The 144,179-nt window shown below is 42.8% G+C and overlaps 2 protein-coding genes and 1 non-coding gene across 4 annotated transcripts; all 3 read right to left on the reverse strand.

Moving 5' to 3' along the window:
• Positions 1-12,274: 12,274 nt before the first annotated feature.
• LOC126416517 (uncharacterized) lies at positions 12,275-81,481 on the reverse strand. Of its 2 annotated transcripts, none has more exons than XM_050084263.1 (2): positions 81,337-81,481; positions 12,275-14,674 (listed from the first exon to the last, which is right to left on the reverse strand). In XM_050084263.1, the coding sequence occupies exons 1-2, from the start codon at positions 81,401-81,403 to the stop codon at positions 14,037-14,039; spliced, it is 705 nt and encodes a 234-aa protein (XP_049940220.1). In that variant the 5' UTR covers positions 81,404-81,481; the 3' UTR covers positions 12,275-14,036. The 2 variants fall into 2 exon arrangements, with proteins under 2 accessions (XP_049940220.1, XP_049940228.1); XM_050084271.1 differs by lacking the exon at positions 81,337-81,481 and adding an exon at positions 16,289-16,438.
• On the reverse strand, positions 49,832-49,906 carry Trnat-ugu (transfer RNA threonine (anticodon UGU)). The gene has a single exon. It is a non-coding gene; the product is annotated as a tRNA-Thr (tRNA).
• A 35,194-nt stretch (positions 81,482-116,675) lies between the features above and the next one.
• LOC126455716 (fibroin heavy chain-like) lies at positions 116,676-125,892 on the reverse strand. Its single transcript, XM_050091488.1, has 2 exons — positions 125,847-125,892; positions 116,676-118,678 (listed from the first exon to the last, which is right to left on the reverse strand). The coding sequence occupies exons 1-2, from the start codon at positions 125,890-125,892 to the stop codon at positions 116,676-116,678; spliced, it is 2,049 nt and encodes a 682-aa protein (XP_049947445.1).
• Positions 125,893-144,179: the final 18,287 nt, after the last annotated feature.

Here is a 144,179-nt window from a genome sequence, read left to right on the forward strand (position 1 = left end):
ATTTGGTAAACCAGTTGATTCAGCTTATCCATGACTCCTTACAGTGGCTCTAGCACTGTGGAAAGGAGCTGGTCTTTTGTTAGGTGCCTGGACACATTGAGATACAGAGAAATGACAAAGCAGCCAAAGAAGCAAATCGGGATGGTGTTTTACTTTGATATGCCATTGTTTGTTTCTCTGACAGACGAATCATCCATCAGTGAGAAACTGAATGGTTGAACGTGGCAATAGACAACATATCGACAACACAGGCATGGCAGACCTCATACGAATCTCACCAGTAGAAGGAAGGGCTGCTCACCGCACTGTGCATAGAACACAACCATTTAACACACGAATTTGTCCTCCGGCAGGAGGATCCTCCTTTCTCTGAAGTTGTGATATCCCAATTTCAGTTCAGCATATTTTTGCTTCATGTTTCGTATACATTAACATCAGGGAAGCCCTCAGTTTGGCTAGAGATCTACCCACCATCCTCGCTGAGACTGACACCAGTGTTGTGAAATTTTGTGAACTGTTGGGCTTCATTTTTAAAATGCTGGACAGGAGAGGCAGACTTTAATGCATTGTAAACTACTTTACCAGTGGGACTGCCTTTGTCATCCTCTCCTTGTGAGAATGGCATGCTTTAATAATAATAATAATAATAATAATAATAACGAAAATGGATACAATATTACTGGAACATACCAACACAAAATCACGTATTTGCTATACATGGATGATCTAAAACTACTGGCAGCAACAAATCAACAACTCAACCAATTAATAAAGATAACAGAACTATTCAGCAATGATATAAATATGGCTTTTGGAACAGACAAATGTAAGAAAAATAGCATAGTCAAGGGAAAACACACTAAACAGGAAGATTACATATGGATAACCACATCGACTGCATAGAAGCAATGGAAAAAACAGATGCCTATAAATATCTATGATACAGACAAAAAATAGGAATAGATAATACAAATATTAAAGAAGAACTAAAAGAAAAATACAGACAAAGACTAACAAAAATACTGAAAACAGAATTGACACCAAGAAACAAGACAAAAGCTATAAATAGCTATGCCATACCAATATTGACCTACCCATTTGGGGTAGTGAAATGGAGTAACACAGACCTAGAAGCACTCAATACACTTACACGATCACAATGCCACAAATATAGAATATATCACATACATTCAGCAACAGGAAGATTCACATTAAGCAGAAAGGAAGGAGGAAGGGGATTTATCGACATAAAAAACCTACATTATGGATATATCTAAAAACAAAGATGATGTGACTTACCAAACAAAAGCGCTGGCACGTCGATAGACACACAAACAAACACAAATATACACACAAAATTCTAGCTTTCGCAACCAACGGTTGCTTCGTCAGGAAAGAGGGAAGGAGAGGGAAAGACGAAAGGAGGTAGATAATTTAAGAAAATTCTTTCTAGAATAAGCAGAAACTAGCAAAATAAACAAAGCAATCACTCATATAAATACATTGGCTACACAACTGCAATTTCATAACCACTTCTACAACCCTTTAGATCACATAACATCAACAGATGCGAAGAAAGTAAATTGGAAAAAGAAAACACTACTCACCAATAAAAAGAAGAAATTAACACAACTAATCGAAATATCCATACCCAATACAACAAATATACAAAAGAAAACAGGAGAAAAAATTGAAAAATACATCCATCTGGTTGAGGAAGTCAAGGGCATGTGGCATCAGGATTAAGTTGACATTATACCAATTATACTATCAACTACAGGAGTCATACCACACAGTATCCACCAGTACATCAATGCATTACAGCTACATCCAAACTTATATATACAACTACAGAAATCTGTAATTATTGATATATGTTCAATTACCCGAAAGTTCCTAAATGCAATGTAACATATACCGTAAGTTAAAAGGAAGTCACGCTTGATCAAGGATTGTAGCACTTAGGCCACAATTTATGGAGAAGTGATGAATTTGGACCATATGATAATACTGTGGCAAAAGTGCAACCTTTATAGGCTGCTACTTATGCCGGAAGCAGGTGATAGTGTTCTAGTTCCATATCTATATGGAGGGGTGACCTGTAAGTAATTTACCCTTTGACCTCCTACATGTCATCAGAATGCAAGTTTTGGAGGATGAAGGTCTAATGTTTTCACATATTAACTGTTGATCACAATATCAATTATTAGAAACTTTGGTGATGTGAGTGTTTCCTTGAAAGTTTGTTGTGTGAATGAAACAACTTCAGATAATTTAGCTAAGTGGAGCAGTACGCTGAGGGAAGGATCGGATCGACTAAGTGCTTTTGAATGCACCATGTTAGGAGCTTGAGTAATAGTTGCATCTGAAATGAGTGATTCAGCTTAGCATTTGTTGGGCATTTCAATCCAGAATTGAATTTTTGTGATAGATCTTCCTGCAGACAACTGTCCATATTACTTACTATAGTGATTGAATTTCAGCATTACAGCTACTGACTGAGTTTACTGTCTCCAGCATTTAGCCGCAAATCACAGATTACTGAAAGCTACTAGGATCTACAAGTATGTGTAATTTTTGAACTAATTTATATAGTCTATTACTGTAGGGAAGGATAAGAACACAGACAGGTGCTTAAAAAAAGGGGCACATGTTGGAAACTGCTTTAAAAATTAATCACCATTAAACTGCCGTAAACTGGTTTGAATATTTGAAGAATGTCATGATTTACCAACAACAGCTGCTGATAAAATTTCTTTATTAAACAACCAGTTTTGGTCCATGACCATCATCGGATTCATAAAAGATTTACATCATACGATTTAATATAAACCAAAGGCATCAAAAAATAAAACCTATGAATCTGTCACTGTTGTCAAATAAATTGGGACTAGTGTAGCAGGGGATACAACCCGTCGGCTTTGGACAATGACGTCACAAGTCGCCAAACGAGAAGCGATTCTTCTTAGTGTTGTAGCTCCCTTCAGTAGCTGATAAGTGTTTTTTGGCTTAAAAAAAAAATCTCACGAGATAGAATAAACAGATCCACTTTATTAAGCAATCAGTAAAAAAACGAAACTGAAACATAACAGCAAAAGCGAAAATGGTAAACTGCTCTCTGGCGACTTGTGACGTCATTGTCCAAAGCCAACGGGTTGTATCCCCTGCTACACTAGACCCAATAAATTATATGATCAATCAGAAAAATTTCTTAGGCATTGCACTTATTTGTGTTATAGTAGCAGTCAACATTAATATTATGAATGAATGCATTCTACTTATTGACAAGTGGGGAGGAGAGGGGGAGAGAGAGGGAGAGGGAGAGGTCATCAGCTGTACACTTGGCAGTATGTATGAGAATGGCTTTGGTCATAATGTTAATGCTGACTGCTAGTATAACATCAATACGTCCACTCTTTGGCACATTTTCCTGATAGGCAATGTAATTTATACTATAGTTTGACAATAGTGATGAATTCATGGGTTTTCTTATTTCACACCATTTATTTATATTGCCTAGTATGACACAAATATTTTATGAGCCTGATGGCCTGCAGACCAAAACTAGTTGTTTATTACAGAAATTTTGTCACCAGCTCTTGGAAGTAAAATATGATATTCTCCAAATATTTACAGACTGTGGGGCACAACCTTTTTAAAATATACTGATTCTGCTTACCCAAACTGCTAAAATTAAGAATGCTGCTACAGTGGGGAAAAAAAACTGCCACTTACTCAGTTAAATAACTGCTGTGTATCTCCAATTGCTAGATCAATAGCTATCTGATCACACTGTCATTTATCAAAGAACAGTTGTAAGAATAGAGGCTTTCTTACACTGAACATTTGTAGTTGTCATGCAGATAACAGGAAATCTTCAGTCCATAATCATACAATTTGTAGAGGTGATAATACGGTGATAAGTTTCTTATTTTCTTTTAAATATGTAAGAGATTTCAAATTTCTTGCTTTAAGCTAAACAAAATTTATTTGGGTATTATTTTCCTTTCTTTTACTGTGATGACAAAAATTAAGTTTCAACCTAAACTGATTTTTTATTGATAGCAAAAACTACCATTAAAAGATAAATGTACCAGGAACTGAGTCTAAAAATTCCTAATTTACTGAACATCCCTCTGTGAGATTATTCTTACTAGTCACTTTTGCTGAGTAACAGCTTCATTTATTTTAACTGCAATACCCCAATAAATAATTCCATGACACAACAGGATTAGAAATTAAGTTAGCACCCAGTTCTTCAAGTTAGCACAATAACTGATACTTCTAATCACAAAGCATGCTGAACTGTGCGTGTGAACTGGTTTGTCTGTGTGTTCGATCCATTTTAGTTTATCTGCTAGCTTTACACACATTGTTTCATTTACTGCATGATCCTTGTTTCTTTATGATTCATTTATTTTTGTTCATTCATTCGTCATGTTCCATAGATCCCATCAAGGAGGAGAACTTCAGGGATGAAGAACTAGCCAAAGTATATGTAGGAAAAGAAAAGCAACTATTACTAAGATCGACAATGAAGTATGACTGTACAGAGTAAGGCTACTTGTTCGTACTCCAGATAGAAGTAAATTAGCAGGAAAGCTGCTACTTTGAAATAAATTGCTGTCTCCTCAGTTATATTAAAGTGCTGCTGTTTAGCTCATATTGGAAACTTAATTTTTACAAAAGTACATTGCTGTTTTCCAGATAAGACAGTCTGATGAAAGAGGCTGAAAGATAGTAAGGCCAAATAGCTCCATTTGTTATGCCATTCCTAAAATGAGTAGAACTTTTTCTTTCCCACTCTCAATTTCATATGAAATAATATAGAATGCAACTGTGAAATCTACAAATTATTATTCAAACCACATTTTCCAAAACTTTATTACTCAGTCTATAGTTTATAGTCTGCTGATAACAACAGTGTAAATAGTTCTTGCAGAAACATTTTACTTAAAGTAATATTCAAAGTTTGCATCTCATGAAAACCAGGTGCAATTCCAAAATTCAACTCTATTAATAATTTTTGTTTTAGGATTGGCATTTCCCAGTTGTTAGCCTTCATAAAGGTCTTCCTAAATAACTTCTTTTTTTTCTGAAAACTGTATGTCTGAAAAGTTACCCCAATCAAAACTGTTGTCGTCAAAAGTACCCCAGAATTCCTACAGATCATTTTCAAGCGCATATAATAGCGTTGTATATTAACATTCTGTGATAACAGTCCTAGGCGCATCTTTAAATAAGTTTTATGCACACAGCAGCAATCATTCTGTGGTGAGCTGTTGTAGTGTGTACTCATCATGTTAAGTTCTGTGCCAGCCAACATTATCTCAAGTGAGCTCACGCCAAGTAACCATCGCGTAATGTTGAGGCACTTAGTGTGTTTTTAGCACTGAGTCTTAAAAAGTTCCATACCAACAGACATGGACAAAGCGAGGTGGCAAAATGGTTAGCACAATGGACTTGCATTCAGAAGGACGACAGTTCAAACTCTCATCCAGCCATCCTGATTTAGGTTTTCTGTGAATTCCCTAAGTCACTTCAGGCAAATGCTGGGATAGTTCCTTTGAAAGGACATGGCCAACTTCTTTCCCCTCCACCAAATCCGCCACCACCAATAGACATGCTGAGATAAGTATGTAAATACAGTCACTTGTAGACAAAGTGTTGTTATTATTTGTATGTGATTTTACTCATCTGTTGTGTGGAACTGAATAACATTAATATATAGCTGACTATAATCATGATACAAAATGATACAATTAAAAATCTAGCACAACAAGCTAGTGTACGTCAAGACCTTTGTAAGCTACAAATGAACTTTGGTATGAAGGAAGCTACCAAAAATGATTCACTGGTCAGTAAACGTCAAGGCCTTTTTACAGTACCATACTGCTTGCCTTGCAGCCTCACAATTAACACTGAAACTTGCTATTGTACATCAATGAATGCTCTTGCTGAAGGAAAACTACTTTCAGGACTAGTTTCAATTGCCTACCATTCATGCTGGTCATTGAGCTAACTTTGATGAATACTTCTCTGTGCAGATACTCTGGAATTGTCAACTGGAAATTTGATGAGTGTTATCTACTACTGACGAAAGTCAAACGTGAGGAAAGATATGCTCTGGCATCCCAAATGCACACCTAGACAACAAGCACTGTGTAATTAAATATTAAGTGTTTATTCCTTTTAGTTAAATGTTCTTCACTGCAGCTGCTCTCGGAACCAATCCACCATAAATTTATGTTTACTTGCACAGAAAATAAAGGTTTAAGTTTAATCACATTCCTTGCTTACATTAAATGTGAAAAATTTGATGATAAATTATTCATCACACAATGTCTGCTACACTACATAAATAATTAATGGAAAATCTCATATAAAGATGTGAAACAAATACTAACAAAGAGATAGAGGGGCTGGCCAGTACTTACCTCAGCTCAATACAGCCGATAGATACACAAAGCAGAACACCTCCCTGTATACCTTTCCCCTATTGCTTCATAACCTGGGTTGTGAGTAACTGAATCCACTTTCCCCTCTTCCCCCCCCCCCCCCCCCCCCCCGCCTCTCTCCACCCTGACAAAGGAACAAAGTTCCGAAAGCTAGGATCAAAATTTTCTGTTCTGTTTTATGTATCTATCGGCTGTACTGAGCTGAGGTAAGTACTGGCCAGCCCCTCTATCTCTTTGTTAGTATTTATTATACTACATAAATACACTGAGCAACTAAAATATTATGATCACATGCTCAATGTGTGTTGGTCCACCTTTCAAATGCAATACAACAGTGATTCTGCATGGCGTGGATTCGACAAGTCCTTGGTAGGTTTCCAGAGGTATGTGGCAACAGATACTTCTGGACAGGTCATGCAATTCCCGTAAATTACGGGCTGCTGGTTTGTGTGCACGGATTTGGCCCTCAGTATAGTGTCCCAGATACACTACACCATTTCCAGTTCAGGCAAATTTGTTGGCCAAGACAGCAGTGTCAGTTTACTATTATTCTCCTCCAAACAGTGTCACACAATTCAGGCTTTGTGGCATGGACTTGCTGCAAGATACCATTTTTGTTGGGGAAGACATCATGCATGAAGCGATGCAAGTAATGTACAACAGTTTTCATGTAATCTGTACCCATCGTGGTGTCTTTTATTACTACCAAAGGTCCTCTGGAAGCCTAAGTGAATGTTCCTCATAGCATAACACTGGTTGCATTGGTCAGTGTCCATGCATAGTGCACTTTGAAGCAGCTGGTCGCTTGGATCACAGCATATCCAGACATGACCACTGATCTGGTGTATCAAGAAATGTAATTCATCAGACCACACAACACATTTCCACAGATCCATTGTCCAACCTCTGTGATCTGGTTCCCACTGCAAATGTAATTGATGATGTTGTCGGGTCAGTTTAGGAACACATGGGGTCACATGCTGCAGAGCCCCGTGTTCAACCATGTGCGCTGAATGAGGTGCTACCACAAATCACCACCTATTTTGCTTTACAGTGTGTCAGTCCTCAGACTTACCTGTCTTGTAATGAGATGTGAATGTTCAACACCTTGTCATCAACTCATGGTTTCACTGTTCTTCAACAACTTTATGGAGGTGCTCACAGCAGGAAAATTTGAACAGGCAATTTGCTTCACTGTTACCAAAATGCTCATTTGCAGGTGCTAGGCCATTACGTTCTGCTCTTTGTCAAAGTCACTTACATCAGTTGATTTATCAATTTGCCACCCTTATTGTTGATACAGTAATTCCCCATTCACCTCTGCTTGTCTTGTATACTTTCTTTATTGCATCACTGCCCCCAGTGCCATCAGGTGTCATTCAATATGGTAATGGACAATGGTCATAATGCTTTAGCTAATCATTGTATGTTAAAGAGATGACAGATTATGATTATAATTGCACACTCTGTATTCTGGTGACTACGGAAAATGTGTCAAATGCCTTAAAAATTTCTGTGGACATTCTTGCTTACTCCCAAATTTTTAGGTATAAATGTGTAGCATTTGTAACCTGCTGGATCATCAAGAACCTTAAAGTGCCTTCTTCCGGGTCTCAAACAGGCACACTGGCTCCATATCGAAACCGCCATGTGGATTAATGATGGAGGCCCATGTGCCAAATGGCCTGTGGTCTTTAGGCAGTTTTCACGTTCCTCTAGGTAAACACATTTCTCCAGTTAAATACCATCCTGGACCCCCATGTTCCACCTCTGTTGCACAACAAACTCTTTAAAATATTTTGTCATGTTTAGCAGTACAATAGACATGGACAGAGAGAAGGGGTACATTTATTCATCTCCAGCGGCAGACAGCAACAGCTGCAAAATGCTTTTGGTAGTGGCAATCCCCATAATAGTAACAGTCTACATACAGGCGTGGCTGTTTCTCCGTGAAAATTGGAGAGGTCTTATACTAGTCCCAACCCAGTGTTGGCTGGATAAACAACACCAGGGAGGAAAGAGGTGTAACATGTGTTACTTTATTGTTCTATTGAGTTGAATATGCAATATATTCCTTTTTGGACATCTTGATTTCTTATAATTATTTAGTGTACTTTTTACTTTCAGAACATCATCTCCTTTCTTGGTGTTATTCTGCTGCTTTTAGATCTATAATTTCTGTTTGATTTTGTGTAAGTTGTATCTTACCTGCACATGTAATAACATAGTCATTCAACACCATACCCAACAGCAACACAACACAAAGTAGTCAGGAAGTGCACCACTGCCCTTCTTGCTTAGACTACACAATAAGAAAAACAATAGCACTTTCTGAAAGTAACAACTTTTGTGCCAACTGGAGAAGTATTCATTTACGGTAGTTTTGATATAGGGGAAGACAGGGCAAGATGGGGAAGCTAACTTTAAACCCTTACAAAAGTGACAAAAATAAACAAATTCAAGTAGGTTTGATTATCATTTGTTTACTTAACCATTGAATTACAATAGCTTGCAAAGAAACCTGCAAACTTGTTACATTTAGTTAGAAATATCTCGATTTGAAACATAAACTACCAATTCCCCGTCTTGCCCCATATGTGGGGTAAGATGGGGAACTAGCATGAATTAATCTCTAAAGCTTAAATAAGGACTGGAATAATGAAATCATGTGACGATAAGGTTTCGAAACATGGTTCTGCGAATTGTAGAATCAGGTATTACGTTTTATTTAGGCCTCTCACTTTCACATAGTACACAAGTGTGGGCAGCCTCGTCATCATCACTTTCTATCCCTGCACAAGTGTCATGGGCCCAGCGTCCGCAGCTAATACCCTTCAGAGAAGTCATAGCAGTATAAACACTCTTCACTCTCTTCCTCATTGTCGTTTGACCTCAGTTTATTATCCCTTGAGCATGAAGGGGTGGTTAAGACGTCAGTAATGTTTGTCACTTTTTCGTTGTCATTATGTCCTTTTGGTGGTATCCCAGGTTTATTAAACGTCTTTGAGAAGAGTTTTCGTTTACATGCAGCACGTTTGGGGACTCCTTTTCGTTTAGTTTCTTCAGGTAGTTCACTCCTATAAGGAGATTAGGTTAATACAACGGGTTTTCCCACATGCTGTTAGGTGGTTTCCTTTTGGTTTTTTTATCCACCTTTGGAATAGCTAACACCATTTCAGGGCTGGTAACCTGAAAGTTAGACGAAACAGAGGCTTGAAACTTCCTGGCAGATTAAAACTGTGTGCCCGACCGAGACTCGAACTCGGGACCTTTGCCTCTGTCGTAGTTCGACTCCAAGCTAAATAAAGGCTTATCACTGCCTCTTACAATGGCAGAAGTAAAGCTGTGAGTACCGGGCGTGAGTCGTGCTTCGGTAGCTCAGTTGGTAGAGCACTTGCCCGCGAAAGGCAAAGGTCCCGAGTTCGAGTCTCAGTCGGGCACACAGTTTTAATCTGCCAGGAAGTTTCATATCAGCGCACACTCCGCTGCAGAGTGAAAATCTCATTCTGGAAACAGAGGCTTGATCGTCAGTTGTTAATTGTTCAGGTGTTTTATGTCTTGACAACATCTCTGGTATTTGGTGTTCCGTTTCTGTAAGTTCAGATGTGTGAGCTTGATGAATGTCTGTAGTTGAACAGGGAAGGTAATCACTTTCCTGAAACACATTTCTGTTTACAGGCCAAATGCCTGTTTTCCGAGACCTGTTCACTGCTGTGGACATTGTAGCTGAATGAATGAAGGCTTTGCCGAATAAACTTGCAATCTGATGCAGTGTAACAACTTTTACTGGATGGGTTCGAAGCCACGATCTTACTTCATCTTCATAAAATTTACTGAGAGGTTTCATAAATGCCACGTCCAACGGTTGAAGACGGTGTGAGCAGTGTGGTGGCAAACATAGCAAGACAGCCCCATTTTTGCGGCCACATCTATCAGTTCTAAATTCTTGGTGTGCGTATTGTGGCAGTCCAGTATGAGAAGTATTGGTCTTTCCTTTGACGCTCCAGTAAATGCAATAAACTTCTTAAACCAAGTCAAAAATAGTTCTTTCATCATCCAACCAGTTTCTTGGACTTCTGCCCAGGCGGCAGGCCTGTCTCAAATGCTTGTTGCATTCGTTTTCAAGGATAAATTAACACAGGTGGTACGTAGCACCCCGACGCTGAAACACAGATTTCTGCAGTCAGTCTGGCCTCTTTCCGCTGAAGTAACTGCTCCCACCTGTCTGCGCCCTTTCAAAGCAACCACCTTTATGTGACCTTTTGGAATGACTGTTAAACCAGTCTCATCGCAATTGAAAATTCTGTCTCCCGTAAACTTGAATGTGTCTAATTGACTTTCTAACAGATCGAAAAATGGATCTACAGCAACTCAATTAAACCCCATTGCTCGTGCAATTGATGTGGCCTCTGGTTTTCGTATTGTTAAGGTAGGATTTCGTGCAAGAAACCCATTTAACCAATCTCTACCAGCAGATTTGGCTGCAGTATTAAATGGATGTTTGATGTTGTTTCATTCAGCTAGCTGAAAAGTAAGTTCGCAAATTTCTTTAAGTGTTAGGCCAAAATACTGTCCTTCCATCTGTGTTAAGTAGTCTTTAAGTTCTGCCTCTTGTTCTGGGGTAAACACACTAGTGATTGTTCCTAACCTTTTCACAACTGTATAGCCAGGATTAGAACGTTTCTTAGCCACATGTCGTTCAATCATTGTCTGTGGCACATTGAACTGTCGAGCAGCCCTGAAAGAACATATATGACCTTCTATAACAGCATTTACAGCGCCTTCCATTGACTCCAATGACCAATCTTGCCTAGATGTTTGTCGCCGATATTTGCGAACCATCTGAAATAAAACACGTGGAACGTACTATTGAGTCAGATCATTCCTGGTAATCTATATTATATAGTAAAAACCATATTTCCAATAGTCAGTTGCTAAAGCATAGCAAGAATACTGACTTTGCACGTTTTGTGCATTTTTATTCACCATACAGCCTAAGGCATACTTCGTAATTAATTATGAAATGTTGGAATAACAAATACCATTCTATTTACAATTGTATTCAACATATAATGTACGTGTTGAAAACCCGCAGTGAGGTAAACACATGAGACGATAAGAATGTAATGGTTGGACAAACAGTAGGGGCAAGACGGGGAAGCTCCCCATCTTGCCCCACCCCGTCTTGCCCCCTACCATGCTGTCAGGTTATGTTAAGCCTACATGAACACTATTTAGTGAACATTGACTACTGACACAGCAGTTTACTGTTAATAAGACATACTATTCTGTGCTATATATACAGTCTGGACAAATGTTCATGAAACGCGTTTTAGGATCTCGAAAGGTGTAAAACATTGCAAATCAGTATAACAATTGTACGTTCCTTGCAAAGCTAACAGTTACCACCGCGAAACTAAGGTTCAGCAATGTCAACACACTGGGACCTGTGTTTTGATGATGTTGATGTAGCTATCCACAGATGGCAGCACTCTGTAGCTTATAGCCCTTCCCCGTCTTACCCCACCTCCCCGTCTTGCCCCGCCTTCCTCTAAATAGACTGATACACTATAAGTCAATTACTATAAATCGTGTTGTTTACAAAGCTGCTGGTAACAGCTGCTACACTGTACTCACGTATTTTTCTGATTCACTACACCTTCTTGCACATTTTACTCAAACTTTTCTAGTTTCATGGGATTAATTTGCAAAACTACAATGGTTGTTATAATAAAAAAAGAATTGTACTCTTCCATTTAGCAAAAGCCATTGGCTGGTTATGGACTATGATAAGGACAGGAGTATAAAATCATGACACAGATAAATTACCTTTTATTAATCATAAATAAATAAATAAATATACATCAACCTACTACTTGCAATGAATTTGGCTTGGATTATTATGTAAAAAAGCAACATAAATGGCAAGGATTAGGCACATAATTTGTCATATCTTCATAGCTTACAGTACATGCCTACATTCATTGAATGAAAGGAGGAAGACTGCTCAGAAAGAATTAGTGTTTTATTCTTTTTAAAATAAATTTATAATGGATTTGAGCACATTACATTAAACAAATTCACATCCATTGAACTAGGCAACACCGTGTGAGCAAGAAGTGCTGTAACATTTTGTCAATGGATCAGAATATTGTATTCCTCAGTATCAAAGGAGGAAACCAATTTAATTTGGAATCCACATTCTTAAAATCAACGTTCTTTTTTCTATTTCAGACTCTTGCAGAATGGATTCATTCAGCTCAGTTATTAACTGCAGATTTTTATAAGAAACATTTTTCCTTGATACACTAAATTTTGCCTGCATTGAGCTTATTACAGATTTTCGTCTGAATTTAAACATACATCAGTTTACTTATGTTGTCTTAGATATAATGTTTTGAAGGTACAAATGTGTTGTTTGTGATGTCTGAAGAGTAAATAATGAAGAAATTGTCAACAATGCCGTCATGGGCTAAATGCAGTCATCTAAAATATTCATATGAATGAATAAAGCACTATATTGTTTATTGGGGTCTGACAGACACAATACTAAAGGATCCACAGTTCATCTCGCTGATCTCAGCAGATTACATTCCTATATAATCTGCAAAACTACTCAAATGTCTCCAAAAATAAGAAATAATAAATTCACTAAGAAACTTACTGCTTAATCAGTAAGAATTAAATTCATCATTGGGTGGTGCTCTTCTTTAGCATTTAAATGTTAAAATCAAATAAATACATGATGTGCTTGACAAGGAATCTATTTACATAGTCATCACTTCCTTTTTAAGTGTAGTCAATGGAGTTGGCACAAAGGCACTTTGATTGGCAATATTACAATTCTGACAGGGTCTCTTAATGTCACATCCTGTCCAGGCACATAAGGCTTAAAACATATTGTTGCTCTTCTCATTGTAAAAGAAAGCAGCCATAAACCACTTCAATTAATAATATGGTTATGTATATTGGGACTGATTTCCTCAGATGTTAAGTCCCTTAGTGCTTAGAGCCATTTTTGTTATGTATATTTCTCTGGAATTATGCATTTACCAAATAAATTGGTATGGTGATTAAGAAGTGGATTTCTATAGTATCGATGTTGGGTTGAAAGTCTGTTCTCTAGTTGTTCAGACACAATTTTCCCTTCATACTCTGGCTAATGTTAGCAAAAAAAAAACCTTTGACAAAGTATGTTTGACTCACTCCATCATTTACAACTGGTCTCTCACAGCAGTGAATTCTCAGTCAAAAGACAATTAAATGAGGAAAATCAGAGCCAAAGAAGGTTTTGAGACATTGTGTAGCAAAAATATATCAAAAGATTCAGACCAGTTATGAATTTCAATCACAGTGCCTACATCTGATAGGTATCTTCTTGCATATTATAGAGACATAGAAAATATGTTGGATATATCTGTTACTTGTGTGGGACCTCAACCAATTGTTTGGTTTGTGACTTTGTGAAAGTTCCAGCTCTTGTGAGTCCTAGTCGAGATGCAGTAATATTGAAACCATGGTTTCAGTGTTAAAGCCTTCAATTATGACATTGCACCCATGAAAAATGAAAGGAATAATTCATTTGGCAGACATTGTCGCTTCAGTAGTGGGCATTTCAGCATCTGCTGATCCCTCAAATGCAGGCGAGGTCTGCTCTGCATTATTGCTCTGGCTCTCCTCAGCATCCATCTTGGAAGCATCAAGCATCTCTATTAGTTTATCTGCTCCTATCTCAACCTTGTCAGGGAATGGTTCGAGATTAATGATCTCATGCACTTCTGAATTATCTTCCCCTGCAGGATCACCGACTGCATTATCTGCTTCACTCTGGGCCGATCCATTTATTGATGCAATGGGTGTCCCATGTTCACTGTTTGCTGGTTCTTGTTTACTTGGTTTGTCCTCAGAAGATGGCTGTTTGGCATCTTGTACAGCAGCTGGTATTGTACTTGCTGACTGGCTACTCGTGTTTTCACTTGCAGAGGTGGATCCTGCTTCTGTGCTGCCATTGCTGGTGTTAGGCGATAGAACAGTGGGAGCACCAAATAGTGCATCAGACACTACATCAGCAGGTGGCAAGTTGTCACCAGCAACACGGAAGAGGTCAGCCAGCTCAACTGTGTCCTCTGGAGCAACATCACCATGCTGGATGTACACCGGGATGTACCCAGGAACTGGTGGCAATACCTGGCGTCGAACTGGTGTTGGCGGCAGCCCTGCAACAGTTAAGACATAGCTCAGTATAATGGGTGTGTGACTGCTGCAGGAAAGATGCAAAGACATAGTTCATTTAATATCTGTCAGTCATGTTGAATGTCGTGAAATTACATGTCAAATGTCGTGAATGCCTCCTTTATTTATAGTAGATGCTGCATATGTTATCTTTTACGTCTCCTTAACGAAATTAGATCACAAAGTCACGCGCAATAAATTAATTTCATAATTTAACAAAAAGTCACAAAGACAAATCATTTGAAAATTGAGTATGTAGTTAGCATAGCAGTGCTGAACAAAACCTACCACATGCAAATCGGAGACACGGCATTATCTGCACGTAGCAAAATGCTTTTATGTTTGAAACTGGGATGTGAGTTGCTCATACAAGAAAGAGACCACATAGTTAGTTTGTCAATTAACCTCGAGGCATTATATAGCGGACAAAATGTGATAAGGGGTGACTGACAGAATGGAGGCAGGTCAAATAGGACAGAAAGTGGCAGGTGATTAAATGTTCATTCTGCTATTGTTCGTAGTTCATGCTAAAATTTTGTAACCAGATTCCACATTGATTTGGCCATTGATGGGAAGGACTTATTATACAGCAACGACCATATTGCCCTAAGGAACTTGACGCAGTCTGACTGCAGGCCTATTCCATTTACCGTATGTACATTTCCTACTCTGCTTTGAAAAGTGTTCTACATTCATACCCTGAAAAACACTGTGAAGTGAACGGCAGACAGTACTTCCCACAGTACCAGTCATGAGGGCTGCTTTCCACTCCATTCACGTATGGAGCATAGGAAGAATGACTGTTAAATGCTTTTGTGTGGGATGTAATTAATCTAATCTTGTCCTCACGATCCCATGGGAGAGAGCCAGTGTTGTAGTATAGTCTTAGAACAAAAGTTGCCACTCACCTTATAGCAGAGATGTTGAGTCCCGATAGGCACAACAAAAATATTCACACAATTGTAGCTTTCGGCGATAAATGCCTTTGTCAGCAGTAGACACACACACACACACACACACACACACACACACACACACAAGGCTGGTTGTTGAAACTTTGTAAGTAGGCTTTCTCGGGATAATTTGCGTCTGCCTTAAAATGTCAGCCAGTTCAGTTTCTTCAGCGTCTCTGTGACTTTCTCCCATGGGTCGAACAAACCTGTGACAACTCGGGGAGACCTTCTCTGCATACGTTCAATATCCCATCTTATTCTAATCTGGCACGGGATCAACAAACTTAAGCAGTAACCTAGGGTGAATCGCACGAATGATTTGCAAGCACTCTCCTTTGTAGACTAATTGAATTTCCCTAGTATTTTATCCTTACCACGTTTTTGTGTTCTTTAGATGGCAAATTTTGTAAAAAATGCAAGCAGTTGAAGCATCCCGCTGCAAATTTGACATGAACGAAATAAACTGCTAGCTCGGTAGCATGCATTATCACTACTGGCTAATCTGTGTGTTAAAAATAATTAACCTAATTCATAGAGACGATACGATACTCTCCAATGAAATAAAGGACGGAAAAAGATGACAGTTTAAATGAAGCATGAAAACTGTTTCACAAATTCTTTCAAATTTTATTAAAAATACTGTACCGTATGTGCAGAGTATGCTCTGGAATAGCAACATCCGATAAAATTGAAAGGACGATGATCACATGGTACTGAGAACTACAAGCCCACAAGTATTCAATACAAAAATAAGACCCAGTATCAAATTCACATTTTCTGGGGTATTGACGGTTGACCTCTCTCGATTCAGTCACGTTAAATTTCTAATTTGGGTTTATGTAAAGCAGTTCAATGGCAACACACCGGCAGACAAAAAAACACACATTTAAAAAAACCTCTGGTCGCAGTGATATGACCTGTGCAGTATTCAAACGTTTTCGTGTAACGATTAACAACGTCCTTCGGATCGCAAAAAAAAACCATACCAAATAATCGGTAAGTTAAATTTAATATTATTGTTTGGTATCAGCACCAGAAAAAAATATTCCTTGAAAACTACGTTTTTTGGCCGCACAAAGAGAACGTTAGCATTCGTTGATGTGGAATTGCTTAATTAGCGGCTCCCAGAAAAATTATACGCTTGCGCGACACTTAGTCTGCCGTAACTTTTATGTTTAGTGAAGTTTTTATTGCTTCAAATAGCTGATGTAAGACTGAAATTCCTACAAACTTCCAAGTTTTGCACACACACACACACACACACACACACACACACACACAGAGAGAGAGAGAGAGAGAGAGAGAGAGAGGGGGGGGGGGCAATTATCTTTTATTTGTTCCGCCATTTAAAATGTCAGACCGTGTTGGAGCCGTTGCCAGTATTACACTAAAGTACTATACAAATCCAATATAAGACATGTGAAGTGTTACCTTGTAGGCCTAACACATTCCCTTCCTACGAAACTTTTGAGTGCCATGTATATGCACAAGTATGAATGACAGTATCTGACTAATACTTTCTGCATACTGTAGCCGTTCGGAAGAACCCATATCTGCGTCAAGTACTTCCAACACTTGCTGTCAAACAGGGCTTTAAAGCAATAGCAGCCATAGTTGTGGCAACAGTTATAATTTACTTTTGTGTAAACTGATATTTATGTTGTAGCAATGTTAACAAATATGGGCATCTGTTATTGTAAAAGGCTATTTCCGATACTATAACAACTTCTGTATTAAGCAAAATATGTACAGTGCGTCAACTAACGACTATCAGCTTCGGCTGCAGTCACAGTGACACTGTCAATAGTAGAGGAAGTGGTGGTAATATGGCCCCTACAACAAATATGGCCCCCCTTATTAAACATTTAACTGAATTCTAGTGGTGATAGCTGGAACTAGTCTACTAGTATCCTCACTGGCCTATAGGAGCGTTGGGGTCAGGTCAGGACAGTGGTTGAGTGACAGTGAGGTTATATTTTTCAAGCTCCTGTTCAAAACTTTGAGAGATATGTGAATTTCACTTTATTAACCTACAATTATTGGTTAATACTTAGATATAAGCATCATGCATACAACCTAGAAAGTATTGGCAACAGTTTCAAATAGATTAAAAGGTGTGGTATTATTTCGTTTTTAAGTTGTTTACACGAGTTTACAAAGTGTAGGTGATTGTAATATGGCCCCCATTGGTGCTTGTAATGAGGACCAGAGGGTCCATATTATAAGCAGCCCGTAAAATGTTTTTATTTTTGTTTTCAGATGCCTAAGACTAATCTGGCACCTAAACCAACCCCTAAAAGGCAGGTGTGGGATAAAAACAAAATGCGAGAGGCAGTGTCTACTGTTGTAGGAAATATGGTAGGAGTTAAAAAAGCAGTGAAACAGTTTGCTGTCCCAAAAACAACTCTGCGCTGGTATATGTTGTCGTTGTTGTTGTTGTGGTCTTCAGTCCTGAGACTGGTTTGATGCAGCTCTCCATGCTACTCTATCCTGTGCAAGCTGCTTCATCTAGTATGTACTGCAGCCTACATCCTTCTGAATCATCTCTAGGTCTCCCTCTACGCTTTTTACCCTCCACACTGCCCTCCAATACTAAATTGGTGATTACTTGATGCCTCAGAACATATCCTATCAACCCATCCCTTCTTCTAGTCAAGTTGTGCCACAAACTCCTTTTCTCCCTTATTCTATTCAATACATCCTCATTAGTTACGTGATCTACCCATCTAATCTTCTTCTGTAGCACCACATTTCGATAGCTTCTATTCTCTTCTTGTCAAACTATTTATCGTCCATGTTTTACTTCCATACATGGCTACACTCCATACAAATACTTTCAGAAACGACTTCCTGACACTTAAATCTATACTCGATGTTAACAAATTTCTCTTCTTCAGAAACACTTTCCTTGCCATTACAAGTCTATATTTTATATCCTCTCTACTTCGACAATCATCAGTTATTTTGCTCCCCAAAAAGCAAAACTTCTTTACTACTTTAAGTGTCTCATTTCCTAATCTAATTCCCTCTGCATCACCCGATTTAATTCGACTACATTCCATTATCCTCGTTTTGATTTTGTTGAGGTTCATCTTATACCCTCCTTTCAAGACACTGTCCATTCCGTTTAACTGCTCTTCCAAGTCCTTTGCTGTCTCTGACAGAATTACAATGTCATCGGCGAACCTCAAAGTTTTTATTTCTTCTCCATGGATTTTAATACCTACTACAAATTTTTCCTTTTGTTTCCTTTACTGCTTGCTCAATATACAGACTGAATAACATTGGGGAGAGGCTACAACCCTGTCTCGCTCCCTTCCCAACCACTGCTTCCCTTTCATGCCCCTCGACTCTTGTAACTGCCATCTGGTTTCTGCACAAATTGTAAATAGCCTTTCGCTACCTGTATTTTACCCCTGCCACCTTCAGAATTTGAAAGAGAGTATTCCAGTCAACATTGTCAAAAGCTTTCTCCAAGTCTACAAATGCTATAAACGCAGGTTTGCCTTTTATTAATCTAGCTTCTTAGATAAGTCGTAAGGTCAGTATTGCCTCACGTGCTCCAATATTTCTACGGAATCCAAACTGATTTTCCCCGAGGTCGGCTTCTACCAGTTTTTCCATTCGTCTTTCCATTCGTCTGTAAAGAATTCGCGTTAGTATTTTGCAGCCTTGACTTATTAAAGTGATAGTTCAGTAATTTTCACATCTGTGAACACCTGCTTTCTTTGGGATTGGAATTATTATATTCTTCTTGAAGTCTGAGGGTATTTCGCCTGTCCCATACATTTTGCTCACCAGATGGTAGAGTTTTGTCAGGACAGGCTCTCCCAAGGCTGTCAGTAGTTCTAATGGGACCTTGGTATATGTATGAGGCTAATACCTCACAGATGGCAAACGTTGAAACTAAAAAGCTTGGAAGAAAACCAGCTCTGCTAGTGGCCCTAGAAAGTGAACTAGTGTATTACTTACAGTAAATGGAGGCCAAATTCTATGGTTTTACTCCTACGGATGTTCGGAAAATGGCCTACCAACTTGCAGTTAGGAATGGAATTGCAACAAACTTCAGAAATGAAATTGCTGGAAGGGCTTGGCTTGACCATTTTCTTCGACGTCATCAGGATAAGTTTTCAATTAGAAAGCTAACCGGAATGTCGTATGCTCGAGCAAAAGGCTTTACCGTGAGAGAGTTAACTCATTCTACGACCTGCTGCGAGTTGCATACCAGAAACATAAATATCCAGAAGATCGTGTATAGAACGTCGATGAAACAGACCTTGGTGTAGTTCAGACTAAGATACAGCAAGTAATTGCAAGCAGAGGAAAACCCCAAATTTGTTCTCTGACAGCTGCAGAGCTTGGGTGTCTAGTAACGGTCATCTGTTCGATGAGTGCGGGAGATTGTTATGTTCCCTCGATGTTCATATTCCCGAGAACGAATATGGCAGACGTTCTTATGAAAGGTGCTCCTTCAGGGTCAATTGGGAGAGCCCACCCATCTGGTTGGGTTCAAGCAAACCTATTCACAGCCTGTCTGAAACATTTTATTGAAAAAACAAATCCAACAGAGACTTTGCTATTCTACTCGTCCTTGATGGTCACTTCTCCCATCTAAGGAATACTGATGTGATTGATGTGGTAAGAAAAAACTTCACCATTCTGTCACTGCCTTCACACACAACACGCGAACTGCAACCCCCGGATCTTACTTTTATGTGTGCACTTAACTCACTACAGTGAGAATATTCGTCAGCAGATGCTCCATGAAAGCAAACCTGTTGGACCCTATGATATAGGTCTCTCTTTGGCAAGGCCTACCTCCGGTGTACAACCGGCATTAATGCAGTAAATGGGTTTAGGGTAACAGGAATTTATCCCTTAGAAAGAAATATATTTCAAGATGATGAATTCATCGCTGGGGATGAAGCCCCAATTCCAGCGCCTGCAGATCAACTAAAACAACAGGAACCCGAAAAGAAGTTCAGACTGAAGACGACCTTGATGCTATTGAAATTTATGTCCATGAGCCTTTTAAAATTGCGTTTGGTGTGTCTCCAAGGTATATCCATCCCATACTTGAGAAGATGAAAACATCGTCTCGGGGACGAAAACCATGTGTTGCTAGTCTTGTGACAGGATCTCCATATAAAAACGAATTAGAAACTTACATGGAAGAGAAAAAAGCTGCAGCTAATCTTCGTGGCTGTGGACGCGGACGAGGGAAATTAACAGCTATCAAAAGGAACTTGACTTATGATATATCACAGCCATCTTGTTCTGGAACCCAAACCCAAACTCGTAGAGGGCGTGGTGCATATAGTCGTGGAAGAGGCGTTAGTAAGAATAGTCAACAGTTAAAGAAAATATTGATTAAGCAAGAAGAAATGGACAGTGATGACTCAGATTGCTTTGATGATGACGTCATGGGCCTCTCAACTGGTTCTGGTGATTCTCCATGTGACCTTTCGGTTGGTGGATTCCAGCCAGATAAAGACGATGCCCTGTGCATATTCTGTGATGGGAAGTTTTCAGACGATGTTCGTGGCAAATTATGGGTGCAATGCCTAATGTGCTCTTTATGGGCTCACAACGAATGTGCGGGGGCTGAGAAAGAGGACTATTTTTGTGACTTCTGTCGCTAGTTCAGTGCTACTTTGTACTTTTATGGTTTTATATTTCAAAATAAATACGTATTTTAATTAAAAAGCAATTCTTCGTTTTTCTTGCAGCAAAAAATCCTAAAAATATACTGGGGGTCCATATTACAAACACCACGAGGGCCATATTGCCTGCACAACTTGTTCGCAGTCAAATTTATCATCTTTGGGAAACATAATAATAATAAATATATTCTGACATTTTAAGAAATTTAATCAATACAATGTCTTAGTTAACTGTCAGTATAGTATAACTATATCAATTAAGATACTATTATTCTATTAATGTACAATATTTTATTGAAAAACAAACTGGGGTCCATATTACCACCACATTCTCTACTGAATCGGCAGAAGTCAGAGACTTAAACCAGAAATATTTTGTATTTTGTTGCAGCCAAGCTCCCAAGTATGAGCTATCTGTCGCATGGACATGCGACAGCTTCGCACACCGCACGTCTGTGGGCAAATCGCAGCAATCAGTCGCTGATCGCATAGAAACCTCAGGAAATCGGATGAACCGCATGCGATGCTTGGCACAGTGGCCACTTGGTAGCGACTTGTTTGTTTAGTTATTAATCACGGTTTTTCAGTTTTGTTTCGTTTCACTTTGCCTATGTTGAGTAAGAGCTTTACGTTAGAATTTATAATTGTTGAGGGACCACGAACCACTCGGAAAACGGAAGTTGAGGAGGAGGAGATTAGTGTTTAACGTCCCGTCGACAACGAGGTCATTAGAGACGGAGCGCAAGCTCGGGTGATGGAAGGATGGGGAAGGAAATCGGCCGTGCCCTTTCAAAGGAACCATCCCGGCATTTGCCTGAAGCGATTTAGGGAAATCACGGAAAACCTAAATCAGGATGGCCGGAGACGGGATTGAACCGTCGTCCTCCCGAATGCGAGTCCAGTGTGCTAACCACTGCGCCACCTCGCTCGGTCGGAAGTTGAAACCGGAGTTGTCGTTTTTATTAAGAAGCAATTCGAAGTACCCTCTCCAATTTTGCAGTGATTGGCATTTTGAAGCCTGTGCTGTAGAATTAGAATTGAATAGCAATAGTCACGATACAATGGACTCCGTCTGATGATTTTGAGTTATTTTTGAAACAACGACACACATGATTAAAGTTTTTAACTTATAAACTGAATGACGTACCGTACCGTAATATTACGGTGACATTTTAATTCAAATGTTTAGGGCAGATCTGTTACATTGCTTTACTCAAAAAGTCCCTTGCCGTTTCACATAATCTAAATCTCCCACAAACGTGACAAAAGTTATGGTAATGAGCAGTGTTGCTTTCGATGTTTCTATAGCCACATCGAGATTTTTTTTAATGAAGTGCAAATGTTGCAGTTAAACTATAAGGCTAATAAGTGCAAAAGGAATTGAGCACTAATAGATAAAAAACAGATTGTGTTAGCACATTAGAAAGATGTACACAATCCACTTGGCGTCAGTGAAAAATGCAATATATTCTGTGACGTATCCCACAGTTCCTAAGAAATGCATTTCAAAACAAGTTTAATAAATTACAATCCCTCTTGTTTTAATTTATTTTTTGCAAGCATTCTTGTGTGTACGGGGATCAGTTACCGCTCTTACTAAATATTGCATTTCATTTTCAATAGGAGAACTTATCGACAGAGTGACGCTCGTAATACTGGTTGAAACTGCGAGCATATCGCTCGTGTCGAAGCGAGCGATCGATCGATCCGTCTCTCGCGTGGGGGGTTCATTCAGGAGTAACAGCTGACATCTGACGGTAATGTGTTAGGTTGCCATTGTTGTCTGCTGTCGTTTTGTTGTATTTCACACTATTTCGTACTGTTTCCTTGCCTTGTGATACGTATACGTAATTGTTACTGTTCAGACCTTTATTAAATATGGTAATACACACCGTCTCCGTCTGCCCTTCCTCGACGTCCGTTATGTGATGGGTGTGCTGCCTCCGCTAACTCCCCCCGCCCCCCCCCTCCCCCTTAAAATAATCCAGTTCGTTAACTATATGTATCCCTTTTGTTTTGTCTTTTAAATCTCTTCCTTACGTCGCATTTATTATCATTATAGGGGCTTACAATGTTAACTTCGATGATATGCCGGAAATTTTTAGTCGATTGAGGAGACTATGAAGGCGTCTTCAGTTTGTATTGTTTTGTATTTTTGTTGGTTCTTTGGAATTTAAGTTCTATATTGTATAACAGATAGTACAGGATGATACTGGACAAGTCAGTGTAGATGATTTATGGTACTGTAGATTATGGGGAGTGCTATGATGGTTACCTTTAAGAAGTTCGGCACGTTCCTTCACATAATGGGGAATTGGGTATTAAACTAAGAAAAATCCATACTACATAATTCGGAGAATACATAACTAACAGATATTTAAAACAGAAAAATAGTTTAAAGGTACGTTGCTTCTGACAGGAAAAGCATATTGAAGAGTTCAGAAAATAAACAACTAATTGATATTTTAAAAAAAAGAAACACATAGCAGTAACTCGCTAAAGAATATTTGAACTCTGCAGACAGTACCATTATCACATTATTCAGGTAGGTTAAAGGCGCTATGATTTCCAACCATAAAATATATACTTATTTACCCATTTACAGACATTCACATAGGTAACAGATCAGGAATTTTCCGGTATGCTGTAAAAGCAGCCCTTTATTAGGTGGGGCTCTTAGATTTATTTTAAAATCTCTTAGTTTTAACCGTATGGTCTAGGGCGTCTTGCCACGGTTCGTGCGGCTGTCCCCGTCGGAGGTTCGAATCCTCCCTCGGGCATGGGTGTGCGTGTGTTGCCCTTAGCGTAAGTTAGTTTAAGTTAGATTAAGAAGTGTGTAACCCTAGGGACCGATGACCTCAGCAGTTTGGTCCCATAGTAACTTACCACAAATTTCCAAAATTTCTTAGTTTTATTCTCATATATTTAATATCTTTGCGTACAGGTTTTTGAGTGGAGAACAAACCGTATTGAGTTTTGATCTTGCGTCATGGTAGTGCGAATCTGACTTCCTGTCCTGTTTAATGAAGTTTACCTTTGTACAGTTTGGTAGGTTTACATAGTATGTATTGGTAGGGAAAGGGCAATACACTGTTTCTTAAACAATTCTTTACGCGTTTGTATTTCCTGTTTGGACAGTATTGTTCGACTGCTTTCTCTTGAAGTTTCAACTTCACTGACTGCACTTTGGTCCCAAAAAATAATTCCCTAGCCAAGTATTGAATGGTAGAGAGTATAGGTCATCGATGTCAGGCTAGCGATGTTTTCTACACTTCTTATTGATCTGACCATAAAACATACATTACTGTTTTGCATTGGTTATGTCAATGTAGCATTTCCATGTGAGTGTATTAGTGATGGAACCTCTGAGGAATTCGTTTTCATTAACAAAGTCAACATGGCTATCATTCATTCAGTCATACGACAATGGAGTTCTGTTTTAACAGTATGAAAAGCAAGTCCAACTGTTTTTATTTGCATTAAGGAGTAATCCATTTGATTTAAGTCGTCTTGAAACATTGTGTACGAATCACAATTTAGCATTCCCAGTAGTACGCTCAGGATCGCTGTAGTGCTGTAGAATCTTTTTGTAATGTACAGGTGCTGACAGATTGAGTACGGGAGTCCTTTATTTTCAATAAAAGAAAAGGGAATCTTTTTCCTAAATGCGTGAGCTATGGATGGCAATGGATCTTCACAAAGCCGTGTACGGGCCCTGGGTTGGCGACACATTAGATTTTTCCAGTATGTGCCGCTATCCCACGGCTTGTTCACGTGCTCGATGAACAAACAACCTTTCTGCAGACGGGGTGACGCTTAGGGAAGCGTCGCTTGCCTAGGCAGAGCTCCTACAGCAGCCAATCAGAAAGGTCCAGGAGATCACGTGTGAGCGTCCACCGCGCCGAGCTGCGCGGACGAGGCGTGTGGATCGCCCTCTTTTACTGACAGGCCCCCGACGAGATCAGACGCATTGGCCGGTTGCCGCCGTACACTTTTCGAGCCCCGGCTCAATCTGTTTGCGCCTTAGGGCCGCTAAACTCACATTAATGTACCCCGGCAAGGTCATCAGTAAATGTTTTTTTTTCAATAAACGGGAGGCAGTTTGCCGACCGGAGTTGAAAAATTAACTTGTCCTTTTTTAGACCCCACTTACACCTCAGCCACATCCTGACATGTACACTGTATATGGTGCTACAACATGCAATGTGTGGTTTTCATGAGCAATAAAAAAGGTGGAAATGATGTTTATGTTGATTCTATTCCAATTTTCTGTACGTTTTCCGGAACTCTCGGAAGCGAGGTGATGCAAAACTTTTTTTTGATTTGTGAATTAATATTGTCTGCAAGGTCATTAATGTATAACATGAATGAGAAGGGTTCCAACACACCTCCTCAGGGCACACCGGAAGTTACTTCTACATCTGTCTATATGACTTACATCCAGAATAACCTGATGCATCCTCCTACCAAGAAATCGTTGGTCCACTCACAGATTTCGCTGGATACTCTATACGATCGTATGGAGTGAAATGCTTTTCGGAAATGTAACAATACTGTACAGTCCTCGTTCTTGCATGTGCGAAATGGTCCATTCCTTCTGAACAATCAAATTTTGGTGCTCTTTTAGTTTGTTGTAGGTTTATACGTCTTCGCCTATACTCTGCAAAACACTGTAAATACTGTGGAAGAAGACACTTCTTATCAAACCATACTTTAAACTCTGTTCCCTTTCCATTCGCTGATGGAACGTGTGGAGAATGAGTGCTTCTATGCCTCTGTGCGAGCTTTAAATTCCATACTTTTGTCTGCACGATCTCTGCGAGGGAGGTACGTTGGGGGCTGAAGAAGATTCGTGGTCTCTATACTGAAATATGGGTCTTGGAGTTTTCCAAGAATCTTCTTGAAAGCTGTGTGGCGTAAAGCTTCGATCTGTGCCAGTTAAGGATTTTCAACTTTTCCGTTACACTCTCTCGCCGATCAAACAGATCTGTGACCATTCACGTCACCTATCTCCTATTGATAGTATTGCGAAAACGAACAACCATTTGTTGACACATTGTAGCAGTTAAGTATTTTTTAAATACTTTTAAATCATCGTCTTTCTCAACAGTGGTAAGTTCTGTTAGATATATCAGGATGACTATCAGTATAGTTCGTAGTACCTTTAGCTGTGATGGGAACAGAAATGTCACTGAAAAACTTAAGTGCTTCATGTTTAAGCTCCTCGCTACAGGCGGTTGATATGAAAAAAGTGATATGGCCTAATTTTATCGTGCGATGTCGTTCTGTCGGAGTGATTACCAAAACTATCATTGTTTATTTTAACATACTGGAAGACTTCACGTGACTGGTTTTACTGATTTGTTTCCACTTTTTTCCCATTTTAATTAGTCTTTATTTTTTTCTCTTCCGGGGACACCTTATCCTCAGGTACTTTGCCACGGTCGTCCTAGCCTAGTAACACTCCTGCTATTATTGCTGGATAGTTTTCGCAAGTGCGTTCTGATTATTTTCTTCATGTCCTCTTAGAGTAAACAAGACATCGCGGCGTGACGCAGTTCTCATCAACACAGGGGTCTCTGCAGATGCCCACCACATTGGTTACCATCAGTCTGAGACGAAGCAGCTGGCGAGGAACAGGAATGTATCCGTCTGCTGCCAGCAAATTATTAGGTATACTGAGAAATACATACAGTAAGAGTACGGAGCAGTGAGAGCAATCGGAAGGTAAGCTGTCAACGAATATCTAATTTCCGCCATTGAGTCGCACCCAAAACATATGCATAAAATGTGTTACATCTTTCTGCAGATCTATAACAAATTCTCACAGGCATCTGCAGTTCATGAATAAGGAACTCTTCGACAATGCAGTTATATTCATTGTAATTTGATTTTGTAATTCAGACTGTTTATCAATGTTTGTCTGAAGGTGTTTGTGTAGGAGAAGCATTAATTTTATAAATTTTGTAATTACAGGAAAATAGGAGCACTGCAAATTATACATTATCGTACAAAATTTCCGTTCCAAGTGATTTGTGTATCCGTTCGTATAGACGTTGTTAGACAAATCGACCATGTCACCATTGTGAAAAGAATTAGTAATGACCTGTCACGTCAAGGGAGTGTCAAGCAACTCCTATCGGAAAAGTGCATGTCAAAACATATACTAGTCATTTTTCTCGTACAAATAAAATATTTTTATTAGAATGTCTAAAGATTAAGACAAATTTCATAGATTAAGCTGTATTTCATATCAGAAAACTTGTTCTACGCTACTGGCGATTTAACCAACAGGAAGAAGATGCTGTGATATGCAAATGATTAGCTTTTCAGAGCATTCACACAAGGTTGGCGCCGGTGGCGACACCTACAACGTGCTGACATGAGGAAAGTTTCCAACCCATTTCTCATACACAAACAGCACTTGACCAGCGTTGCCTGGTGAAACGTTGTTGTGACGCCTCCTGCAAGGAGGAGAAATGCGTACCATCACGTTTCCGACTTTGATAAAGGTCGGATTGTAGCCTATCGCGTTTGCGGGTTATCGTATCGCGACACCCTGCTCGCATTGGTCGAGATCCAATGACTGTTAGCAGAATATGGAATCTGTGGGTTTAGGACGGTAATACGGAACGCCGTGCTGGATCCCAACAACCTCGTATCACTAGCAGTCGAGATGACAGGGATCTTATCCGCATGGCTGTAACGGATCGTGCAGCCACGTCTCGATCCCTGATGGGTACGTTTGCAAGACAACAACCATCTGCATGAACAGTTCGACGAAGTCTGCAGCGGCATGGACTATCAGCTCGGAGACCATGTTGCGGTTACCCTTGACCGTGCATCACAGTCAGGAGCGCCTGCGATGGTGTACTCAACGACGAACTTGGGTGTACGAATGGCAAAACGTCATTTTTTCATATGAATCCAGGTTCTGTTTACAGCATCATGATGGTGCATCCGTGTTTGGGGACATCGCGGTGAACACACATTGGAAGCGTGTATTCGTCATCGCCATACTGGCTTATCACCCGGCGTGATGGTATGGGGTGCCATTGGATACACGTCTCGTTCACCTCTTGTTCGCATTGACGGCACTTTGAACAGTGGACGCTACATTTCAGATGTGTTACGCCCCGTGGCTCTACCCTTCATTCGATCCCTGCGAAACCCTACATTTCAGCAGGATGATGCACGACCGCATGTTGCAGGTCCTGTTCGGGCCTTTCTGCATACAGAAAATGTTCGACTGCTGCCATGGCCAGCGCATTCTCCAGGTCTCTCACCAACTGAAAACGTCTGGTCAATGGTGACCGAGCAACAGGCTCGTCACAATACGCCAGTCACTATTCTTGATGAACTGTGGTATCGTGTTGAAGCTGCATGGGCAGCTGTACCTGTACACATCATCCAAGCTCTCTTTGACTCAATGCCCAGGCGTATCAAGGCCGTTATTACGGCCAGAGGTGGTTGTTCTGGGTACTGATTTCTCAGGATCTATGCACCCAAATTGCGTGAAAATGTAATCACATGTCAGTTCTAGTATAATATATTTGTCCAATGAATACCCGTTTATCATATGCATTTCTTCTTGGTGTAGCAATTTCAATGGCCAGTAGTGAAATTCGCCTTATAAACGGAATGAAATGCGATTTGAAATTGTTATTTCTGCATATGCATAATACGCAAGAAGGTCGAACCTTCATCATTGTGTCATTGGAGTTCGCATCCTCAGTCTCAGTACAGTGCGCCCAACTTTTCTTGGTTTCTCGTCTCTCTAGTACTGAACTGGTAGAGATCGCTGGAATTCGAGCTGCTGATAATATGCTGGTTCATCTCGCTGCCAACTCTAGCGGTCAAAAGACACTATGCGCAGTAGGCCTGAGACTGTAATCATCATTATTTAACGCTGTGTAACAGTAATATGAGTACATTGTATGTTACGCCATTGTCTACACAAAAAGTGTTAATCGTTCACTCTACGGAGACTCTTTAAGCAGAGGCCGATGGGAGTAGCTGTTTCGACAGAAGTCTAAAGACTGTATATGACTTAGTACTGTGTATCGACTTGTCTCCAGTCCCCACTACTCTTAACTGTCAATATGTTTGCAAAGAGTATTATCACTGAACGTAATACTAAATTTAAACCACTTCAAACTTAAGTCAATACAGCGTTTCTGTGACCTGTAACTCTGCATTGTATGTCTGTTTTCCATTACGAGTTCATTGACGCGCTGAACATAGCGTCTTGCTCTAACTAAAGTCGACTAAATGACACGCGTTTCCTTTCGTCAGAATGTCGAAAAAGAGATTTGATTATTTTAATATAGGATGAGGTTTCACTCCACTGATCGACTTTACTAAGTTTTCCATTTTTATTTTTCCTTCTTTTTCGGGTGCAAGGGCCCCTCCACCTCGGGGGCACCGGGTCAATGGCCCTGTTACCCCAGCCCGGTAACGCCCTCTCGTGAAACAGCTTCTACCTTTGAACAAACATCAGACGCAGGTTTATGAACAAGATGTGTCAAGTGAACTGAGACACCATCGTACATTCACAGCTTGCTTGAAGTACAAGCCATCTGCGATGTGTTAGTGAAGTTTCTTGCCGCCACCTCGTAGACTGGTCGATTTTACCCACATTATACGACGAGCGTTTGAAAAGTCAGTGCAAAGGCTGGGAGAGAACACCACCGGCGCGTATCGAGGTCATGTTTAGTTAGTAGCATCTTTGGAAAGAATGTACACCAAGTTTCAGCCATATTCGTCTATTTCTTTGTGATTGGCATTCGTGTAAATCAAGGAAGTCGAGTGATTGTCAAAAAATGGATGAAGAAGAATTCGTGTGGTGATTAAACATTACTTTATGAAAGGCAATACGCCTCAGGATACTGAAGAGAAGCATGATAAATATTACGGTGACTGTGCACCTTCGATTAGAACAGTTTATAGGTGGTTTCAAAATTTTCGGAATGGCCATATGGGCACAAGTGATGCTGAACGTTCGGGACGCCCTGTGGAAGTTACGACTCCAGAAATCATTGATAAAATTCATGATATGGTGATGGAACTACTGACGGCCTTGGGAGAGCCAGTCCTGACAAAACTCTACCATCTGGTGAGCAAGATGTATGAAACAGGTGAAATACCCTCAGACTTGAAGAAAAATATAATAATTCCAATCCCAAAGAAAGCAGGTGTTGACAGATGTGAAAATTACCGAACTATCAGTTTAATAAGTCACAGCTGCAGAATACTAACACGAATTCTTTACAGACGAATGGAAAAACTAGTAGAAGCCAACCTCGGGGAAGATCAGTTTGGATTCCGTAGAAACACTGGAACACGTGAGGCAATACTGACCTTACGACTTATCTTAGAAGAAAGATTAAGGAAAGGCAAACCTACGTTTTTAGCATTTGTAGACTTAGAGAAAGCTTTTGATAATGTTGACTGGAATACTCTCTTTCAAATTCTAAAGGTGGCAGGGGTAAAATAAAGGGAGCGAAAGGCTGTTTACAATTTGTACAGAAACCAGATGGCAGTTACAAGAGTCGAGGGACATGAAAGGGAAGCAGTGGATGGGAAGGGAGTAAGACAAGGTTGTAGCCTCTCCCCGATGTTGTTCAATCTGTATATTGAGCAAGCAGTAAAGGAAACAAAATAAAAATTCGGAGTAGGTATTAAAATCCATGGAGAAGAAATAAAAACTTTGAGGTTCGCCGATGACATTGTAATTCTCTCAGAGACAGCAAAGGACTTGGAAGAGCAGTTGAATGGAGTGGACAGTGTCTTGAAAGGAGGATATAAGATGAACATCAACAAAAGCAAAACGAGGATAATGGAATGTAGTCGAACTACGTCGGGTGATGCTGAGGGAATTAGATTAGGAAATGAGACACTTAAAGTAATAAAGGAGTTTTGCTATTTGGGGAGCAAAATAACTGATGATGGTCGAAGTAGGGAGGCTATAAAATGTAGACTGGCAATGGCAAGGAAAGCGTTTCTGAAGAAGAGAAATTTGTTAACATCGAGTATAGATTTAAGCGTCAGGAAGTCATTTCTGAAAGTATTTGTATGGAGTGTAGCCATGTATGGAAGTGAAACATGGACGATAAATAGTTTGGACAAGAAGAGAATAGAAGCTTTCGAAATGTGGTGCTACAGAAGAATGCTGAAGATTAGATAGGTAGATCACATAACTAATGAGGAAGTATTGAATAGGACTGGGGAGAAGAGAAGTTTGTGGCACAACTTGACCAGAAGAAGGGATCGGTTGGTAGGACATGTTCTGAGGCATCAAGGGATCACCAATTTAGTATTGGAGGGCAGCGTGGAGGGTAAAAATCGTAGAGGGAGACCAAGAGATGAATACACTAAGCAGATTCAGAAGGATGTAGGTTGCAGTAGGTACTGGGAGATGAAGAAGCTTGCACAGGATAGAGTAGCATGGAGAGCTGCATCAATCCAGTCTCAGGACTGAAGACCACAACAACAACACCATGGTGATGGATGACAGAAGAGTTAATGTGCATAAGATTTCTAGTGCTGTGGGCATCTCGGATGAACGGTTACATAATATTTTGCATAAACATTTGGAAAAATGGTTCAAATGGCTCTGAGCACTATGGGACTCAACTGCTGTGGTCATCAGTCCCCTAGAACTTAGAACTATTTAAACCTAACTAACCTAAGGACATCACACACACCCATGCCCGAGGCAGGATTCGAACCTGCGACCGTAGCAGCAGCGCGGCTCCGGACTGGAGCGCCTAGAACCGCACGGCCACTGCGTCCGGCAAACATTTGGACATGAGAAAGCTATCCGCAAGATGGGTTCCGCGATTGCTCACGCTTGACCAAAACCGGAATCGTGTGAAGTGTTGCAAGGATGGTTTGCAGCTATTCAGGAAGAATCCGCAGGACTTTAAGCGTCGTTTCGTCACTGTGAATGAAACATAGATACATCACTATATTCCTGAGATCAAAGAACAATCTAAACAATGGGTTACCAAATGAGAATGTGCACCAAAAAAGGCGAAGACCAGTCCTTCGGCCGGAAAGGTTATGGCGACTGGCTTTGGAATTCGCAAGAGATAATCTCCATCGACTGTTTGGAAAAGGGTAAAACTATTACAGGTACATATTATTCATCATTATTGGTCCGTTTGAAAACCGAGCTGGAAGAAAAACGCCGGCAATTGGACCACAAAAAAGTCCTTTTCCATCACGACAATGCACCAGCACACATCTCAGCAATTGTGGTCACAAAATTAATGGAAATAGGATTACAACTCCTTTCACATCCCCCCCCCCCCCCGCCCCTGTTCTCCAGACTTGGCTCCCTCGAACTGCTATTTGTTCCCCAATTTGAAGAAATGGCTGGCGGGACAACAAAAGAGGTGATTGCAGCAACTAATAGCTATTTTGCAGACTTGGACAATTCCTGTTATTCGGAAGAGATCAACAAATTAGAACAGCGTTGGACGAAGTGAGTCTAAAAGGAAACTATGTCGAAAATTAAAAAAGGTTTATCGCAAACACGTAAGTAATTTTAATTTTTGCACGGACTTTTCTAAACGCCTCTCGTAATGTTAGCAACTTAGAACATAATATATCATTTGATTATAGCGTACAAGCAAGATTAATAGCGAAACTTCTGCCGGCTCGGGACCCGAAACCAGGAGCTTTGCCTTTTGCGGCAAGTGCTCCATCAACAGAGCTATCCAAGCACGACTCACGACCTGTCCTCACAGATTTATTTCCGCTTGTACGTCATCTTCAACATTCCAAACTTTACGGAAGGTTTGCGAAACTTGCGGGATCAGCACTCTCGGAAGACTGGACGTTGCGAAGACACGGTTTAGCCACAGCCTGGAGGTTTTTTTCAGAATGAATTTTTCACTCTGCAATGGAGCGTGCGCTGATACGAAACTTCCTGACAGATTAAAACTGTGTGCTGGACTGAGACTGGAACCTGGTACCTTTGTCTTCCGTGGGCAAGTGTTGTGCCAGTTGAGCTGCCCAAGCAGTGAGGTACCTGCGAAAATAAAGCTGTGAGGGCTGGTCGTGAGTCGTGCTTGGGTAGCTCAGTAGGTAGAGCATTTGTCCGCGAAAGGCAAAGATACCGGGTTAGAGTCCTGCTCCAGCACGAAATTTTAATATGCCAGCAAGTTTCATATCAGCGTACACTCCGCTGTAGAGTGAACAACTCACTCTGGGAGATTTATAGTTTCGTAGTATCCAGTAACAAAATTATTCCACGACAAATTTGGGTGCGCGCGTAACTTTCGGCACAGTCGTTTCTGGATCAGGGTTCCTTATCTCAAACGGAGGTTAGTGGCGCAATGCCAAGACACTAGTGGGAGGCAGTTCGGATCCTCGTTCGACCATCAAGCTTTAAGGTTTCTGTGATTTCTCTTAATCGCTTAGGTCGAATAGAGGGGTAGCTCTTTTGAATGGACACGGGCGATTTCCTTGCTTACCTTTCCCCAATTCTTGCTTGTGCTCCGTCTCTAATGACCTCTTTGTCGACGGGACGTGAAACTCTTAATCTTGTTCCTTTTCGTATCTGATACTGCTGTTCCCTATGATCGCTGAAATTTTGTGTCATCAGTACCATGGAAACATCCTGTATAGAACAATACGGCACGAGAATACCGCAGTACTTTCATGATGCATGGTCCTTCTAGGCTCCCACTAAATTTCGTAGTTGACTCTGATACAACCTACTGTGCACGTTATGTTTGCAACAGAGATATGTAAATATCTTGTACGAATACAAAATGAGAAGCATCGGGCATAGTTGCACCTAATAATTTAATTATATGTTTGGCTGGATCCCAAATATGTTATTAATTGTGGTTCTTGAAGTTTTCCCGGCACAATGAATATTCTATGAGGTTTCAGGATTGCTTTCCACAATATTTCGACTGGCAACCGTTTAGCCATCTTCAGGTGAGTGTTCGCCACTGGAGACTTCTAGTTCATGGTGTCGGCTTTATAGCAAAAACAGGCGCGGAGACGCATGCTCATTGGAGGGCGTCACAGGAACGTCCTCACGCTTTCCGGCCAATGGACATTTTCAGAAAGACGTGAAAGAGATTGGCACAAAGTACCTCGTCACTGTTATTGGTACAGATTATAAGCGCAAACTGATCAGTGTATGTTTTGAGAAGCACTTGTCGTATAAGAGTTACCTGACACGTTCTTGGTTCTTGCCATGTTAATATCTATTGTTGATCTGGTAGGTAATTACTAATAATTTTCACTGTTTGCCCCTCATCTAGCGAAAAGACTATACAGGGTGGTCCAGTGATCGTGACCGGGCCAAATATCTCACGAAATAAGTGTCAAATGAAAAAAACTACAAAGAACGAAACTTGTCTAGCCTGAAGGGAGAAACCAGATGGCGCTATGGTTGGCCCGTTAGATGGCGCTGCCATAGATCAAACGGACATCAACTGTGTTTTTTAGAAAATGAACCCCCATTTTTCATTTCATATTGGTGTAGTACGTAAAGAAATTTGAATGTTTTATTTGGACCACTTTTTTCTGTTTGTGATAGATGGCGCTGTAATAGTCACAAACACATGGCTCACAATTTTAGACGAACAGTTGGTAACATGTAGGTATTTTAAATGAAAATACAGAACGTAGGTACGTTTGATCATTTTATTTCGGTTGTTCCAATGTGATACATGTACCTTTGTGAACTTATCATTTCTGAGAACGCATGCTGTTACTGCGTGATTACCTGTAAATACCACATTAATGCAATAAATGTTCAAAATGATGTCCGTCAACATGAATGCATTTAGCAATACGTGTAACGACATTCCTCTCAACAGCGAGTAGTTCGCCTTCCGTAATGTTCGCACATGCATTGATAATGGGCTGACGCATGTTTTCAGGCGTTGCCGGTGGATCACGATAGCAAATATCCTTCAGCTTTCCCCACAGAAAGAAATCCGGGGACATTAGATCCGGTGATGCCTGTTGGGCATTTTGACCACAATAGCCATACATCAACACGATATCGACCTTTTCCGCAATTGGTAAACGGTCCATTTTAACACGGGTAATGTATCACGAAACAAATACCGTCCTCACTGGCGGAATGTTACATGATACCACGTACTTATACGTTTGTGACTATTACAGCGCCATCTATAACAAAGCGAAAAGAGTGGTCCAAGTAAAACATTCATATTTCTTTACGTACTACACGAATATGTAATAAAAATGAGGGTTCCCGTTTAAAAAAAAACGCAGTTTATATCCGTTTGACCTATGGCAGCGCCATATAGCGGGCCAATCATAGTGCCATCTGGTTTCCCCCTTCAAGCTAGACGAGTTTCGTTCTTTGTAGTTTTGTCGTTTGTTTCGTGAGATATTTGGCCCGGTCACTGTCAGTGGACCACTCTATATAAACATTATTTAGGGCTTTGCCAGTTTTTCCTAGCATCGTGATTGACCAATACGATGACTGTATTAAAATGTAAGAATCGGGTAGACCCATTAACATTTTTTTCCCTTGAAGGATCAGGAAAAAAAACCAAACTGAAATAAATTTGATTACTTTTCTTTAGGATGGAACTTACCTGGCTATTATTGGAGTGAATCATAAATGTCTGATCGTATCAGATGAACTATACCCGTCGAAAAGGACGCCTTATAATTTTTTTCTCTGTGTAAGCCAAGAATGTGTGCATCAGGGATCTTACGGTCCAGCGAGCTCAGCAGAAAGCGAAAAAGTGGAGTGGATGAGGAACACAGTGGCGAGGCAGCCCTGCTTTCGGTACGCGGCAGTGTTTTTCTAAGCACGACGGGGGCGCCGACCTCGATTGAGCTCGAAGCCTCGACCTTGGGCGGGACAGACTGGCGCATTGAACCGTCGCGACAGTCGTATCGGACAGCGGCTGGGCACTCAATGCGGTTTACGTTATTCCGTCGCTCAAGTTTCGTAACGCCACGTCCGTCTTGAGCTGTGTAACGTCTATCTGAGTAGATTTTCTCAGTCTTGTGTGTCCAGTACCGTCGATGGAGAACGATTATTGGTAGTTCATCTACATATACAGGGTGTTACAAAAAGGTACGGCCAAACTTTCAGGAAACATTTCTCACACACAAAGAAAGAAAATACGTTATGTGGACATGTGTCCGGAAACGCTTACTTTCCATGTTAGAGCTCATTTTATTACTTCTCTTCAAATCACATTAATCATGGAATGGAAACACACAGCAACAGAACGTACCAGCGTGACGTCAAACACTTTGTTACAGGAAATGTTCAAAATGTCCTCCGTTAGCGAGGATACATGCATCCACCCTCCGTCGCATGGAATCCCTGATGCGCTGATGCAGCCCTGGAGAATGGCGTATTGTATCACAGCCGTCCACAATACGAGCACGAAGAGTCTCTACATTTGGTACCGGGGCTACGTAGACAAGAGCTTTCAAATGTCCCCATAAATGAAAGTCAAGAGGGTTGAGTTCAGGAGATCGTGGAGGCCATGGAATTGGTCCGCCTCTACCAATCCATCGGTCACCGAATCTGTTGTTGAGAAGCGTACGAACACTTCGACTGAAATGTGCAGGAGCTCCATCGTGCATGAACCACATGTTGTGTCGTACTTGTAAAGGCCCATGTTCTAGCAGCACAGGTAGAGTATCCCGTATGAAATCATGGCGGTGAATCGAGGAAGTACAGTACATACTGACGAAACTAAAATGAGCTCTAACATGGAAAGTAAGAGTTTCCGGACACATGTCCACATAACATCTTTTCTTTATTTGTGTGCGAGGAATGTTTCCTGAAAGTTTGGCCGTACCTTTTTGTAACGCCTTGTATAGGGTGTATCATAACTAACAGAAATACTGAACGGGTCAAAATATGCGCTAATAGAACCAAAAACGCAAAAACATTCGAGCAAGCATGGGTCCGCGAACGAACAGTTTTTCAGGTAACTGACTTCTCTATGAGATGTTATCCTAGTTAATACGAATGTACACTACTGCCCATTGAAATTTCTACACCACGAAGATGACGTGCTACAGACGCATAATTTAACCGACCAGGAAGAGGATGCTGTGATATGCAAATGATTAGCTTTTCAGAGCATTCACACAAGGTTGGCGCCGGTGGCGACACCTACAATGTGCTGACATGAGGAAAGCTTCCAACCCATTTCTCATATACAAACAGCAGTTGACCGGCGTTGAATGGTGAAACGGTGTTGTGATGTCCCGTGTAAGGAGGAGAAATGCGTATCATAACGTTTCCGTCTTTGATAAAGGTCGGATTGTAGCCTATTGCGTTTGCGGTTTATCGTATCGCGACATTGCTGCTCGCGTTGGTCGAGATCGAATGACTGTTAGCAGAATACGGAATCGGTGGGTTCAGGAGGGTAATACGGAACGCCGTGCTGCATCCCAACAGTCTTGTTTCACTAGTAGTCGAGATGACAGGCATTTTATCCGCATGGATGTAACGGATCGTGCAGCCACGTCTCAATCCCTGAGTCAACAGATGGAGACGTTTGCAAGACAACAACCATCTGCACGAACAGTTCGACGAAGTCTGTAGCGGCATGGACTATCAGCTCGGAGACCATGGCTGTGGTTATCCTTGACGCTGCATCACAGTCAGGAGCGCCTGCGATGGTGTACTCAACGACGAACCTGGGTGCACGAATGGCAAAACGTCATTTTTTCGGATGAATCCAGGTTCTGTTTACAGCATCATGATGGTCGCATCCGTGTTTGGCCACATCGCGGTGAACACACATTGGAAGCGTGTATTCGTCATCGCCATACTGGCGTATCACCCGGCGTGATGGTATGGGGTGCCATTGGTTACAGGTCTCGCCCACCTCTTGTTCGCATTGACGGCACTTTGAATAGTGGACGTTACATTAAATATGTGTTACGACCGTGGCTCTACCCTTCATTCGATCCCTGCGAAACCCTACATTTCAGCAGGATAATGCACGACCGCATGTTGCAGGTCCTGTACGGGCCTTTCTGGATACAGAAAATGTTCGACCGCTGTCCTGTCCAGCACATTCTCCAGATCTCTCACCAATTGAAAACGTCTGGTCAATGGTGGCCGAGCAACTGGCTCGTCACAATACGCCAGGCACTACTCTTGATGAACTGTGGTATCGTGTTGAAACTGCATTGGCGGCTATACCTGTACACGCCATCCAAGTTCTGTTTGACTCAGTGCCCAGGCGTATCAAGGCCGTTATTAGGGGCAGAGGTGGCTGTTCTGGGTATTGATTTTTCAGGATCTATGCACCCGAATTGCGTGAAAATGTAATCGCATGTCAGTTCTAGTATAATATATTTGTCCAATGAATACCCGTTTATCATCTGCATTTCTTCTTGGTGTAGCAGTTTTAATGGCCAGTAGTGTATTTGAAATGCAAACTTTCCGATTGAGACCTCATCCGAAAGGACTTGAATTTCACCCATGGAACACGGTTGAGGAATGTGGTATACGGGTGGTGGGGCACGAGCACTTTTTGCTGCTGTGTACAACATCTAAGACGCTAATACGATCCAGTAGGCATAAGTCGTGCCTCTAAGGTCGTCCAACATCAGTCCTCTGGTCTTTTCAGACCTGGGGTCATATTAAATGTGAAGTGCGGAGCATTCCCTTTGATACGGTGGAAGAAACTAAACAGCGAGTTGTACTGTCTTGTCAAGCTTCATGGGTTGATCCAGAGGTGTCTGAAAGATTCGTAATTCACTGCAGAGGCGGAGTGTTGTATTGCATGACACGTGGAACATATTTAACAGGTGCCATTGTGTAGTAAATTTTAAAATGTGACGTACTGAAATAATATTGTATCTCTTGTTACACTAGGCCATAGATGAAATGTCAACCCAGTTAGACGGCGACTTTATCTAAAATTTTACATTTCAGATACATTTGTACTGAATTCATACGGAAGTCACTGACGGCTCTTAACCATACCTTGTAGTAACCTCACAAACGGCTCGTCTGCGGACTCACGTTTACTGGAGCGTTTTTGTTATCGTGCACTCATATCAGGTTTTTTATTTATTACCAGCTAATTCCCTGCATGGGTTGCAAAGCCTCTTTCAACTGTTTTGTAATTTATTGCAAGTAGATAACATAAGCGAAGCAGAACCTTGCATACCATGTGTATTCAGATACAGAGATACGTAAACAGGCAGAATACGGCGCTGCGGTCGGCAACGACTGTATAAGATAACAAGTGTCTAGCGCAGTTGTTAAGATTGGTTACTACTGCTACAATGGCAGGTTATCGAGATTTAAGTGAGTTTGAACGTGGTGTTAAAGTCGGCGCACGAGCGTTAGGGCACATCACCGAGGTAGCGATGAAGTGGCGATTTTCCCGTACGACCATTTCACTAATCATCATCGGTATGAGCTTTCGGAGCTGAAGGCCCACTCCTATACCTTCGATGACTGCACGACACAAAGCTTTACGCGTCGCCTGGGCCCGTCAGCACCGGCACTGGACTGTTGATGACTGGAAACATGTTGCCTTGTCGGACGGGTCTCGTTGCAAATTTTACCGAGCGGATGGACGTGTATGGGTATGGAGACAACGTCATGAATCCATGGACCCTGCATGTCAGCAGCGGACTGTTAAAGCTGGTGGAGGCTCTGTAATGGTGTGGGGCGTGTGCATATGGAGTGATATGGGACCCCTGATACGTCTAGATACGAGTCTGAGAGGTGACACGTACGTAAGCATTCTGTCTGATCACATGCATCCATTCATGTCCATTGTGAATTCCGACGGACTTGGGCAATTACAGCAGGGCAGTGCGACACCTCACACGTCCAGAATTGCTACAGGTTGGCTCCAGGAACACTCTTCTGAGTTTAAACATTTCCGCTGGCTCCAAACTCCCCAGACATGAACATTATTGAGCATATCTGGGGTGCCTTGCAACGTGCTGTTCAGAAGAAATCTCCACCCCCTCGTACTCTTATGGCTTTATAGACAGCCCTGCAGGATTCATGGTGTCAGTTCCCTCCAGAACTACTTCAGACATCAGTCGAGACCACACCACATCATGTAGTGGCACTTCTGTGTGCTCGCGGGGGCCCTATACGATATTAGGCAGGTGTACCAGTTTCTTTGGCTCTTCAGTGTATGTGAATAAGTTTATTAAAGTGCTTAGAAATGTACAGTATTTTTCGTCTTTCTGTCTTGGCATACCATCTCCCAAAAGTCCAACCCCTCGTCCAAGTCGTGGGAGATGGGCAACGGCACAAAGTAGGGGACTGCCTATAGGGGCGATGTACAGCGGGGACTTCGTGTGCCCCAGGACCGCTACGGTAGCTGAGAAGGCCCTATGGGAACCCTGAAACGTGATGGCTAACGGGGCTCTGGTGAAGCTGCGATAGGCCTAGCAAGCCAGTAGTGGATAAATCAACTGCTTTTAAAAAGGGAACATGCCTCGGATCACGGAACGGATTTAAAGGAAACCGACCAAGCAATGGAAAAGGATTACGAGATGGTTTACGACTGGGCACCTTAAACGTAAGGACTCTAACTGGGAAGTTAGAAGAAATTGTAGAAATGATGGAAAGGAGGAAATTGGACATCTTGGGACTTGCTGAGACTAGGTGGAGAGGAGTTGGTGAAAAACCGCTAAGTAAAGGATGTAAACTGTACTGGATAGGGAATGAGAGGGGAAGAAATGGAGTGGCAATAGTGGTCAGAGAGGGTCTGCAGGAGGAGGTGGAAGGTATCAATGATCGAATGATAAAAGCCAGAGTACGAGTGAAAGGAAAAAGCATTGAAATCATCCAAGCATATGCCCCGCAGGTGGGGTGTACAAAAAAGGAGAAGGAGGAATTTGAAGATGACATGCAAAAGCAGCTAAATGGAGGAAATCAGATTATAATAGGGGACCTCAATGCACATGTTGGCACAGACAGGAAAGGATTCGAGGAGATAATGGGACCAGAGGGCTGGGGGAACCGAAATAGAGAAGGAAAATTGTTGCTGGAATTCTGCAAGAGGAATGGGCTGGCGATCACAAATTCCTGGTACAAGAAGAGAAGTAGTCACAAAATAACTTGGTACAGTGGGGACTGGTCCCAAACTTCAGTAATAGACTATGTACTAGTGGATAGGCAGATGATGAGCAGCCTCACAGATGTTAAGGTCATTCCATCTGAGGCCTTAGACAGTGACCATCGGCTGTTGGTAGCCACCCTGAGAGAGAAAAGAGATAGGGGGGCAACAGATATACAGGAGAAAAGATTGAAGACATGGATGCTGAAAGAGGATGAACGGAGGACCCAGTACCAGACACTGATCAGGAAGAAGCTGCCAAAGGAAGATCAGAGAACCGTGGAAGAAGAATGGGGAGATTTCAAGAGGGCTCTAGTTGAGGCAGCTGAGACTGTGTGCGGAAGAACTAGCACAAAGAGGAGAAGTAGGGAAACCCCATGGTGGAACAACATATGTAAAGAGGCAGTAATTCGAAAGAACAAAGCGTTCAGAGAATGGTTCCAGACCCGAACAGAGGAAGCTAGGGTAAAATATAAGGAAAGCAAGAAAGCGGCACAGACCATAGTAAGGGCGGAGAAGAAGAAGTGGATGGAAAAATGGGCAAGAATGTTAGAAGAGGACAGTGAAGGGAACAAAAAAGTACTTTACACCATGGTAAGAAATAAGAGGAATGACAGAAGCGAGTGCCTGAGGATCATGGATAATAATGGAAGAGTTGTGGAGGAAATGCATGAGCTCAAAAAGATTTGGAAGGAGTACTTTGAAGATCTATTGAATGCCGCCAAGCGGGTAACTAACAGCGATGGAGAGCCTAAGGCAGCAGACGATTATAATAGTGGGGAAATTGATGATCTAACTTGGAATGAAGTGGAAGAAGCCATAAAGAGGATGAAAGGGGGCAAGGCACCAGGTTGGGACGAAGTAACAGTGGATATGATACGAGCAGCAGGAGAAGTAGGAACCCAGTGGCTATACAGAGTGCTGAGGGTGGTGTGGAAGGAGAACAGAATTCCTGAGGATTGGAAGAAAGGAATTATAGTCCCGATCTTCAAGAAAGGGGATAAAAGGAGATGTGAGAACTACAGAGGAATCACCCTGCTATGCCACTGTGGAAAAATCTATGAAAAGATCCTGGAGAAGAGAATAAGAAGCAGTATTGAAAGTAGACTGCAAGAGGAGCAGTACGGTGTCAGACCGGGAAAATCAACAACGGACCTCATATTTGCGGTAAGGCAACTGCAGGAAAGGCACTATGAGTACGGGAAGGACTTAATCATGGCCTTTTTGGATATTGAGAAGGCGTATGACAGTATCTGTAGGGACAAGATCTGGGATGTGCTGAACGCAAAAGGGATAGATGAAGAGATAACACGAAAAGTCAGAAAAATGTATGAGGGAAGTGAGAGTTGTGTGAAAGTGGGGAGGGAACGTACTGCATGGTTCAAGCTGGAAAATGGGCTGCGACAGGGAAGTGCACTTTCGCCTTTATTGTTTATTATTGTTATGGATGAAATCCTACAGCAAGTATCAGATGCAATTGGAGATCATAAAATGAAAGCAGTGCTTTTTGCCGATGACCTGATGTTATGGGGAAATTGCGAGAAGGAGGTGCAAGAGCAGTTAGATGCATGGGAGGCAATGGCAGCACAATATGGAATGCATTTCTCTGCAAAGAAAAGTGAAATAATCGTCACAACAAGGAAGAAGAATAGGCCAAATGTGGATATAACTTGTGGAGGGGAAAAACTACAAGTGGTAGAGAACTTCAAGTACCTGGGAAGCGTGATTGAAAGTAAGGGGGGAAACGCAATGGAAATAAATGAAAGGTGCAGAAAAGCAGGGCAGTTCTACAAATGCATTAGGGGGCTTATTTGGAACAAGGAGGTGCCACAGAAATCCAAGGGAATTATATACCGAACCTACTTTGTCCCCATATTGGCATACGGAAGTGAGACGTGGGTAATGCACAAAAGTGACAAAAGTAGAATACAGGCTAGTGAAATGAAGTTCCAGAGGAGCAGGTTGGGTGTAACAAGACGAGACAGATTGCGAAATGTGTATGTGAGGGAAAGACTAAAGGAGGAACCAGTACAGGACAGGATAGAAAAATCAAGACTGCAGTGGTATGGACACATGAAGAGAATGGATGAGGGAAGAATTCAAAAGAGGATGTTTGATCTGCAACTGGAGGGGAAGAGGCCCAGAGGAAGACCAAGAGATAGATGGGTGAAGGGAGTGAAGGAATGTGTGATGAGAAGAGGAGAGAACTTGACGAAGGTGGAAGAGGGGGAATGGTGGAAAGACAGAACACGATGGAGAGGCTTGTGTTCCCGACAGACCCAGCCAGTGGCTGGAAACTGTCCAAGATGATGATGATGATGATGATGATGATGATGATATCTTGGCATACCATTGTGCAATATTATACGGTTCCATTTCCGTGTCAAGAGACACACACATGTGTTAACTTATTACAGCACAACTCGCGACGGAGCAGTTGCATTGATGTGCCGCTTGGACTAGAAGCAGCTTATTGACCAAGGTCAAAGATATTGTGCTTACGCAAGCCTGCATGGTTGCCACATCTTGCCAAGGCAATCAGTCTCATTACTTTACTGTCACACCTCGTATGTTTGAATGCGGTGTACTCGCCAGTCAACGTTATAGTGACACTGCATTCCTGCTCCATGTGCAACTTTTCAGGGGTGCATTCGACTCTGACTTCATTTTTATGGATGACAGTGCACGATCGCATCCAACACCGCAGGGGAAGAGCTCTTGGAACCAGAGGATATTCGGCGAATGGACTATTCTATCCGCATCCCGACTTAATTGCCATCCAACACGTGTGGGATGCGTTGGAGGGACGTGTTGCAGTACGTCCACATGCACCAAGGATCATCCAGCAACTGCCAACAGTGCTGGTGGAGGAATGGAACGCCTACAACAAGAAGTCCTTACAGAACTGACAACCAGCTTGCGAACACATTGCAGGGCATGCATTGCCATCCACGGTGCTCGCACACTCTTTTAAGAACTATATCCCGATGTGTAATGTCCAGAGGACCATTATTAGTCTCGGTGACTTCAGTGCAATTCTTGCCATTTTCGTTCGTCTCATTGAGTATCTCTTTCAGTTACCTTTGTTAGTGTACTGTAGCAGTTCTTTCTATGTATGGTCCAAGTTTCATCGAACTGTTACCTGGAAGTGATACATCATGCGAAAGTTACTTTCCTCCTTAAGTTTTGCACACCACAGTATATTCTACATAAAGACGTACAGTATATACGTCCATTCTAAAGGGGAAAAAAATGTAAAGTTCGCTATGACGCAAGACACCAATGATTTGGAAGTGGACATAGAGATAGGTTATAATATCACAAGTAGTTCATTATAGTAGAATGCCTGAGTGGTAGTTGTTGATGGAAAACTTGCAGTTCATTCTGCTTATTCCATATGACTCCTTGCGGTATGTGGCGGAGGGTGTTTCACTCTTCTCCCTTCCCTAACCTCCTTCCCTCAACCATCTTTCTTCCCAGTTTCATTCGCAAATGGTGCAATGGAAGAACGATTATATCGATAAGCCGCCCTCTGACATAAAATTTCTCCGATTTCACTGACACGTTAATTAAAAAAAAAAATGGCTTTGAGCACTATGGGACTTAACATCTGAGGTCATCGCTCCTCTAAAACTTAGAACTACTTAAACCTAACTAACGTAAGGACAACACACACATCCATGCCCGAGGCAGGGTTCGAACCTGCGACCATAGGGGTCGCGCGGTTCCAGACTGAAGCGGCTAGAACCGCTCGGACACCACGGCCGGCGACACGGTAATTTCTCGGGTATTACATTACAATGTACATTCTCGGAACTTTGACTATAAACTTCACCATGTTTCTCAACGCATCTCTTATAACGTCGGCCACTGGATTTTGACGAGAATGTTCTGACGCTCTTGCGCTTACTAAACGAATCCTCGATGAAACAAGGCGTCCTTTTTTGGACTTTCTCTATTTCCACTATTAATTCTACATGGTAAGACTCACAGTCTGAGGACTGGTACTCAGTATCAAGATGCTAGGGATACACACGGACGAAAGGTGAAGGATTTTTGTGAGAATGACGAAGGAGGACTACTCACTTATCAGCAAGGGTCTTCAACTAGAAATATCCGTAAGGTAAAGTAGAAGGGTCCTTGTCCCTCTGAAGACCTATTCTAAGTTCGTTTCCGTGAGCTAACTGGATATCGCTCTTTTTTACAATCCAGATTTGCGGCCTATCTGTTACGCCCACTATTTAAACAAGCATGTACTGCATTCTCTTTCCTTGTATAGGCTCATTGTCCTTTAACAGTACAACATGGTGCGGATTCTGTGACGCTGAGCAATCTTACAGTGCCCATTCTACGACCATTTAATTAATCTCTTTCGTTGAAAAATTACAAACTTTTTATTGAACAAAAGACTTCACTTATCTTAACAGAACCCACGTAATTATTCTAATCCATAGTTTCAGGTTGACTAACAACAATTATCACCCGCTGACTGTGTGGTCGTCAGTTACTACATTATCGTGGTACATACTGTGCATAACTTTTTATCTCTCTAGATTTAGAACCATTTGGAAATCTATTCACTAGGCCGAAATCATACGATATCTTTGGATTAAGTGAAAATATTTTTTCTCAGATGTAAGCACGGTATTTGCGAAATGTTAAATGTTTGAGGCTACAGCTTGTACTAGCTACCAAATCGGAAAGAAGTGCTATCAAAAAGTTAGACGTTTTCGAGAAATCTCCAAAATTTAAATTTTGCGCACTGATGCGTTTGACAGCACTGGTTAGACGCCCTATAAACCGTTCATCAATAATAATATTGTAGTAACGTTTCCAGTCAGCCCGCCCGGTTAGCCGTGCGGTCTAACGCACTGCTTTCTTGGCGGGAAGGCGTGCCGGTCCCCGGCACGAATCCGCTCGGCGGATTAGTGTCGAGGTCCGGTGTGCCGGCCAGTCTGTGGATGGTTTTTAAGGCGGTTTTCCATCTGCTTCGGCGAATGCGGTCTCGTTCCCGTTATTCCGCCTCAGTTACACTGTGTCGGCGATTGCTGCGCAAACACTTTCTCCACTTACGCGCACACCATCATTACTCTAAAACGCAAACATTGGGGTTACACTCGTCTGGTGTGAGACGTTCCCGGGGGATCCACTGGGGACCGAACCGCACAATAAGGGTTCGGTGTGGGGCGGCGGTGGGGTTAGTGGAGTACTGTAGCCTGTTGTGGAGTTGTGAACCACTGAGGGCTACGGCAGGGACGATGTTTCTCCGTCGTTCCTAGGTCCCCCGTTCCATACAATACAATAGAATACAAGGTTACCCGTTCAAAAATGGTTGAAATGCCTCTGAGCACTATGGGACTTAACTGCTGAGGTCATCAGTCCCCTAGAACTTAGAACTACTTAAACCTAACTAACCTAAGGACGTCACACACATCCATGCCCAAGGAAGAATTCGAACCTGCGACCGTAGCGGTCGCGTGGTTCCAGACTGTAGCGTCTAGAACCGATCGGCCACTGCGGCCGGCTAAGCTCACCCGTCTGAGTCGGTGGACATATATTTGAAGAACATGTTACTGCTGTCATGTTTCGGCTACTATACGGCTGGTTGGCTGTTGGGCTATTAAGAACAGTGGACCAGTATAAAATTTTGTTTTAAAATTCAGAAACTCAAGATATATTAAGACAATTGTCTGCTTAAAGCGTTGCAGGTCAGGCATAAACTTATTCTGGTACAAGCCAGGTATTCACAAAATGGCAGAAACTCTGGAAGACGTGTCTGCACTCCCAAGTGTACAATTTTGAAATGGAAATTTGTGGTAAGTTCCTATGGGACCAAACTGCTAAGGTCATCTGTCCCTAGGCTTACACAGTACTTAATCTGACTTAAACTAACTTACGCTAAGGACAACACACACACCCAATCCCGAGGGAGGACTCGAAACTCCGACGGGAAAGCCGCGCGAAACTTGGCAAGGCGCCTGAGACCACGCGGCTGCCCCGCGCGGCGCACAATTTTGAAGACGGAACGATGTATACAGATACGGCTTAGCGGTTGATGTTAATACATTTCGGTAACTGGATGTCAGCTTGAGAGTAAAATGAACAATAATGACTTATAACTTTTTTTAGGTGTAGCAATGCAAACATCAGACGAAAGGGATGGAATGTTGTCGTTGTTGTCGTCGTTTTCATGGCCTTCAGTGCAACGACTGGTTTGATGTGGCTTTTCAGGCTAATGTATTCTGTGCAAGACTTTCAAACCCGCAGAATTACCACAATCTACATCAATTTGAACCTCGTTACTGTGATCGAGCGTTGGTCTCTATATGTAACTTGCATCCTTCACACCTCTTTCCATTGCCAAATTGCTGATCTCTTTTTTTGTGCCATAAATTTCGTTCCTCCCCATTTCGATTCGTGGCTCGTAATTAGGTAGCAGGCATAAAATACAGAAAGGGAAAGGTTATTTACAACTTGTACGAAAATCAGACTGCAGTTATAACAGTCGAAGAACATGGAAGGGAAGAAGTGGTTGAGAAGAAAGTGAGACAGGGATGTAGCCTATACCCTATGTTATTGAATCTTAGCATTGACCAAGCAGTAAGGGAAACCAAGGAGAAATATGAAGAGAGCCTTAAAGCTCAAAGATGGAAATAAAAATTTTGAGTTTTGTCGGAAAGGACTTGGAAGGCATTTACACGAAATGGATAGTGTCTCGGAAAGACGTTATAAAATGAACACCCACTGAAGTAAAATGAAGACAGTCGAATTTAGTCGAATTAAGGGAATTAGCTTATAAAATGAGAAACTCAAAGTGATAGATGAGTTTGGTATTTGGGCAACAAAATAACTGACAACGGCCGAAGCAGAGCGGATATAAAATACAAACTGGCTGTAACGGTAAAGGAATTTATGAAAAATACGAGATTCTTAACATCTACTACAAATTTAAGACTTAGGAATTTTTTTCTGGAGGTGTTTGTCTGCAATATAGCCTAGTACGGAAGTGAAATATGGAAGATAAGCAGCTGCAACAAGAAGAGAATAGAAGCTTTTGAAATGTGGAGTCACAGAGAAATGTTGATAGGACACATCCTGAGACAAGAAGGAACCTCTAATTTGCAAACAGAGGAAAGTATGAGGGGTAAAAACTATAGAAGGAGACCAACAGATGAATACAGTAAGCAGAATCAGATAGATGCAGGCTGCAGTAGTTATGCTGAAATGGAGGTGCTTAAACAGGGCAGAGGAGAGTGGAGGGCTGAGTCAGACCAGTCTTCAGGCTGAAAACCACAACAAAAATCTCTTGAGCAGTTATCCTATTTATCCATCTAACACTTCAGCATTTTGCTATAGCACCACATTTAAAAAGCTTCTATTATCTTCTTGCCTGAACTGTTTAACGTCCACACATACCGTCAAAAAATAAATTTGTATTAGGTGTTAACAAATTTCTCTGTTTCAGAAAAGTTTTCCTCACAGTTGCCAGCCTGGTTTGTATTCCTCTTTACTTCACCCACTGTCAGTTACGTGGTTTGGTCAAAAATATGGCGACACCACGAGAGATGGATGCGTGAAGATAAATGTACATTCTAGCCGAGGCTGCAGGCTGTGCTGTTGTATTTGACGAGTAACGGATCTGTGTAATGTTCTCAAATGGGCTCTGAGCACTATGGGACTTAACTTCTGAGGTCATCAGTCCCATAGAACTTAGAACTACTTAAACCTAACTAACCTAAGGACATCACACACATCCATGATCGAGGCAGTATTCGAATCTGCGACCGTAGCGGTCGCGCGGTTCCAGACTGTAGCGCCTAGAACCGCTCGTCCACCAGGGCCGGCTAATGTTATCAATACATTGCAAGTGTCAGCCGTGCTCATAACAGTGTTTTGTGTAGGTGTGAGTGCATTACGTCGCAGCTGAGTGACTTCGGACGTGGGTAAATTGTTGGTGTTCTTATTGTGGGCGCTTCCGTAAGCAAGGTAGCCAAAAGTCTGGTGTTTCAAGAGGCATCAAATCGAAGATTTAGACCGCATACAGGCTGAAAAGCATGCGTTAGTTCACAAAGTGGACTATAGTATGTGGTGAGTATCGTTACAAACGGTCATAAATAAGGATTGTGACGTAAAATAAAGAGGACAACAGCTACAAAAATTACAGCAGAACTGAACGTCACATTTCCGAACCCTCTCAGCACCAAAATAAAATGTTCAAATTTTGTGAATTCCTAAGGGACCAAACTGCTTAGGTCATAGGTCCCTAGACTTACACACTACGTAAACTAACTTAAACTATATGAAGATAGTATCTGTTCCCGAAAGAACAGATACCATTGATGGCCGTGCAGCTTCTACAGAATGAAATGATAATTAAATCGAAACCCTTAGCTGCCGACAGGTGTTGATATACATCAAAGGGGACAATTGAAAATGTGTGCCCCGACCGGGACTCGAACCCGGGATCTCCTGCTTACATGGCAGACACTCTATCCATCTGAGCCACCGAGGGCACAGAGGATAGTGCGATGTGTATCAACACTTGTCGGCAGCTAAGGGTTTCGATTTAACTATCATTTCATTCTAGAGAAGCAGCACGGTCATCTATGGTATCCGCTCTTTCGGGAACAGATACTATCTTCATATAGTTAAAGGCTACCTGGCCATTGACCTTCTTCTGTGCGAATGCACACGCTTTGCCCGAACTCTTACGGGATTCGGCAGCTTAGTCTGCCGCGAATAATGAGTGAATGGACAAATATCTATAAGGAGCATTACCACTGTAGGTTGTGGATAGTTGGGAATGTGAGTCTCTCGGGAAGCGAGCAAGGGATAAGTCCCTGCAGTCGCACTATCCTCTGTGCCCTCGGTGGCTCAGATGGATAGAGTGTGTGCTATGTAAGCAGGAGATCCCGGGTTCGAGTACCGGTCGGGGCACACATTTTCAACTGTCCCCATTCATGTATATCAACACCTGCCGGCAGCTAAGGTTTCGATTTAATTATCATTGGGCCGGCCGGGGTGGCCGAGCGGTTCTAGGCGCTACAATCTGGAACCGCGCGACCGCTACGGTCGCAGGTTCGAATCCTGCCTCGGGCATGGATGTGTGTGATGTCCTTAGGTTAGTTAGTTTTAGTAGTTCTAAGTTCTAGGGGGACTGATGACCTCGGAAGTTAAGTGCCATAGTGCTCTGAGCCATTTGAACCACTTGAATAATTATCATTTAACTTAAACTAACTTATGCTAAGAACAATACACACACCCATGCCTGAAGGGGCCTCTAACCTCCGGCGGGACGGGCCGCGCAGTCCGTGACATGACGCCTCACACCGCACGGCCACTTCGCGCGGCACCAAAATAACACGAAGGGAGCTCTATGAACGCGTTATTGCAGGACCAGCTGGAATTCCAACGCCAATCATCAGAGATACGTAACAGAGAAACGTGAAATCGAACCCATAAAACCTGGATCCTGTGGCAATGGGAGAATGTCATTTGGTGGGGTGGGTCTTGTTGCACGTTCTGCACGTTATCTCCAACTTCTGGCCGAGTTCACGTCGCAAAAGTGAAACATGGTGGCTTTTCGGCGATACTTCGGGCGGCCGTATAATGGTCTTCCATGGGATCCAAGGTTACTCTGCAGAGTGCATTACTGCCAAGGATTACGTGACCATTTTGGCCCATCAGGTCCATCCCATGGTACACTGTTTGTTTTCCAGTGGTGATGCTATGTTCCAAGACCAGAGGACCCGTGTTCACACCGCTCGGATCGTCCAGTACTAATTTTGTTAGCACGAGGATGAACTGTTGCATCTCTGCAAGCTATCATAGTCACCAGATCTTAATATTATTGAGCTCTTTGTAGTCTACTTTGAAGAGAAGGGTGCGTAATCGCTGTCAACCTCCATCATCATTAGCTGAACTTCCCGCTATTGTTCAGGGAGGGTGGTATATGATTCCCTTGAAAACTCTACAGGACCTTTATTTACCCATTCCGAGAAGGCTGGAAGCTTTTTGGGATGCCAATGGTTTCCCTATACCGTATTAGGAATGGTAATTTTTGGTATTCCCATATTTTTGTTCACCCGTTGTACACTGACGGAAAAAAATCTCAACATCAAGAAGTAATTCTGTGACATAAAAGAAAGTTGGTAGGTGTGTTTCTACATCTGAAAAATGATGTCTATTCCAATTTCGCGCCAATCGCGTAAGGGCGGCGCTAGTAGCACTACTACCAAGGATGCGAATCAGGTTTGCTTTAAAAACAGGCTGTGACGTTCGTGAGCGTCAATTACCTTTGGGACTGGACTTAGTGGGATGATGATGGTCAAGAATACCTTTGACGTGGCAAAGGCGCTATTATTAACACCTCACTGAGTTTAAACGAGGAAATGTAACAGGACTACGGGAAACTGGAAGTTCCTTCTGCGATATTGCCGAAAGGTTTTAGAGGAATATAGCCACTGTACGAAAACGTACGATCACAAGAAGACTGAGCTCCGGACAGCAACGTGGCACTACCAAGAGGAAAGAACATCGTGTTCGGAGTACGGCTCTGACGCATCGTACTGCATCTGCAGCAGCAATTTGAGTAGCAGTTGGCATCACACTGACGTAACGAACTGTTACTAATCGGATACTTCAAGGACAGTTCCACTGATCCCAAACCAGTAGTGTCAAGCGAAGCCGGCCACTGTGACCGAGCGGTTCTAGGCGCTTCAGTCCGGAACCGCGCTGCTGCTACGGTCACATGATCGAATCCTGCCTCAGGCATGGACGTGTGTGATGTCATTAGGTTAGTTAGGTTTAAGTGATTCTAAGTCTAGGGGACTGATGACCTCAGATGTTAAGTCCCTTAGTGCTTAGAGCCATTTGAACAAATTGGGGTCAAGCGAGAACTCATTGCAGGGCAGGATGGAGGTCTGTTGTGTTTTCTGATGAAAGCAGTTTCTGCCTTGGTGCAATTGATGGCCATGTGTTGGTTAGAATGAGAACAGTTGAGGGTCCGCAACCAATCTGTCTGCGTGCTAGGCACACTGAACCTACACCTGGAGTTATGATCTGAGGTGCAATTTCGTACGAAGGCAATCAATTTATTCGACCTGCTGTGCTGTCATTCATGAACAGGATTCCAGGGGATGTTTTCCAGCAGAATAGCGCTCGCCCATATACCGCTGTTGTAGCCCAACATGCTCTACAGAGTGTCGTCATTTTGCCTTGACCTGCTCGATCCCCATATCTTTCTCCAATCGAGCACATATGGAACGTCATCGGACGACAACTACAGCGTTATTCACAAACAGCATTAACCGCCCCTCTGTTGACCGACCAAGTGCAATAGGCATAGACCTATATCCCACAAACTGACATCCGGCACCTTAACAACACAATGCATGCATGTTTGCTTGCTTACAACATTCTGGCTGTTACATGGGTTGTTAATCCAGCATTTCACAATAGCGATGACTTATCTCGCTCTTACATTAACCTGTCAGCTTTCAATGTTAGCCGGCCGGGGTGGCCGAGCGGTTCTTGGCGCTACAGTCTGGAACCGCGTGACCGCTACGGTCGCAGGTCCGAATCCTGCCTCGGGCATGTATCTGTTCGATGTCCTTAGTTTAGTTTGGTTTAAGTAGTTCTAAGTTCTAGGGGACTGATGACCTCAGAAGCTAAGTCCCATAGTGCTCAGAGCCATTTGAACCATTTTTCAATGTTAATCACTTAAATACACTACAGGTCATTAAAATTGCTAAACCAGGAAGAAATGCAGATGATAAACGGGTATTCATTGGACAAATATATTGTACTAGAACTGACATGTGATTACATTTTCACGCAATTTGGGTGCATAGATCCTGAAAAATCAATACCCAGAACAGCCACCTCTGCCCCTAATAACGGCCTTGATACGCCTGGGCATTGAGTCACACAGAGCTTGGATGGCGTGTACAGGTACAGCTGCCCATGCAGCTTCAACACGATACCACAGTTCATCAAGAATAGTGACTGGCGTATTGTGACGAGCCAGTTGCTCGGCCACCATTGAACAGACGTTTTCAGTTGGTGAGAGACCTGGATAATGTGCTGTATGCAGAAAGGCCCGAACAGGACCTGCAACATGCGGTCGTGCATCATCCTGCTGAAATGTAGGGTTTCGCAGGGATCGAATGAAGGGTAGAGCCACGGGTCGTAACACATATTTAATGTAACGTCCACTGTTCAAAGTGCCGTCAATGCGAACAAGAGATGAACGAGACGTGTAACCAATGGCACCCCATACCATCACGCCGGGTGATACGCCAGTATGGCGATGACGAATACACGCTTCCAATGTGTGTTCACCGCGATGTCGCCAAACACGGATGCACCATCATGATGCTGTAAACAGAACCTGGATTCATATGAAAAAATGACGTTTTGCCATTCGTACACCCAGGTTCGTCGTTGAGTACACCATCGCAGGCGCTCCTGTCTGTGATGCACGGTCAAGGGTAACCGCAACCATGGTCTCCGAGCTGATAGTCCATGCCGCTGCAGACTTCGTCGAACTGTTCATGCAGATGGTTGTTGTCTTGCAAACGTTCCCATCAGGGATCGAGACGTGGCTGCACGATCCGTTACAGCCATGCGGATAAGATCCCTGTCATCTCAACTGCTAGTGATACGAGGTTGTTGGGATCCAGCACGGCGTTCCGTATTACCGTCCTAAAACCATCGATTCCATATTCTGCTAACAGTCATTGGATCCCGACCAATGCGAGCAGGGTGTCGCGATACGATAAACCGCAAACGCGATAGGCTACAATCCGACTTTTATCAAAGTCGGAAACGTGATGGTACGCATTTCTCCTCCTTGCAGAAGGCATCACAACAACGTTTCACCAGGCAACGCTGGTTAAGTGCTGTTTGGGTATGAGAAATGGGTTGGAAACTTTCCTCATGTCAGCACGTTGTAGGTGTCGCCACCGGCGCCAGCGTTGTGTGAATGGTCTGAAAAGCTAATCATTTGCATATCACAGTATCTTCTTCCTGTCGGTTAAATTTCGTGTCTGTAGCACTTCATCTTCGTGGTGTATGTACTTAGACGATTGTCTTCCCGAAATTTCAGTACTCTACATTAATTATTTTTTGGTGTTGCAACTTTTTTTCGTCAGTGTATTTTGCCTCTCAAATAGCGAAAGTCATTTACTACTTTTAGTATCCAATTTCCTCATCTGATTCCCTCCACATCGCCTGTTTTAATTCTACTACATAAGATTGTTCATATTTTACTATTGTCAGCCGATCTTCCAAGTCGCGACAGCCTCGCAGTGCGGTGGATGGAGTAGAGACTTGTTAATACTCTGCAGCAGTCACAGGTTACTGGGCGAAGTGCAGGTTCGGGGAGCGGAACGTCGGAGTGCGTGGGCGTCGTTGCTGGCAGGTCGTGCGGCTGCTGGCTGGTCTAACGGGCGGGGCCGGCCGGAGACGACGAGCCGGCGCCAGTAACGGGCCACGGCTCCGCGAAACGGGAAACGGGAAGCGGCCGCGCCGGCCTCAGCTATGTGGTGGCCCCAACGAGACGGCTGGCACGAGCGATGTCATGGATGAGACGAGGCTTGGTGGTACATCTCGATTCATAGTTCCCTTTTTCCTCTTCCCGAGCGATGTGGCGGAATGGGCAGGACTCAAGACTCTTTAGATCTATATCTGTAACATCCTAGCGCTGCAGAATTGTGTAACATTTTTTGTGCTCACACATTATGGTTAGTTTTGAGAGCGAAAATCAACAGGCAGTCCGCAGACCCAAGGCGCCGTGGGCAGCGACGCCCACGTTGACGTCGTGATCCCTGATCTGAAGTTCGATATTGTTACTTATTGACCAAAATACGGGCTTGCATAGTGTCTGACCAGTACTTACTGGCAGCTAGAAGTCAACAAGCCGGTCCAAGATCGACAAATGTAATTTCAGAGGAACTACAAAGGACTGTTACACTGAAGTGACAAAAGTCATGGGATACCTTCTTATTCGTGTCGGACCTCCTTTTGTCCGGCGTGGTACAATCACAGTCTAACGTAACAGTCGCGACACTCACTGCTATAAAAGTTGTTACCGTGTGACAGATGGAGCGACACTAGCGCTCCAAGCGGCGAATAAGGTGAACATCAGACGCGTCGTAAGCATAATGTTTGTTTTCCATCCATTTCCTAAATACGAAATATTTGAGTTATTTTCTTGCCTCCAAGGGTTTGTGTAGTATCAGAAGGCAAATATGTTTCTAAAATGATTCTAAAATAAGTGCAAGTATGGACAAAAACCAAGAATTGAGTGGCAAGCTACAACACATTCATGAAGAAGCACTTGTGACGTTGGATAGAATTGCAGCGTACCTCGTTGATATCAAAAAAATATAAACACGCAGATTCACACATAAAAAGCACAGACATATACCTCTACATGCAAAAGCGATCGACAGCTCATTTATCGTTCGGTAGGCCTACTGTATTTGCCATTGTCTCCTGTTGCCACAGGTACAACCTTCATCTTTATATTATTCTACGTGGTACAAGCAACTGCGAAATAGTGGGTGAAATACGTTGAAAACAGTATAATGAGCTGATTACATTACATTTCACGCAAAACCAAGTATTTGAATCATTTTCAAACAAACTATCAGCGAACAAGGTGATAACAAAATAATGTCATCACACGAAGGAAGAAAAGAAAATTAAGTGACTAATAACAGAAGAGAATGAAATACATACCAAACATTATGCTTTTGTAAGACACAAATAACTGCACTTAATCTAACCACTTCATCGTCAAAGCAGGTCTGTGTTGACGATTCGCACGAATCTGGCACTGATACATGGAGAGTTGAACTGGCTGCTTCTGTGTCATAGGACTGTTTTACAGCTTTAGATGGATTGCCGAATCTTTGTGGCAGTTTCCTCTTCATCGTCAGTTAAGGTGGCTTATTTGGGATGTCAAACAGTGTGGGTACTGCATTCCACACGAGTTTATTATTGTCTGCGTTCATGAACTAGTTTTGTTCGAAATGTAGCGAACAAAACCTAACATTATTATACAGGTAAACTGGGTCCTTTTTCATAAGGTCTTCTCGTCTGCTATTAACTAGCCATTTTCTGCTCCTAAAACGAAACAGTAATCATTAATACACTTGTAGTTTGCAAGTGAATCCTGACGACACAGTTTAGTAACATCATGGTATATACCTCTCAGGATCCTTAGGAAACCTAAAAAAAAAAGGACAGCTGTTCTGTCTTCTTCTTGTTATTGCTGCACTTTATTGTACTAAATACGCTCCCGCTTGTAAAAACCATTGTAGAAATCAAAATAAACAACCACTATTCGTGTTCACAATCGTGCCGAACTCCAGCTTGGGGCGCTGCTGGCGCGGTAGGCAGAAAAATCGAGGCGAAGTGTCGCGACTGGTATGTTAGACCAAGGGTTCCCAACAAAATTTTCTCGAGGACCCCCTCATCGAGCATGATTGGTACCTTGTCATATCACAGTATCAAGTACCTAAAAAAGCCAAATTAACAGTCTTTTTATACGTTTTCTATTTTTGGTTTCTCTGTAGGAAGACGCTAGACGCAGAAGTTAGCGTTCAGTAAAGCTCTCCTCTTGCAGGAAGCGTCCAAAACAAAAAATCTGTTACCGTACGAAATATATTTAATACATTTTTTATTCTAATAGCATCTTGCGGACCAGGGGTCCGCGGACCACCTGTTGGGAACCACTGTGTTAGACTGTGGTACAATACCTCGGCGTGCCATGGGCTCCGCAAGTCGTTGCAGGTCCCCTTCAGAAATATTTATCCATGCTGCTTCTGTAGCCATCCATAACTGCGGAAGTGTTGCCGGTGAAGGATTTTGTGCACGAACTAACCTCTCGATTATGTCCCATAAACGTTCAAAATGGTTCAAATGGCTCTAAGCAGTATGGGACTTAATATATGAGGTCATCAATCCCCTAGAACTTAGAACTACTTAAACCTAACTAACCTAAGGACATCACACACATCCATACCCGAGTCAGGATTCAAACCTGCGACCGTAGCAGCAGCGCGGTTCCGGACTGAAGCGCATAGAACCGCTCGGCCACAGCAGCCGGCCCATAAACGTTCGATGGGATTCATGTCGGGTCACCTGGATGGCCAAGTAATTTCCTCGAATCGTCCAGAATGTTCTTCAAACCATTCGCAAACAATTGTGGCCCAATGAGAGGGCGCCTTGTCATCCATGAAAATTCCATCGTTGTTTGCGATGGCTGCAGATGGTCTGCCAGTAGCCAAACACGACCATTTCCAGTCAGTTATCGATTCAGTTGGACCAGAGGACCGAGTACATTCTATGTAAACATAGCCCACACTATACAGAGCCACCATCAGCTTGCATAGTTGACAAGTTGGGTCCATGGCTTCGTGGGGTCTGCGCCCTACCATCTGCTCTTACCAACTGAATCGGGACTCATTTGACAAGGCCACTGTTTTTCAGTCGTCTTGGGTCCAACCAGTATGGTCACGAGCCCAGGGCCGGCCACTGTGGTCCAGTGGTTCTAGGCGCTTCAGTCCGGAACCACGCGGCTACTATGGTCGCAAGGTGGAATCCTGCCTCGGGCATGGATGTGTGTGCTGTCCTTAGGTTAGCTAGCTTTAAGTAGTTCTAAGCCTAGGGGGCTGATGACCTTAGGTGTTAAGTCCCATAGTGCTTAGAGCCATTTGAACCATTTTTGAACGAGCCCACGAAAGAAGCAGCAGGCGACGTCGGGCTTTACCCTGGGTACTCGCGTCGATCTTCTGCTACCATAGCCCATTAACACCAAATTTCGCCGCCCTTTCGTAACGGATACGTTTGTCTTACGTCCCACATTGATTCTGCAGTTATTTCACGCACTGTTGCTTGTCTGTTAGCACTGACAACTCTACGCAAAGGCCGTTGCCCTCAGTTGTTAAGTGAAGGCCTTCGCCCACAGCTTTGACCGTGGAAAGAGGTAATGCCTCACATTTGGTATTCTCGGCACAATCTCGACGCTGTGGATCTCGGAATACTGAATTCCCTAACGATTTCCAAAATGGAGTGTCCCATGCGTGTAGTTCCAACTACTATTCCGCATTGAAAGTCCCTGAATTCCCGTCGTGCGGCCCTAATCACGTCGGACACCTTTTCACATGAATCACCTGAGTATAAATGGCAGTTTCGCCAATGCACTGCCATTTTATACCTTGTGTACGCGACACTGCCGCTATCTGTATATGTGCATATCGCTACCGCAATACTTTTTTCACCTCAGTCACATAGCGCCGTGACTGGTTACGGTATTCATAAATCAGTGGCTCTGTGGGCATGTGCCAAACTATAAAGTTGTGGGGTTCGATTCCTGGTCAGTCCTATTGTTTTTATCAGTCATTTATCACTTTTTTCAGCTCTGGGACTGTGTATTAATGTGAAAATTGCTGAATTGCATCGTGGTTTGGAGTCCACGTTACACTGTAAGTTTCCCTACAAATTTACTTATGATTTGACGATCAGCAGCTGTATTAAATATTATTCTAAATCGTTTGCAGAATGTGAATTTCATGACATCAGCTTCAATGCGTAAAGATAGTGACATATGTACCAATAGTGACATATGAAAAATTCTGCCGGACAGTGTCTCTGTCCTGCTTATCGGTAGTCGTGGTCTTAACCATTTCGTTTATCCGTGCACACTTTCCGGCACGATCCAAACATCGATATTTCACTGTCCACTTCCTTATATCGTAGTCTTACGTGTGTCTCCATTTAAGCTGGCAACATTACTTGATTCCCAGACAGGAAGAACGGCACTACCACAAGGAATCTCTGTTACGGCGGTAATGGTTACCTGGTAACACTAGGTCTGCCCCCTTATCATGGAAGTTAGCCTGTCTGTCACAGTCACTCATCTTACTTTCTGAATGTCAGGCAGCACGGTTGAGTGATACCCAACTCCTTCAATATTAATCTAAAGTCAATCAATGATTTTGGGCCTACATCTCTCCTGGGCTCGTGACCATATCGGTTGGCCCCTAGACGACTGGAAAACCGTGACCTGGTGAGATGAGTCCCAATTTCGGTTAGTTAGAGCTGATGATAGGAATAAAATGTGGCGCAGACCCCACGAAGCCATGGACCCAAGTTGTTAACAAGGCACTGTGCAAGCTGATGGGGGCTCCATAATGGCGTGGGCTGTGTTCACATGGTATGCACTGGGTCCTACGGTCCAACTGAAATAATCATTGACTGGCAATGGTTATGTTCAGCAACTTGGAGAACACCTGTAACCATTCATGGACTTCATGTTCCCAAACAACGATGTCATCCTCGCAGTTGTTCGCGACTGGTTTGAAGCACGTTCTGGACAAGTCAATCGAATGATTGAGCCACCCAGATCGCCTGGCTTGAATCCCATCAAACGTTTATGGGATATAATCGAGAGGTCAGTTCGTGCACAACATCCTGCACCGGCAACAATTTCGCATTTATGGACGGCTATAGAGGCAGCATGGCTCAATATTTCTGCAGGGGATTTGCAACGACTTGTTGGGTCCACAGCATGTGAAACTGTTGCACTACGCCAGGAAAAAGGAAGTCCAACACTATATCAGGAGGTATCCCATAACATTTGTCACCTCAGTGTAAGTGGTCCCATAATGCCAAGTTCTTTGTATTTTTGATTCGATTTTGTAATCACTGAAATAAAAACACATACCATCTCAACCTTTGAAGTTCCGTTCTGTTTGTTCCTCCACATCTAGTTGCTTCACCTTTTTTTTTTTTTTTTTTTTTTTTTTTTTTTTTTTTTTTTTTTTTTTGCCAAGGACTGTAGCATAGAAAGTGATGGTCGTCCCACGATCGCACAAATAATAATCCTTCGGCGTTGTATCTAGCGATCGAGCTGGTCACACTACAAAACAATCATTTCCCAAACTGTTTATCAAGTAGTCCCTGACATAGCGTGTGAAACGTCGTTTGGAAACCACGCATATGTACGAATTAACAGGAAGCACGGGATGGCATTGAAGTAACGATATATTTATATAGGAAACATTTCCTTTCAAGATCTGAGCGTTTGTCAGGCCAGTTCATGTCCATCAAGTAGGTATCGTAAACGACACTTGTGAATACAAGTGAGTCATATACTGTATAGCCTTTCAATGTAGACCACAACGTTATCAGACATAGGAATTCAACGAGTAAACTACTTGAGAAGCACGGAAGGAAGGTTGGAGTTTATCGTCCGCTCTGTATCGGAGCATAAGCTTTGATTACACGGGAACGTGTCAGGAAACGGGCCATAAACTTTGTAAGTAGGCTGTTTAGGTTTTTTTATTGGTAACGCCACCTCTGTATGAAAATCACTGGCTGTGCTGTGTGCAGTCTGTGGCTGCTTTGCATTGTTGTAATACTCGCCATTGTAGTGTTAGGCAGCTGGCTGTGAACAGCGCGTAGCGTTGCGCAGTTGGAGGTGAGCCGCCAGCAGTGGTGGATGTGGGGAGAGAGATGGCGGAGTTTTGTAATTTGTGATGAACTGCTATATATATTATGACTTTTGATGATATTAAGGTAAATACATTGTTTGTTCTCTATTAATATCTTTCATTTGCTAACTATCCCTATCAGTAGTTAGTGCCTTCAGTAGTTTGAATCTTTTATTTAGCTGGCAGTAGTGGCGCTCGCTGTATTGCAGTAGCTTGAGTAGCGAAGATTTTTGTGAGGTAAGTGATTTGTGAAAGGTATAGTTTAATGTTACTCAGGGCCATTCTTTTGCAGGGATTTTTGAAAGTCAGATTGCGTTGCGCTAAAAATATTGTATGTCAGTTTAAGGACAGTCATTTGTAATTGTTCAAAAGGGGACGTTTCATATGGCGACCCTGCAGTGGGTCTGCACCTCTGGTGGCCCACCAATACCATACTCTCTACCAGGACTACAGTGGGTCTGCTCTGTGATGACCTACCTACCAATCTTCTTCAAACTGTCGAATGACTCTTCTGTGGGTTTGCTCTGTTGTGGCCCATTACCTGTATGCATGTCAAGACTCAGCACTGTCTTTCCGTTGGAAGGACAACACTACTTCTTCAAGACTGCATGGAAATCCACTACTTCCGTGTGCATTTTCTTCTACTGCTCAGACTTTGAGAAAAACACTACTATTTTACCGTAATGAACGATCAGGACTGTCTTTATGGACTGTGAGAAAATTTGACCTTTTGACCAACATTGTATCAATAAGTGTGTGCATTTGATTTCTTTGTTATTGTAATTATGAAAAATTTTTCAAATCTGTATTGGCCACTGCCCAAATCAATTTGTAAAATTTTTTGTGGGGAGCATGGGGGCTATGTAAGTAGGCTGTTTAGGTTTTTTTATTGGTAACGCCACCTCTGTATGAAAATCACTGGCTGTGCTGTGTGCAGTCTGTGGCTGCTTTGCATTGTTGTAATACTCGCCATTGTAATGTTAGGCAGCTGGCTGTGAACAGCGCGTAGCGTTGCGCAGTTGGAGGTGAGCCGCCAGCAGTGGTGGATGTGGGGAGAGAGATGGCGGAGTTTTGTAATTTGTGATGAACTGCTATATATATTATGACTTTTGATGATATTAAGGTAAATACATTGTTTGTTCTCTATTAATGTCTTTCATTTGCTAACTATCCCTATCAGTAGTTAGTGCCTTCAGTAGTTTGAATCTTTTATTTAGCTGGCAGTAGTGGCGCTCGCTGTATTGCAGTAGCTTGAGTAGCGAAGATTTTTGTGAGGTAAGTGATTTGTGAAAGGTATAGTTTAATGTTACTCAGGGCCATTCTTTTGCAGGGATTTTTGAAAGTCAGATTGCGTTGCGCTAAAAATATTGTATGTCAGTTTAAGGACAGTCATTTGTAATTGTTCAAAAGGGGACGTTTCAACTTGTTCAAGGAAAGCTACCGAGATCCGTCCGAAGTGGGTACAGGGAACCTAAATAGGGATAACCCCTCTTAAAAATGTGAATTCTTTGTTTTAATCTCCCTCAATACTTAACTGTTAGATTACATTTTAAGCATTGCACCCACCTGCTTCTGTGGGCATATCACACTTGGACAACTACAATAATATCCTAAATAATTCCTCTAACAGTTCTTTTATTGTAACTGATCGATTTTGAGTCGTCAAGGAGGTCATCAGAACAGGAACTGTAACTCGTTTGGAAACGAAAGGGTTCAAGTAAAGTGATGTATGGAAATTAAAAATAGAAAGTCCAGATGGAATTTATTCTTGAATCATGCGAAATGAGAGTTGAAGAGTCTTAACCGCCTAACTTTTCCGCGTTCCCTAAGAAAAGTTCATATGGAAGAATGTCTCTAATTAAATTGTCGGTGGCTATAGCGAAGATAACTGACAAGAAACCAAAGCGCGAGTCCGAACTCCATCCGTGAGAATATCATTTTCTTTCTGCGACTGTGGAGAGCATGTAGCCTTACGATTTTTGTTGAACTTGCCGCATTGCAAGTTTTTAAATGGTTAGTGACGCTGAACGATGCAGAGAAATTGGGTAACAGCCACCTGCTGGCACACTTCGGAGAACGCAAGCCTTTCACTCAGGTCCACCTGTTGTGGCACGGTGAACCGCTGGCGCCGTCGAAATCGCCGTGCAGCCCCCACTCCCCCCACCCCGCCCCCACCCCCCACACGCACAGATAAATATTTTACGTGACAATTATTAACGCTGATGCACTTTAGCTCGGTCACTTTTTTTCCATTGTTTTCTTATAGTCCGTATGTGACGTCTGCTGCCACATAGTATATTCTCTATGTTTATTTATATTTATATTTCTTGCTTTCGGTAATGTAGCAGGTTTCATTAATTTGTGATAGTACTGCGCGCAAGAATTTTTGTTCTATCTTTTCCCATGCCCTGTAGCCCACACCCAGTGTTGCAGTGGGCACTTGACACGATTGCTTTAGTAGCGCAGTACTTACTGAATAAAACCAGTTTTTCACACTTTTTAAAATTTTGCTAACCTTCAAAATAAAAAAGATGTAACATCAAAGTACCAGGATTCTCAAAGTGTTCCGTCAGAGGAAAAGTAATGTGCAAAAGGTGATGGGTAGGAATTACTAACTCATGTCTGTATATCTCTTTCCTTTTTGTAGTAAAATGTACAAAATTAATTTGCGATGTGAATGTAAAATGTAAAATGACTCGTTTCACATCGTTACGATCTAGTGTGGAACCATCGAACATGTAACTAACTAACCTTGCACTGTACGTAGTAAAAAAGTAATTTTTTAACATACGTATAAATGCAATTCCATTTATTTGAAACGACAATAATTTGAAATATTATTTTCATTAGCTGTTCCAAAAACACTTCACTTCATTACCAAGTACTATATTTTGAATCCATGTGCACATACGTTGAAGAGACGTCACAATATAGAATATTATGAAGCGGTGAAATATCGCTCAACGTCCTCTTTGTTAAGTCTCATAAATAATTTATTTTTGAACAGGAAGTTAGGGTGTAAAATTTGAAATTTTCCCGGCGAATCGACTGTTCAAAAAGATTTCGGGCTTGCAGCCGGTCTTCGTAAACTTCATTGCACTATATTTCGGCTGGACAACTGCCAGCCATCTGCAGTTGACCCGAACGAGGACTGACGAAGACTTTTTTTTTTTCTTTATTGATTTTCAAGTCCCCCCTCGAAGGGGGCGCGGCAGCAGCTTACTACGCTGCTCTACAGCCTACAGACTTTTTTTTAAATAAAGGAAGAAGAAAGAAACAAGGAAAAACAGGCGATAAAATGGCGATTTAAAGTGTAAAATGGCGTAAAATTGCGGAAAGTTAAAACAGAAAGCAAAAGGGGTTGGCAATGTAGATAAAAGACACAGGAATCAGACAAGTAACAGAGTAGACACACAATTAAAAAAAAAACATGGCGACAGTCTGGTTTCTGTTCGCAAGTGATAAAAAGCACACCCAGCGACAGTATGATGGCTGTTCGCTACACTTCCCAAAAGACACAACACGGAGCACGCACTGGAAAAACACACTGTAAAACACTGCACGAAAAAGGCGGCACAAAGATGGCACTCCCGATCCAAGGCAGATGGTGGGGGGGACCTGGAGTAGGGGGAAAACAGGGAGGGAGGAGAGGAAAAAACGAAAAGGGGGGGAACCAAGGAGGGAGAGGACTAATAAAGGGGGAGAAGGGCAGATGCGAGAGGGAATAAGAGGAGGCAGAGGAGGGAAATGGAAAAGGACGCGGGGGAGAGAAGGAGGCAAAGAGAGGGGAGGTGGGGAAGAAAGAGGATGGAAGGGGGGGGAGAGGGAGCCCGGGAAAAGGACAGAGGAAAGGTGGGGGAGTGAGGATCAGAGTTGATAGGAGGGATAAATGGAGGGGGAGAGGGCATCATTCGGGAGGGGGAGTTGATGGAAGCCACCTTGGGAAAGGAGATGTAGGGTGTAGAGATGGAGGGTAGGGGGGACACAACGGTGAAGACGGGGCAGGGGGCGGGGATCGGAGAGGAGAGGAGCAATCAGGGGGTGAGGGGGTTCAAGACGGTGGGAGGTGTAGAGGATGCGGATATGTTCGAGGAATAGGAGCAGATGGGTGAAAGGAATGAGATCGTAGAGGATCCGCGTGGGGGATGGGAGGACGAAGACGTTCTCCGCTCCAGCTTATATAGTGCGCTGATAGTACTGCCGCGCATGCGTTGCAATTGCGGAGACAGAAGGGCCACACCGCCCAGCGGCAGAGCCCTCGCTGGTGGAACTGCAGTACTCAGCTGCCGTCGGTATTGTCGCTGGCCGCAGCTTTCGAAGTCTTCTGGCGTCTTCGTCTCGAGCAAATTTCGGAGATGACGGGATTCCATGCGTTATTCAGTTGGTAACCACTGTCACGGTTCATTAGATTTCCAGCAATGCGTATTTCAACTGATTCTTTCATAATGGAGTCCCAAAAAGTTTTTGCAGTGGCCAAAATCGAAGTTTTGTCGTACTCCATTGAATGTCCATTAGAAATACGATGTTCCGCAACTGCAGACTTACTGGGTTGCAGCAGGCGAGTGCAACGTTGATGTTATGTACAACGCTCTTCCACTGTACGCGTTGGCTGTCCTATATAGGCCATACCACATTGACACGGTATTTTGCAGATTCCCGCCTTCCGCAGTAACAAATCATCCTCCACCGATCCCAGCAAATCCGAAATCTTAGAAGGCGGACGAAAAACCACTTTCACATTAAAATGATTAAGAATCCTTGCTATCTTGAAGGAGATATTCCCGACAAAGGGAAGAAAAGCTAGGGACTTGGCTGGCGCGTCCTCCTCTCAGCTATATAAGCTGGAGCGGAGAACGTCTTCGTCAGTCCCCGTTCGGCTCATCTGAAGATGGCTGGCAGTTGTCCAGCCGAAATATCGTGCAATGCAGTTTACGACGACAGGCTGCAAGCCCGAAATCTTTCTGAACAGGAAATTAGAGTATTCGACATGTTGCTGTGGGTTTCACTAATGTTCGAAAATAGAATGTAATTATCTGCTGATAAATGAAACCGCCCGAAACGTTAGGCGTAAATAAAACAGTTTGTAATAAGAATTTCCGTCAAGAAACACTATATACGGTCTCGGAGTTTATGAATAAGGACGACGAAAGGAACTTCTTTATTGGTCTTTGTTTCTACTAAATCATTTATGTATTAACTTCGTGAGCTATGATGCTATTTATTATCGCTTTGCGCATTTATTTAGTCTCTAACCCATATCTTTCGATTCCAAACTTTATAGCCTCTTGCTAACGTTTAATTAATAGTTCACATGACATGCAGCGACTAGAGCACGTGGTGGCTGTTGGATACTGAAACTTGTATGCAGTGCAGCTTTTGTCTCGGACGCAGTATCGATTTTGCAGCAGTATGGAGATCGTGATGACATTGTACTCCTCTCTCATTATCGAACATATTTTACTGTTTGACTTGACAATAATCTCACGAAGTCGTGACTTCCGCTGCCAAGGACAGGCCTTGCGCTTCTGCTTCGTGAGACATGTGCCAGCAGTCGTACATGCTCATGACGTCGCTCCTATTTATAGTAATTAAGTAAAGAGACGAGCTTAAAAGATACCGTACGCTTTAACAAAAAATTAACATAATTCTATGAAACCTACGCAGCGAATTAAATGGTTGTCTTATCTGGTACGTGTCTGCCTCCGTAGCGCAGCCGTTGCGTTACCGCGTACCATGCAAAGGGGCCCGGGTTCGAGTCCCTGCAGGGGACTGAGTGTTGTGTGTTTGTCCATCATCATTTCATCATCATTGTCATGCAAGTCGCTGAAGTGGCGTCTATTAAAAAGACTTGCACTAAGGCGGCCGAACCCTGAAAGGGGATAGTGGCCGTGCAGTTCTAGGCCAGTCTGGAGCCAATCGACCGCTCCGGTCGCAGGTTCGAATCCTGCCTCGGGCATGGATATGTGTGAGGTCCTCAGTTTAGTTAGGTTTAATTAGTTCTAAGTTCTAGGCGACTGATGACCTCAGAAGTTAAGTCTCACAGTGCTCAAAGCCATTTGAACCTGAAAGGGGATATCCCGGCCAATAAATGCCATACGATCATTTCATCTGCTACGTCTGTCACTGCATATGCCACATTGAAATTTTGTAACCGTGCATATTCAGTGTCTATAAGCATGAATGCGCGATATAATGGCCATGGCAGATAATTTCGAATCTATGTCTATGAAAACTCTCTAACAAGATTTCAGAAGGATTTATCGGCATGCATGGTTTTCGGAAAAAGTCAATTCTGTTATCATTATTATTCTCAACATCATTATTGGCATTAGTAGTAATAGTGGTAGTACGACTTTATGAAGAATGTTGTTCCATAAAATTTCAGGAAAACTGATAGATGTCCATTAATTGATGATCTTCATTTAGGCCCAAGCGCAGTCAATAGATTGTTCTCAGTGCCCCTTGTGGTGAAAACTTACCATTTCAGTATCAGATCGATCATTCTTTTCCTTTGAGATAGCGGTAGCCCTGTGGTATCCCACTAACAACCGAGAGATCTTGTTAATTGAATACAAATTAAATTTTGTTAGGTTTTGGGCTGTTTATCTCGTTGTAGATAATACATTTCCAGGCTATATTTTTACAAAGGTCAAATTAAATTTATTGTTGTAGAGAATGCATTCTCTTACTCTCTGTGGAGAATACGCTGCGTTGATCTTAGTAACAAGTTAATCTGAGGTGACAGAAGTCATGGGATATTGACATACCACTATACAGATGACAACAATATCGCATACACAAGGTATAAAAGGGCAGTGCATTGGCGCAGCTATCATTTGTACTCACCTGATTTGTGTGAAAAGGTGTCCGATATGGTTATAGCCGAATGACTGGAATTAACAAACTTCGAACGTGGATTGGTAGTTGGAGCCAAACGCATGGGACATTCCATTTCGGAAATAGTTAGGGAGCTCAATATTTCGCCGGCCGGTTTGGACGAACGGTTCTAGCCGCTTCAGTCTGGAACCGTACGACCGCTACGGTCGCAAGTTCGAATCCTGCCTCGGGAGTGGATGTGTGTGATGTCCTAAAGTTAGTTAGATTTAAGTAGTTCTAAGTTCTAGGGGACTGATGACCTCAGATGTTAAGTCCCATAGTGCTCAGAGCCATTTGAACCATTTTTTGAACTCAATATTCCGAGATCCACAGCGTCAAGAGTGTGCCGAGAATACCAAATTTCAGGCATTAGCCACCACCACGGACAATCTGTTGGTCGACAGCCTTCACTTAACGACCGAGAATTGTCAGTGCTAACAGACAAGCAACAAGAAATAACCCGAGAATTCAACGTGGGACGTGGGACGTGCGACGACCGTGTCCATTAGGACAGTATGACGAAAAAAGGCGTTAATGAGGGTATGGCAGCATACGACCGACGCGAGTGATTTTGCTGACAGGATGACATCGCCTGCAGCGCCTCTCCAGGGTTTGTGATCATATCGTTGGATCCTAGACGACTGGAAAACCGTGGCCTGGTCAGTTGAGTCCCGATTTCAGTTGGTAAGAGCTGATGGTAAGGTTCGAGTGTGGCGCAGACGTCATGGACCCAAGTAGTCAACGAGACACTGTGTAATTTGGTGGTGACTTCTTAATGGTTAGGGCTGTGTGTACTTGGAATGGACTGGGTCCCCTGGCCCAACTGAACCGATAATTAACAGGAAATGGTTATGTTCGGCTAGTTGTAGACCATCTGCAGCCACTCATGGACCTCATGTTCCCAAACTACGATAGATTTTTTATGAATGACAATGCACCACGTTATCGGGCCTCATTGATTCTGGACAGTCTGAGCGAATGATTTGGCCGCCCAGATCGCTCGATATGAATCCCATCGAACATTTACGAGACATAATATAGATGGCTATAGGGGGAGCGTGGCTCAATATTTCTGCAGGGGACTTCCAACGACATGTTGAGTCTATTGCCACATCGAGTTGCTGCTCTATGCCAGGCAAAGGATGTCCGATAGGATAATTAGGAGATATCCCACGACTTTTGCCACCACAGTGTATAACAAAGGGGCGCACGGGAATGGGAATCTGGATCTCCGCCTTTCGAAGGCAGTCTGGTAGCACTTTCGCCATCCGCCCACGCCTCCCGGATGGACTCAAAAGTTTCAGTTCTCCGAAGCGACCAAAGGCCCTCCTAAGGCACCTCCGGCGGGAAAGGATACAAGTGTGTGTGGGAGGGGGGGAAGAGGTGTTGACTTACCTGCAGCCTCAAGTCTATTGCTAAAAATGACTTGTCTTACTCTTTGCACTGTACACTGTATAGGTTGCGATAAGGAGTTTCTTGCCTCACAGAATGGAGGGAAAGCCTTTAAGAAGTTTATAAGGACGGGACAGGAGCCCGAGATGAAGTGGAAGCTTTGAATCTGATCGGTAGGCGTTCTCTGGTAGTAGCGCACTGCCTACCAGACAAGGACCCTTCTTCGAGTCATGGTGCAACACGTATGCAGTTAGTTTTATTCTTGTTTTTTTTGCTTTTATTCACTGTCGATTCATAGACATGCTCTCGTTAGTCGGTGTATGACGTCTCCACAAAAAATCTCAGTAAATTAATGCTCTACACAGCCGAGATCTCTTGCAGATATGATTGAACCTTATTTAATGCCAAGTTCCTAACCTGGTCAGTTAATTCTAGTGTCTAATTTGAGTACTGAAAAAAAACTAGGCAACGCTTAGAAACAAAAGCATTATTGCAATACACAGAGAGTTTCGGAGGAAATGACTATACGTGGATAAGGGACAGAAGTCTGAAGGGAAAACGTAATATGGACGTAACGCTGTTTTATTCCCTGTTCCCAAGATAGAGTGATTCCAAATTTTCATAAATGGTAAGTATGTAGGTGTTAGGAAATTGCCAGATCTCAATTTATGGTGTTTTGTTGCTAGTTTCACATATGAAGCGTTTTTCGAAGTGCCACTGCCAACTCGATGCATTTTTACAGCTCGTGTTATAGATGTTGTGCTGCTAATCAGAACTGGTGTCTGGACTTTAACGCTAATACCTGTTGCATATCTCCACAATCTTCTGAATATCGTATCTCCCAGTACTCTTGCAATATCAGAGTCATAGGTGATGTAGTAGATTATGAAATTTCTTCAGCTAAGAGAGCTAAAAGATTTTATTTAATATGTTGTTCACCTGCGACTGTAACTTAGGCTCTGAGCACTATGGGACTTACCACCTGAGGTCATCAGTCCCCTAGAACTTAAAACTACTTAAACCTAGCTAACCTAACGACATCACACACATCCATGCCCGAGGCAGGATTCGAACCTGTGACCGTAGCGGTCGCGCGCTTCCAGACTGTGGCGCCTAGAACCGCTCTGCCACTCCGGGACCGGCACGTACGTGTTAAATCATATAAAAAAATTTCTCACAGTCCACACGGAAAAAAGATAGTGATGGCCTTGTGTGTTACAACGAGTCCGCAGCTCGTGGTCGTGCGGTAGCGTTCTCGCTTCCCTCGCCGGGTTCCCGGGTTCGATTCCTGGCGGAGTCAGAGATTTTCTCTGCCTCGTGATGACTGGATGTTGTGTGATGTCCTTAGGTTAGTTAGGTTTAAGTAGTTCTAAGTTCTAGGGGACTGATGACCATAGCTGTTAAGTCCTATAGTGCTCAGAGCCATTGGAACCATTTTTTGTTACAACGAGCGTTTTATATCAGATTAGATTCAAAATTTCAGTATGGAAGTCACATTGTTGCAAATTCTGCGCTGTCGAGCGTTTCGTCGAAAATTGGTGCGCAGCTATTTTACCTGTCTTGAACTTGGCCCTTACCATATTTAATCACAATCGATTTGCATTCTGTCAGTGGACTAAAAGTTTATTTACAGATGTGTGCTAGCGCTCAGTCTTTAAAGGCAAAGTAGCGAATCTCCTACGGAGCCACGCGGAAAACGACATACGCAAGCATTTTGTGCAGTACTGCGAGTTGTCAATTGAAATGGTTCCTATTGGGACTGTTGATATGTTTAAAAATATTGAATATTCGATATATCGATATTTAAAGAAATTACCTTACTGACCATCGACATACCGACGAAAGGTATCGATATATCAAATGAAGAAACACCAACGTATCGGCCTATGAAAATATCAGCTGCACATTGTATATATGCTGCCGGTTTTAGAGTTGTATATTTAAGTATTGATTTATTATTAGGTATTTTGTACATCAACAAGGTAACAGCTTGCCTGCTCCCTTAGAGCAAGAATTGAAAGATAAACACTTAATTTGAAAATCTGTAAGTTAATGATGGGATGCAGATGAAAAACCTGTATTACGATACTTTTTTTGTCGACTCTTGTGTTGCTAATTAACAACTGAGTACATGTTAATTGTTATGTAATATTTCATTCCATTTAACTCTCACACATTATTTCTTAATTTGTCATTGACTACATGTGGAAATAAATCCTTTTCCACGCTGGTGTAGGAAAATTGGTGATGAAGCTAAGCGTCCCAGTTTCCGTTGGTAGCGCGGAGTGTGGTTTACGTCAGCATTTCCCTTCATACATATCCATCGATCATAAAGACCAATCTTATCATTTAGATTTTTGTTTGTCATTTACAGCAACTGTTTTTGAAGTTGTTGCGTTAATTATTTCTTCAACGCAGCTGGTATGCTATTTCTTCACATCGGGAATCTTGTTCTTCTACTCACACCATCACCCCCCCCCCCTCCCCCCCAGTGCAATCGGGCTTCATCTTTTGTGCCACCTATACTTGCTTCACACAGGCGGAGAGAGAGGCTGAACGTGATGAAAGCTCAAAAAGTTGTAAGGCTCCTTCACAAAGTGAAAGTAAAATTATATTCTACTACAGTTTCCAAAGAACAATTTCAAATGTTTACTGCCGGCCGGAGTGGCCGAGCGGCTCTAGGCGCTACAGTCTGGAACCGCGCTACCGCTACGGTGGCAGGTTCGAATCCTGCCTCGGGCATGGACGTGTGTGATGTCCTTAGATTAGTTAGGTTTAAGTAGTTCTAAGTTCTAGGGGACTGATGACCACAGCAGTTAAGTCCCGTAGTGCTCAGAGCCATTTGCACCAATCAAATGTTTACTGAAAATTGCGAAAAAAATATAATATAAAATAAATATATCGGCACTCGATATTGCCCTTTTTATATCGATATATCGTGAGAAAACCTTCCTCGACACATACCGATACAACCTGGGAGAAACTTCGATATTTTATCAACGACTCTAGTTCATGCTTTGATAGCAACCGCCACTAAATGGAACGTATTTGTGAAGTTCACATATTTGTAACATCAGTCTCGTTTCATCTGTGTCAGAGTGTGTGTACGGTATTTTCATTAGGAGCTGAATAACACGCCAGTAGTAAATTGCACGTCCACTGATCGACTTTTCTGAAACTTGTCACAGAGTAATGACACAGTTTATAGTTGAGAAACTGTGTTGCACTATTACAAGTGAAAAATATTCTTTAGAAATGCGAGCAGTCTCGTTTCTTTTGTGTCACGGTGGAATATCTTTTCTGTGGTTTCTTTCTTGTGTAACACTTGCATCGTATCAGTGATCGAGAATAAGTAACAAGAAGAAAGATTACGGTTTGTTTCATCATCACCCTTAGGGATGGAGCTCTATTTCAGTTGGAGCAGAGTGGGACAAGGAAGTGGCACTGACTTTTATCGAAGCAACCATTCCGACGTTGGTTGGAAGTAATTGAGGAAATCGGCGTGAGAACTACATCAGCAGGATCGGACGGGGATTTAAGCAACACTTCTCCAGCGTCTTGATACTGCACTATCTCGTTTAGGTTTGTTGAAGTAATGGAACAGAATACAAACTGGACAGTAATCAGAACTAGATAACATCAAAGTTATAAACCAAAATCTAAAATCCTATCCGCACACACTCAGTTAATTTGCGTCCATATTGGAGGCGGTCGAACTTGCTAAAGAAAGAGACGAAAGAAAATTACAATTTAAAGTCGATATTGAGGTCTTTAGATATTTGAGTACTAACTGTATCAACCGCGATATGACAGTAAAGGAGCGGTGATCGTATTGAAGGAATCATCCACACATTGGATAAACTGTTGCTAGAAAAGGAGTCAGTTCTTTCGGATATTCGATGAAAAACTGAACAGCTATCACATCAAGTCCAGTTGCCACACCAGTGTCGAGAACTGATTTGCTTGTAGATGTGTAATGGTCTGACATATCCGTGCCATGCGCCACGTAACTATGCGGCTACATTGCGACTGCGGAAGACAAGTGCAAAGCGAGTCAGCAGACACTGAATTAGTAGGACCAGGAGAACCTGACCTCAGGAGGACAACGAGAACCTACTGGGTGGGTGGCTAGGTGTTTGGCCTAAACGTCGACCGATATTCCGCCTCTCTCCCATGGACCGCCGCCGTTGCCTGTGGTACGATTTCTGAAATTAGCACCTTGGCTCCTGCTGCCTTGGCTTTGAAAACAGTCTTGAAATATTGTATGATAACATCTGTTCAATCTGAGACTCCTGCCTAGGCACACGGACGCAGCAAAAAAATGGCTCTGAGCACTATGGGACTTAACAGCTATGGTTGGTTGGTTGATTGGTTAGTTTGGGGGAAGAGACCAAACAGCGAGGTCATCGGTCTCATCGGATTAGGGAAGGACGGAGAAGGAAGTCGGCCGTGCCCTTTCAAAGGAACCATCCCGGCATTTGCCTGGAGTGATTTAGGGAAATCACGGAAAACCTAAATCAGGATGGCCGGACGCGGGATTGAACCGTCGTCCTCCCGAATGCGAGTCCAGTGTGCTAGCCACTGCGCCACCTCGCTCGGTAACGCCTATGGTCATCAGTCCCCTAGAACTTAGAACTACTTAAACCTAACTAACCTAAGGACATCACACAACACCCAGTCATCACGAGGCAGGGAAAATCCCTGACCCCGCCGGGAATCGAACCTGGGAACCCGGGCGTGGGAAGCGAGACGGACGCAGCAGTTTGCAAAAATCAGCACAGATATCACTCAGATCTCGATTATATTTAAAAGTGGTGGAAAGATTAGAATCTTGTTTTATATGTACAGAAAAGTAAAACTGCGCACTTCACAAAACGAGAAAATGTAAAAGGTGTACAACTTTGCTTCCGCCATTTGCCGATAGGTGGTGACAACAGTAAGTAGCGGTCGAAAGAAAAGAGATCGCAGACGTCAGGCAGTTAGCTTGGTCCTCGGTCAACATAACCTCATTCAAACATTAGGCGATTTGTGTCTGCATCATAAAGTTGCTTTAGATTGAAAATGTCAATTTACGGGCCCAATTCTCGTCATTTGCGGGAGGTGTTACTGTTTTGTTTTAATATGAAGGTAACAGCGGCTGAGTCTCAGACCTCGGTCAACATAACCCTATTCAAACATTAGTCGATTTGTGTCTGCATCATAAAGTTGCTCTTGTTTGAAAATGTCAGTTTAGTCTCATTGAATGCTCTCAAGTACGTATGGTAAGGACGCTATTAGTGAAAGAACGTGTCGTGAGTGGTTTCAACGCTTCAACAACGGTGATTTTAACGTCGTAGGCCGGCATAGTGGTGGAAGAGAGAATGTTTTCGAAGATGCAGAATTGGAGACTTTGCTGAGTGAAGACTCGCATCAAACTCAAGAACAATTGTCACGATTAATGGCAGTGACACAACAAGCCATTTCAAAACGTCTCAAAGCTATGGGCGTGATTCAGAAAGAAGGAACTTGTGTCCCGTGTGAGCTGAAACCAAAAGACGTTGAACGGCGTTTGTGTGTTTGTGAAAAGTTGCATCAGAGGCTAAAAGGGAAGGGATTTCTGCATCGCATTGTGACCGGGGACGAAAAATGGGTTCATAACGATAACCCTAAACGCAAAAAATCATGGGGATATCCCGGCCATGCCTCCACGTCGACCGCCAAACCGAATATCCACGGCTCCAAGATCATGGTCTGCATTTGGTAGGACCAGCTCGACGTCGTGTACTACGAGGTTTTAAAACCAAGTTAAACAATCACAGGTGCTCGTTATCGAACGCAGTTAATGCGTCTGAGCAGATCATTAAAAGACAAACGGCCGCAATACAGCGAGAGGCACGATAAAGTGATTTTGCAGCACGACAACGCTCGACCCCACGCTGCAAAACAGGTCAAAACGTACTTGGAAACGTTAAAATGGGAAGCCTTACCCCACCCACCGTATTCTCGACATTGCTCCCTCTGACTATAACCTGTTTAGATCAATGGCGCATGGCCTGGCTGACCAACACTTCCGGTTTCGTGAAGAAGTCACAAATTGGATCGATTCGTGGATCGCTTCAAAAGATGAACAATTTTTTCGACGGGGGATTCGTACACTGCCCGAAAGATTGAAAATACCTTGAATGATAAATGTGTAACAAATTTGTTTCACTAAAGCCTCCGGCCGCGGTGGTCTAGCGGTTCTAGGCGCTCAGTCCGGAACCGTGCGACTGCTACGGTCGCAGGTTCGAATCCTGCCTCGGGCATGGATGTGTGTGATGTCCTTAGGTTAGTTAGGTTTAATTAGTTCTAAGTTCTAGGGGACTGATGACCACAGATGTTAAGTCCCATAGTGCTCAGAGCCATTTGAACCATCACTAAAGCCTCAAATATTGGGGGAAAATGGCGGAATAAAAGTTGTACAACTTGTGGTATCGTATGGCTACCGTATCAATGAGTCACAATCAGAATCAGTCAACTTTGGCAAACACTTTGTTGTAACAGTTTGTTGGGATACGAAATGGAGTTATCACGTAGCTCAGTCGCAGGGAAAGCAGGTAGCAGACTTGACTTCGTTGGAAGGATACTGGGAAAATCCAGACTGTCTACAGAGGAGATTTCTTACAAATCATTTACGCGTCCCATCTGAGATTATTTCTCAAGCCTGTGGGACCCTTACCATACAGGAATAACGGGATATATAGGACGTATACAAAGAAAGTCAGCACGAATGGTCATAGGTTTGTTTGATTCACGAGAGAGCGTGGCGGAAACACCGAAAAACCTGAATCAGCAGACGTTTGAAGGTAGACACCAATTTTCTCGCAAAAGCCAACTTACAAAGTTCGGAGAACTAGTATTAAATGAAAAATCTAGAGATAATCTTCAACCCCCTACCTATCGCTTTCATGGGGACCACGACGAAAGAATTGGATCAATTATAGCGTGCATAAAGGCATTTACGTAGGTATTAGTCCCATGCTCCATATGCGGTCGGAACGTGAATAAACAGCAACATTTGATATGATGCTAAGTTGTTTGCAGAGTATGTATGTATATATAGTTATAGAACTACGCTGGTGCCTGTGGAAGACGATCTACGTACTCAACACAGCTCTCGGGCTCTACGCTGCTACACTGCCTACCTATCGCTTTCATGGGGACCACGACGAAAGAATTGGATCAATTATAGCGTGCATAAAGGCATTTACGTAGGTATTAGTCCCATGCTCCATATGCGGTCGGAACGTGAATAAACAGCAACATTTGATATGATGCTAAGTTGTTTGCAGAGTATGTATGTATATATAGTTATAGAACTACGCTGGTGCCTGTGGAAGACGATCTACGTACTCAACACAGCTCTCGGGCTCTACGCTGCTACACTGGCCATCCGTAGAGACGAAATCGAGCATGGAGCTGCCAGAGATCGTACAACCATTCACCTTTATAACTGTCCTTTTTGCATCGATGATATTAACAAAAGGACAAATTGAGCTTTCAAATTTGCTAAACGCTTCTCGCCGTCCTTGCACTCCTCACAGCATAACGCAGATTTTATCGGAGATCTTCTATCGAATCGCCGGTCGGAGTGGCCGAGCGGTTCTAGGCGCTACAGTCTGGAACCACGCGACCGCTACGGTCGCAGGTTCGAATCCTACCTCAGACATGGATGTGTGTGATGTCCTTAGGTTAGTTAGTCTTAAGTAGTTCTAAGTTCTAGGGGACTGATGACCTCAGAAGTTAAGTCCCATAGTGCTCAGAGCCATTTGAACCATTTTTTTTTTCTGTTAAATCTTCGCTGAATCTATCTCTGCTTCCCCAGTAAATTCCTAGCTTGGCCACTGAGTCGTGGTGGATCATTTACATTCCTCATTTCTTACAAGGCACATATTTCTTTAGCACGTACTTCAAAATATTTTCAGTTTATACTATAGCTTCTTTTCATTTTCATTCAGATAATCAGAAATCAGTTTCTTGAAGGCTTACTAGGGGAAACATTTCCCTCTATCTTCATAACATTTCTTCAACATACAGTATCAAAACACCCCTTAGATTGCTAGTTCCTTCCCAATGTTGAACAAATTTGGAAGTAAGAGCCTGCTTGTTGCCAGAACATCTAAGATATTACCCTTAAAGGTAGGTTTTCTAATCAACTGCACAATGTACATTACCTCATGAGTTATTGTTGTTGCTGCCGCACTTAAAGCGGTCGTCTTCCAGTCTATTGTTAGTGAGTTGAAATCCTCCCATACTGCCATAGCACAATCAGGTTCACTCCTACCTTCACCCAAATTATTTCGCATTTTGAATATGCATTTTTTTCCATTACTCATGAGTACGTGTTTCACGGTAAAAAAATGTGCCCTCCCCCCCCCCCCGCCCCTATTGGCCCCCAACCTATCTTAGCTATACAGGATGATTCCGTGACGATGTCACAAACTTTCAGGAATGATGGATAAGGGTAAATATTTCAATTTGAGGTAAGGGACACTGGTCTGGAAACAACAAAGCCGAATTGTTCTGATACTTCTGACACAGGACCTTTTCTTCTGCAAGCTCTTCGCTTTCCGTATTTTGGGAGGAGGTAGTATGGACCAGAACAAGAAAAAAATTCTAGTAAACATAGTCTCCAAAATGCATATCTTAAGAGTTATGAACACTTGTTCATCTTTGTTAGTGTGAAACACATCTCTGGTACTGCACAAGTACTCATAGCTCTTAAGGTACGCATTTCAGAGTACGTTTTTCCAGTAAACTTTTTATCTCGTTCTGGTCCACATTACCTCCTCCCAAAATATGGAAAGCAAAGAGCTTGCAGTAGAAGGAGTCCACAGCCAGAGGTAACAGAATGGTTTTCGCTTATAACTTTCGACTCGGTCGTTTGTGGACCAGAGTCCCTTATCTCAAATAGCTACATTTACCTCCATCGTCGCTGAAAGTTCGTAACATCATCACGGAATCACCCTCTATATTCAGAAATAAAGATTTGCTTGCTACCCATTTCTGGCTCGACCGCCACGTTTATTACATGGAGCCAAAGGCCTTACCACAGTAGTAACGCCGTTTCCATCACTGCACCGAAGATAAGCGCTGTCAGGATTGTCTAGCACTTGTAAGGGTCACAGTCTGGGTCTGCCGAGTGCTGTTGGCAAGTGGGTTGCACTCAGCCCTTGTGTGGCCAATTGAGGAGCTATCTGACTGATAAGTAGCGGATCCGATCTGGCCTGTCTACATTATTAACAGCATCTGTTTGACTTACAGCGACAATAGTTAGAAGCAACGTGGAGTACTTTCTCAGAGTATCACACCCGACACCATTCCAATCGTGTTAATGAAAGACTGCAAGACTGTTTTGTTGCGAAAGCATGATATACCAAAATTGTATTCCGAAACAATGTGTCCATTAAGTGAATGACTGTGTGTTTATTGTCGACGAAAGTGGTATTATTCGGTATCAGCTGTAATACCAACTTATGTCCAGCATGTTTGACAACAACTTCTCAATAATTGTAGGTGGACAACATCGACACGGTCGTCGCCTTGCATAACACGTAAGGCAAAATAACATTTAACTGAATTTGAGGTTATCGATTTCTTTACGAAATGAAATTAGATCGAAGCAGTAACAATAACATCTTTCAACAATAGCGCAGTAATTAGAACGAATAATGAAGAACTGCTGCTGGAAACACATATACATCGGGGCAAATCTGTACTAAACCACGGTTTTCAGTAAGTGAATGGTGAAATGTTTCCTAATCAGTTTCTGAAAACGAAACATAGATCTACGGTGAACATGTCATCAGTACGAAAGTTGTTTTGAACAGAACAGAGCTTTAGAACGTTCAGATGGTTCAAATGGCTCTGAGCACTATGGGACTTAACAGCTGAGGTCATCAGTCCCCTAGAACTTAGAACTACTTAAACCTAACTAACCTAAGGACATCACACACATCCATACCCGAGGCAGGATTCGAACCTGCGAACGTAGCGGTCGCGCGGTTCCAGACTGTAGCGCCTAGAACCACTCGGCCACTTCGGCCGGCAGCTTTAGAAGGCAAAGTACGATTGTGGGTGGTGGCGTTCCTTTTATACATCCTGAGAAATTGCTCACCCATTCATCTACAACGAGACCTACAATTAAACGCGGAATAAGAATGATTGACCAGCTTTTAATATAACCCAGAACGAAGCGGTTAAGCACTTAGAATTTGGTTTTTAGCCTGCCAGCTGCTCTAGGTGCTCCACAGCGTAAGATTATAGACGCTATTTCGGATGAAAGACGTCCCGGACAAGTGCCCCGGCGAGAGGTGAATGGTGTCGGATAGAGCATAGGGGTGGCTGTTACGGCTGAAACAACCGGTTTTCAGTTATATCGGGTCTTTTTACACACCCTTTCGACCTGACTGTTAAAACCGCTCAAAATAACCCGTTTCTGAAATAACCGATTTTCGGTTGTTTTGTTCTTGTTCTTTCCTGTAATAAACGTAGAAGTCGCAGAAAGATTGAAAATTTTTTGAGTCAGTTTCAAGATACATAGAATCAAAATATTAAATTAAGCAGACAAATAAAAGAAAACTTAGTCTGTCCACATTTCGCTGCTTTTCTCGAAACGCTGCAAGTGATGCAGTACTAAAAAAAAAAAAAAAAAAAAAAAAAAAAAAAAAAACCCGGAAAAAACAGTATTCTCTTCTTGATTTGGATTTTTTGAAACTCTGCTTAAAAATCTGTTTGTAATCGAGGATCAAACCACTGTATGAGTATTATGAATAGTCAATATTAAAGGGTAAAAACTGAGGTTGAAGCACTCTGTTTTTAGTGTTTGTTAATTTGTCCGTTTCCAAGGGCTGCAAGTAGATAAAGACTTATGCAGACGCAGGCAGTAGTAAGTTAATTTCTGTTTTTTTGTGTTAAGTTTTTAATTTCTTATAGTTGCCGTAATTACCTTCCTCTTTTATTATTTCATAGAAAAGGCAGACAGATTATTAATATTTTAAAGCACATGAAGCATTGTACTTTATTACTAAGTAACTTCCTAAAAATATTTCAAGACTAGGGTTGATGCCACTCTGCAATACAACGTATTTCTGGGGACGACAGTGAGAAACTGTCTTATAGATCAGGTGGGGGCAAGTCTTGCACGCTACACGAACACGTGTACCGTAAGCCATGACACACAGCAAAACGGACATCATTTTGTCAGCAATACTGTACGAATTCTTATGCATGTATTTGTTGCTCGTTTCCTTCGGCATTGCCATGAAAATAGCACTGGTTGCTTTTCTCATTTTCTATAAAAATGCACTACTTCAAACCAATCCAAATTTTACGGATAAAAATTACTACTTTTTTAATATAAGGTTTATTTAAAAACGACACATTTTAGGATTGCTGCTACAGCTAATTGATGTTTCGGTTTTTTTAGTCGGTTGTTGGTAAAGGAGTTTTGCTATTTGGGGAGCAAAATAACTGATGATGGTCGAAGTAGAGAGGATATAAAATGTAGACTGGCAATGGCAAGGAAAACGTTTCTGAAGAAGAGAAATTTGTTAACATCGAGTTTATATTTAAGTGTCAGGAAGTCGTTTCTGAAAGTATTTGTATGGAGTGTAGCCATGTATGGAAGTGAAACATGGACGATAAATAGTTTGGACAAGAAGAGAATAGAAGCTTTCGAAATGTGGTGCTACAGAAGAATGCTGAAGATTAGATGGGTAGATCACATAACTAATGAGGAGGTACTGAATAGAATTGGGGAGAAGAGGAGTTTGTGGCACAACTCGACTAGAAAAAGGGACCGGTTGGTAGGACACGTTGTGAGGCATCAAGAGATCACAAATTTAGCATTGGAGGACAGCGTGGAGGGTAAAAATCGTAGAGGGAGACCGAAAGATGAATACATTAAGCAGATTCAGAAGGATGTAGGTTGCAATAAGTACTGGGAGATGAAGAAGCTTGCACAGGATGGAGTGGCATGGAGAGCTGCATGAAACCAGTCTCAGGACTGAAGACAACAACAGCAACAAAATTGGTAACAACTAAAAAACGCTTGTTATAACCGAGACCTAACAAATACCGAAAATTGCCGTTTATTCAGAACTGAAATACGGGTATCGGTTTGTTTTTCGCGTCCCTAGCAGAGCACTCACCGTGCGCCGGGCTGGCTGTGAGGAGGGCTGTGGCGATCACTGTGAGCGCCGCTGCCGTGGTGGCCATGTCGCCCGCTACTGCTACTGTGCGACCCCGGCGGGCGCGCGCCGCCACCTTTTATAGAGAGCGGCCGCGCCGGCCGGCTGGTTCAGCGCCCCTGCCCCTGCCCCTACTGCGGCGGCTCGCGCGCGCCGCGCGGTCCTGTTAGCCGACCTCAGCTCAGCATCCTGCAAAACCGAGCCGGCCCGCGCGCCGTCGGACCCCCCTGCCTTCCCCTATTACGCCTGTCCTAATTGCTGATTTCCTCTCGCCGAAGCTTCCTTTGTACCGCCATTTCTCCATAACGTGCCTCACAATGAGGAACGCAGCTGCTGCGAATGGAGGTAGGTCGGGAAACGCGGGAGCAGCTAATAAGTGATGTCTCCGATGGCATTACGCTTAACTGGACAGCCGTAACGTCAGGCATTTCCACATTGTGGTGGATGTTTAGGTGAAATCTGCATTGCGTTGCCGCTGCTGCTGCTGCTGTTGTTGTTGTGGTCTTTAGTGCGAAGACTGGTTTGATGCAGCTCACAGCGCCTGTCTATGTAATATCTCTTTATATTCGATGAATTATTCTGATACAATTCTACCCCTGAATGACGCTTACTAATTTTCTATCTTCATACTCACAGAATCCATGCGCAGAGTAGTTTCATACAATAGCTATGCGATGAGCGCATAATTAATCTTTGTAGTACTCTCTCTGGTGGTTGTTAGAAAGAAGCTTCCGAGATTATCTTCGTGCCGATTAGCCTGAGCATTGTTTGAAGAATTGTAATCTGAATATTGAGATTTATGACAAAAGATAACTGATACGAAATTGTACGATTAAAAGGGATATATATATATATATATATATATATATATATATATATATATATATATATATATATTGCTCCTTCATACAAAAGGTGTGTAACAATTTACATTATTTGACATTTGAGAATTAATGATATTCATCGATATATTGCGTAGTTGTTAATCAGAAGGGAACTTCCGAAAGACTGGATACGAACCTGCATTTAATAATCCAAGAGCTCCATTACTACTTCGGAAGGTTAAACTTCATCAAAGCCAAATATCCGCTTGATCTGAGGTTTCCCGACTGATTATACAACGCTCCCAAAAATACGAGGCATTTTATTTGTACAGAGTAGCAGACTGCCGCAGAGCACGAACCTGCAGAAAAGAAGAATCATCGCCTGATTTCATTCTAACAAGGAAAATTTCTGAATCATTTTGAGTGACTGAGCTATGACTGTGTTTCCTATTATGAATGATTGATTGCTCGAACGAATTGAGAACTACATAAATACATAGATAGGAGGAAAAATTACATCTATACTGTACAAGCCTCTTCATATCTATATCTACATCAGTGTTCAGCAAGCCACCTGACTGTGTGTGATGGAGGGTACTTCTGGGTCCATTATCTGTCCCCCCCCCCCCTTCCCTGTAAATTATCTCTTAGTATGTTCCCATGTATTATGAATATTAAATTTAGTTTGGTTGGGTGATCCGGGGGAGGGGACCAAAAAGCGAGATCGTTGGTCCCATTGGGTAACGGAATGATGGGGAAGGAAGTCGGCCGTGCCCTTTCAAAGGAACCATCCCGGCATTTGCCTGAAGCGATTTAGAGAAATCAACGAAAACCTTAATTACTACGGTACGACGCCGCTTTGAACCGTCGTCTCTCGAATGCGAGGCCAGAATATTCCATTTGTACTGAAGCGCCAAACAAACCGGTATAGGCATGTGTCTTTAAATACAAAGGTATGCAAACAGGCGGAATACGGCCCTGCGGTCGGCAAAGCTTATATAAGGCAGGTGTCTGGCGCAGTTGTTAGATCGGTTCTTGCTGCTGCAATGGCAGGTTATCGAGATTTAAATGAGTTTGAACCTCGGCGCACGAACGATGGGACACAGTTTCTCAGAGGTAACGACGAAGTGGGGATTTTCCCGTACGACCATTTCACGAGTGTACCGTGAATATCAGAAATCCGGTAAAACATCAAACCTCCGACATCGCTGTGTCCAGAAAAAGATCCTGCAAGAACGCGACTAACGACGAGTGAAAAGATTCGTTCAACGTGACAGAAGTGCAAGCCTTCTGCGAATTGCTACAGATTTCAATGCTGGGCCGTCAACAAGTGTTAGCGCGCGAACCATTCAACGAAAAATCATCGATATGGACTTTGGGAGCCGAAGGCCCACTCTTGTACCCACAAAGCTTTATGCCTCGCCTAGCCCCATCAACACGGGCATTGGACTGTTGATGACTGGAAACATGTTCCCTGGTCGGACGAGTCTCGTTTCAAATTGTATCGAGCGGATGGACGTGTACGGGGATGGAGACAACCTCATGAATCCATGGACCCTGCATGTCAGCAGGGAACTGTTCAAGCTGGTGGAGACTCTGTAATGGTGTGGCGCGTATGCAGTTGGAGTACTATTTATGAGACCCCTGATACGTTTAGATATGAGTCTGATAGGTCACACGTATGTAACCATTCTGTCCGTTCACGTGCATCCATTCATGTCCATTGTGCATTCCGACGGACTTGGGCAATTCCAGTAGGACAATGGGGCACCCCACACGTCCAGAATTGCTACACTGTGGCTCTTCTGAGTTTAAACATTTCCGTTGCCCACCAAACTCCCCAGACATGAACATTACTGAGCATATCTGGGAATGCCTTTCAACGTGCTGTTCGTACTCTTACGGTTTTATGGACAGCCCTGCAGGATTCATGGTGTCAATTCCCTCCAGCACTACTTCAGACATTAGTCTAGTCCATGCCACGGTGTGTAGCGCCACTTCTGCTTGCTCGCGGGGGCCGTACACGATATTAGGCAAGTGTACCAGTATGGTTCAAACGGGCCTGCCCGATTGGCCGTGCGGTCTAACGCACGACTTTCCGGATTGGGAAGGAGCGCCTGGTCCCCGGCACGAATCCGCCAGGCGGATTTGTGTCGAGGTCCGATGAACCGGCCAGTCTGTGGATGGTTTTTAGGCGGTTTTCCATCTGCCTCGACGGATGCGGGCTGGTTCCCCTTATTCCGCCTCAGTTACACTATGTCGTCGATTGCTGCGCAAACAAGTTCTCCACGTACGCGTACACCACCATTACTCTATCACGCAAACATAGGGGTGACACTCGTCTGGTGTGAGACGTTCCCTGGGGGGTCCACCGGGGGCCGAAACGCACAATAACCCTGGGTTCGGTGTGGAGTGGCGGAGGGGTGAAGTGGACTGCGATAGTCGTCGTGGGGTTGTGGACCACTGCGGCTGCAGCGGGGACTGAGCCTCTCCGTCTTTTCTTGGTCCCCAGTTAACATACAATACAATACAATGGTTCAAATGGCTCTGAGCAAGAACTACTGAAACCTAACTAACCTAAGACATCACACACAGCCATGCCCAAGGCAGGATTCGAACCTGCGACCGTAGCAGCAGCGCTGTTCTGGACTGAAGCGCCTAGAACCGCTCGGCCACAACGGCTGGCAGTGTGCCAGTTTCTTTGGCTCTTCATTTTAGTTTCCAGTCCAGTCTATAATGCTCCAAAGAATCTCCAGGTGCGTGAACGGAACCTTTGAACAAAAGGTTGGAGGGAATCCGCAATGTGCAATGCGGGTCCAAACACACCCGTTCACATGGGGCTCTAAAAACTGGAGTTCCCAATACCGCTTCTACGTTGTCATATAAACACTTCAAAATCGATTCTGGAAATCCGCTTCTAGCTGCCGGTTTTCCAGTTCCGCAATCGATTTTCGCTCCCATATGAAGGCAACCGGTTTTGAAACTTGCTTTGGTTTTCAAGTTACATCTTGTGTTCAGCATGCACAGTGCAACAGAAGCAGAAATATCAGACTGAATATGAAGCTTTCTACCTGTAATATTTAAGTGAAGAGAAAATAATGATTGTGTTGGCTGAATCAGAAGCTGGACCAACTGTTTTGCAGACGCCATATTTAACTGGACTGGCAAATCCACTTCAGACCTTAACAGCGAAAAACGGTTTCCGAAATTCGGAATTCGTCTTGCGGAAGATGTGTTGCATGTAAATGTAGTGATAGTGAAGCTGGACAGCTCTCGTAGTGGATATGTGAAATAGCGTCGACCGTGCTGCAGGCTCATCCACAGCATCCCACTTCCTATAGAATACATGATACCTGAAAAGCGGCTCCGTGATTAATAAAATGAGAGCCATATGGCTCCGGATCGTAGAACCCTATAAGGGCCCCTACCTAGGGTTACTAGGTGAAACCTGGTCAACGGTTTCGAAGGTGGAAGAGGAATCTGATTCCCAACGGCGGTGAGAGCGGAAGAGCCTAGTGGAGTTAACCATGAATTAAAAATCGAATCAAAATCCAAAAGCGAGTGTCTCAAATTGGGCGGCCTTTGGTAAGCGTCTGTTTCCATGTAAGAGCTGGCTGTGAAAACTTCTCCGGGGTTAACAACCTCGGTTGTAAAAAAAGATGGCTCCAGGAGTCAGCCGCAGAACTCAAAGAATTACCAACCCTGGAAAAGTGTGATGTGAAACTAATTACCCCATGTGGTCAATCCACCGCACGTAAGTGCGCAAGTAGACATTCGGATTCTGGGGAGTCTGCAACGTCACGCAAAGACGAATAGGAGCGTCTTGGAACCTCAAAAAAAAAAAAAAAAAAAAAAAAAAAAATACAGGAAAGCAAACAACTTAGCAACTTTTAATGCAAATTCACTCTAACAGACACGGTAAAAGAACATAGAATCATCATTACGGCTTTGCAAGAGACTAGGTTCTTGGATGAGGACAGGTTTGAATCGGGAGGATTCAGGATACTTAAGAGGAAGATGGGAACAAGAGTTATGAAAAATGTTCACCACCTTGGAACAGGTTTCGTAATTGACAAGAAAATATTAGGCTCAGTTATAAGCTCTGAGCCTACCTCTGAAAGGCTACCCACACTCACGTTTAAGTCGACCAACAAAGTATATACTGTTCTAAATGTTCACGCCCCTATAAACATTGACAACAAAAAGAATAAGGAGAAGGTGGAACTATTCTGGGACAAACTAGATGATATGATCCAAAAGATCCCCGAAAGTCATAATGTCATCCTTCTAGGGGATTTTAACGCTCAAATGGGGAGAGAGAAAAGATTCAGGAATATGTAGTTCTTCATGCTTTCCCGGCGACCTGTTGACAACTTTGATATTCGGGAATCCAGCCGGATATTCGCGTCGTTCTCGCATATTATTCCAACAGCGTGCCTCGCTGTCTTCTTCGGGTGCTACCTGAGACTGGTCCTTGGGTCGATCGAGTCCAGTATTTATGCCTGGAGGGAGCTGGGCGTTCCGTCTTCGGTCCGCGCCGAGTCGAGTGTTCACTCTGTGGTCCGCGTCCGCAAGACTCGGCTTCAATGGACCGCTCCGCTCACGGATGTTCCGACTGCCGTCCGTGCCCTTTTGGCCGTCCCAACGGTTGTGGACGTCATCTGAGGTGTGTCAGACCCGATTTGAGATGTTGGGTACTTTGTCTCATGACTGTTACTATGATTTCCACTTCTGTTCCGCGCTGGGCGCTCCATAATCTGTCCGCGCCGTGTCGTGTGTTCCGTCTGCGGTCTGCGCCCGCCAGACGCGGCTACATTGGCCCTCTCTGGTCGCCGGTGTTCCGACCACCGTCCGCGCCCGGCCTGGCCGTCTTCTGAAGTCGAGTTCATGAACTGGGGTGTGTCAAATCTGGTCTCTAATGTCCGACACCTTGTCTCACGTCTGTTCTCTCTGTCTCAAATGGCTCTGAGCACTATGCGACTTAACTTCTGAGGTCATCAGTCGCCTAGAACTTAGAACTACTTAAACCTAACTAAACTAAGGACATCACACACATCGATGCCCGAGGCAGGATTCGGACCTGCGACCGTAGCGGTCGCTCGGTTCCAGACTGTAGCGCCTAGAACCGCACGGCCACTCCGGCCGGCTCTCTCTGTCTCCGCTTCTATTTTGCTGTAGAATCCCGGAGTGTCCTGCATTGAGTTTTCACAAGCTCAAGTGCTGGATTCCAGGCAGTGCTATTTGGTATCCCGAGTCACGGTTGATTACATTATCTGTGACCTTAATCTCAATGGCTTCTTTAATGACACTGTCACAAAATCTTGAGGTCTGTGTGACAATCTTGGTGTAATCATAATCCATTGAGTGACCAAGTTCCAGAGAATGCTCTGCTATGGCTGATTAAGTGGCATGTCTGAGTCTTGTGTGTCTCTGGTGTTCTTTACACTTTATGTCCACAGTTCTGGTGGTCTGGCCCATGTATGACATCCCACACTGGCATGGTATGTTGTAAATACCTGGCTTGCGTAGCTCCAGGTTATCCTTTACGTTAACCCCAGAGTGGCAAACAGGATCAAACACCGAGCTAGTATCGCTCTGTTTAGAGAGAGAGTGCATGACTTGCGCCACCGACTGGATGTGACGTCCAAGGTATTTACTGCATCTTCACCTAACTATAGCATCTTCCTTGACCGCTCAAGACTGGGACCAGGTTGACGGTGTCTCCTGGTCTCTAGCAGAATGCACCAGCAAGACGTGAATGGCATGCCAACTAGCCAAGTTTGAGCGCCTCAACAACAAGGTGCAGCAGACTGGGCACACACGCACGGTGGTCAATCTAAGTGACAAGCAGCTCGATGAGACCACCTTAAAAGTACTAAGCAAGGGCCTCAATTTCGCAGTGACCCCTAGAAACGTGCCTGTCGCAGCCTTTGTCAGTGCAGTTGAGCAAGTGGCCAACACACTACCTTCTAGTGTGGCTGATGAGATCCGAAGAGAGACCTGCAGGGCGCTCACCAAGACCAAGCCACCCAAATCCAACATTTCAGGTGATGAAAGGGTGGCACTGAGGCGACTCTGGGAGGATGATAGCATTGTGGTGATGCCCACAGACTAGGGGAACTCCACAGTCATCCTAAAGAAAACAGAATATGACAGAAACGTGCAACAAGTTCTGGAGCATCCTGCATACAGGTCAATAAGAAGCGACCCTACGGAGAAAGTGGACAAAAAGACCAGGGCTCTGTTGAAGGAGACAGGCCTGCCTGAACAAGTCATCAAGAAGCTGTGTCCCAAAGCGCCAGCACCACCTGGACTGTATGGGCTCCCCAAGGTTCACAAGGATGGGGTTCCTCTGCGACCTATTGTCAGCAATATTGGCTCAGAAGCCTACCCTACTGAAAAATACCTGAAGAAGATGTTGACACCACATGTGGGTAAGTTTGCACACCACATCCGGAACTCAGAGGATTTCCTGGAATGGCTGAGCCAGCAACACATCACAGACACGGTTAGTCCCAAAGTGGTGTCGCTTTTCACACGGGTACCACTGAAGGAGTGACTTGAGCTTATTGGAGAGAAGTTCGATGGGGCTCTCCTTGACTTATTCAGGCATGTTCTGACCTCGACATACTTCCTATATGAGGGTCAATTTTACGGACAAACAGAAGGGGTGGCGATGGGCAGCCCTCTATCACCAGTGGTGGACAACCTATTTATGGAAAGGTTTGAAGAGGAGGCACTCTCTTCAGCTACATATCTACCCAAGTGCTTTTTTAGGTATATGGATGATACCTTTGTCATCTGGCCTCATGGTAGAGAGAAGTTAGATGAATTCCTGCTACATCTGAACTCTTGCCATCCGAATATTCAGTTCACATTGGAAATGGAGAAGGGTGGACTACTTCCGTTCTTGGATGTTCTAGTGAAGAGAAAGGCAGATGGCACATTTGGACACAGTGTGTACCGCAAACCTACGCACACTGACTTATACGTACAAGCCAGCAGTTGCCACCATCCGGCGCAGAAGAATGCTCAGAACACGGGTCCACAGAGCGCAAACTCTGTCAGATCCAAATAGGTTGGCCACAGAAATAGAACACTTACGATCAGTGTTCAGCAGGAATGGGTACTCCTCTAGAGACATCCACAAGGCACTTCAACCTGCCAATCAGCCAAAGGATCCAGAAGAAGAACCAGAAGAGGCAAAGAAGATGGCATACCTGCCATACACGTGACCTATCTCTGCCAAAATCAGCAGGATTCTCCAGAAATATGACATCAAGAGCACATTTTGCCCACACACCAAAATTGGGGCTATGCTGGGGAATGTAAAAGATCACCTGAGGCTACGCAAGCCAGGTATTTACAACATACCATGCCAGTGTGGGATGTCATACATTGGCCAGACCACCAGAACTGTGGACATCAGGTGTAAAGAACACCAGAGACACTCCAGACTCAGACAGGCAACTAAATCAGCCATAGCAGAGCATTGTCTGGAAGTTGGTCACTCAATGGATTACAATGACACCAAGATTGTGACACAGACCTCAGGATTTTGGGACAGTGTCATTAAAGAAGCCATTGAGATTAAGGTCACAGATAATCTAATCAACCGTGACTCGGGATATCAAATCAGCACTGCCTCGAATCCAGCACTTGTGCTTGTGAAAACTCAGTGCACGACACTCCGGGATTCTACAATAAATAGAAACAGAGACGGAGAGAACAACCATGGGACAAGGTGTCGGACATTAGAGACCAGATTTGACAAACCCCAGATCATGAACTCGACTTCAGAAGACGGCCAGGCCGGGCGCGGACGGTGGTCGGAACACCGGCGACCAGAGAGGGCCAATGTAGCCGCGTCTGGCGGGCGCAGACCGCAGACGGAACACACGACACGGCGCGGACAGATTATGGAGCGCCCAGCACGGAACAGAAGTGGAAATCATAGTAACAGTCATGAGACAAAGTACCCAACATCTCTGATCAGGTCTGACACACCTCAGATGACGTCCACAACTGTTGGGACGGCCAAAAGGGGCGCCGACGGCAGTCGGAACATCCGCGACCGGAGGGGTCCATTGAAGCTGAGTCTGACGAGTGCGGACCACAGAGTGAACACTCGACTCGGCGCGGACCGAAGACGGAACGCCCAGCTCCTTCCAGGCATAAATACTGGACTCGATCGACCCAAGGACCAGTCTCAGGTAGCACCTGAAGAAGACAGCGAGGCACGCTGTTGAAATATCGTGCGAGAACGACGCGAATATCCGGCTGGATTCCCGAATATCAAAGATGTCATTCAGGAATATAGTGGGGAGATACCCAGCACATAACAGGACGTACCAAAATGGTATCAGGCTTATCGAATTATGCCAGGCGCACAGTTTGGTCCTGAAGTCAACTAGCTTTAAGAAATTGTTAAGAAAGCAGAAGACATGGATTTCACCTAACCCTCTCCTGGGAGAATTCCACTTAGATCATGTTGTGATAAATCGGAAATTCATAAGGAAATCCAAAATGTTAGGGTTCTCAGAGGGGTCAAGCTCGACTCTGACCACTACTTACCTAAAATGAAACTGAAGATCATCCCTAAGAGTAACTTTCATATGAAAAACTTTGTACAAAGGACATATGATCCAGAGAAAATAAAAGAGAAGAAGGAAGAATGGGGCAAGTTAACCAGCGACCTAGAAGACCAGGACTGGAAGCAGATGGAGAAGAGTCTTATAACCAAGGCAGAGCAGCTTGGTCCTGTTACCAGGATGAAGAAGCCCAGGTTGTGGAAGGATGAGTGTGATAGACTACTTGATCTGAGGAAGAAGGCGTGGTACATCTAGCAAACCAAGAAGGGTGAGAGTGTCTGGCAGCACTTTGTGGAAACTAGAAAGATGGTGTCCAAGGAGATCAAGAAAGTTAAGAAGGCGCAAGAAGACCAACTGCTCAGTAAGATAAATGACGACTTTGCTAAGAACAACATGAGAAACTGTTATCGTATCTTCAGGGAGAAGCTAAACAAATATGACCCCCAACTCTCCAACTTCAGGATGAAAAAGAGAACATGGCGTTTAGTAACTGGGGCAACTGCAGAATACTAGCAGAATACTTCAAGGAACTTCAAAACTGCGAGGAACCACACCAAAAGATGGCGTTCGATGGTGGACCAAAGTCACCCCCCAACCCAGACTCTAAGCCCCCATCTGTAAGTGAGATCCAGGCAATACTAAATCATAAGGAAAAATGCAAGGCATCAGGGGAAAATAAAATAACAGCCGAATTATGGAAGTATGCTAGCAAAAATGCAATTGCGTTACTCCAGAAACTTTTTGAAGAGATGTGGAAGAAAGGAATCATTCCAGAGGAATGGAAAATGGCCCTGATACACCCTCTTCACAGACAAGATCCTAAATCTGATCCCAACAATTATAGAGGGATTTCCCTGGTGGATGTGACCTACAAGATACTGGTCAGAGCTTTACTAGAAACAATAGAATCTCAATTGGATTGCCAAATTGGGGAGTATCAAGCAGGGGTTTAGGAAAGGATGATCCTGCTCTGAACAGATCTTAAACCTCAGAAACATTTTACCATATCAGAAGCAGAGGGCGAAACCGCATATAGTGACTTTTTTAGACTTCCAAAAAGCTTACGATTCCATAGACAGAGAGTCGTTGTTCAATATTTTGGAGGAGTTTAGCTTGGACGGGAAAACTCTAAACTGAACTTACAGTGCTGTGTGTTTCCACCATCAAGGGTGACATTCTTGATTTGTATTGTTTTGTGTGTATTATTTTTAGTGCATTATTATTTTTGTGCCACAACAAGTTTCTCTGACGGACGTGCTCGACTAGAAGCACATTTCCCCACCTACGAAATGACAGATACGAAGCGCAAAGGTTATTTCCCTTCTAATGTGGGTGTCGAGGTGTTTACGTTGTGCGTCAAACTGTTTCTGGACTCTCATCCGAAGAACGTTGATTACGAGTCGGTAGTTGAAAAGTCAGATGGGCACTTTGGCATTCAGGTGCACCTAGCAGCTGCCAGATAAAAGTTTTTTAGGCTTAAGAAGCAGGCTGATCAGATAAATAAACAGTGGATCACAGAACTAAGATTTCTTACCAGACACTGCAAATTTATGTCTTTATGCGGAATATCCTACAGTGACATCATGCTCCAAGATGTATTCGCCCAAAATGTATCAGTTGCACACATATGCGCTGCTATTTTGAAGTTGCCGAAACCTGATTTAGAAACTTTTGTTATTGAGTCTCAGAACATTGCAAATGGAGCAGAAGTAGATTTTGAGGACACGGACATTCCTGTACGTCAAAACTCAAAATGCACTCTGCTCTCTAATCAGTCTTAAGTCAAACGGCAGGCAAAGTCAAGTGCTAACAACGGTCAGGCACCACCGTGTGAGGCGACAGTCAAACTCTAGTTCACAGTGTTCCTCGGTAGAAGTAAACTTATTGTCATCTAAGTCTGTGCAAGAGGCACAACAGACAGAAACTTTGACAAGTGATCCAGCGCCGGAGAAATAAAAAGCGCTCAGCACTCCGTCTTCAGGTCAGAAGTGGCCCATCGGGACCATCTGACTGCTATGTCATCCTCAGTTGAGGATGCAGATAGGAGGGGCGTGTGGTGACCACACCGCTCTCCCAGTCGTTACGATGGCTTTCTTTGACCGGAGCTGCAACTATTCGGTCGAGTAGCTCCTCAATTGGCATCACGAGGCTGTGTCCACCCCGAAATATGGCAACAGCGCATGGCGGCCTGGATGTTACCCATCCAAGTGCCGGCCACGCCCAACAGTGCTTAACTTCAGTGATCTCACGGGAACTGATGTATCCACTGCGGCAAGGCCGTTGCCCGGAGAAATAAACTGTGTATACATTTGCGTGTCAGATAGATATAGGTGCTCCTGTAACTTTGCTGAACAGAAATGCTTATGAATTACTAGGTAGCACACTGCTACAGCAGGCTCACAATATTCCAGTACAGGGCGTGTGCAGCCTGCCCGCAACATTGATAATATTGCTAAAATCGTGTTATTTCATATCTTGCGTTCTCGGGACAGCCTGAACAATTTTTAGTCTGAACTCATTTGACTTGGAGATTCCGGACTAGGTGCTGAAAATCATTGCTACTGTACCTCAAGACTGAGTTAGTGATTTGTGTACAAACACAGTGATCTGTTTCAAGACGATCTATTTTCATTGTACAGCTGAACTTGCATCTTCAGTGACGAAGTTCGAACACGTATCACGGTTATTACACTAATGGATGATTATCAGGTCCGGATTTGTTATTTCCATTAATCGCATTTTAAATTACGACGGACCACATCAGGAGCTTGTATGTTTTCGAACAGCTACCTGGAACAAATACTAGCGAAATGATAAAACCTTCATAAGTAGCTCGATCAGAAAAGGATAATTATTTTATTTTATCGAAAGATAACGTAGACATCCCCTAACACACCGTTATTTTGTGAATTGGTACGCACTTTCCGTGCATTTTGGTGCCTATCTTCATACTGAGAATGATGATGTGCGTGTTGTAGTCCCTCAACCCCTCCAATGGGAACTGTTGAAATTGTTTCATCAGGGTTAAATGGCTCTAAGCACTATGGGACTTAACTGCTGAGGTCATCAGTCCTCTAGACTTAAAAATACTTAAATCTAACTAACCTAAGGACATCACACACATCCATGCCCGAGGCTGGATTCGAGCCTGCGGCCGTAGTAGCAACGCGGTTCCGGACTGAAGCTCCTAGAACCGCTCGGCCACAGCGGCCGGCTTCATCAAGGTCATTCGGAAGTGGTATGCACCTAGCAGCTAGTATGACACTATTGTACTGTACGTGGTTGGGCATAGACGCCCAAATTGGACAAATGAGGTGCCATTTTACAGCCTGTGCGGAACATCTGTGAACTTCACCACATTGGGTTTTCGCCTGGCCAAGACCAACGGGAGCATGGCAGCGGTTAGATGTGGATTTTGCCGGACCCTATTAGAATATGCTATGGTTGCTGGTGGCAGATGCTTATTGCAAATTTCTATTTGTAGTCCCAGTAAATTCCACCACAATCGCTGGTACAGTGTCGGCCTAAACTCCATTTTTTTGTAGTGAAAGATTACCAGGGGTCGTTGTACCGACAACGGGCCGCAATTTACGTCGGCTAACTTAAGACAATTTTGCCATGACAACGGCATCCAGCATTTCACAATGGCCCTTTTTCTCAACAGTCAAAAGGCGAAGTCAAACGTTTTGATGTACATTCAAGACACTAGCGCAGAAGCTGTGTTCACCTCACACACGGTATCAGACCCCAATGAAATTTTTGTTATCCTACCGCCCTTTGCCTCGTGACGGGAAGTCACTAGTGAAACTCCTACACGTTCTAGTTATCGTACTCTTGGGCATCTCCTGCTGCGGAGGCAGAAGTCATGCTTTCTGGCCGTAGAAGGTTTCAGTACCAGGACAGAGTCTTTTTCAGAGTTTTTGGTAGGTGGAGGCGTTGGGAGCAGGGTGTTGTGAAAGAAATTTTAAGCACCTCGTCATATACCGTTCAGGATCTGACGGAGCTACACCAATGGCATCAGAACTAAGTGGCGTTCTTGGATTCCTGATTCTGTTACAGAGTCCTCGTTCACAGACCCAACGCTCCGCAGGAGTCTGCTGCAGCATTCGTCATGTTTGCCTTTTCGACCAGCTCGGCCGTCGCCTCTTGACGAGGCACCAATGGGGATGTGGAGCAGCCACCCTCAGTGCCGCCACCTTTCCCACAGTCTGAGCCGATGTATGTGGACGCTCCACCGATGGGCATCCACCAGAACATTCCAGAGAAACTTGCAACTATCGTCGACGTTCCACGAGCGTGCACCCTGCATTTGGTTTTCTATCTGTGTTCCTGGCCACTCTCGAGCCGTGTGCTGGTGTGGGTGGGGGTCGGGGTCCGGTGGAGGGGGTGTCGGGGGGGGGGGGACTGACACGGGTCGGGATTTGGACACAGTTACAGACCCTGTCCCATCTGAGACGTCTATGACTTTTCCCTCGCCTTTGTTACAGGAACCAGCCTTACATGACGACTGTGGAAGGTTTGGAAGGTTGGGGGTGAATGTGATGTCGGCGATATTTCGAAATGCAAACCTCACAGTTGGCACCATCAGCGAGACCACTAGGAGAAAAGTCGCTGCCTGCTGGAGCGACCAGACATGACGCAGCCTACTGCCACATCATCAAGAAAGATTCTATGCGCCGACACTGACGGAGAATATTTTCTTCCGTCCACAGAGCTGAGTGGCCAGTTTGTATTTGGTCTCGAGATACATTACTACAGAGCTTGCATGGGGGCTTAATTAAATATGATTGAAAATATTTTTTTTATTTTTCGTAGCTGTTATGTCCGATTACGCTGTGTCTCGTAAACGGTTGGCCCTGACTAGTATTATTACGCTATCTGACTGCAAAGAACAACAACAAAGAATGAAATGAAAATTTTCATAAACACAGTTAATTAATTAAGTCCCCAGCAACTATAAAACCTACAAAACCCAAGCACAAATGTAACTGTTCTGTGTGTGGGAGTGTGACTCAACGTACACATCTGGCACGGTTCTTCTTCAACAAGACAAGAAATTTTTAGATACCAATTATACTGACGTGATAAAAGAAAATTAGAAATACTATAATTGCTCAAGGAAAGTAGAATTACACTCTAGTACAAGAACACAAGCCAGATGCTTTGTTGACTGAACCTGTAATGACGCATTATTTAAAACATGGAAATAATGAAAAAAAAACACGCAATATTTTACCTTCATATATATTGACGAAATGCACTCTGATCATTACAATATCTTCATTAGAATATCATCTGCTATCTCTCCCATCAAATAACTGCATAAAACATGGAACAAACACTCCTTACTACAACATCTCGACAAGCCTTGCCCACTCGCACATCTCAACACGAACTGTCTACTACGAGCTCTGCCCACGCACTGACTTCTACGAGTTCTTAACAGGCACTGACTACTACGAGCTCTCGACAAGCACTGTGGAGGCGGCTTAATAGTACTCTTTGGCGCAATCTCTGGCGCAGTGGCTCAGTGTAGCCACCTTTCATATGCCCCTCCTCCACAGGCCAGAATTTGATGGTATTTTTGCCAGCATTGGTGGTGAAAATACCACCAAATTCGTCCACAAAAATGCAGACAAAAATAAAAGATAATATTAATACCTAAATATCACATAATTAGTTAAAATTTTGGCTTTGCACTGACCTTTCAATAACCTAATATATGAAATACAGTAAGCAATACAAATTTTTTCATACATGTGGCTTTACATAATAATTTACACAATACACAAAAAATCAGTTTATACAAATGTTCATATAAAATGCTTTCAATGATTAGTTTATACAAAAAAAGACACCAACATGTGACATCATTTCAGTAGAAGCAGTCCATCAGTGGCACGCAGTAAAGTTTAGCAGGTACACCCAGCAACAAGTCACATTAGTTCAGTAGAAGCAATCCATCAGAGGCACCCAGCAATGTTGGGTAGGTGCAGACAGCAACAAGTGACTTCATTTCAGTAGAAACAGTTCATCAGTTGCACCCAGCAATGTTGAGCAGGTGCAGACACCAACAAGTGACATCATTTCAGTAAAAACAGTCCATCAGTTGCACCCAGCAATGTTGAGAGCAGGTGCAGACACCAACAAGTGACCATCATTTCAGTAGAAGCAGTCCATCAGTGGCACCCAGTAAAGTTTAGCAGGTACACCCAGCAACAAGTCACATTAGTTCAGTAGAAGCAATCCATCAGAGGCACCCAGCAATGTTGAGTAGGTGCAGACAGCAACAAGTGACTTCATTTCAGTAGAAACAGTTCATCAGTTGCACCCAGCAATGTTGAGCAGGTGCAGACACCAACAAGTGACATCATTTCAGTAAAAACAGTCCATCAGTTGCACCCAGCAATGTTGAGCAGGTGCAGACACCAACAAGTGACATCATTTCAGTAGGAACAGTCCATCAGTTGCACCCAGCAATGTTGAGAGCAGGTGCAGACACCAACAAGTGACCATCATTTCAGTAGAAATAGTCCATCAGTTGCACCCAGCAATGTTGAGAGCAGGTGCAGACACCAACAAGTGACATCATTTCAGTAGAAGCAGTCCATCAGTTGCACCCAGCAATGTTGAGCAGGTGCAGAGAGCAGTCCATGATATTCATTATCACTGATCACACAGTTCATCAGCAGAAATTAATCATTCCTAAGTGTCACACATTACGTTGAAAAGTGCAGGTAACAGTCCATAATATTCACCTTCACTAATCTGACAGTTCAGGCATGAACAATAGTTTGAAAACACATACAAATGCTTTTACAATGCTCTTACACTAAACATACAAATTCTAATAAACACACAAAAGATGTCAGATAATTGTCATATTAACTATTACAAATACTCAAATATCAGTAAACCTATAATATTTATGGGTGTCAGTGCAAGCCACTACAAACAAATACAATAATATTCAGGAGATAGGTGGGTACGATTAGGAAAGGAAAACACACAAAACACACTCACTCATCTTTCATCCACATTAAGTACTACTGTGTAATTGAATAGTGTTAACTGTGTAAATGCAATTCTGTCAAAATCTGATGTTCATCATGTGTATCAAGTAGTAGTGGCAGCAACGTATAACAGTCAATAATAGTTAAGTCAACGTCATAGTCATCATGTCAAGACCAATGTTTGCCAAGCCAGATCAAATGTACTGTTGTTGAACAACTGTCAGTGAGCCAAGATATGCAAATACTTCCTCTCTTCAAAAAAAAGTATATACTGCTTAGTGATTTAACAAAGTGTGTGTATAGACTATCTTCCTTCTACTTTAGTGTTCTAGTCTGCTATCTTCATCCTCCTTGTTCCATAAGACCAACAAAAAAATATGCATCTCACTTACTTTACCTCTTATCCACCAAAACTCCAATAATCATCAACTTCACACAATCTCAATACTTCACTAATACTTCTTACGTCGATACATATAAATCTTATCGTCAATATCATTTACCTTACCTCTTGTCTACAAAAACTCCAATAATCATCAACTTCATATAATCTCTATACCTCAATAATACCTCTTTAATACGTCGATAAATATGAACCTTATTACCAATATCATTTCACTTCCATAACAACTCTTTCCTCTAGTCAGTCTCCTCGAACAAGTACAGATAAAATCCTAATGCAAATCTCATCATCCCATACAATCCGAAGACACATTGTCAACACACAACCTCTGTGTAATCCATCTGACCCAAATCTTCTGCTCATTATGAATTATAAACAAAGAAATGCATACATGACCTCTAACAGACTTAGTTCGAATAATTCTCAGTAATTAAGTACGAGTACGGAGTTTGAATGATAGTAATATTTCACAGTGTGTACACCACTTCAAGAATTATGGCAAACAGAAGCAAACATGTGGAGTATTTCTTGTGTCAAGTGTCACTTCCTATTTCAATTGCTCACGAAAAATTCAGTGTAATAACTGTTAATGGTCTAAACCTAGTAATGGTATGTCATGTCGTTAGCTTCCTTCCTATTAGCATAAATTTATACAGCTTCCATAAAACCTCAGCTCATGTGACTTCTATGAAGTTTCTTGTACTAATGTCGTTCGTCGAATTATAGCAGTTCATTTTCTTATCTTAAAAATATAAGGCACTGAGCGTAAGCAAAACAAGCACTAGCGAGTAAATATACCAGTAGAGAACAGAATGTCAACAAGTGGATGCAGCACAATTCCTACAACGAGGCTCTGCCAAGCGAACAATCTATAACCTATACCATAGAGTAACCTAAACTCTATGTTCGTACACTGTACATCAGCATTTCTATACACCAAATTAAAGAGTAGTTATGACAACAACAGATATGTATAAATATGCAATCCATACGCAAAGCAGTAAACATGTCATTAGCATCATATCAGCATAAGCGAATAAATGTTCATATGTAATCTTAATAAGTAAACATGAAGGCGCAAGCAGATAAATCAAAAAGTATAACTTACATACCTAAACACATCAGCACAATAAATCAGGTTACAATTATAATTTAAATAAATAAACACAGCAGGCACATAATTTAAAAAAATATGACATCAGTGAAAAAGCAGTGCAGCCAAGCGATGCATAATATATACAAGTTACAACCCAGTTCATTAATAATCATTGTCAAAATTAGTTAATGTACGCAAGCACGTCGCTTCACAAGTAAATTCATAGAACATGAAATTAGCACAAAGTATGAATCACGTAATCGCGAGCAGCAAACTACGTCCAAAGTACGTACCTAAGTGGAAATATGTTACCTGAAAAATGAACTCAATTAATAGTTACCTTTTTTAGTTTATTAGTTTCTTCTTCGAAATTACATTCCTTCTGAAAATTTCTCGATAGCAAGTCGTCTTAACGTCGGACACGCACAGAATTTACCTGAAGTTCTTAAATATTTTATAGAACCGTATCCTGAAAAATACTGAATGTTAATAACATAATTCATCAAGTCACTATAGCTTTATACTGAATTTAATCGGAGAAATTAGACTGTGTATTTGTTTACGGCTGTCAGTGCATTCGCACTGAGCGCTCGATCAGCTGTAGGCGCGTGACGTAAGAAGCAATTGTTCGCGGTCAACGACTGCCTTGTGCGGCGCGCAGACTTGACTGTTGCTTTGAGTATGTGCCGCCGCCAAAACACAGCGCGGTATCCTTGTACTCTCCGCATGTTTACATCTAGCTGTTAGTTTCTCTAAAGTATGTCATTCCACAAAAATTTTTCAAAAGTATATCATTCCACAAAAATTTTGGAAACTAGGAACCTCTCACGTTTTGTGGTAGGAACAGCATAATTACGAATAGCGTCTAATTTTTTTTTTGGATCAGGAAGAATACCTTCTGTACAAATAATGTGACCGAGAAATTTCACCTGAGAACGACCAAATTCAGATTTTTCTAAGTTCACTGTAATGCCAACTCTTGCAAAAATACGTAATAATGAATCCAAAATTTTGTTGTGCTCACTCCAAGAACGTTTCGCTATAAGAATATCGGCAACATATGAAGTGATGTTGTCACGACGATAAACAGGTAAAATTTCGTTTAAGCTACGAATGAATGCTGCTGAAGGTACAATAAGTCCAAATGGTAATTTACGAAATCACTTTTAGGTACAATTAGTCAAATCCGGTTATTGTTTACTTACTCACTAGATAGATTGATAGTCGAAGAGTTGGTTTGACAGATGCAAAGAATAGTAAAAGAGTAGGCAGCGGTGCAGAAAACTAAAAGGGAAAAGCACCACTACAGCTCGGGGCCCTATGCTCGCTACGGCACATATTCACTTAGAGTAGTGAATCCCCTGAGGACATTAATAGCTGCACATAATTTCAAGTTTGTGTCTTAATGGCCAATTTAGTGGAAGTGCGTACGTAAATTGATCTAACCATGAACATGGATGTATGTCGTTCTTAGAATTGCGAAATATCTTAAATTTTCGAACAGTTAAAAAGTGTTTATAGTCAAAGTTTTCTCCTCGTAGCGACAAAGACCTACCGCGTCTGTCCCAGTCACAATGACGATTATTGTTAAATTCACGCGCCTGGCGCTCTCTTATTGCATCCCGTAAATGAAATAAATTATTTTCTTCAAAACCTTCTGCTAAACTAACACTTGTCAATTTATCTGAGATCTCCTCAACTCTTTCCGATGAGTCACTTAATTGTTCTTTATGTTTATTTACGTCTTCTGTAAGTGTCGCGACTCGTGTTTCGGTGTTGTCACGTTTAGTAGTTAACTGTTCACACTGTTGCGTTAAGTTATTTATTCTGTTATTTGGTACGGATTCCTCGATTCTTTCAATTATTTCTTCCTTATCGTGTGCGCGTTGTAAATTTAACTCTGAAAATTTCTGTACTATCACGCGATCTTTTTCTTCCTGTTCCCTGCCCTGTTCCTCTTGTCTAATTTCTGTTGAAATTAAGCTATTATTGTGAGCCTTCAAAATCGGTTGTACTTCTTCTCTAATTTCTTTATTTGATTCGTCTTTCATGTATTTGAAACATGTCCCTGTTCGTGAGCCTAACTGTGTTTCCATTGTTCCCATATCAGTTTCTAATTCAGATCGTAACTGTGATCCCACTGCTTTCATCTCGGTTTTAACTGTTCCTATTTCTGTTTTAAATACAGATCTTAAAGTTTCCATCTGTGATCCCAAATTTAATATTGCACTCATTAACTGCTCCGTTTCTTCTGTCGTTAACCACGAAATCTGTGAATTTTCTGATTGAGAAAAATTTTGAACTGTTTCCGGACTATTTTCCCTACTTATTAAATTGTTTTCAACACCATTATTCATGACACTGTTTTCCTCTGTTGGCGAGTTCGCCATGTTAACAATTTCGTCATTCTCACTATTCATCATTTTTGCCTTTTTCATTGACCGCGTAATCATTTACAAAACATAAAAATTTCGTCACTGTTCGAAAATTACACACAATGCCTCCTTATCTCCAACAAAACCATTTACATGCAATGTCTCCCTCAAACACGATCAATCGAACAATTGAAATAATTGCACTAAATTGTCAAACCCGTAGACAAGACAACAAACAAAAAAAAATAAATTTTGAAAAATACCATTAGAAGAATGCCAATTACCAAATCTACACACTCAATACAGACTACAATCACTAAACTCAAATTACTACAACAATACTACAGTCTACTATTTTCACAATCAGAAGATTTCCAAGGGACGATCCGAAGCAGCGGTCGCCACGTGCATGGGGGCTTAATTAAATATGATTGAAAATATTTTTTTTATTTTTCGTAGCTGTTATGTCCGATTACGCTGTGTCTCGTAAACGGTTGGCCCTGACTAGTATTATTACGCTATCTGACTGCAAAGAACAACAACAAAGAATGAAATGAAAATTTTCATAAACACAGTTAATTAATTAAGTCCCCAGCAACTATAAAACCTACAAAACCCAAGCACAAATGTAACTGTTCTGTGTGTGGGAGTGTGACTCAACGTACACATCTGGCACGGTTCTTCTTCAACAAGACAAGAAATTTTTAGATACCAATTATACTGACGTGATAAAAGAAAATTAGAAATACTATAATTGCTCAAGGAAAGTAGAATTACACTCTAATACAAGAACACAAGCCAGATGCTTTGTTGACTGAACCTGTAATGACGCATTATTTAAAACATGGAAATAATGAAAAAAAACACGCAATATTTTACCTTCATATATATTGACGAAATGCACTCTGATCATTACAATATCTTCATTAGAATATCATCTGCTATCTCTCCCATCAAATAACTGCATAAAACATGGAACAAACACTCCTTACTACAACATCTCGACAAGCCTTGCCCACTCGCACATCTCAACACGAACTGTCTACTACGAGCTCTGCCCACGCACTGACTTCTACGAGTTCTTAACAGGCACTGACTACTACGAGCTCTCGACAAGCACTGTGGAGGCGGCTTAATAGTACTCTTTGGCGCAATCTCTGGCGCAGTGGCTCAGTGTAGCCACCTTTTAAGCTTATAGCAAGTGCTACAGAGCTGTCAACAAGCTACAGTGGACTCAGTACAATCCTGTTCCACACAGGATGACTTTGCATATTACTGAGCAATTATCAATGACATGGACACTATTCCCTTTGTACACGGTATCGATGAATGGACCCACTTACGGGCCGCACCCTCCTTGGAAGTTAACTCTGTTACAGAATAATTAAGATAGTATCATCAATATTCACTGTTTTACTTCTGTCCATTCCTATATCTGAGCTGTGACACAACATACACGTTGCTGTGAAATGTGTTCATATCCATCCACATTTAGCGTCTTTCTATGCCCAGTCAGGGGACCACATCCTGACTAAGAGAAACTCCTCCATACCATAATGCTACTATCACGTACTCACTGTTGGTATTCACACGATGGCAGATAATGTACTCCAGGCATTCTTCAATACCAAACCTTCCATCAGACAGTCGCAGGGTATAGCTTGATTCATCACTGCAAATCACTCGTTTCTAGTCAACCACTGTCTGGTACACCATCTCAAGTGTCGCTTAGCATAGCCTGCAAAAATATGTGGCTTATGAGATGCTACTCGACATTTAACCCATTATTTGCAACCCTCTAAGCACAGTCATTGTGCTAGCTGGATTGCTCGTAGCACTTTGGAGCTCAAGAATGATTCCTTCCACTGATTTCAAGCAATTTTTTACAATCACCCTCCGCAATGATCTATGGTTCCTGTCCTTCAGTAGATGAGGTCAGCATGAAGGTGACCTCTAAAGAATTTTCGAATTGACTGAGCTCTCCTGACCGACCCATCCTGCTGTTAATTCTGTACTGACAACACAATATTCCCCTTGTATAGTGATGGGCTTGCCTCTCATGGCATGTAGTGGTCAATTCTGCATTACATGCCCAAATACTTTTGATCAGCTGGTGTCTCTGCCTAGTGACACGGTAATAGATATCGTTTAATGAATCTTAAAAAATGGGAAAAGAAACGAAAGATGTTTACGATAACTACCCTGACATTCGCCGGCTACACAAAGTTGTTTCCTCTTTACATCATAGATTTTTCAAAAGCGTAAATGGATTTTTGCGTCGTTCTGGCATATGATCACAATCAAATGAACGTGGAAGTATTATTCAGTCATTTCAGGAAATGTGCCCATATCACAATCAATTAGACTCAGATATTTCCTTCATGGAACAGGTGGAATTTGTCAGAAGAGCTATCCACATCGGTTTGAAAGCGAATGGTTTGTCACTAACAGTTGGGACATTGTACTCGTTTATAACGGATGCATTATTATGGCTTCTAGCCAGTATCAAAGGCACCAACACTTACAATACGGAGAGCAACTATAAGAACTTAGACAGACTGTTGTGTTACTGGAGGACTAGATCAGGAGAAAACAGATAGATGGTTGTGGACAGTCCGTTACAAAAGCCACTGAGGCAGAGTGCGGAAACTACATACGAGCAGCTACCCATCGTGTCCGAAATAGATGACAGTAATGATGATGCGGGACACAACACCAAACTAGCGCATCTGTAGGAAGAACGCAAGATTTATGGCACATTGGTTCGAAGCAAAGCGAAGACTTTTTGTTATTTGACTCTGTGAGGTAGCCTGATTCAGAGCGCGTGTATTACAGTTATCTGCGAGGCAATATGAACTAGACTTCTAGGAAAATACTACAATACAATCAATAAATCGCCATACATGACTGCCAAAAGCTTGGTATTTTGAGATTTATTTCATAGGTGCAGTTATTTTTCTTAACGTCAAACTGTCAATTTAGAAAGACGTTTAATATATTTCTGGGTAGTGCGTGCATTCTCATTTCGACCTGTTTCTGCAATTCGTTTGCACCGGCCGACCGGGGTGGCCGAGCGGTTCTAGGCGCTACAGTCTGGAACCGCGCGACCGCTTCGGTCGCAGGTTCGAATCCTGCCTCGGACATGGTTGTGTGTGATGTCCTTAGGTTAATGAGGTTTAAGTAGTTCTAAGTTCTAGTGGACTGATGACCTCAGAAGTTAAGTCCCATAATGCTCAGACCCATTTGAACCATTTTTCGTTTCCACCGAGTGTTGGAGAATACTGACGTTCAAATTCCACCTGGCATTATATCGTAAATTGTTAATCGGCGACGTTTCAGGCAAATCAGGAAGCAACGTAAGAACATACATACTACGCTGTCTGTGAAGAAGACTTCCTCTTCCTGTTACAATATGGCAGGCTGTTGGTCTGTTCTAAGATAACCCCTGAACAGTACGGAAGGAAACATTTTGAGCAATAACATGCTTCCCGCGCCGTTTGGAATCATAAATTTTTGGTATAAGATTGATAATGCTCTAGTCCGAAGCGAGAACCGTTACACTGTGGTTCGTAGCAAATCAGATGGTTAAACTTATCTGTTCAAAGGTTGGTCTGATTCAGGATGAGTTAGGGGTTCGACTGCATGCCAGATTAATTCCATCAAAAGCCTGGCAAGAACAACAATTTTAGTGTTTTCCTTATAAAATAGAAACAAACTGTATCTTTAGTGCATCAGACAGAAGCTGAAAGCTCTATCCCCGGAAATTTAACAACGTAGCAGCAGGAGAAATAGGTACCCACTATTAGTCACAAATATTTGGAACAAATAGCAACGACCAACGGAAGCTGCACAGCTGGTAAGTCACTGGACGCCTAGCTGAGAGAAGTACGGTTTATGCCCAGTGTGTCCAACGCGGTTTAAGTTTTTCTCAGTTTCCATAAATTATTTAAGTCATATGTCAGGATAGTTTCTTTGAAAAGGACACAGCCGATTTCCTTCCGCATACTTGTCCATTTCGAGGTTAATCTCCGTCGTTGACGTATCATCTAGCACTAATTTTACCTTTTCTTGTCGAACAGTAATGGTTGTCGGACGACGCTAGGGACACAGATAGTGTTACTGGAAAGTTTTAGACCAAGCCATTGTCGCAAGAACAGAAAGCGAAACTTATTTATCGCGTTTTACTTGCGTGGGACCTGTATTATTATGTGACTGGGACTTACTGTGTGAAATTCACTGCGGTAAAAAATTATTACATCCTTTTCGGAGGTTTCCAAGTCACTCAAGATTTATGTAACAGTGCGTATGGAGTACATGAAATGATTGCATTTACAGATCAATAGCGCAAATGGTTCTGAGGTACCGGGTATTGACCCAGGCTGAAAGATCCATATTAATATGTGGTGAAGCTTCCACGGCCTGCAATGCATTCGCTGATTCTGGCATTCAGTCGATTGTATTGATACCGAATACTGTCCTGAGATCTGTTATTTCACGCCTGCTCAACCTTTTCACGTAGTTCTGTGAGTTGTTTGTTGACAAGTCACACGAGTCATTTCTCGCCCCATTATATTCCACACTTGATTAGAGATTAGTCTAGAGATCGTGTTGGCCAGGAAAGTTTGCTACACTTCTTGCAGAGCAAATTAAGTTTCACAGACAGCGTGTGGACGAACATTATCCTGCTGGAACAACAAATCAACAACGACAAATGACCGGGTCTAACAACATTGTGCACGTACGGAGCGCTTGTTAGCGTCCCTCAAGAAACAACAAAGGGGAACAAGGGTTGTGGCTTATCGCACCCTAGAACATAAGGGCTGGGATGGGGGCAGAGTGTCTTGGACGAACGCACTCTGCGAGACAGCGCTCACTAGGTCTACGTCGTACGAGCAAAACCACCATCACTAGCGTGCATGCATGGCTGACGACACGGTGCGCCGTACCATCTTCCAAGTGAACCTCTGTCGGCACTAGTCGATCCGAGCTCGACTATGCTGTGGCGTGAGAGCAAGACGGGCTAGATGTGTGTCTGACCGAAGTCCCACTGCTAATAACCAGTTCGCAACAGTTCGTGTCCACACGACTGGGCTTAAAAGCCGTCTTATCTGTGCTGTGATGACTGTACGATCTGCCACTGCTGCTCTTACAATACGACGATCTTGACGGGCGTCTGTGCTGCGTGGACGTTGTAACTTCCCCTTTTTATATTCATTGTTTGTTAATGAATGAAGCTCAGGTTCCGGCTAGCTCACGGTAGAACATTTGCGAGGAAAGTCACAAAAAAGAATAGTCTTGCTGCACTGTATTTACGCCGAGTGCGTGTTAGTTGTACCGGCTTACTCAGATGAATATTTGCTCCCCGACGTGTACGAGCCTAGCTACACGTAAATGTATACAAACTGAGATTATTGCCCTAATCATGATTACAGTCTATAGACATCCAGAGTTTTATCTGTGAAAGTTTACAATTCGCGTGAGCTAAATAGTCTGAATCAGTACATAACTTTCTAGAGCGCCAAAGAATATCTGTGGATGTCGCGCTCTGTTGATAATCTATGTTGTCGCACAGATAAATGTTCCATGATCACGTAATATTAAATGGGTTGAAAGAAACGTCAAACACTGTAAATTCACTTTGTGTTGGTTTATTCTAATCTATGCAAATCCTATCAGTGTCTTGAAGAAGTAACCTTTCTTTCAGATGGGTAGAATTAGTTACGTAAATTCAGCCAAAGAATTTACAGCAAGATTCAGATTACGCTATTTACTTTAACGCAGTTTAGGTATATTCCTCACAGTTTACACTTCCTATCAGTGGAACTATTAATTGTCCATCGCATTGGGTCTAAGTTCAGTTTTTCGTTGATAATAAGCAAATTAAGACAATATATTCGATTATTTTCCTAGCTTGAATTACTTCAAAGGTACTTTCAAAGTTACTGATTTCCCTCTTCCAGTTTTTACTATTTTCTAGCATATCGCAAATCTTCAAAATGTAGCTAACTATCTCGTATTGCCTACCAATATTATGTACGAGCGCACAAGTTCAATTACGACACGACAAGGCAAGCGCCAGAAGCACATTAACAAATGTACAACTTAAGCTTCTGTATTTCGCAGTGTCCTCAAAGAGTACTCACAAGGAATATTCTTTGAGGTCACTTGTTATACTGCGTGGCCTACAAGCCTACTACCTTGCGATCTATTATTATTTCATCTTGAAACTACTCGATTCTATTTTTTATTCTTTTTCTAAAACTCTAAGTTACTTTGCTACCAAGATTCTTTACTATTTCTTTTTATATTACTTTCTTTTCAGTCTACTTGCTACTGATCATGCAATGTTAGTACAGAGGCACTTTTTCTTTTTATGAAATTTGGATGTTGGGCTTCGTGTTGTATTAGGATGTGAGGACTAGATTTGTATTTTTCATTTTGGCCTCCAAAGGGTAGCGCCGTTACAACGTTCAGAACCACGTCTGCAGGTGTAAGAATATTCATGTGACCATTGATACCAGTATCGTTGCGCAACTGACACAACACGTCCAACTTACATGACAGTTCACCGAAAGGACCATCCGGCCACTCAGAAGGCCACAATTTGACCCTTTTCAAACTCACCCAGTTGGCTGTAGGAAGCACGAGTGTATCTCCGACTCATGGTTGCGTGCTTGCCTCACGTGTTTGCACCACACTGAGCTTTCTGGCTGCGAGCATTCCGTATTAAAGGTTAGACACAGATGGCGTTCTGGTAGCTTTGCCGATACGCTATCTGTTGGCGGACGAACTTGAAACCATTATCAGTACATCTACTACCCCCCCAGGTGGCATATGCCGTCATCGGATCTAAACCGACGTCGTCTTTCCAGGTGTACTAATTTTTTTCTGGCTGTGTATTTTGGAGTGGAAAGAAATATCTGACGAGCAGATAAGAGTAGAGAATAGGATGCATGGAATCATTTTAATCGTTTACCTAACCCTATTATGGCTATTATAGAAGGGATCACTTAATTGTCGATGTAGAATACGATCAAATTGTCATTTGGTATTTGTCGGTTATGTTACAACAGCAGGCTACTGCCCTTCAAATTTCCGGTCTTTTAGTTCTTCAGATCACTTACCCATCAGCTAACCGGAATTTGGCTGGTGTTATTGATCAGGTTATTAGCGAAGTGGGTACCTTGAATGGTTTGCATGATAAGATTGTTAGCGAAGGTTTGTCGGATAGATTGAGAAGTAAATTAATTAACAAGCACTATTTTCGGGTACAAGATGAACAAGAAACATTTGTGAATAATATTGAGAATATTAAATACACGCAGCATTGTGTGTTGAGATAAGTGAAATTCACGTTGTCGGTAATATAATTGAAACGATACGGCCGAAAGATCGTTTTCGTGATAGTTTTCTAGATAAAATTGTGCGATGTATTGAAATATCTTTGTAAGAACCGTTTCATGATATTTTGCTTTACTTATCTTGCTGTCGCATCTCAAATTGGCACCTTTGATTAACTGTGCACTTCTTAACTGAGGAGGAGATTAAGCAGAGGAATATATTAGTTCAACCAAATTTAATGTTGTAATGGACACGACATGTGTTATACATAAGATTAAAATATGTTATGTATGAGTAAACACTATCCAGCATTTCACATGTAACGTGCAAGCCGAGCGGTTCTAGGCGCTTCAGTCCGGAGCCGCGCTGCTGCTACGGTCGCAGGTTCGAATCCTGTCTCGGCCATGGATGTGTGTGATGTCCTTAGGTTAGTTAGGTTTAAGTAGTTCTAAGTGTAGGGGACTAATGACCTGAGATGTTAAGTCCCACAGTGCACAGAGCCATTTGAACCATTTGAACCTCAATGACTTTATTTTGTCTACTCAAACTGGACAGGAAATGCTGTCGGCAAAGTCGAAATCGAGCAACGCTCGTGGTGAGGGAAGTCACGTTTCCCAGAAAAAGGATGATCAAGATCAGTTTTCCCTCTAGCAGTTTAGAGATCTGTGCAAAGAGTTACTTCACCGAGCGAGACTGCGCAGTGGTTTACACACTGGACACGCATTCCGGGGGACGACGGTTCAAAACCCCATCCTGCTATCCTGATTTAGGTTTTCCGTGATTTCCCTAAATCGTTTCAGACAAATGCCGGGATGGTTTGTTGGAAGGGACTCGGCCGTCTTCCTTCTCCATCCTTCCCTAATCCGATGGGACCGATGACCTCGCTGTTTGGTCCTCTCCCCCGAATCAACCGACTAACCAGAGATTTACTTGGAATCTTTACGTATCCGTTTCTGACGTCAACATTATTAGTAAGTCATAACTGTATTCCGCGTACTGTTAACGCACTTTACGGAAAATCAAACAGCCCCTGGGCAAATCTGCGTACCTCATTACCAGTTATTCATAAGCTGCACCTTGGAGGGTCGGCATATCTTTGTGAAACACCTTGTAGTTGCTTCCTCTGACGTAGTGCGGTAGATAGAATGTGGAATCACCTTCTCGACCTTCAGTTTTCAGAGCTGAGAAGGAGTGAAGTGCATGGATACAATCTGGCGACCTACCTTCCGTCGTGATTCTGCCCCACACGTCTACCCTCTGCTCTCTGTAACACCTCCTCCCCCCTCCCCTCAACCGAAACATAATTTATGCGTTATTACAACTCTACTGCTCTTAGATAAAGTACACACATTTATAATTTTTTCTTAACCCATGTTATTTTATAATAAACATTAATGTGTCCCATTGAAATACTGATTTTAATAATTTCCTCTTTTCCCTCTCCTGAATACAGGAATTGTGTATCCTAGGGACGAAATGAATAGGACATTTTTTGTACCAATTTAATTTAATACTAGAACACTTTTTCGCTAGAAGCCGCGGTTTTCGACTTATTCTAGAGAAACATAAAAATGTAACGCTCAACCGCCCCTGACTCACTATGACTTCAACACAAAGGAACAAATCAAGCAGTGAAAATATTTGACTTTATCGCCGCCGAAGAAAGCAAATATCCAACCGTAAGCGAACTAGTTGATGTGTGCGGTGATAACTCATTATGCTTGTGTAAGGCAAACCGTCGCAAGCGCATTTTACCGACATCTTCTGACGAGATTACGGTAGGTTGTCAAGATGAAGCTTGGAGCGCTGCTATCCAAGGGGTTGTTCTTGCTCTACTGCAACGCCTTGTCTCATACTGCACAGTACACACAAAAATGTGACTGTATGTACCACACTTTGTGATATTACATATTGTCAGTGAGTTCTGACTTCAATATTTTTTTCTTTTTCGTTGGGAAACTTGTGCACTCACCTTCGGGTAATGAAGGATGCAACTGTGTATATTTATTTAATTTTCCTTGACCTTGGGAGGAACCGGAGACGCAGTTGAAGCACGCAGTGCATGTTCCACTTTAGCGCAGAATGCATGTCTCGGTGACAGGTCCGATTTCCGACCTCGTCCCCGCCCCAGAGTAGGGACACCTTACAGACAAAGTGTGGTCCAGCACTCTTCTGCTGTATTCGATAAGTAGTGGAGGTCCTGACTTGCTGGGCACCAAAACTGTGAACAAAGTGTTTTTTAATATGGTATACTGTATGTTAACTGGGGGGCTAGAAACGACGGAGAGACTCCGTCCCCGCCGCAGCCGCAGTGGTCCACAACACCACGACGACTACCGTAGTCCACTTCATCCCTCCGCTGCTCCACACCGAACCCAGGGTTATTGTGCGGTTCGGCCACCGGTGGTTTGACTGTTCGCGAGATCGTCTTCGTGAGAGGCTACGAATACGTGCCGCGAAGAAAACTTCACTTACATAACAGAGGGTGCAGTCTTTGCAGCTGGCAAACTGCTTAGCTCCTTTGTCATAGTTTTAAAAGAAACTGATGAAGAGTTTGGACCGAGAATTCGAGAATTTCTTTTCAGAGACCCAAATGTTCTTGTAATGGCATCGACATCTGATCACGTCAAAAAATATTTGACAGATTTGTTCTTTTTCAGCGCGGGGGAAAAATCTGTATTGTGGATGGATTCTTAAGGTGTTTGTTCATTGTGAAAAAACTGTTTTGAGTGTCGCACATGACAAGGAACTTGTTCATCTGGTGCTCCCAAAAAGACTCGAAGGGACAAATACTGCTCTTACATGCATACAGCTTTCGATGTTGGAAGAATTTCATGAAAAGATTTAGCCGTGCTGCGGTTCGCGTTGGTGCTTTTTGTAGGTTTCTGCCCTCTGTTGGAGGCCAGACGATATCGTTTAGTTGGGATGGTTACAGTTGTTTGTCTTCTTCACCTGTTGACTGGCGCCACTCGGTTTCGCAAGCGTTGCCTGTCCGCTAGTGGCAGCAGTGGCGCTTATCGATATTATCTTTGGGGCGACGTCGTTGTTTTTCCTGTCGTGTGAGTAGCCCAGTGCGGATGGGGACTCAGGAGGAGCCACGTCGGCGCAGTGCCAGAACAAGCCCGGACCGCTGGCGGTACGCATGGACTGCCGGATGGAAGGGCTGTGGTCACGACGGTGCACGACCTCGTCGTAAACCAGATCCTGCAAGCTTTGTGATGAATGCATTTCAATCGAAGCAGAGAAACCTCCACCATTGTGATATCTCGCGATTCTCCGGTGACTTGGGTTCGTGTTGCTACTCATAGTGTCGCCGAGGCGAAGAGCATCGAGTGGAGTCCTTGGGGAAGACGATCTGATTAGCTTTCCTCGACTTCTTATAACTACTTATCGCGTTCAACTTGTTACAATTCGTTAAGTTCAACCAGCGGTATTTTTCCTGCCTGGTGGCCGCTAACGCCCCAGTTACCTGCCCTGTGGGTTAGTGTATGTAACGGCAGTGTATGTTGCCTCTTCGCTGCTGTCCGGTAAGGCGTGTTGTTTTGACCGCTTTCTTGATTGTAGGCCGGATGGCGATGCTTCTACTCTGGTGAAAGTGATTCCTTTCTCGTTCCAGGCACTCTAAGCACAATATTCTGAGGACGTAGTGCAGACCGCCGGTTCCGGCTTTGGCGTATTGTTCCATCGTTGCATTTGGTTAATCGGACTTCAAGTAGCTTCAGCAAGATTATCATTAGTCATTCGTTACGCTGCCACTAGTCTGAGTTACCATCTTGTGAAGTGAATGCTACTCTTGGCTGCCTATCTCATCGCTCGCGAAAGTGTTTGTTGCCGGACCTTCTCAGAGGTCGATTCCTGGAGCTTCGTCTGTGGTCCCTTGGTTCTTGTAAGACATGTGTGTTCTAAAAGGAGGTCTGATGGCCAATAGTTCAGTGTAACTCTCCTTCAGCCCACGCCTTCTGCGGGTATAATCTGCCTCAGCATCCTTTAAGGAACTTATGTACTGGTCCTTGTGTTTTATTATTGTATTATTTATTACAATGCCTTGTAATGCCTACATTCAAGGTTATATGTGTCTAGTTAATAGTTCTGGTCGCCTTCTGGAATAAATCTAGCAGTGTACTGTTCAGTGGATGTTAGAGGTTGTGTTACAAAGTTTACCATCACCTTATTTCACCCGTTTGGTGATCAGTTGCTTGTTTTTTAATTAACCTTCGTTATTGTATTTGCTGTTTCACAGCAGGTTTCTAAATTTTTTTATATTATTGCCGTTCCTGGCGTATAAGGCCTTCAGGCGTGATTGTAGTCATTTGCCTTAAAATTCTAATTTGGTATTTGTATTTTCGCAGTTCCCCCCCTCCCCCCTCCCCTCCATGAACCATAGACCTTTCCGTTGGTGGGGAGGCTTACGTGTCTCAGCGATACAGATAGCCGTATCGTAGGTGCAACCACAACGGAGGTGTATCTGTTGAGAGGCCAGGCAAACGTGTGGTTCCTGAAGAGGGGCAGCAGCCTTTTCAGTAGTTGCAGGGGCAACAGTCTGGGTGATTGACTGATCAGGCCTTGTAACACTAACCAAAACGGCTTTGCTGTTGTGGTACAGCGAACGGCTGAAAGCAAGGGGAAACTACAGCCGTAATTTTTCCCGAGGGCATGCAGCTTTACTGTATAGCATGGAGAGCTGCATCAAACCAGTCTCAGGACTGAATACCAGAACAACAACAACATTTTCGCAGTAAGCCTTAAAACCTTATTTACTGCCATTCCTGCCGTCTGATGCCTTCTGCTGTGTTTGTGGCCACTTGCCCTTAATATTTAAATCCTGAAAACACTATTATTTACACAGTTGTTTATTCCTTCATTAATACCGTGTGGTATTTTTATTTATTGTTGAGTCTGGAATTACTGGTTTAAAATAAATTTTGTGTAACTGTAAAAGGCAACCAATAGTAACTGATTACGGCTCCGACCACAATCGTAACCGAATCCTGCCTTCCCTTGACTGCCAGCTTTAAAAGATTTTCATATCTAGTTCTGCTGAATGCTTATGATGTCAGTCTCCACTTGAGAAGCAATATAATCAAGCTGCAGTTACCAGTACATAATCATTTCTCTTTGCCCAGGTTTTCCATTCTACTGAAATATCCCTGATACAAATCAAGATATTTAGAGCATCACCTGTCACACCTTGAGAATCTTGCTGAATTTTGTTTTACATGGTGTTGTCCGTTGTGTTTAATATGTGAAGTAATTCGCTGATGTTATATGCATGGAGTAAATAACGTTATGTTTTAAGCATTTCCCTGGCCACGCGGTTTGAGGCGTCATGTCACATACGGCGCGGCCCCTCCCGGCGGAGGTTGGAGTCCTCCCTCAGACATGGGTGTGTGTGTGTGTTGTTCTTAGCATAAGTTCGTTTGAGTAGTGTGTAAATATAGGGACCGATGACCTAAGAGTTTGGTCCCTTAGGAATTTACACAATTTTACATTTTTTAAAGCATTTGCTTACAGATTACCATTATTGTAATGATTATGTATCATACTAATGACTTAATTATTATTCTCAATTAACAAATGCACTTAACTGAAATAGTAAACTAAAAAAAAACATAAATTTAAAAATTAAAGAAACAGTTACTGAACTAAAACACAAATAGGTAATACAAATAATTAGAATAATAATGAACGTTTAGATATTTAATAGGGTACGTCGAAAATACTGAAAAAACACATTGTTTATTACACTTGGATGGACGTGGCGTGGAAGCTTCTTTGATTTAAGTTGTAAAGAAAGTTTTCATTTTATGAAATTAATTAACGTTTGTGAGCTATTTTGTAAAATTTGAAGTTATTAAAAAAGTTGAGTGTACAGTTTCAAAAATGTGAGTTACATTTCAACTAATATATGAAACACATATTTTAGATTTTTTGGTTTCCAATATATTCCATGTAAATCTAATATGCCAGATAACCTTATGGGGTGTGTTTGAGCTCTTAAAAGTGAAATAGGGCAAAAACGAAGAAAGACCTATTGCATTATTTTAAGCGCTCTGCGTATCCATCAAGTTATATCAAATCGTTTATTCACACCCTTGTAAGCCACAAGGTGGACGGAAGTGTGTGTTGAGTGATTGTAACAAACGGGCATTGAAGAGAGTTGTGACGAAAAGTAAGACAACGACAGCTGCAAAAGTCACTGCAGAACTGAATGACGCACTCGCGGAACAAGGCACCACTAAAAGAACATTAAGGTAGTTCGATAAGTAGGGAATTTCAAGGCTGCTGGAGTTCCAAAACCACTCGTCAGTGATGCAAATGCCCACAACAGGAAAACATGGGGCCGAACTTATAAAAAGTGGACTGCGGTGCGATGGAATAAAGTCATTTCGTGGAATGAGTCATGTTTCACTCTGTTTCCACATTCTGGCCGAGTTTACGTCCATGACTGGAAGGTGGTGGTGGTGGGGGGGGGGGGGGTTGGTGATGATTTGGGCAGCCATAAAGTGGTATTCTGTGAGCTCCATGGTTATCCTGTAAGGTCACATTACTGCAAAGGAACATGTGATCCTTTTGGCTGACTAGGCCCGTCCCATGGATTATCAATGTTCGTACCTCAATGATGATGCTGTGTTCAAAGACAACAGGGCCCCTGTTCTCATAGCTCACGTCATCCACAACAGGTTTTGTGAGCACGAGAATGTATTTGACGAGTTTCCTTTGGACACCACAGTCACCAGATCTCACTGTCATTTAGCCTTTTCGGTCTATTTTGAAGAGAAGGGTGTGTCCACCTCTATCATCGTTACCTGAACACCACACTACACTGCAAGAAAAATGGTGTATTATTGCCTTGAATGCCATACAAGACATGTATTTATCCACTCAGAGACGACTGGACGCTGTTTTCAATGCCAGTAGGTTTCCTACACCGAATTAGAAATGGTAATGTGTTGTGTTTTTGTTGTTTCAATATTTTTGTCCATCCCCAGTATTTAGTTTGAATCATAAAAAAATGGTGGATATAGCTGAAACTATGATTGGCAGTCGTAAGTTTTAATTAACACCTCGAAAAATAGTTTATGCAATTATTGTCGTGTTTTTTTATCGTATGCCAAGACTCAGGCATGAACCTACAAATACAAAAAAAAAAAAAAAAAAAAAACTGAGTAGCTCTATTTTTTCGAGCTGATAATTAAACATTTGTGACTAATTATCGTAAATGTGGATAATAATGTTCACATTAATAATTGTAGCTCCTTGATCCTGGTTGTTTAATACATTTATTCGTGAAATTATGTGAATCTACACGAAACTACGAAACAAACATGTCAAGTTTAATGTTCAGTCATCGATTTCACAAAGCACACAGTCATCGCCTTCTGCCAAAACATTTATTTACCGTCAGTTTCACTGATCACGAGAGTCTCCAACGAGCTCATAGTATTCCAAGCAGTCCAGTACCTAATCCAACCGACGAAGCTCCTGCATTAGATGCACTGACTCCACCGTAGCTCCCACCTGAAGCAGCAGCTTGTGACGATGAGAGAGAAGCACCAACGCCAAGACCAAGGAGGCCGGCACCTAGTCCCACCGATGACGATTTAGACTGGGCGGAACTTAGTGCAGTGCCACCACCACTTGTTCCCACAGCTCCTGCTTAAGAACGGCTTGTAGAGAGGCCAAGCCCCAGGCCAAGGCCACCTAAACCGGCACCCAGACCAACTGATGAAGACTGTGCTTCAGAGGCGCTGAATCCACTGCCACCTCCGCCAACTCCCAAAGACCCTGCTGAAGCTTGGCTCTCAGAACCTCCAAAACCTCCGAATCCTGATGATTTCGCTGCTGCTGTGGTACCACTTAAGCTGCCTCCGTCTCCACCCACTCCAACAGCCTGTGAAGAGGAGCTGCTTTTTGAGACACCGAGGCCTAAACCAAGAAGACCGGCGCCCAGTCCTAATGATGAAGACTCTGCATTAGATGAGCTAAACCCACTACCTCCGTGGCCTATACCGGTAGATCCTGCTGAAGCTTGACTCTGGGAACCAGCCAGTCCACCTCCAAGAAGACCAGTGCCAAATCCTGTAGATGATGCCTCTGCACTTGAGCCACTGAAGCTGCCGTCACCTCTGCCCACTCCGAGAGCTTGTGATGAGGAGTGGCTCATGGAACCACCAACGCCTAAGCCCAGAAGTCCTGCTCCCAGTCCTACTGATGAAGACTCTGCATTAGAAGCACTAAACCCACCATCACCGCGGCCTACACCAACAGATCCTGCTGAAGCTTGACTCTGGGAACCAGCGAGTCCACCTCCTAGAAGACCAGCGCCAATTCCTGTAGATGAGGCCTCTGCACTTGAGCCACTGAAGCTGCCGTCACCTCTGCCCACTCCGAGAGCTTGTGATGAGGAGTGGCTCATGGAACCACCAACGCCTAAGCCCAGAAGTCCAGCTCCCAGTCCTACTGATGAAGACTCTGCATTAGAAGCACTAAACCCACCATCACCACGGCCTACACCAACAGATCTTGCTGAAGCTTGACTCTGGGAACCAGCCAGTCCACCTCCAAGAAGACCAGCGCCAATTCCTGTAGATGATGCCTCTGCACTTGAGCCACTGAAGCTGCCATCACCTCTGCCCACTCCGAGAGCTTGTGATGAGGAGTGGCTCATGGAACCACCAACGCCTAAGCCCAGAAGTCCAGCTCCCAGTCCTACTGATGAAGACTCTGCATTAGAAGCACTAAACCCACCATCACCGCGGCCTACACCAACAGATCCTGCTGAAGCTTGACTCTGGGAACCAGCCAGTCCACCTCCTAGAAGACCAGCGCCAATTCCTGTAGATGATGCCTCTGCACTTGAGCCACTGAAGCTGCCGTCACCTCTGCCCACTCCGAGAGCTTGTGATGAGGAGTGGCTCATGGAACCACCAACGCCTAAGCCCAGAAGTCCTGCTCCCAGTCCTACTGATGAAGACTCTGCATTAGAAGCACTAAACCCACCATCACCGCGGCCTACACCAACAGATCCTGCTGAAGCTTGACTCTGGGAACCAGCCAGTCCACCTCCAAGAAGACCAGCGCCAATTCCTGTAGATGATGCCTCTGCACTTGAGCCACTGAAGCTGCCATCACCTCTGCCCACTCCGAGAGCTTGTGATGAGGAGTGGCTCATGGAACCACCAACGCCTAAGCCCAGAAGTCCAGCTCCCAGTCCTACTGATGAAGACTCTGCATTAGAAGCACTAAACCCACCATCACCGCGGCCTACACCAACAGATCCTGCTGAAGCTTGACTCTGGGAACCAGCCAGTCCACCTCCAAGAAGACCAGCGCCAATTCCTGTAGATGATGCCTCTGCACTTGAGCCACTGAAGCTGCCGTCACCTCTGCCCACTCCGAGAGCTTGTGATGAGGAGTGGCTCATGGAACCACCAACGCCTAAGCCCAGAAGTCCAGCTCCCAGTCCTACTGATGAAGACTCTGCATTAGAAGCACTAAACCCACCATAACTGCGGCCCACTCCAACGGATTCTGCCGAGGCGTGACTCGTGGAAGCACCAAGTCCAAGGCCTAACAGTCCAGCACCCACGCCTGTTGATGAGGCCTCCGCTTGGGAGGCGCTGATAGCGCCACCATCAGCTCTGTGTCTCAGGCCGAAAGCTGGAAACAAATACCGACTGGGCTTGAGTGTCACTTAAACATATGAATTATAGCAAATTTTATTTTGAATTAGGTAGCTGCAGAAGTTTATCCATTCCTTTTCATTTTTTGTTGTGAATGCAGTTTTGTAAAAAAAAGAGAGACATATTGTCAATTGAAATTGTGACTTAGCGATTTTCTTCTTTAATTTTCTTTGACAACAGTTACATAACTATTTTACGTAACCGTTTCGACCAGCCAGTGATCATCGTCAAACAAAGCACATGCTGCAAGCGGTGACGTAGTGTTGCCGCTGCATTGTTAATATAAGTTACGTACTGCAAAATGAAATGCTTTTATGATTGTTGTCGAAGAAAATGAAAGAAGGCGAACGTCACTGCAGCACGATTTTCTGTAAGAGCGTTAGTTCCAGGACATTTGTCCTTTACTCTGACCAGGAATCACAGGCTTCACTAGAGTCCACTGTTTTGTTGTATAATAAAGGGAGTTCGTAAAGTTTCCGTTCGAAGGCCGTACAGTCCAGAATCGGTATGCAATGAGACAATCATCCAACCGACGCATTAGGTTGAGGACACCCGCTTAGTAAAACGCCGTGTCCTGCTGCATGAAGAAGTCCGTTAAGTGTCTGTTGCACTTTCTCGTCCGACAGTAAAAGGAAAAGAAGGCGTATAATTGCATGGGGAGAGATTAGGACTAATGGACGGCTGCACCCACTTCAGCTGGCGGAACTTCCGCATTACGACATCTGCGATATGGGGACATGCGATATCATAAAGTAGCAGCACCACTTGGCGAACCGTTGCACAATCGTGGTTTTTAGAGACATGCTGCCCATACATATTCTTCATTTTCCAACGGATGTCCATCGATGTTTATCCTTCAGCAGACAAGAAAATAATAACAGCACTTTGGTCCTGTTTGCACCCAATTGGTAAGAATATCGCCTTCGTTCGCGTTTTCACATGTGACCCGCGCACGTCGGAAGAGACACGGATAGCTACACTGATCCCTCGCCTTCATGTCGGTTCTGGAGTACCCACATCGGAGTCGCGCTACGTTGCATACACGCTGTAGTGGCGCGCTCGGACGGAAACTCTTTGATTGTCACTTACACACTGTGATTCCTATTCCAACTGTTCCATTCAAGAAAGTGCAGTCAAATAGTGAATCTTTAACAAAGAACCGCTCCGTAAGGGTTTCCTACCACAGCAAATCTAAAAAGATATGACTGAAGCATTTTCTGTAGCAGAGTTTGTTAAGTTCATATGTTCCTTTGTCAGCAGAGTACGTTATAGACATGGTCAGGACTTAGCTAATATTATGCAAAAACATAGTGACCTTCTCGTGTAGTAGTAGCGCGATAGTTTGCTAATCAGGGAAGTGGGCTAGATCCGGATCGAAACCACGTGGCGGATAACCGTGGGCTGATACAGCACCAGCCTGAGTGTGGTTTTCAGCTGTCCCCGGCTCCTTTAGGCAAATGCTCGCCCAGGTTCCTGATACGCAAATAAATACACTACTGGCCATTAAAATTGCTACACCACAAAGATGACGTGCTGAAGACGCGAAATTTAACCGACAGGAAGAAGATGCTGTGATATGCAAGTGATTAGCTTTTCAGAGCATTCACACAAGTTTGGCGCCGGTGGCGACACCTACAACGTGCTGACATGAGGAAAGTTTCCATCCGATTTCTCGTACACAAACAGCAGTTGACCGGCGTTGCCTGGTGAAACGTTAATGTGATGCCTCGTGTAAGGAGGAGAAATGCGTACCATCACGATTCCGACGTTGATAACGGTCGGATTATAGCCTACCGCGATTGAGGTTTATCGTATCGCGACATTGCTGCTCGCGTTGGTCGAGATCCAATGATTGTTAGCAGCATATGGAATCGGTGGGTTCAGGAGGGTAATATGGAACGCCGTGCTGGATCCCAACGTCCTCGTATCACTAGCAGTCGATCTGACAGTCATCTTACCTCTATCCCTGAGTCAACAGATGGGGACGTTTGCAAGACAACAACCATCTGCACGAACAGTTCGACGACGTTTGCAGCCGCATGGATTATCAGCTCGGAGACCCTGGCTGCGGTTACCCTTGACGCTGCGTCACAGACGGGAGCGCCTGCGATGGTGTACTCAACGACGAATCTGGGTGCACGAATGGCAAAACGTCCTTTTTTCGGATGAATCCAGGTTCTGTTTACAGCATCATGATGGTCGCATCCGTGTTTGGCAACATCGCGGTGAACGCACATCGGAAACGTGTATTCGTCATCGCGATACTGGCGTATCACCCGGCGTGATGGTATGGGGTGCCATTGGTTACAGGTCTCGGTCACCTCTTGTTCGCGTTGACGGCGCTTTGAACAGTGGATGTTACATTTCAGATGTGTTACGACCCGTGGCTCTACCCTTCATTCGATCCCTGCGAAACCCTACATTTCAGCAGGATAAGGCACGACTGCCTGTTGCAGGTCCTGTACAGGCCTTTCTGGACACAGAAAATGTTCGACTGCTGCCAAGACCAGCACATTCTCCAGATCTCTCACCAATTGAAAACGTCTGGTCAATGGTGGTCGAGCAACTGGCTCGTTACAATACGCCAGTCACCACTCTTCATGAACTGTCGTATCGTGTTGAAGCTGCATGGGCAGCTGTACCTGTACACGCCGTCCAAGCTCTGTTTGACTCAATGCCCAGGCGTATCAAGGCCGTTATTACGGCCAGAGGTGGTTGTTCTGGGTACTGATTTCTCAGGATATATGTACGCAAATTGCGTGAAAATGTAATCACATGTCAGTTCTAGTATAATATATTTGACCAATGAATACCCGTTTGTCATCTGCATTTGTTCTTGGTGTAGCAATTTTAATGGACAGTAGTGTAATATGCTATAACTCGCAGAACAGAGTTTACACACGATGCATAAACAGATTGCGCCAAAGACTTCTCTCCCTTAGATTACCTTGATGACCGTGGAGTCAGGAAGGGCATCCGGCCAGAGAGTTAAATAATAAAAGTAAAATCTGCCAAATCCCCTTACTCAACAGGAAGAACGCTAGGGAAAAGAAAGATGTAGAAACATACCCTCATGCTTCGATATTGCAGTGCCTGTGTTATTCAGAATTACGCAGCAACATGCGTTCGTGTCCGAAGGAACAGGCTCTGCGGTGATTCCAGCTGTTATGAAGTACGTGAAATGTATTCGTAGTTGCGAACATAGACGACCGTCAGCTGTATAATGGAATGACGACAGTGAAAATTTGTGCCGGACTGAGATTTGAACACCTATTTCCCGCTTATTGAGAGCGGTCGCGCTACATCTGGCATCCGTGCACGACTCAGGCTAGACCCAAACTTCCGTGCGTCGTCAACCATGTGTCGACAGCCTGAACTCGTACATCCATTACGTATATTCCCGTGCAGGTCAGGCATTTTACTTGAAAGTCGCTTGCCCGGTGTGGGCTGATAAATACGATATTGCAGTGCCTCTGTTATTCTGATTTACGAGCAAAGTTCCTTCGCACATGCATGGGATAAGCGCGAAATCCGGATTTGAGTACCGGTCCGTCACAAATTTTCTTTGTCATATTCACAACTGTGAATACATTTCACGTACTCCCACACAAAATAAAAAAAAAACCGCTCATGATTTTTTTATCTTGATTTTATTAGGTGTCATTGCAATGAATGAAACTACCTCTTTGTCATTAGGGAAGTAGTATCTGTAACCGCCATGGTTCCAACGAAAACTGCATATTCATATACTCCGGTGCATGTACTCTCTACATCAACATAAAAACTGTAAATCTTGTTAACACCTACATTCCACCAAAACTTAAGTTTTAAGAAGTATTTGCATTTCAAGTTGTTATCAACAGTATACTCTAAATACTTCTCGCGAATCATTCCAAAAACTGCTAAACGAATTTTGCATTGGACTAAGACAAAATTACTGCACGCATAACAGACAATATTTTAGTTCTTTGAACTAAGAAAACTTAAGATAAACTCATATTTGAAATAAGTGGGATTTACAAAACAGCCTATTTCGTTTCTCTTTAGAAACTAAACATGTTGTTGTGTAAATACTCTTTTTAACTGTTGCTTCCTCACGCCACAGCGCTCCTTTCTAAACAGGTCAGGATACGTCAGAATGTCAATTTTGTGGCAAACGTAACGTTCCATTATCCGTTCCCACATGTCCATCTTAAACGACACCTATATCATAGTAGACTCTAAAGAACATTGAAAAAGTACTGACGGTACAAAAGCAGAGCCTGATGATATGCCATGAAACACGGCCTAATGCCCATAAAACAAAAATCAGCAAGGACGGAACTACCGCCCGTAAGGGCCAGCATTGTATAACGGCTTCACAGGGAGGACGCCTCAGGTAAAGTTAAAATTTGCGAAGGCACACGGATGCAGAGACACCTTCAGTCGACAACACCGAATATTTTGGGGGTAAAGAAAAATTTCATTTCCGCAGCTGTGCGTCAAATCTAAGATCGCGCAGTCAGTGATGCTCCGAGAGCGCAACCATCACACGCGACGCGACCTGGCGCGGTGAACTGTAAGTTAATGGAGATACACATTTTCCTCAGTAATGGGTCGTGTTGTGATGTATGTGACAAGATCGATAGTTTAACTACCGAGCCATCATTTACATTCTACGATGTCAGTTAATAAAGAATGGTTCTAATGGCTCCGGCCGGCCGAAGTGGCCGTGCGGTTAAAGGCGCTGCAGTCTGGAACCGCAAGACCGCTACGGTCGCAGGTTCGAATCCTGCTCGGGCATGGATGTGTGTGATGTCCTTAGGTTAGTTAGGTTTAACTAGTTCTAAGTTCTAGGGGACTAATGACCTCAGCAGTTGAGTCCCATAGTGCTCAGAGCCATTTGAACCATTTTTTCAAATGGCTCTGAGCACTAGGGGACTTAAAACATCTGAGGTCATCAGTACCCTAGAACTTAGAACTACTTAAACCTAACTAACGTAAGGACATCACACACATCCATGCCCGAGGCAGGATTCGAACCTGCGACCGTAGGTTCTAGACTGAAGCGCGTAGAACCGCTCTGCCACACTGGCCGGCGTCAGTTAATAAACAGAAAGAGAAATTGAGCAGTTTGCAGAAGAAGAGAGTAATTTTTCTACCTTCAGATCTAGGTCATACTTGTTGAAAAGGTTCTGTCTAAGAATCATATAGACGTGATGACCAAAGGAGAATACCATGCCGTTACAGTTTCTAGAATATCAATGGAACACATTGTTGCTAATATCCGTTTTGAAATAAGTAAGGATATTGTTTAAGAGCAAACCACCTAACAGTAACTTAACGAAATGTGATATAAAAACTCGCCGAGATTTAAATTGTAACAAAGAAATTCTAATTTTCCAGGAGATGAGGGCTATGCTACTGTGGTAATGATGAAAGAAGACTATCACAATAAAATTGGAGTCATATTAGAACCAGGAAGGGCAAGAATTGTGCCTTGCATCACCACCTAATGCCTGTAAAACAAAAACTCTTACTAAATTTCCTCGTAAATTTTTTTGTGTTCTACGTAATTGTCCCAGAGCTATTCGTAATAACTTTAATATCACACCAGTGGAAAACAACATAGGTGCGCCGGAGAAATATATCGTCGCATTTGGACGAGGCAGTCCTAGATTAGAAAAAAAAAATTAAACTTAGACAAATCATATAATACAAAAACATTTTATTCGTCGAAGAAAACCTATGATGTAATTTCTTTAATTCACTTTGAAGATTAAGATCTACCAGGCTGTGGCGTTTGTTAACGGCGCGTTACTGAACCGTGTGTCGGAGTTGTTTGCAGATATTCGGATCATAACGGGCAGAATTGTGGTGACTTCCTGTCGCAGTGCTTTTATCGCTCATTCAACAGTTCCATGTTGACGTTCGTAGTCCTTATCTTTCTGGTCCTGCAAGAGAAAAAATACCACGAGATCAAATCTGTTATTCGAGTGACTAAAAGGGATTCGATAGGAAACACAGTAACAGCGATCACCACTTTGTTTCTAAAAGGCACCAAAAAACTGCATCATACGTGCTTTTTCTTAGCAAAAGACCTAATATCCACTGTAATTCATACTGCGCGCTTTAAATTTACAAATAAGAACCGGAAAAGTTAATGTTATAGTTTCCATAAATCGCTTAACACAACACGAGGATCAGCGGGGTGATTATAATTAAACTTCCGCTACTTAAGAGAACCCCCATGAAAAACGAGTGGTCGTGAGACTAGGGAATCTAGAGCAAACTTTTTTTTTTTAGGACACGCGTAAGAGAAATAACGAATCAACCATCCACATGAGTTAACTGCGTACCATGTTTACATTAAGGTTACAAAAGTTGCTCAGTGTGAGGACTGTCTGCATCCACGAGAGCCTGGAACCGTATTAGAGGAACCATTTCACAATTGAAGACACGCGCAGATAAATGGGCTAACCCTAAAATGTAAAAGCTTAGAGGTAGGTGTTGTCATCTGTTGTTTGGTACGGGAACTACCTAAGTGACATTTAGGGGTGAGACCAATGTCAATTTTGATAGTTCCCGAACCCACCAACAGATGGCAACACTTACACAATGTGATCAGAAGTATCCGGAGACCTCGGGTCTTTTGGTCGAACTCATTTTTTACATGCAATGTGTGATTTTCAAAATTTTAGGAAACAATGAGGTACAATTTTTTTAAAAAAAATATGTGCTTGTTCCCCTCTATCTGGCACTAACGCATGTGGGTACTTGTCGTCTCGGGTCATTTTGACCCGTAAGTTGTAGAGGAAATGTTAAGACGTTGTACAATAGCTGCCTTAAAAACTTCCGTTGCAAAATTCTGCAGAGCCTCGCTCTTTCTCTCACGCGTTTTTTCCACGGGCCAGGTTGAAACAATTCGCGTTCCGGATTCGGTCGCTGGCTGCCGGTTACCTACCGTAAGGGCGTAGAAAGAGTCTCGGTAAAGGCTGTCAGTTACAAATGTAATGGAACAAGAAATGTAGGGACACCATACAAGAGATGCAGTACCATAAGAGGCAATTTGCCTAATACATGCACTGAAGAAGAAGAAAAAGAAGGGAATGTCAACTACCTCAGTGTTTGTTGACGTAAGCAAACGCTTGCATCGTGTGCCTTACCTTGTGCGCTGGCAGCTACCGCCAGAAGGAGCAGGACGGACTGCATGGCTCTTGGCTGCGGGTTGCCAAGACAGCAGTGTGGCTTTTATACCTCGAAACTGTCGGAGCAGCTGTTGCCCTTGTACGGACACAAACACCACGGTGACATTTTGAGAAGATGCTGTCGTTAAAGATGACTTAAGACAGAGATAAGCTGACGAATATTACGTGACAGCTCGTCTCGTCCTCGATACCGTGTTTGTCTTATCAACATTACTGTTTCTGTTTTTACAAATTGTCCGATTTTTTGCGAGTACGTTGCAGCGCTCTCAATATTACAGCAAAAGTGGCTTCAGTCATAATATGATGCAATTCTGAGGCTATTTACTAACTCAGTTAGTGTTTTTTCTCTACATGGCATTTTCAAAGGTCTCCAGGGGTGTGCTTCTGTAATGATTTCGCATTAACACGAAACATTAACTTACGACCTGATAAAGGTATCAGGACTGCAACACAGAAGCAGAATCTCTGTATAAAAGACAATGCAGAATTGTTACAAGACAGTTACGTTTGGGTTAGTGCTATTTGGTTATACCATACACTCCAGACTCCAAATCCGAAGGATCTGGCTTCAATCACCGGTTGACCATAGGACTTCTTAAACCATTCACTATGTCTTTCGCTACTTGGAATGCTTTGGGCAAGAGAAAAATCCGTTTAGCATCTCGTTCGAATTCCACGTTTAGCTACGGATGTTTTTATTATAGGTTAGGTAATCCAGTTAACAGATCGCTTCTCTAATAGAACTCTGATATTTAATATACCTTTGGGTTAGTGACCGATTTATAATGGTTGTCACAAGGGAAAAGCAAAATTATAACTTTGGGAGGATGGTTCAAATTAAGGTGCATAAGGCACGACAACAAGCACCCGCCCGGATAGCCGTGAATGTTAAAGCACTACTTACGGGGTGAGGAAGTACGCTGGCGACTTCGCCAAGCAGATTAATGACGAACATCGGTGTGCAGTCCAGTCTGTGGTGTTTAGGCGGTTTTCCTCATTCCAGTAGATGAGTACCGGGCTGGTAGCCAAGTCCTTTAGTTACACGACTTGCAAACGTTTAGAAGACAGTTGGGATAATCATATTCCGTTCCAGGTGTTATGGGATAGCGACAGGAATGGCATTCAGTTACTTCTTCAAGTAAATACGGCAAAAGAAAAAATGAAATGAGCGTATGGCATCATTGGCCGGGAGGCCCCTAGTCGGGGAAGTTCGGCCGCTAAGTGCAAGTCTTATTTCATTCGACGCCACATTGGGCGACATGCGCGCCGGTGATGAGGGTGAAATGATGATGAGGACAGCACAACACCCAGTCCCCGAGCAGAGAAAATCTCCATCCCGGTCGGAAATCGAACCCGGGCCCACTTGCATAGGATGCGAGCACGTTACCACCCAGCTAAGCAGGCGGACTAAATAGGGCAAATCTGTTTATAATCACGCCGACCCTGCGTCGATGCGGGACAGAGGCACTAGAAATAGAAGAGAGCACGACTAAAATTATAATCATTTATCATAGTGTCAGTAGAAAGACTCTATTTGTAGTACTGGATTTATGACTTTTGTTGGGCCTTACACAGACGCCAATTATGTAGTGCTGTAATCTTTCATCAAGATTGTATTTATGAAGTATTATATAATTTGTATATAACGAAATAATAACCAGCCAGTCGCATCAATGGAGTTTAATTCCTTCACCGGTTTCGGACACTTTCTGACCTTCTTCAGAAGGCTGTACAGGAAAATACACCACAAATAACTAAAAGTCAGATAAGAATATGAAAATTAGGGATGAAAAGTTTAAAAATTTTAAAAATTTAAAGATAAAAAATATCATTATCTGCGAGTGTCAACAATAAGATGCAAAATGCCATGGCCCTAAAAATATACAGGATCAATAAGTAATACTATACTGAATCCATTAACACAAAACAGCTCGTAGATGTTTACATGTGGTTCATAGTGTCTCTGCAAAATTTATATACAGAAGCGAAGCAACAAGTGCAGACATCATACGAGAACAGGAGCTAATCAGCTAATGATATGCATATGTTGAAATTGGTCTCAGGGTGCTGATGAAAGTACGATGTTGTTGTTGTTGTGGTCTTGAGTCCTGAGACTGGTTTGATGCAGCTCTCCATGCTACTCTATCCTGTGCAAGCTTCTTCATCTCCCAGTACTTACTGCAACCTACATCCTTCTGAATCTACTTAGTGTATTCATCTCTTGGTCTCCCTCTAAGATTTTTACCCTCCACGCTGCCCTCCAATGCTAAATTTGTGATCCCTTGATGCCTCAGAACATGCCCTACCAACCGGTCCCTTCTTATTGTCAAGTTGTGCCACAATCTCCTTTTCTCCCTTATTCTATTCAATACAGCCTCATTAGTTACGTGATCTACCCACCTAATCTTCAGCATTATTCTGTAGCACCACATTTCGATAGCTTCTATTCTCTTCTTGTCAAACTATTTATCGTCCATGTTTCACTTCCATACATGGCTACGCTCCATACAAATACTTTCAGAAACGACTTCCTGACACTTAAATCTATACTCGATGTTAACAAATTTCTCTTCTTCAGAAACACTTTCCTTGCCATTACAAGTCTTATATCCTCTCTACTTCGACCATCATCAGTTATTTTGCTCCCCAAATAGCAAAACTTCTTTACTACTTTAAGTGTCTCATTTCCTAATCTAATTCCCTCAGTATCACCCGACTTAATTCGTCTACATTCCATTATCCTCGTTTTGCTTTTGTTGATGTTCATCTTACATCCTCCTTTCAAGACACTGTCCATTCCGTTCAACTGCACTTCAAAGTCCTTTGCTGTCTCTGACAGAATTACAACGTCATCGGCGAACCTCAAAGTTTTAATTACTTCTCCATGGATTTTAATACCTACTCCGAATTTTTCTTTTTTTTCCTTCACTACTTGCTCAATATACTGATTGAATAACATCGGGGAGAGGCTACAACCCTGTCTCACTCTCTTCGCAACCACTGCTTCCCTTTCGTGTCCCTCGACTCTTATAACTGCCATCTGGTTTCTGTACAAATTGTAAATGGCCTTTCGTTCCCTGTATTTTACCCCTGCCACCTTCAGAATTTGAAAGAGAGTATTCCAGTCAACATTGTCAAAAGCTTCCTCTAAGTCTACAAATGCTAGAAATGTAGGTTTGCCTTTCCTTAATCTAGCTTCTAAGATAAGTCGTAAGGTCAGTATTGCCTCACGTGTTCCAGTGTTTCTACGGAATCCAAACTGATCTTCCCCGAGGTCGGCTTCTACCAGTTTTTCCATTCGTCTGTAAAGAATTCGCGTTAGTATTTTGCAGCTGTGACTTATTAAACTGATAGTTCGGTAATTTTCACATCTGTTAACACCTGCTTTCTTTGGGATGGGAATTATTATATTCTTCTTGAAGTCTGAGGGTATTTCGCCTGTCTCATACATCTTGCTCACCAGATGGTAGAGTTTTGTCAGCACTTTCTCTCCCAAGGCCGTCAGTAGTTCTAATGGAATGTTGTCTACTCCTGGGGCCTTGTTTCGACTCAGGTCTTTCAGTGCTCTGTCAAACTCTTCACGCAGTATCCTATCTCCCATTTCATCTTCATCTACATCCTCTTCCATTTCCATAATATTGTCCTCAAGTACATCGCCCTTGTATAGACCCTCTATATACTCCTTCCACCTTTCTGCTTTCCCTTCTTTGCTTAGAACTGGGTTTCCTCTGAGCTCTTGATATTCATGCAAGTGGTTCTCTTTTCTTTAAAGGTCTCTTTAATTTTCCTGTAGGCAGTATCTATCTTACCCCTAGTACCCCTAGTGAGATAAGCCTCTACATCCTTACATTTGTTCTCTAGCCATCCCTGCTTAACGGTTTCTGTCGACCTCATTTTTGAGACGTTTGTATTCTTGGAACATACGCTCTTGAAATTTTAACAGCGTCTGCTTCTCTAGTTTGTAGTGCATTTCCGCAAAGTTCTCTCGTCGACTAAATGATCCCATATGAGCAATAAGTTACATTTACTTACATACAAGCTGAACTACCAGTCCCTTCAGTTCCATTGATCCTCCGCAGCTCTTTCTGTACTTCACTGCTCTCGCAACCGTACTAAAGACAACAGCGTCGTCCACGTTCAGTCTCACGGAATTGTCGACATTATCCACTAGATTACTAAAATAAACTGGAAACCATAACGGTCCTATAAGATTTCCTTCGGATACTTCTGAAATTACCTTTACATCTGTCAGTTTTGTGCTGTACAGTATATTTGGCTCGACTAGAATGGAAGTGGTGTTTTGAAAATACCTACAGGTGCTATTGCAGAGTGTATCCGTGTTTTGAATGAAGCGTGCAGTGATGAAGACTCTGTAATAGCTGGAAATATGTTTTCGGGTGGAAGAGAACATTATCAGTTCTTGAAGTGAGTCATCGAAACAAAAATCCTGGCCGCTGCATGCGAGTTCCCACATGCTGCCGCACTCGGACCCTCTTGTAGATAAGTAACATTCATAGTTAACAAGTTACAATAGTGACGTCACATATGTCACCAATATTAATTTTGACTTTTCATACTAGCTTTTGCGCTTCTACGTGGTCCAATAGGAAGCAGTTTCATCAAAAACAACATTCTTCGTTACATAAAAAAAATGTCTCTGAGCACTATGGGACTTAATTGCTGAGGTCATCAGTACCCTAGAACTTAGAACTACTCACACCTAACTAACCTAAGGACATCACACACATCCATTCCCGAGGCAGTATTCGAACCTGTGACAGTAGTTGTCGCGCTGTTCCAGACTGTAGGCCCTAGAACCGCACGGCCACTCCGGCGAGCTTCGTTACATAGGCACAATTTTAACGGTATTTCATTTTTTTGATCTAGGCGTACTTTTACGTTTTCACGATAAAGTATGTGTTGCATACATTAATAAACTTTGGGTATGTACAGACTTGCACTTTAAATATGTTAGTGCTTTTGACTTTTTCCACAGGACGAAGTAAAACATTATTTTTCTTGAAAATTTCTTGTATTGTTAGTTTTTACATTTTTCGTAATGGCTGGCAAAAATTTTCTTTTGGAAACTGAAATTAGGGATGTATAATATTTTTCCAAGAATTTTGATGACCTTTATCTGCCTAATTTCGTGATGACTACTATAACTAGTAGAAGTTTTAAACAGCATTGGGTAGCAGCTTAGAGAGAGCCGTGCCCTTTATCAGTGAAAAATAGAACTGTTGCGGCATTAATTTTTATTTATTAAGAAAGACAATGTTCTTTAGTGCGTTCATATGAAGGCAACACATTACTACTCGCAGTGCTTTTGGAACTCTTCATGTCCCAAGTTTTCTGTTTCTTTGCGATGGACGGTAATAAGCTGGAGTGGACAACAGGGGTGCCCGAAGAATGGCATATGGATATGTTCTACTTGAAAGAAGACACGTGTAACCAAAGCTTATATATCGGCATGGAGCAGGGGTAGTAAGAACGTTTACGCAGTCGTGCGCGGTAGAGACAAATTGCGAAATTAAACTCAAGACAGAAAATTGTTCACCAATTTCGACACTCTGTGTGATCTTAAAGTGTTGTACCGAAGATGTGTATGGAAATGGGCACTGATTATTCAAGCTAGACAGTAAAGGGTTAACAATAAATTTTTGGTCCATAGTCTTGTATCGGTGATAGAAGCATTGGTCATTTATTACGTCTTCGAAGCCTGCATCCACATCTACACTGCGCAACCCACTGTGAAGTATTTGGCAGAGAGTAGTTTCTACTGTCCCATTAATTAGGACTCGTTCCCGCCCCATTCACATACAGAGCGCTGGATGCATGGCTGCTTAAACTTCTCTAAGCGCATTGTAATTAGTCCGCTCATGCCTTTGTGGTCCCTAGGAGAGAGCGATACGTAGGGAGCTTAAATTCACCACTTGAAAGTGATTTCTTGAATGTGAATCAAAGGAAACGTAGACAACAGCTGTTAGTGACACTGAAATAAATCAATGGGAAAAATTGAAAATTTGTGCAGGATTGGGACTCGAACCCGGATGGACTGTTTCTCAGGAGCAGTTGCCTTAACTCATTTTGTTCTATATTGTTCACTGAATTTGTTCGGGGCGGACGTCCTGTGATACCATTTCAGGTTCTTCGTTGATCCGTTCACTCAGTTTTTTTTTTTTAATTACAGAGCGTAGCTAACGCTCTGACTGAACACGCTGAGCTACCGTGCCGGCGAACTGTTTCGGCCATCCGGACGCTGCCCGTAACCGACGCAAATTTCCAACTTATCCTCACACTACTGACGTAGTGTCCCCGCCCATAACGCTTCTATACTAACAGTATTCGCTGGTTCGCGTACGAATTCGAGCACATCTGCACAGAAGGGATTATTGGGGCCGTCTTCGGCATATATGAATTCTTGAAACGTTGTAAGTAGTCTTTCACGGAATTGGTTGCGTCTATCTTCAAGAGCCTGCCAGTTCAATTCTTCCAGCATACCCTTCCCATGGAAACTGTGACCATTCGTGCTGCCCTTCTTTGCATACGTTCAATATGGCCCATTAATCCTGCTTGGTACGAGTCCCACACACTAGGACAATGTTGTATAATAGGTCGCACGAGTGTTTTATATGAAATCATCCTTTGTAAACTGATTGGATTTCCCTAGTATTCTATAAGTGAACAGCGGTCTACCATGTGCTTTACTTAACGAGTGAACCTAAGTGATCGTTCCATTCCCATCCACATGAATTGTTACATTCGCGTATTTGTGTTATTCGACCAGTTTTAACTGTGAGTCTCTGAACGATTTAGTTAGAATCCTAGGCCTTTCTAAAGAATCGGTAGAGGTTTTAGGATATAGATCGAAAGATAAACGTATGTTGGCTCCGGGTATATCCTTTTCTTGGTATCGTTCGAGGGGAAACAAGTTTGTATCTTTCTTCTCTCAAGAAGGTGACCTGGTGTTTTGCACTGGACTTACGGCACGTTTCAAATTAGAATATGCTCCTGATGAGTGGAGACTTTTTATCGATTTTTCAAAAAGAAGCCTAAAGCAGTACTTCTACAAAATGGCAATAAGTATGCTTCTCTACCAGTTGGACACTGGGTTCACTTAAAAGAATGTTACGAAAACATTGAACCAGTTATAAGCAAACTCTGCTATTCAAACGACAAATGGGCACTATGTGGTGATTTAAATGTGATTTCAATGCTGCTTCGTCAACAAAGTCTCTGTGAATGGGACAGTAGAGACAGAAAGCAACACTACATAAAAACATCTTGGACCTTGAGAAAAAACCTTACAGGTAGGGGTTAAAATGTAAAGAGGAAAATTCTTGTGGATTCCAAAAAGGTGTTACTTCCAACACCTCACAATAAGTTGGGGCTGAAGAAACAATTTCTTAAGGCATTACCAAAAGAAGGGGAGTGTTTCAGATATCTTTGTGGACAGTTTCCTGGTTTATCCGAGGCAAAGCTAAAGGAAGGAATCTTTGTCGGACCAGACATTAGAAAACTAATGACAGATCCCAACTTTGTGGACAAAATGGAAACAAATAAAAGGCAGCGTGGACATCTTTAAAATTAGTTGCTACCGGTTTGCTAGGAAACAAAAGAGATCCAAAGTGCAAGACAATCGTCGGAGACATGCTCGACAACTTTAAGAAGCTGGGCTGTAACATGAGCATTAAAGTTCATTTTATCCACTCACATCTTGACTACTTCCCTGCAAACCTTGGTGATGTAAGTGAAGAGCAGGGCGAAAGATTCCACCAAGACATCAAGAAATGGGAAGAAGATATCAAGGTGGATGGAACGTCAACATGATAGCGGACTACTGCTGGATGATAAAAAGAGATGATCCTCAACGAGTCCACAGCCGGAAAAGCGATAAAAGAAGCTTCGACAGAAAGAGAAAGCGTTGTTATAAGGACTTATGAGCTTAAAGAGAATTAGAAGTGTACTGCAAATATAGTTTAGAACATGATTTATAAATGAAATTTTATAACGTTGGAAAAAAGTGATAAATTGCTTAAATTTTGTTTTGTGGTTGTGGTCTTCAGTCCAGAGACTGGTTTGATGCAGCTCTCCATGCTACTCTATCCTGCACAAGCTTCTTCATCTCCCAGTATCTACTGCAGCCTACATCCTTCTGAATCTGTTTAGTGTATTCATCTCTTGGTCTACCTCTACGATTTTTACCCTCCACGCTGCCCTCCAATACTAAATTGATGATGCCTTGATGCCTCAGAATATGTCCTACCAACCGATCCCTTCTTATAGTCAAGTTGTGCCACAAATTTCTCTTCTGATCAATTCTATTCAGTACCTCCTCATTAGTTATGTGATCTACCCATCTAATCCTCAGCATCCTTCTGTAGCACCACATTTCGAAAGCTTCTATTCTCTTCTTGTCTAAACTATTTATCGTCCACGTTTCACTTCCATATATGGCTACACTCCATATAAATACTTTCAGAAACGACTTCCTGACACTTAAATCTATACTCGATGTTAATAAATTTCTCTTCTTCAGAAACGCTTTCCTTGCCATTGCCAGTCTACATTTTATATCCTCTCTACTTCGACCATCATTAGTTATTCTGCTCCCCAAATAGCAAAACTCATTTACTACTTTAAGCGTCTCATTTCCTAATCTAATACCCTCAGCATCACCCGACTTAATTCGACTACATTCCATTATCCTCGTTTTGCTTTTGTTGATGTTCATCTTATATACTCCTTTCAAGACACTGTCCATTCCGTTCAACTGCTCTTCCAAGTACTTTGCTGTCTCTACAGGATTGCAATGTCATCGGTGAACCTCAAAGTTTTAATTACTTCTCCATGGATTTTAATTCATATTCCGAATTTTTCTTTTGTTTCCTTTACTGCTTGCTCAGTATACAGATTGAATAACATCGAGGAGAGGCTACAACCCTGTCTCAATCCCTTCCCAACCACTGCTTCCCTTTCATGTCGCTCGACTCTTATAACTGCCATCTCGTTTCTGTACAAATTGTAAATGGCCTTTCGTTCCCTGTATTTCACCCCTGCCACCTTCAGAATTTGAACGAGAGTTTTCCAGTCAACATTGTCAAAAACTTTCTCTAAGTCTACAAATGCTAGAAATGTAGGTTTGCCTTTCCTTAATCTATTTTCTAAGATATAAATTTTGTTATTAAACCCAAAAATACTCCCTTTTTTGTGAGAACGCTTGACGTGATGGAAAAAAATGGATTACATTTTTTAAATCAGCGCTGTAAAGTTCATAAAAGTCAGTTATCAAATTTCAAAGAACTTTCAAAAAATATTTTTTGCAGTCCTACGATATTTATGGAGATTTCTCAAAAAGTAGAGGGGTGGTTATGATTAAACTTTTGCTACCTGTGCCAGTATAGACGGAAAACTAAAATTGTTTACCGTGTGGGTACCCGACTTTATAGCAACGATGTTCAGACTGAGGGCTGCATGATTTGTGTTGTTAGTAATGTTAGTACCAGAACTAGCGATACGCGGCGACGTAGAGTTCAAACAGAAGCATCAGTGTGCAGTACAGTTGTAGACACTCAGCATGGGTGTGGATAAGGTGAGCAGGGCTTTACCCGCAAAGCTATTTTATCAACACTAAAGCAACAGTGCTGCTGCTCTTCGTGAGTGTCGACGCAGAGAGATTCTCTTTCCGCTCCGAGTTTGAAGAACATTATTTGGAAGTTCGAATTAAGTGGCGATTTGGGAATTTCACCTGGGAGAGGCCGACGACCAATCGCTCCACAAATTGTAAAAGAAGTTACTGTTGCCATGACCGTTATCGCGGTACTCGGAATCGGGAGTTCTGTTAAATTCTATATATGCAGTGATTAACCCCCCAAAAAAAACAAAAAAAAAAACATACGTACGGACATCGGCTATTCCGAAGCACGAAATAATATTTTATACACAGCGCGCGACTAACCGCCTTCTAACAGATAGTTCGCGTGAGCTCTGCTATTATGTAGAGAAAATGTACGTGATTTTGCGCAAACTGTAATGATTAATTTGGTTAGAGGTATTTTTTATGCTGATTAAAAGGAACATTTTTCTGTATTTATTACTCGTAATCCGCAAGGCTAAAACTGAGGAGACTCTCATCTGCTGTTAAGCGGCCAATCTTAAACATACTGAACTCATTCAGTACGAAGTCATTAATGAATGTCTTTACTAGCTTTGAAACTATTAAAAGATCAAGATAGAGAAGTCTCCCGCATTTACATTTAATATTACAGACTGAATTTCTGTTTAAAAAATATCACCAGCGTAATGTCCGACCAAATGCTGCTAGGGAAGGAGAGCTCCCGGCAACACGAAATTCTGAAATAGAGTTATTAATTACAATTAATGGTGACTATTATGGGTGGTGCTCACTACAACAATAACCAACACTTTCCAATCACAATTGGACATATGTTTTGATAACTTACAGACAGACTTACATTAAATATCAGACTGTGATACAATGGCCGCCTTCCGCTAGACGTAACAAACTAGGAAAGAAAAAGTCAAACCAAAAAAATTATCTCTGTTCTTCTTCATCTACATTACACAGATACTATAAACAAAAGGCTATTTATAAAACGCGTCGCTGTTTGCGAGCTTTACAGATAATAAACTACACTTTTTAATATTTGATATTCATGGCGCACATGGACGCAGTCTTTCAATAATTTATAGTTCGCACGTCACTGTTTTTTGACACACAAAAAACCATTTTAATTTTTCTCGAAATGTCAATTTAGGTGACGTTCCGTCACACTGGGACTGCTGGACGGAATATGCTATCTTCAAGCAGTGCACGAGCTGTCACGACAGCTGACCATTCCACGGGCCACCGTTCGAGAAGTGCTGCGAGCTACTGTGAAATGGTATCTCCAGTGCGGTTTCAGGCTGTCGTCGATGCCGTCGGTCCACACACTGAGAACCGTTTGTAACCTGGAGATTATAAATGGTACACAGTTAAGAAATGTTACTCACTCTCTTGTCGAAATGAAAATGTTTTTCTTTCAATGGTTTATTCATTATTTCTCTGCTACATTTCCTTACAAATGTTTCCAAATAGTTACATTGTCTTTCGGTCACTTGCTTTTGATGAGGGCCTTCTGAAGTAGCGGAAGTTTAATTACAACCACCCTGTACGTTACAGATAAGTTCATCATCTGTAAAAAGTCTTAGTTTTTTATTACTTTTTTAATAAGCCTAGATGTGGTACTAAGTCGAATGCTTTTCCGAAATTGAACTGCATTGATCCAAAGCTTTCAGGATGTCATGTGAGGAACGCCCGAGCTGAGTTTCACACATATATGTTTCCGGAATCCAAGCTGGTTGACATGGAGCAGGTCAGTCTGTTCGAGATGCTCATTAAATTTGAGGTCAAATTACATGCTAAGATCTACAACGGATCGATGCCGAAGATATTGGACGGTAGTTTCTGTCGATCACTTCTACTGTCCTTCTTGTAGACAGATGTGACCTCTGCTTTCTTCCAACCGCTGGGCACAGCATTTTGTTCGCGGCGTCTACGGGATATTAATGGTACGAGAGGTCCTAAATCAGATGCAGATTCGCTACAGAATCTGAGAGGGATTCCTTAGTGCTTTGGAGCTCTGCTTAATTTGAAATCTTTCAGCCATTTCTGAATGCCACCGACACGAATGACTGTGTGACTCATATTTGTAGTAGTACGAGAATTAAATTAAGGCATTACTTCTGGGCTCACCCTTGTAAAGAAACATTTGACATCGAATTTGAGTTGCTGCTTTTGTTTTGCTATCATCAATTTCAGTTCCTGTCTCGTGCATACCTGTCTAGACACTACCTTTGGTGCCAATGACAGCCTTTACACATTACCACAGTTTCTTACGGTGTTGCGAGAGGTGTTCCGATTATGATCTGCTACGGTAGTCGTGGCAGACAAACGCGTTAATTCAGCATCTCTCTGTCTATAGCCTTACACTTTCTTTTCACATCTATTGTACAACAGTATCTGTTTTTATGAAGTTTCTTTAGAGAAGCTGTATATCACGTAGGGCCCCTTCCGTCATTAACTGCTCTGCTGGATACATATGTGTCCAGAACATGACCAAATATTCTTTTAAACTTGAGCCATAGTTCCCGATCTCAGTTAAAGGTTTCAAATTCATCGCTGAGATGACACTGATGTTTCTTTACGTAATTTATTGAACATGTAACTCTTTCTACTTCATTTAATTGTTCGTAGTACTTCGGTAATCATTGTTGTTACAACTGCCACATGGTCACAGAAAACAGTTGCAATGTGGACATCTCCAAACAGGTCAGGTCTATTGTTGCAATTAGCCAATAAATTTTCATCTTGAGGTGGGTAATGAGCTATCTGTTCCAGGTAGTTTTCAGAGAAGGATTTAGTAACGTTATGCGGGATGTCCCGATTACAGTATGATTTGGGAATTTACGTTCAGGCCAACAGAGGTTGTCTCTAAAGTTTTTGGTTATATCAGGAGGCGAGTCTGGTGGTCGAAGGAAGTATGCAGTTATAAGTTTATGCCCACTCGTGTTACTGAGCTCCGCCAAACAATCTCATGTGCGGCTACAGTTTTTATCTTCATGAATTTGAGAATTTTCCCTGAAATCTCACTGCTGTCAGTATCCAGGTTTATCGAGCTATCTCTACCTAGCGTTATGTGGGATTCAGTGCTTTTTAGGAGTGCTCTAAACTACGGCCCTTTGTTGCGAATACTTCTTCTGTCAGAATTTAACACTATTCCCTGCTTGGGATCTTACACTGGTGCTTCCGGATCTCTTACAGCTGGCTGAAGAGTCACCTACTCTGCACCCACCGTCAACTACCTGGGTCGCAGCGTCTGATGTGTTTTGTACACCCCACCAATTTACAATGACCTTATAATTCTCAACCCTATGACGTAAGCCTAGGATCTCGCAGACTAACTAATACAGAACCTTCACAGTATTTGGTTCACTCCATTGACTCTCAGTTTTTGGAACAATGTTGCAGATTGTGGGCTGTGATGAAACTCCGTGAGCACGGATGGTGTTCTAAGTCTTCTCTGCCAGTCGCTGGAAAGATCCAAGAATGAACCCGAAGACCAGATGACAGGCATCGTCTGTACCAATGTATGCCACAGTCTGCAGTTGGCTGCATCCTCTTTTCTCAGTGGCTGCCGGAATATCCTCCCTGACATGTTAAATGAGGTGCCAGGCATACACATTGAATGCACCTGATGTTCCTTCTCATCTTTTGCTGCCATTTCCTTAGGGGGTGCTATTAGTTGCCGCACGTTTGAACTGCCGTCGATTAATAGAGTGTAACCCTTTTAAAATGCATTTGGCTGCCCTTGATACGGGGCACAGCAAGTTTCCTGATAAGTGGAGTGGGTCTCAGTGGCTCAGTTCCAGTTTCAGTGGAAGGTAGCACCTCGAACTTGTTAATTAGGAAGATGGGTGTAACACGTTGACCTCTTCCTACTAACTTTACACTACGTTTGCTGATTATCTTTTGATTTACGGTGCGATATGCTACAACTATTACCACTTGCCCTTAACAACAGAAGCGATTAACAACTGAAACGAAACATCTGTTACAACAGAAAAACTGATATGTAAAAACATACTACAAATTTCTATAAACGAAGTAATCTAATAAATATATATTTTATCACGAATGCCGCACAAAACGAAAAATTAACAAAGAAAATCCCTGCCTCCACAAAACTCTTTGGAGATACCAACAGCCACACTCTTTGGTTTGCTTATACACTCCTGGAAATGGAAAAAAGAACACATTGACACCGGTGTGTCAGACCCACCATACTTGCTCCGGACACTGCGAGAGGGCTGTACAAGCAATGATCACACGCACGGCACAGCGGACACACCAGGAACCACGGTGTTGGCCGTCGAATGGCGCTAGCTGCGCAGCATTTGCGCACCGCCGCCGTCAGTGTCAGCCAGTTTGCCGTGGCATACGGAGCTCCATCGCAGTCTTTAACACTGGTAGCATGCCACGACAGCGTGGACGTGAACCGTATGTGCAGTTGACGGACTTTGAGCGAGGGCGTATAGTGGGCATGCGGGAGGCCGGGTGGATGTACCGCCGAATTGCTCAACACGTGGGGCGTGAGGTCTCCACAGTACATCGATGTTGTCGCCAGTGGTCGGCGGAAGGTGCACGTGCCCGTCGACCTGGGACCGGACCGCAGCGACGCACGGATGCACGCCAAGACCGTAGGATCCTACGCAGTGCCGTAGGGGACCGCACCGCCACTTCCCAGCAAATTAGGGACACTGTTGCTCCTGGGGTATCGGCGAGGACCATTCGCAACCGTCTCCATGAAGCTGGGCTACGGTCCCGCACACCGTTAGGCCGTCTTCCGCTCACGCCCCAACATCGTGCAGCCCGCCTCCAGTGGTGTCGCGACAGGCGTGAATGGAGGGACGAATGGAGACGTGTCGTCTTCAGCGATGAGAGTCGCTTCTGCCTTGGTGCCAATGATGGTCTTATGCGTGTTTGGCGCCGTGCAGGTGAGCGCCACAATCAGGACTGCATACGACTGAGGCACACAGGGCCAACACCCGGCATCATGGTGTGGGGAGCGATCTCCTACACTGGCCGTACACCACCGGAGATCGTCGAGGGGACACTGAATAGTGCACGGTACATCCAAACCGTCATCGAACCCATCGTTCTACCATTCCTAGACCGGCAAGGGAACTTGCTGTTCCAACAGGACAATGCACGTCCGCATGTATCCCGTGCCACCCAACGTGCTCTAGAAGGTGTAAGTCAACTACCCTGGCCAGCAAGATCTCCGGATCTGTCCCCCATTGAGCATGTTTGGGACTGGATGAAGCGTCGTCTCACGCGGTCTGCACGTCCAGCACGAACGCTGGTCCAACTGAGGCGCCAGGTGGAAATGGCATGGCAAGCCGTTCCACAGGACTACATCCAGCATCTCTACGATCGTCTCCATGGGAGAATAGCAGCCTGCATTGCTGCGAAAGGTGGATATACACTGTACTAGTGCCGACATTGTGCATGCTCTGTTGCCTGTGTCTATGTGCCTGTGGTTCTGTCAGTGTGATCATGTGATGTATCTGACCCCAGGAATGTGTCAATAAAGTTTCCCCTTCCTGGGACAATGAATTCACGGTGTTCTTATTTCAATTTCCAGGAGTGTATTTTGTAAAGTATGTGGGAGTCACCATCAGTGGAAAAGTGCCTGTTTCACTTGACATTTAAGGATACTGGAAAGCAAGGCATACATTTAACGATACTGGAAAGCATACATTATGTTTTCCAGAGCATTGCTTGCCACAAGAATAAAAACAGTGAGAAATACCATCAAATTAATCTTACAATCTCAATTTTTCTTCACTATATTTGCCACAGATGCACGATCCCAACAATACTCCAAACTAAATTGTACCATCTGATGATGAATCGCCAGGCGATTGGAAACCGGTCATGAATAAATAAAAATTGAAGAAAAAACGGCAGTAATTCCTGAAACCTGTAAAATTTACTGTTTCTCTGAAAATATTTTCATTTTATGGTCATTTTTTTTTTTCAAACTTCCTTATCCCGTCTGCGTATAATTCTAATGTTGTCATTTAAGTTTTCAGTCATAACTTTTTTATTTGTTGTTAGATTTTTATGAAAATGGTCTCATTTTATTTAAAACAATTTGTTCTCACTCTATAGCCTCCGTTCAATGTAGCGTACGTCTTGAGTTCAATGTTTTTGGTGATTTGAACTTGCAGAGGCTTATCCCGTCTGCGCGCGGTAGGATCTCTAGACCGCGCGCGCAGCTGAGTCAAAGTCCATGCTGTTGCAATGCAGTCGCTGTGACGTCACACTATCATATGGCATTTTCATACACTTACCCAATTAGACGCACATCAAGCTGGTAATGGTTGGATTACTGTTGCTGTTGTTCGTTATAATGGTGATAAAGTGAAAAATATTACTGGTTTGGAAGGATTTAATGCAAGAGATGTTATAGCCTACCGCACTTTCCATGTTGGAGATATATGATGATGAAAATGCCATATGATAGTGTGACGTCACAGCGACTGCATTGCAACAGCATGGACTTTGACTCAGCTGCGCGCGCGGTCTAGAGATCCTACCGCGCGCAGACGGGATAAGCCTCTGCAAGTTCAAATCACCAAAAACATTGAGTCTCTGAACGATTTAGTTAGAATCCTAGGCCTTTCTAAAGAATCGGTAGAGGTTTTAGGATATAGATCGAAAGATAAACGTATGTTGGCTCCGGGTATATCCTTTTCTTGGTATCGTTCGAGGGGAAACAAGTTTGTATCTTTCTTCTCTCAAGAAGGTGACCTGGTGTTTTGCACTGGACTTACGGCACGTTTCAAATTAGAATATGCTCCTGATGAGTGGAGACTTTTTATCGATTTTTCAAAAAGAAGCCTAAAGCAGTACTTCTACAAAATGGCAATAAGTATGCTTCTCTACCAGTTGGACACTGGGTTCACTTAAAAGAATGTTACGAAAACATTGAACCAGTTATAAGCAAACTCTGCTATTCAAACGACAAATGGGCACTATGTGGTGATTTAAATGTGATTTCAATGCTGCTTCGTCAACAAAGTCTCTGTGAATGGGACAGTAGAGACAGAAAGCAACACTACATAAAAACATCTTGGACCTTGAGAAAAAACCTTACAGGTAGGGGTTAAAATGTAAAGAGGAAAATTCTTGTGGATTCCAAAAAGGTGTTACTTCCAACACCTCACAATAAGTTGGGGCTGAAGAAACAATTTCTTAAGGCATTACCAAAAGAAGGGGAGTGTTTCAGATATCTTTGTGGACAGTTTCCTGGTTTATCCGAGGCAAAGCTAAAGGAAGGAATCTTTGTCGGACCAGACATTAGAAAACTAATGACAGATCCCAACTTTGTGGACAAAATGGAAACAAATAAAAGGCAGCGTGGACATCTTTAAAATTAGTTGCTACCGGTTTGCTAGGAAACAAAAGAGATCCAAAGTGCAAGACAATCGTCGGAGACATGCTCGACAACTTTAAGAAGCTGGGCTGTAACATGAGCATTAAAGTTCATTTTATCCACTCACATCTTGACTACTTCCCTGCAAACCTTGGTGATGTAAGTGAAGAGCAGGGCGAAAGATTCCACCAAGACATCAAGAAATGGGAAGAAGATATCAAGGTGGATGGAACGTCAACATGATAGCGGACTACTGCTGGATGATAAAAAGAGATGATCCTCAACGAGTCCACAGCCGGAAAAGCGATAAAAGAAGCTTCGACAGAAAGAGAAAGCGTTGTTATAAGGACTTATGAGCTTAAAGAGAATTAGAAGTGTACTGCAAATATAGTTTAGAACATGATTTATAAATGAAATTTTATAACGTTGGAAAAAAGTGATAAATTGCTTAAATTTTGTTTTGTGGTTGTGGTCTTCAGTCCAGAGACTGGTTTGATGCAGCTCTCCATGCTACTCTATCCTGCACAAGCTTCTTCATCTCCCAGTATCTACTGCAGCCTACATCCTTCTGAATCTGTTTAGTGTATTCATCTCTTGGTCTACCTCTACGATTTTTACCCTCCACGCTGCCCTCCAATACTAAATTGATGATGCCTTGATGCCTCAGAATATGTCCTACCAACCGATCCCTTCTTATAGTCAAGTTGTGCCACAAATTTCTCTTCTGATCAATTCTATTCAGTACCTCCTCATTAGTTATGTGATCTACCCATCTAATCCTCAGCATCCTTCTGTAGCACCACATTTCGAAAGCTTCTATTCTCTTCTTGTCTAAACTATTTATCGTCCACGTTTCACTTCCATATATGGCTACACTCCATATAAATACTTTCAGAAACGACTTCCTGACACTTAAATCTATACTCGATGTTAATAAATTTCTCTTCTTCAGAAACGCTTTCCTTGCCATTGCCAGTCTACATTTTATATCCTCTCTACTTCGACCATCATTAGTTATTCTGCTCCCCAAATAGCAAAACTCATTTACTACTTTAAGCGTCTCATTTCCTAATCTAATACCCTCAGCATCACCCGACTTAATTCGACTACATTCCATTATCCTCGTTTTGCTTTTGTTGATGTTCATCTTATATACTCCTTTCAAGACACTGTCCATTCCGTTCAACTGCTCTTCCAAGTACTTTGCTGTCTCTACAGGATTGCAATGTCATCGGTGAACCTCAAAGTTTTAATTACTTCTCCATGGATTTTAATTCATATTCCGAAT

This window comes from Schistocerca serialis, chromosome 1, assembly GCF_023864345.2.
Source record: "Schistocerca serialis cubense isolate TAMUIC-IGC-003099 chromosome 1, iqSchSeri2.2, whole genome shotgun sequence".
Lineage (NCBI taxonomy): Eukaryota > Metazoa > Arthropoda > Insecta > Orthoptera > Acrididae > Schistocerca > Schistocerca serialis.

Coding starts and splice junctions, on each gene's coding strand:
- LOC126455716 (XM_050091488.1), bottom strand. CDS start 125,892: ATGCAGTCCGTCCTGCTCCTTCTGGCGGTAGCTGCCAGCGCACAAG. Junction 118,679..125,846: donor GGTAGCTGCCAGCGCACAAG/GTAAGGCACACG, acceptor ATTTGTTTCCAG/CTTTCGGCCTGAGACACAGA.
- LOC126416517 (XM_050084263.1), bottom strand. CDS start 81,403: ATGGCCACCACGGCAGCGGCGCTCACAGTGATCGCCACAGCCCTCCTC. Junction 14,675..81,336: donor CACAGCCAGCCCGGCGCACG/GTGAGTGCTCTG, acceptor TAACTGTTGCAG/GGCTGCCGCCAACACCAGTT.